Raw genomic sequence first — 125,484 nt, 5'->3', positions numbered from 1 at the left:
TGTTAGGGCCCTTTTCCATTCAAATTAAATGTGGAAGTTTTCGTGGTTTCCCCCCCCCCATGTAACGCAAATACGGGTTAGTTTCATCAAAAAGTCCTCCACGAAGGCAAACTTTCTCCCAATACTTGATCTAGGAGTTTCCTTGTCTGTATGGGATTCAAAATTACAAGGCTACGGAGTTGAACATTAGCAGTGCTAAACTCAAATTTGGATCAGCTGTTTAACAAAGGTTATAAAATAAAATAAAATAAAATCATCAATTGTTTAATGTATTTCCGACGATTTTATTCTAAAATGACGAATTCTCGGATTTTATTAATATTATTATTATTTTGATTCAATTTAGATTTCCCCCGCTTTCATTTCATTTCATAAATAAAAATTTATTAAATGGAGGGGGGATAATGTCCATTCTCCCCCCCCCCCCCAGTTCTGCGATCCCTGGGTTATAAGTTATCGAACACCGGTTTAAAGTAACGTCAAATGATCAACGCATCAAACCAAATCTTCTCAAAATACATATTTCTTTTTTCCCCTTCAATATACTTAAATCTAAGAAGTCACTGACTTTATAATATCTCATAATAGTCGCGTTTACAAAACTCTAAAAAAAATGACTTAAAATCAAATTTAATTGCTCCTACAAAATTTCTGCAGCTTTTTCTATACGAAACGCTTAACATGGTTTTTAGAAGAATTGTCGCCAAGGGAAATCAAAAAGCCACAGTTTAACAGGGCTAAAGAGAATAGAAGGGCTGGTTCACTCCTTTGAAGTAGCTCTCGCCGCGCCAATCCTCCGATTTTCTCTAGTGACGTCACTTTGGCGCAAAGCTCGCACTCTTACTTCAAGAACGGAGCTTTCGGCCTTACTAGCTCTAACTAATATTGGAGCATTTCTTTTTGCGACATATTCTTAAGACATTTGTTATTTTCTATAATGACTTTCCTCAGTTTTTGCAGCGAATTTACAAGAATTTAAAACTATTATCGAAATGCCAGTTTGCGCGATTGCAACTTGAAAAAATTTTGATAGAAAAACAAAAGGAAAAAATATAATTTTCCGCGTGTTCCCTAAAGTAAATGAACAACTATGTAAATAATAGATTCCGAAATGACACAGTTAATATAAAACAGCAATACGTTTATTCTGTCGTTAAGAACTTTTATAAAAATTCATTATCTAAATAGAAACCGCCTCGTTACTTCATAAAGAAAGGCAGGTCAAAAGAATTAAAAAATAGATAAAGTCAAAGAAAATTAAAATGTAAGTAAAAAGTATAAATAAAATATATAGTATATAGTTGAAATTCTCCTAATTTCATAACATATTTTTTAATGTAGTTATTCTAAATATTTATGATTTTTTTTAAAAATTATATTCTCTTCAATTTAATTATCTATAAATTATATCATCGTAAATTTAAATGTCTATTAGCAATTGTAAAATTTCTAATGTCATTATGAACTTAAGTTATTATTTTGTTTCAGTAATTAGCGTTTAAGGTTGATGTTTCCTAATGATTAAGTATGAACAAATTGCTATTAACGGCATATTTTAAAATCGGGAATTCTAAATTTAACTCAACTTATTGTTATAAAAGAATATGTCGATAAAAAAGTGTCGATATATACTTTCATTTTTCTTAATAATTAAAGTTAAAACTGAACTTTTTAAAATAAAGTATTTATAGTGTCATTTTCGCCAACTAGTAAAATATTTTTATAAGTTTAAAATGGTATTTTTTTAATATAATAGCCAATAATGTTTTTTTAAACTATGTTTATGAATGGAAATAATGTGCTAATTACGTAAAGTTTGAAAGCTAATAACCAGAAAAAGTCTAACTTATTTTTACAAAGAGAAAGATGCAAAGTTATCATAATATCTTTGCGTGCGATCTTCCGAGATCTGTGGACACAGTGACGTCATGAGGAGGGAAATCGTAGCTTCAGTTCTAAGAGCGGAGTGAACTAGAGCCCTTCTATTCTCTTTAGCCCTGCCTTACACTCGAAGCAAAGTGATGATTTTAAACTAAATATACTATCTTGTCGTGAAGAATTTTAAGGGCTGTAGAACGGACAGATGATTTAAAAGTTGTTAAACTTTTCAAAAATCGCAAATTTGGCGGCATCCCCCCCCCCCCGAATGAAAGTTTTCAAAACCCCTGCCTTATTTTCAGTGTTGGCAATTTTTTATGAGCCCAGATAATGCAGCATTGGAGTCAGTTTTTAAATATTAAAATATTAGATCACGCTTTTCCATTTTCACAAAACTGTGGCTGGCTTTCTTCACATTAACGTTAGAGGTAGCAGAATAAGAATAGACAACGCTAGCTTTAGATAGGCTAAACTTGGCCTAACAGTCATGCGTCACTGCTGCTAACGCACAGAAATTATTAAAATAGCATATTATTCGCAAAAAAAGCATATAAATAGCATATTAATCGCTGCGGAGTTATCAAAAAACAGCCTTAAATAAAACAAACGCCTTTCATAAAACGCAATAAACAGTTTTAAAAAGAATGTTCCAGTAATCAGTGCAAAAACCTCTGTTTAAAAATTCATACGAGAAAAAAAAAAAAGAAGAATTTTGTAGCAATTCGATTTACGAACTACCTAAAAACAATTAACTTAACTAGAACAGTTGTAAAAACTTAAACAAAGAGATTGTTTATTTTACCTGCCATAATAAAGCCGTGGTTGTAGAATTATGTCTTCAACTATGCAAATTAATTTTTTTTAATGTTCAAAGGGTGTTTTTTTTTATTTTTATTTCAAAGGGTTGATGAACTCGAATTTATAATTTCTGTTTAGTTTAATCGGACTAAAGTATTTGGAGAAAAACATCACTTTTCTTTCTGTTGTTTTTAATGTCCCCGATATTTCTCTCGGTGTGAGTTCGCGAAGTAGAGATATTTGATGTCACGGCATTCGACCACATTCCTTTGAAACCTTGACCTTCAATTGCTTAATGACCGAAGAAAATAAAAAGAAGTCAACCTTTTTTTTTTCTGTGTTTTCGTGTAAAGGATTTATTTATTATATCTTCCGCCTAATAAATTTCTTTTCTTGAAATAACAACTCGAACTACGGATATAACAGCCGTTTGAGTTTCTTACACTGTTTGCATTCATTTTTATTACAAAACAACATTTAGGGGTATGTAATAACAGAACAAAAAAAATAATGAATATTGTAATGCGCAGTAATAAAATATATTTCTGTAGAATTTCGCTTTCCATAAGAATGAAAAGATAAGTAATAGAATTTTAATTCTGTCTCTATTTTCTAGAGCAGTGGTTAGCAACTGGCGGCCCGCGATGCCATTTTTTGTGGCCCGCGAACTAAAATATATTAGTTCCCTTTTATTAACAATTTTCGTAAAAAATCTATATGGGTTTTAAATACTTTTAAATTTTATATCTTAACAATTTGATATCTGTTGCACATTCATTGTTTAATACCGAAGTGCACGTTAAAGTTATTGTAGCCCGAATTTTTTAATATGCAATTAAATATTTTAAAAAAGCTATTTCTTTTTTTTAATTTGTAATTCAATACGAATGAGTCACGTGAGTTTTTTGTCCAATGAGAATATACGAACGACGTTTACAACAATTACATTTTTTATAATAGAGAAATATAGGTTCAAGTTAGGATTCTATCAGTTTAAATACCACGGGCGTACTTTTATTTTTATTTTGGGCCCTCTTTTGCTCCACTTGGAAGGAAAAAATATGCAAATCGCAAACCAACTCTCTCCATTCGATGCTTACGAAATATTGAATGGCCCTAATGTTAAAAACTGATATTCTTGTAAAAATAAATGGTTATTCACTTATTTTTTTCGAGAATTTCTAAAAGAATTTTTCCCGTTTGAAATTTTTTCCTCGATTTTTTTTCTTCAATTTAAGTAATTTATATTTTCTAAAAATCAATAATTTATAGCACCTATCGTTATCTTGGGTACATTACATCCTAAGTTTTAAAGCTTGTTTTTGGCTCAGTGTCGCCGCAACCGGCTCCTGTGCTATTTAACCAAAACCGTAAAATCATTTGACTAAAATTGTTTTTGCACCAGAACTAATCAACTTTATGTTTCAATAGTTTTCCAAAAATACTTAATACAAATTATAATTTTTTTTTTAATCTATTCAGATTTTACACGGATGCCACAGTTTTTAAAGATATAACCAGGAGCACAGATTAGGTGCGGATTGTTTTAAATTTATAATTAAATACTTTATATATTACAGCTGAAAGTTTTCAAAACGTTCGACGAAGGAGCATACCATTTGAATTCATGGTGGAAAACGAGTGTTTGAATGCAAACGATAATATGGATAATCTGAATCGACTGAACAAATTTTTAAAACAGAAATTATATGAAAGGTCAAACGTGCAACAATTCTACCTATCACTCCCATCATCTCACCTTCATCAAGGTCGTTGAGAGTAGGAGAAAAATTAAACAGCAGTTCCTTATATTTCGTGAAACGATGAAATAAACTACATTCTAGGTGAACCTTTGTGACCTAAATATTTTTTATATGTATTTTTTTAAGAAAAGCTTGGGTGTCATAATAATTCCGAATTAAGTCACTAAGACATTTTATAACGGTGACATTCCATGTCACAATCTTACTTTTTAAACTTGAACTTTTATTTTTATTTAGTTTTCAGGAAGCATTAGTAAAAAGATCGATTTATAAAAATAAACTAGAAATTCGTTTGATTGTAGGAACTTCTTATTGATTTATTATAGCTTAACTTATATGATTTATATTTTTGTTTTCTTTTTTGATAAACATGGATGGCTGACTGAATGTAAACAATAACAAGCTTCCTAAAAACCTAAAACCGGAAGAAATTTAGAATACTTTTGGTGTGTCCCTACGCTTATGTCATGCTTACGAGGGAATGTGTGAATAGGCTTAATATTGAAGTTTAATTATTGTGATTTGTGTTTAAATTTACGCGTAGTTTTACCATTCATAAGAATTGGATGTAATTTATAAATTCTAACAGGTAGTGTGCTTAAAACAAATTTAACAAAATTAATAACACTACATAAATAAAGCGTAAAGTTAGCCAAATTTTGAGTGTTATTCCAATTTGGCTACATTTGTGTGAAGTAGCACCGTTAGTTATTTTTTCGTTTAGTATCATAGCAAGCTTATGGAGTCTTCCGAATTAATTTGTTGTTTGCTTCGTTGAAAGTTAGATTAAAAGAATGTGTTGTTTTGAAAATACTACAAGTATAATCAAGGGCGCCGGCAGAATAATATAAAAGGAGGTGCAACCGTCTAACAAACTAACCCCCCCTCCAATTTGTCTTTTTTTTAAATATTCTGTTATTACGTTTTTTTTTTTGTTATTACATATACTTTCATCTATTAATTTTTTTCAAGATTGAGGTATAGAACAAAATAATAAGAACACCTGTGAAAAAATGAAAATATTTTATTAATAAGGAGTTTGGCCACCTTTGGCCTGAATGACAGCTTGCATTCGACGTGCACCATCACTGAACCACCTCCATGTTTCACGGTTGAAACCAGGCAGTCAACATGAAATGCTTCTGCCGGCGTTCGCCACACGAACACACGTCCGGTGGTCTGGAATAGTGCAAAAGAGGATTCATCAGACCAGATGACTTGTTCCAATTGCAGTTGTGTACATTGTAGGTGGTCTTGGCGCCACTGTAGTCTCTTCAAATCATTCCGCGCTGAAACTAACGGTTTTGGAATAGCTACTCTGCCATGAATGTTAGCAGCATGCAACTTCCGTTGAATAGTTTTCATGGATACAGGGTTCTGAAGGTGGGTATTCATCTCGGATGTTATCACCGGCAGTGTTGTCTTCGTTTTCGAGCGACTATCCTCTTCAACACCCGTCTATCACGGTCTGACAACTTCGACTTCTTGCCGCTGTTGTGCCTCGCCGAAGACACCTTAAGGTCTGGTTTCTTAGGACAAGCGCCTTATCTGGGCGTCAGCGGGACGTCAACGTCCCGCTGACGCCAACGAAATACTGGTTTGTTAGCTCAAGGCCTGGTTTCTTAGAACTAGTGCCTTATCTAGGCGTCAGCGGAAAGTTGACGTAGAGCTGAAACCAAAAAAAATACTTTTTTGTTAGCTCAGTGTGAGCATTCGGTCCAACGCAGACATTATCTCTCATTGCGCATGCGTTAATAACGTAAACAAATACTTATTTTGAATTTGTATTGACTTTGTTTTTGTCGACCAGTGTTTTAGAGAACAAATAATATATATTCGTCCAAGAAAAAACACACTATAGCTGAGCTAAATGAAGAGTGCTATGTTTAATGAAGAAGCTATGTTTAATGTCAAAATCAAAATCTTGGCTGATTTCAATGTGCTGTTGGATGTTGTCCGCCATTGCTTCTGTGGTTAACGTCACGTTGTAATCCAACTTCAGTTGAGTTGGATGGCAATTGTTGTTCAAGATGACCGTTCGATGACGTATACTATCAAACTCACAAATGGACCAATCAGAGGTTAGCGCTGATTTCCAGCTGACGGCGTCCTGTCCTAAGAAACCAGGCCTTTACCCAACTTTGTGTATGCCGACAGAGTCCTTTATTCAGTGGTCCTTGAAACACCTACAAGGTTCGCTGTTCTGGACACGGACGCTCCAGCCAGGCGAGCTCCGATTATCATGCCTCTTTTAAGGTCTGAGAGGTCAGACATAATCTCGTTTTGCTAGAAACAGATTTTTCTCTTGCAAATCTCACACTGCCAAATGCTAGACAGATACCTTGCCTTTCATCACCACTAGGTGGCACATTCTTGCGACACGTGCCCGCCGCTTATTGGACGGTCGAGAACGACTCCATTCTTTCACAGATGTTCCTATTATTTTTTCCTATACCTGTACATTTCTTCATTGTTAACAAGATATTTTAAAAAAATTACGAATTTACGTGATCCGAAATGTGGAGGAATAGGGAAAATTCTTATGAATCCCTCGAATACATCGATTTAGATATTGAGGCCACACCGTTTTATCCAGCTGTAGCGGAGGCAATCAAAATTGGCCTAACTCTTCAAGCTACTACTTGCACTATTGAATGCACTTTTAGTACAATGCGACGCATGAAAACATGGAATCGGTACTACAATGTCTCACGAGAGAATAAGTAGTTAGTGCATGCTCAGTGTGCATAAGAAAAGAATCAAAGATGACTCGGAATTCATTGAAAATGTTATAAACAGATTTAGACAGCTAACAAGACTATTACAATTCTTGTTTGATTAAACAATTTTTAATTGTTATGTATCAATAATTTCTCAACTATTTGCCTTTGAATAAAAATATTTTTAATAAAAAAATTTTTATACTCTTTAATTGTTTAAAAAAAGCCAGGGGGGTGCAAGTGCACCCCCTTGCACCCCGCTGCCGGCGCCCTTGAGTATAATAATAATATTGGATGGCACGTTTTTTAAAGCTTAGGCGTAAAAATCAGCCGGAAATAGTAACCCGGAAATCTTACGATTAATTTTAATCCCTAGAGCCATCTACGTTACCAACATCCCCTAGAGCAGGGATGGCGAACCTTTATGCACCAACGTGTCATTTTTTCAAAAAAAATTGTTTAATGAGGTCATAGGCGTGCCGTCAAATAATTTTGACTTCGTGATTATTGGGAAAATAATAATACTAAATACTATCAACTCAAAACTCTTTATTTACTATGGAAAAAAAATACATTTTGCTATGTGTCAGTTATCAGCGTAATTCAACTTAAAGTAACATCAGTGTGACTTCTGTTGTTGCAGATTAGATGACAAATAACTTATATTAGGTTGTAAGATGTTAGTTTAAGCAGGACTGCTAAATTTTTTTTACCGGTTATTTATTGTTAGCTTGGTTTTTATGGTCATAAATTGTTTTGTTGGCATTAATTGTTAATTTCTTTGTTAATAATTGTTTATTTATTTTGTTTGCTTTTTGTAAATTTATTTTAATTATTAACACTCTTCATAGTGAACTTTGTGATCGGTGGCGTGCCCGGAATAGTGTGTCGCGTGCCATTGGTTCGCCCTCCCTGCCCTAGAGCAATGTTTCCCAAAGTGTGGTACGCGTACCCCCAGGGGTACGGGAACAATTTAGCGGGGGTACGCGTTCTTATGCGAAATATCTTGCAAAATATGAAAATTTCAAAATTTTTTATTTGGAAACAAAACTAGCCATGAAAATTTACGATTACGTATTTTTCTATTGGCTATTTTTTGCAGTGTTAACAGTTAATAATTAGTGGTGTCAACAGCCAGTTGTGATTTTTAATATTTGTGCATTTTTATAGCAAAAAATACATTTATTTTTTTAATAGGGGTACACAGCGTTACGAAAAATTTAAAAGGGGTACACAAAATTCATAAGTTTGGGAAACACTACCCTAGAGGCAGGGTCAGATCGAGACAAATTCAGGCTCAAGGCTCACCAAATTCTCCGAGCTCCTTACAAAATACACTGGTTATCATAAATTAAGGAAAAATCACAAAAATAGCGATAACTCTTTCAAAAGTAAGCCAAACCGTGCAAAATTTGCATATGTTGTCCACTAAGAGTAGCTGAGTAAAATTGCAATATGCAAATTAGTGGCGCTGCACTCGGCTTACGTCATCTGCCTGGAGCATAAAAGTCCAAGTTTGAGAGAAAGCACACAAATTTTACTGTGATTGCGACATTGAAAATCTGAGATAGCCAATTCGTAATAATGACCTCTAGGCATCATTTGCCTGAAGAACTACGATGGAGAGCCATCGGGAGACTAGAGGCAGGGCAGAGTCAATCAGAAGTGGCCAGATGGCTAAATGTGAGTCCATCTGTGGTTCATAGACTTTGGAGGCAATTTCAAACCACAGATTCGGCATCTAGGAGGTTCAGTCAAGGACGGCCAACTGTTACGACCAGTGCCGATGACCGATATTTGACATTAAGTGCACGCAGGAATAGAACCGCTACTCCGACACATCTTAGATCCTCTCTTGCTGCAGCCACCGGAAGGTTGGTGTCAACGTCAACTGTGCGCAGAAGGCTCCACGAAGGTGGTCTGTATGCGAGACGACCAGCCATTTGCGTGCCGCTCACATCACGCCATAGGAGAGACCGTTTGCAGTGGGCCCGACAACATGTCCACTGGACGTCAGATCAATGGAGGCCTGTTCTCTTTACGGATGAGTCCAGGTTTAGTCTAGAAAGTGACAGTAGACGTTATTTGATATGGAGAGAACCTGGGACCCGTTATCATCCATCAAACATCCGTGAAAGAGATGCATACGGAAGAGGCAGTGTCTGTGTTTGGGGAGGCATATCCTTAGGAGGGCGCACATACCTCCATGTCTTTCCAAGGGGAACCGTGAATGCTCAGGTTTATCGAGACAACATCCTTGATGCTTATGTGCGCCCATATGCCGGGGCAATTGGTGATTGCTTCCTGTTACAGGACGATAATGCAAGACCACACAGAGCTCGCATTGTTGATGATTATCTTCAACAGGAAACAATTACTCGCATGGAGTGGCCAGCTCGATCCCCGGACTTGAATCCTATCGAGCACGTTTGGGATGCTCTAGGGAGGCGTGTATCTGCCATCAATCCGCCCCCTCAGACCCTTGCCACGCTTGCAACTGCTTTACAAGAGCAATGGCTCTCACTTCCTATTGAACTGATAGACCGCATAATTGAAAGCATCACACATCGCTGTTTGTGCTGTATTGCTTCTAGAGGCAATCATATTCCATATTAAAGGTACTTTTTCTATTGCAAACCGATACTTCCAATTTGTTTATTTTATACATGTGCTAATTTCTATACTACTATTAATGTCTGATAATTTCTTTTTATGTTGTTTAATACCTTACTATGTGTTGTATATTGTGGGTAAGTTTCATAAAATTCCATGTGTAATTTCTTGAGTTATCGCGATTTTTGTGAATTTTCCTTAATTTATGATAACCAGTGTATTTTGAAATTTAATTGCTGAAGTTAAAGTAATATTTTGAGTAATTAGTCCTAACAATAGAAAAGAATCTATTGAAATGCATGATTCAGGATAAACATTCTAAGAAATTTTGAAGGCAGACAATTGAAGATTATTTTTCTAAGATAAAGTTTCCGTATCTATAAATTAAAGCAAAATATAAAACAACAAAACAATGTTATATTAGAATAAAAATAGTTCCGTGACCACAAACAATTCAAATCAATGATTTTTGCTAGAAGTCACTGATTAGCTGTAATTATTTTTTTATTGTAAGCTGTAATTATTTTTTTTTTAATACTTAAACCAACACATAACTATTTCACCTTTCATTAGACTTTTTACTAATTTTTGAGGCCCCTCGGAAATTGTGGGCTCTAGACCCATGCCTATTGTGCCTAGGCAATAATTAGGCCCTGTCTAGAGGAAGGAATAAAGCTTCCGCACAGATCAATTTAGTCCGACGTAACGATCATAAACTGTGCGGTAGATGGAAATAAGAAAGATCGTTCGGGCTACCGAGTTGCGCAGTGGTGGTTAATACGAAAGACATCATTGGACTACTAAAGGATTAAATTTCTTGTTCATGGTAACCCGTGTGCTGAGGACTTCTCTCTTCTAGAAGGCTTTACAAGGTCAAACATCCAGAGTAGCAATTTTCGAAAGAAAAAAAATAGTGCGTGGAGTCCTTCCGCACGGAAGAATTTAAACTTCGCAACCTGCGACGCTAATTGTAGAAGAATCAGCAGTCGTAGAAGGATCACTAGTTCTATTCAACGACTCTTTTTCCTGCTCCGCTCGCTTCCGTGTGCTTTGTAATCACGGTAATATTGTGCATTTTTCCCTCCTGGACCTCTTGAACCAGTGGAAGTGCTTGTGGTTGCCTCATCGTCTCGCCCTTGAAAATGTATTTGTATTAATAATGTATGTGAATGCGTCATAATGCAATTTCAGAAGAGAAACAATCAATTGATATTCGCAAGAGACGTACCTTGACATAACCTTAAATCCGTCGCATTGTTTTCACTCATTTTTTTACAATTGTTATCCACTAAATTTGAAAATAAAAAATACTACCCTATTAAATTATATGTGTATCAAAACAAACTAAAGAAGTATTTATAGAAAAACAATACTTTTATGACTTTTATGCTAGTGAGAACCAAAACAATACGGAAATGAATGAGGGAAAACTGGATCCTACCACGTGATTTCCCGGCCAATAAAAATGTAGCGTTAAACGTTTAACGCAACCTTGATGGAAGTCGCATAAGAAATACAACTTCAAAAAAATTTTTATAACCAAATTATCCTTTTATGTTTTGTCCATGATGATTATATTTAAAATCAAAAATGGATTTGAAATTCTATTTTTGCATAAAAGTTTTACCTTTCCTTTAACATCTGCCATTGGAAACAGCAGAATGCATCAAATGCAGAATGTATGTTTTACCATTTCTGTAGCAATTTTATATAGGATTATAACAGCTCTATGATTCTTAATTATCACTTTGTGGATATTACGTTGCGTCTCACCCATTTATATAGATCTAACTGAGAATGACCGAAATTGGGGGTTTTTGACTTCCACGTGAATGTTGAATGTCGACAATCACATAGTCGTTTTGGTAAATGTCCGAAATATATACTAGGTATAGTTAAGTGCCACTGCCCGGTATATATTTGCTCGGTATTCCTTACATCAATGTTTTTGAAGGTTCAGTGCCACTGCCCGGTATACATTTACCCGGTATGCCCTACATCAATGTTTTTTTAAGGTCAAGTGCCACAGCCCGGTATGCATTTAACCGGTACTCCGAACACTGATGTTTCTCCTTATCTCTCCTCAGCAGACATTAAAACATCGAATAAATATAATAACATCAATGAATAAATTAATATCAAATCTGATATAACAAACATTTCGGACATTCACCAAAACGACAATGTGATAGTTGACATTCACTGGTGAAAGTCGACCTATCTTTTGATTTCGATCCTTCACGGTAACATACATACTAGCCACCTTTGTCACTTGTGTCATTTCAATGGTAACCAAGCCGAATGTACTGCACAACTGTATTTAAATATTCTAATTCTATCTCTCCGCCAATTCCTAACTTAATTAGCTTAAAAAAATATACTAACCAATTTTTTTCGCAGTCTAGCTTGTACCCGCGCGGAAGTACTTTGATTTCAATTTTAACTATTTTCAAGAGATTTCCGTGATATTGTTAAAGTTTTTTATGCATTGAATTTTAGAATAATTTAATATCTGAATAATTTAAATTATTAGAATATTTTAAAATCAACCATTAAATCACGCAAACCATCTTAAGTATAATAAGAAGCAGAAGTATTAAAATTGCTTCCATCTCTGTCATGATATCTTATTATATACAAAAATCTAATGATGCTGTCCATTGTTGTCGGTGCATTTTTATTGACCGGGAAATCACACGGTAGGATCCTGTTCATGTTCATATTAGTTTGGCTGTCATCAGCATAAAATTGATATAAGTCATAAAGGTATTGTTTTCCTATAAATATTTTTGAAGCCCTAATTTAAAGGTATTCAGTACGGTTATTATTACGTTTTTGATTTCGTTTGCTTTCTACAATAAGAGTTTAAGCGGATTGTTTTTATTATTACTATTGTTAGAATAACGTAATTCCACGTTAAATTTTAATATAAAGTTATTTAAATCCATGTTTTTTCTTATTAAACGTTTTGCAATTATTATTCTTTGGTGCAAATGGCATTAATATACTATTGTGAATGACTGTTAAAGAGATTCGTTAGGGGATTTAGAATTTAACTTTCAGTCTCATGCACCAAGTGATGATTGCAAATATTGTATTTAAAATACATTTGATAAGCAAAAATATTAAATGACAGTTGTAAACTCACCAAATTTGTTATAACAATATACTTTTAATTTTAAATGTTATTTTAAAAAAAATGATTTATGTTCACTAATCGATCTTTATAGTATCATCAGGAAAGGAAATATTCGGACATGGCAAGTGGCGACAAGTGTTCTTTTTTTACCACGTTTATATAAACTTGCCTTCGTGTATGTCTGTCCGGGTGAAATTTTGTAATCGATTTTAAACTAACTTCCCGACTAGCTACAAACTTCAAATTTAGCACACAGTTCAGAATTGGATGACAATGCATGAAAATGAAGAGAAAAAAGACATGCAAAGTAAAATAAAATTAAAATTTAAAAAAAAAATATTTTCGAGATTGTCTTTTGTTGTCGACTCTTGACTAAGAAAAATAATCTAAATAAAAATATATATTTTTAAAAACCACTTTTTTTGTAGTGAAGAATAATAATTAAAAAATAATAATTTTTTAAAAATATAAAACAAAAATTAAAAATTAAAAAAAATCATAGTTTAAAATAAAAAAATTCAAAATAAAAAGTAATATTTTTAAAAACCACGTTTTAGAAGTGGAGAATGATAATTAAGAAAAAAATTGAAAAACGAAAAACGTGGGGCGCATGAAATACATATACACATACATATACACATTTTCTTACTCATACACATGCACAGCCACATATACATCCACATACATATGCATATACAAAAGCATATTCCACATCCACATTCAGATACAATTACTGATACACATACACATATTCTCAAGAGCACACATACACACACTAATATAACATTACTGTTATGTATTTCATGCACCCCACGTTTTTCGTTTTTCAATTTTTTTCTTAATTATTATTCTCCACTACTAAAACGTGGTTTTTAAAAATATTACTTTTTATTTTAAATTTTTAGTACATATATTTCTAATTGAATAATTTCAATTAGAAATTAGAATTTCAATTGTTTCATGCCAAGAAACAGCAATTATCGCGAAGCAATCATTGAGGTTGGTGAGGGTCAGCGAACAGGGGGGGGGGCATAGCCTCCTAGTAAAATTTAAAAAAAACAAAAAAAAAAACTCAAGTAAATGATCCATTAAGTACTGCACTCACCTATAATTTAGTATATTTATTGCTCGAAAAAGGCAAGCTCTGACATCAATAATTGTTATGACTATATACGGAACCATTTATTTGTTTAAAACTTCTTCAGCTATTTCCGAAAGTATCAAAAATAAAATAATAATTAATTCGTAACTAATTTTTTTTTCTATAAAAATAAGAAATAAATGGATGACCGGATCTTGGACTCATTCTTGATAGTTCGAGGGGGTGACCTCAAATATGCTAATTAATTAGTTCAGACGATATTTTAAGTTACGAAATAAAACACAAAAGCGTACTTTTTCTGAATAAAAATACCTTATTTTTTCGACAGATTTGAATTTTTGACCCCTAAACTATAGGGTGTAGTCGCAATCTGTTGCAATAGTTTGGTTATATGGAGAGCGGTCGAAAGTTTGGACCCCTTAAAGTTAACCTTACTTTTTGCGTATTTCGTCATATCTTGAAAAGAATTTAAGAGAATTGAAAACTTTTTTCACACAATGGTAAAATTTATTTATCCAAAGATAATGCCATGCAAAAAATAACTTTTAATGAATATTTATTATTTTTTTCAAACAATACTAGTCGAAAAATTTTGAATTGTCAGATATACAATTTTTGCATCATTTTAAAGACTGTGATTCGACACGGCAAAATACAAAATTCGGGCGAAATCGGTCGAATAGCTCCTAAGAAAACGAATTTTAAAAATCTGACTTTTTTGAAATTCGATTTCTCAGAAATTATTCGATCGCTGTCACTCGAATTTTGTATTTCACCGTGTAAAATTATACTCTTTAAAATGATGTAAAAAACTGCATACTTTACAATTCAAAATTTTTCGACTAATATTAAATAAAATAATAAAAAAATAATTAATATTTACTAAAAATTATTTTTTGCATGGAATTGTTTTTGGATAAATGAATTTTATACTTGTGTGCAAAAATTTGTCAATTCGCTTAAAAAAATTCTCGAGATATAGCGAAATACGCAAAAAGTAAAATTAACATTAAGGGGTCTAAAATTTGGATCGCTCTCCTGACCCAAACTATTGGGACCCTATTTCCCAGATTGCGTCCACCCCCCTTTATCCGACTCCATCGAAAAAAAGGAACATTCAGAGAAAGTACTTTTTTGTGTCAGATTTCGTAGCTTAAAATATCTTCTGCGCTAATTAATTAGCATATTTGAGGTCACCCCCTCGAGCCATTAAGTCCTAGAACGCGAAGATCCGATCATTAGATCAAAAGTTAATTGGGGTAGTCTGATTTTTGCTTTGCGCACTGTACAAAAGTATTGGTGCAGCGTATTATATTACTATATTTGATACCTATCAAAACTGCCCACATACTGGGAAGCTTTAATATAGAAAGTGTGAAAAGACGATTTTTTTAAAAAAATCGCCAACACGTAGGAACAATGCCAAATACTGATTTACACAGGTTCCCCAGTAACCAATAATAGATATAGGTAATTCGAATAAAAAGTCATTATCGATCAAGGGCGCCGGCAGAATAATATAAAATGGGGTGCAACCCTCTAACAAACTACCCTCCCCTCCCCCGAAAAAAAATTAAAATATTCTGCTTTTACATTTTGTTTTTACATATACCTTCATCTGTTCATTTTTTCAAGATACATTTCTTCATTGTTAGCAAGATATTTAAAAAAAAGTACGAATTTCTTGTACTTGCAAATTTTGCCCAGAGGCGATCGCGCTGGCATAGCTACTGACTTTGAAACACAAATAACTACAAACAGTAGTTTCGTATACTAACGTGTTTGTGCACGCTTAACATTATTTATTGTGTTGATGAAGTTTTACAGTTGCGAGAAGTCAGCTTGTGTTATACACCTTTGTTAAACTGAATAACTAATAGAAAATATAATATTATTTACATTTTATTAAATGAAATTTAAAAATATAGCTTAGATATCTGCCAAGTTTGTGAATGCTCAGTGTGCATAAGAAAAGAATCAAAGATGACTCAGAATTCATTGAAAAAGTTAAAAACAGATTTGGACAGCAAACAAGACGTTTACAATTCTTGCTTGATTAAACAATTTTTTAATTGTTATGTATCAATAATTACTTAATAATTTGTTTTTCCATAAAAATAGGTTTACTAAAAAAAATTTATAACAAAATTTTTCTGTATCTCTTTAATTGTTTTTTAAAAAAAAGCCAGGGGGGTGCAAGTGCACCCTCTTGCACCCCGCTGCCGGCGCCCTTATTATCGATGTAGCCATCAACTGCGATAACATTGTGATCATTACCAATAACATATCAAAAAGATAATATCAATAATTATACAAAGTGATACCGATTATTATTAGTTACTTAATTTTAGTTGGGTATTGAAAATATCATCCAATATAAAAATAATATACATTAGCTGAATTATCATAAATATTATAGCGCTATATAAAGCCTTTATTTTTGATCGCTATATTAAAATTCATACTTTATCAGTCATGGGAACCTAAGTGACAACTCGAAAAAGCAGTCGCCAACACAACACTTTGTTCCCATAGCCGACAAGTAGTAGCATAAAATTTTTAAAAATGTCTAATTATTGTTTAAAAAGAAAGAATCAAAGCTGATGCTGATTTATGAGACTGAGAGCAAGTTTGTTCAAGCGGTTACCTGAAGTGATTGAGTAGAGAATCGGGTACTTGCAACTCGAGAAGAAGTGAAGTGATCAGGCTCAGCCATGTGATTTAAATCAGATTTAATTGGATACCTATAAGCAACGTCACGCGTGTGTCTCAAGCCCATTTGGCTTCTGAATCAACAAACTCTCCGATTTACCTACGATGATGTCATTTGCAGGTATCTAGTTGTATTCAAGAATATATATATATATTTAAACTTGGAGAATTCTTTATGTGTAATTCCTAAGTGCAGTTTCTTTTTTTACTTTGATTAAGTTCTTTTTTCTCCCTTAAAAAACTGTTTCAGCTTGGAGGTTCTTAAATTATTGGAATTCAACCACTGATAAGAGTATTTATATTTTAAAATCTATTTATTTATTCACGTAAACATTAATCCTTACCAAAATCATGCATAAACTCGGCGCCATTCCCCTTCTATTATTTTCCAAACAGAGCGCGAAAAGGTTTGACCCAAGTGCTTCATTCGTTTACCTCGAGACAAAGAAATGTAACTAAAGAAGCAAATGAGGAATTTTTTTTTTCTTTCTCTTTTAGCCTCAACACTCTTCTAAATAAAGCGCTTAAAATCTCACAATTCCCGTCCGGTATCGGTAAACTGGTGCGTGACGGTAAAACAAAATCGAATCCGAATTGAAAAACCGGATTCTAAACTGTATCCCGCTAAGTAAAAGAAACAGTAATAAAATCGTTTGCAGAGTTGATGAATTAGAAATAAACAGCGCATGGAATAAAAATAGAAAATCCTTCTTCGACGACAGATTTAAAAGCATAGTATTTCACTTAATATTCTAATGTCATAATAATCACTTAAAGAGTTATAAGATTTGATTTAGAGGTTTATGTAATGTACAAAATTGTAGAGTTGTGGTTAATGTTGCGTTTCAGATTTTTGAGTTTTCATTTTAAACAAAAGGAAAAACTTCAAAGCCAAGCATTCCATTTTCCTTTTATTTTATTTTGTCTCATCTCACCAAATGAAGCCATCGTTATTATTTATATTCATCTTAACATTCAATAAGATAGTATCCATTAGCATGAAAAATAATAAGTGCTTTATTATTATTTGAAAAGAGAATAGGATTATAGTTCTTAGACTATCTCCGAAGATTAAGGTTTGTAAGATTTGATGAAACATTGTATAATTAGACCGTGATTCTGAATCGAATTCCATCTAACGCTAGGTACCTTAAACTTGATTTAAGCTACCAGGCATTTAGAATTGGCACATAAGAATTGTGCACGATGTCATCTTTTTTAGGGTTTCTTAAACTTTTTGGTGCGGGGACCCTGTAAGCATTGCGCAAATCCAACACACGGTCCTAACATATTATAGTTATAAGTCATAAACTTTAATTATAAGTCATAGAACAATTTGAAACATTTAAATGAGTAACAAAGTTAAAAATATAATACAATTGTATTGTTTTATCTAATTGGTCATTTTAAAACTATTATAATAAGAGAAATATCAAAATTGCTAAAATTTGTGGCAACCCCTGCTACCCCTTTAAGAAACTCCGTTTTAGACCAAATTGATAACTTCTTCAAACAAGAATTTGCACTCCTTTTTTGTCTACAAATTTTTTTAATTTTTACTGTTAAAGAATATGCTTTCATACAATTTGAGCATTAAACAAAGCAAAGGTACTATAAAAAGTATTATTTGTTTTTATTTTATTTTAAACCCGTAGATAATAAAGATATGAAGCCTGAAATCTCTGAACAGATTACTAAGATTAATAATCTATTTTAATAGCGTTACATTTCAATTTTACAGTGAAGCTTGGTTTAGTTAATTTGGTTGATTTAATACAGTGTTTCCCAAAGTGTGGTACGGGAACAGTTTAGTGGGGGTACGCGTTCTTATGCGAAATATCTTGCAACAAACGAAAATTTCAAAAAATTTTATTCAAAAACAGGGCTAGCCATGAAAATTTACGATAACGTATTTTTCTATTGGCTATTTTTTTTCTTCAGAGTTACCAGTTAATTAGCGGTGTCAACAGCCAGTTGTGGTTTTTAACTTTTCTGCAATTTTTTATAGTAAAAAATACGGTAATTTTTTTATCAGTGGTACACAGCGTAACGAAAAATTTAGAAAGGGTACACAAAAGTCATAAGTTTGGGAAACACTGATTTAATACAATGACAATTGGATAAGTCTGATATGGCACTATTTTTCATCAAAGTATCGATTAGAAAAGAGAATCCCTATTAACGATGAGGCGTGCTCAGATTTATGACAAAATTGTCATTAATCTTTTTTTGTAAGTTCAGTTATGGATGGTTGACAGAGTAAAGCTAAGCGCTGATGGAGCTACGGTTAAAATTCATTGTATGACTTCCGACTGATTTTTACGCCCAGGCTTGAAAAAACGGAACCATCCAATATATACTTACAGTGTGTTTACAATATAAAGCGTTCTTTCAATCTAACTTTCAACGAAACAAACATCAAATGAATTCGAAAGACTCCGATGCTATACAAAAAATAAATGAACGGTGCTATTTTACACAAATATAGCCAAATAAGGGATAAAACTCAAAACACGGCTAACCTTACACTTCATTTATGCTGCGATACTAAATTTGTTTTAGGCTTACGACCTGTTAGAATTTATTAATGACAGAAAACTCTTATGAATGGTAAATCTACGGGTAAATTTAAACACAATACTAAAACTTCTTAGAATATTCAGCCTGTTCACACATCGCCTCGTAGGCATAACAAAAGCGGAGGGATACACCGGAAGTTTTCTAAATTTCTTCCGATTTTAGGAAGCTTATTGTTTACATTCAGTCAACCATCCATAGAGTATAAAAATTGACAGCGATCTGGTACTTCGGTTCTTTTGCTTTGTGAGGCTAGCACTCATTGTCAAATAACTTTCATGTACCTTAAAATTTTGGTTTTAAATTTATCTTTCAGTTATCTAGGAGTCAATTCTTTCAATTTTTTATTTTCCTTGTTTAGACGTCTAAGGCCAAGCGACGAATCCGCTGCCCTTCACCCAGCGTATATCTAGTATCTAGGGGGTGGGGTAGGCTCGGATTAAAATTATCATAATTTTCTGAGATTTCCTTTCCACACAGCAAACATTAGTGTTCCATAAAAGGGCCACTGATCAACACCTCCTAGAAGGGAGAAGGCCTTAGCACGAATCACTTTAGTACTCCGACGTAACGAACATAAACTGCGCAGTGGGGGTTACATAGGAAAGATGTCATTACGTTTGGACTACTGAAGGATTGAATTTCTTGTTAACCCGTGCTGAACCCTTCTCTCTTCTAAGAGGTATTGCACTGATACAGAGTTTTTGCTATTATTAAACTATTGTATATTTCAACCGGTGGTCGAAAGACTACATCATTTTTGTAGTTTACAACTATATTGTTACAAATGTAATTAACTACTTTTTTTTTAAAAATGTAGTGACTATAAACTACTTTGGAATTTAGTAACTACTTCACTACTTTAAGAAGACGAACTTAATTTGCACTTTTATCTTATGATCAAAATGGTTTTGAAAAAGAAAATGGCTTACATTAAATATAAGGAAATAATTAAGAAATATTTGTTTTTTTCAATAGCCAGTTTGTTATTCCAAAACATTTTTCTTTCGAATTTGTTTAATTAACTTTCAACTTTTTATGCCTTCTTCGACAGCGAATACTTAATTTAAGAAATGCGAAATTAACAAACACTTTAATTGCCTCAAAAAAATTAAAGACATGGAATTTCTTCCTTTTGAAATAACATCAATGTTTCAGGAGTGTGCATTCGCATGTGACCAAAGTGGTTAATTATCTATTTTTCGTTATGGCTAGTTTAAATATTAGAGACACGTAATTTTAGTTAACGCTCAGCTGCAGTATTTTCATTGCTTACGTTGACAGACCCGCGAATTTGTACCCTTCAAATTCGAAAAATTTGTAGCTTTAGAACTGTTTCTTTAAGTTAAAAGTAGTTGCCTGAAATCGCTACAAACTACTTTTTTTTTTGTATCGCACTACTCACTACACTACAAGCTACGAAAAAAAGTAGCAACTACAGTAGTTTCGCTACTTGTAGTGTGCGTGCAACCACTGATATTGCGTACAGTTCAGAACCCGTTATCCGGAAACCAGAAAACCGGAAAACCAAAAAACCGGAACGAAATTTGGTAAACTTTCCCGCCATTTTTTAAAAAAAAAAAATTTTTTCCCTCATAAAGATTTTAGGATTTTTCGTTCTTTTTTTAAAGATGTTTACCATACCATCATTTTGGAAGTAATAATTAGTGTATTACTTCATCGTTTTTTCCTTCTGTTTAAGATTATTTCCAAATATTTTTTTTTTTCAGTTGGGTTTAACAATAAAAAAAACGGCTTTTTGTAGCGATTCAGAAAACCGGAAAAATCAGTTATCCGGAATAGAGATGGTCCCGATCGTTCCGGATAATCGGTTCCCTACTGTATTAAAGATAACTCTGAATCGCATTGTAAAACACACAAAAGAAATGAACGAATAATTATATTATAGAAGTGAGGTTTATTACATGGATGCAATATAAATTTCCAGCTTTATGAAATAATTTAAAAATATTTTCAATGACTGTTATATTGAACAAATTTTTGCAACTGTAAAATAAAGCAAAAAGAGATTACACTACTAGAGAGCATTAAAGTTCATGAATTATTTTTCATCAAGCATTAAATATAGTTATGATTGTCTGAACAACAGTTTAAATGAACAAACATTATTTTAAAAAATTGCAAAAAGATCTTTTTTTTTCATGAGTTGGATTTATAGGTGAGCATTAAATAGATTCACTTCATTAAAACAGGGTTTGTTGTTTTAAAAACTAAAAACATTAGTTCAATCACATAATAATTCAATGCAACAGAAAAATGAGCTAAAATAATTTTTTTAGCAATGGACACACTCATAAGAGTTAACACCGTAACACATAATACTCATAAAACTTTACACCGGGGCATGACTTGCTGAGGATGGAGACACTGAATTAAAGCTGCAAGGTACTGAAACGAGCCTATTATTATTCAGAGAGATAATTTTCCATTTTTGTGAATAAGGAAGTGAAGGACTTATGATAAATTTTTAATCTGGATAATATTAAAGATATTTTATATTTTAGAACTAAGCACATGAAGAGTTCTTGAAAAGTTTTTTGCATTAAAATTATACTTTTTTTTAAAAAAAAATTTCAGCTTGTTTCTCATACATATTGCCATTTTTCTATTATTATTTAAAAAAAAGGCTAAATTAATGAAATATTGTTTTTAAAAAAATAATTTTATATCATTAAATTTTTTTCTTTAATTTTAATTTATCTTATTTATAATACATAATCTGGCATTTCTTATTACATGCTATATTATTTTAATTTCCAGGATAATTTATTCATGCGTTCAATTAAATATTTGAAATGATTTGAATTTATTTTACAAAAAATTATTTATAGAATCGTGAAATAAGAACTTATGTTATAATTTACATCACCTAGTATGACCTAGCAGAAAATGTTTTTAACGTCCCTTCCATTCAATATAAAATATTATAAAAGTTAAATAATATAAACTATATTACTATTGCGTGTAAATTTTTTTTAAGTATATGGTAATTTTTAAAAAAAAGCTCATTTTAGTAACTGCAGCTTTAACTAGATATAAATTACACACACACAAGACTATTTAAGACCATTTATAAGGCATATGTACAAATGTTATTGCTAGTAATGTAGAGAAGCATGACGTAGGAAGTAATATAGTTCATAACTTCTTTTAATAGAGGCAAATACTGTATAAAATATCAGGCACTTGAAATACATGAGCTCAATATTATTTAGAAAATACTGCATTTTCATTCCCTATTTATTGCTTTATGTAAACTGACCTTTAGAATCAGTTGAACTATATAAAATAAGGCTTATATATGAAGGCGAAATATAGAATAATACTTAACAACTATGCATTTAATAGCAACTACTCTTAATTTTACTTTAACAGTAAATAATTCATTATATAAAAGTTTTAAGAAAGACTATGAAAAGCTAAGAGTATTTTAATACTTACTTGCAAAATATCAGCTACAGTGTTGACTAAACATCAAAAGTCAGAATTTAACAATATATAAAACTTTATAATTATTATAATAATATGTTATAACTATAATAATGATTTTATGGTAATTCGTTCATGCTTAAAATATTTGCTTTCAAATTTTTTTTTCTATATATACTTTAAACTTTTGTTTTATAATGACAACTTTCAAATTTATAAATTATCAAAAAGTTTAAATTTATTTTAAAACAAGAATATAATTTATAGCACAAAATACACAGAGACTAGAAAGTAAAACACCGGGACTAAAGAAATAAACTACAAAATAAAATAAAAATATTAATGCTCATACATCAAAAGAGAAAAAAATATCTGACATAGAAATAAAATCGAAAATTTTCCATTATTCGATATATATAATGTACTATTATTATTCGATGTAGTATATAAAAATTTCAATTATATACTGTAAATGCTCAATTCTATATACAAATGAAATGACTAAAAATAATAAAACTTATTCAAGCATTATAAATTTACTATTTGATTTCAAGAAAATCGGACCAATAATGTTTAAAAAAATAACATCGCTTGTTTTAGATCACCGCAATTCAATTAAACATTCTTAAATATAAACATGTTTTGTATACATAATTATTTATAAGAATTTTTTTCTCTTTGACTATCCGTGAAAAATAATCTACAGAAAAACTAAAACAATTATAAATAAAAAAAATTTAAAAACAAGCAACAATTGGCACAAAAATGACTAAATTCTATGTGAAGTCAAAATATTAACAATAATAAAACAATTTTATTAATATAAAAAAATAAATATATATATATAGTGTATAATAAATTCTCTCTTAATTACAATTTTTGGTATATGCCTTTAATTTGTAATAAAAATTACTTAACAAATAATTTTAACTGCAGTTAAATTGATCACATTTTTTAAAAATTAAAATAAACAGCTAATTAAAACAAAAATAAGCACTAAATATTTTAAAAGACATAAGTTACATTTCAAATTATAACTAACAATTATAAAATTAGGTTATTACTATACATTAAGATGTAGATTTAAATAATTTTTTTTGAGTTCAATATGTATTGAATAATATCAATATTAGATTCAACCTAAATTTAGTAGTAAAAACAAAGAGGTCATTTCCTATAAAGCTGAAAGTTTTTATGAATAGTTCTTATTTTAATAGTTTAATTTTACTGTTAGTATTACAAGTTAAAATATAGGATTAGTTTTTAGTTACTTTAAATTAAAACAAAAAAATTCTTTGTTTATTAAAAATCAATAACATCATAAAAATTCATTAGCTATATAATAAGTAGTACTTCTAATAAGTAATATATATTATTATTTTATAAAAAATTTAAATTTTAAGTTAGTAAGTGAAAGTCATTCACAAGACTACTTATGACTAAAGAAATAGAAAAATTATGGTCGTATAAATAATCGTATGTATTGATAGCTATTTTTAATTAATGCCTGTTTTTGAATCTAATACTAAGTAAATATGAGAAAAATGCATTTAATTTGTTTTATAACTATTATTATAGTAATTTAAATTTGTCTTCTCAATAACTTCGGTCGTGATTCATTTTAAAGTAAAACATGAAAACTGAAATTAATATTTCAGAAATCAATAATTATTAGTCTCAAATAAATTAAAATGAACATAAAAAACATTTCTAGAGTATCTGGTTTATTCTATTTTGATTTCATATAATAATTTTAATTGTTATTTGATTTAATAACCATCATTTTTTCAGAAAATAAAATATGGTTAATTTCAGATAAACTTTTACATAAAATAACACAAATTCAAAAGCAACTAGAAATAGCAACTAGAGACACATCAAAAAACATCACAGAAAAACGAAGAACCTCAGCAAGTATGCCCAACTACGAAACTCAATCTATCTGTATGTTAAGTTAACTTTCCTAATGCAATATATTAAAACTTCTAACTAAAGCTGTACAATGCACTTTATATACACAAATACATACATGAATTAAAATAATGCATTTGATTAGCGTCATGAGTAAAATGAAAATGCAGTCAGGGTTTTCATTCAAGAAGAGGAAGACCAAAAATTATGTTGTTTCATTCATGAGAAAACAAAAATGTGAGTAGATTTGAGATTTTCAGCACTGGTTGGTTAGAAATCAAAACCAAAAAACACTATAAAGATCTAAAATTGATGAAAAAAGGACTAAAAACAAACACAAAGAAAACAAATCACGACAGGGAGAATAACACCGGGTTCACGTTTCAAAATACAAGAGTTGAGTTGATTTAGTTTTATATCAGCAATTTACAACTACATAAATCTATAATTGTATAATAACTGTATTTACATTTCTAGAAAAATCAACAAAAAATATACAGACTAGTGTAAATCAGTATTTAGAAATAACAGTAAAGGCACTGGGTAGTGCCAAAAAAAAAAAAGAGAAATAATTTATGAAGCAACAATAAAAAATATGTTAATGTAAAGCTAGAAATATCTATGATAACAAATACATAAATTCTCAAACAATTTTCTTCTTTTCACAACAGATTAAAATCACTAGGGATTTTATTTTCGAACATATGGCACTTATCACTGATTAAAAAACAAATTACCAACTGATAAATAAGCTTACATCATTGAAAAACTCTTTATCACTAAAAAAAAAAAAAAAACTTTTCTATGTACAAATCAAACTAGATAAAAGGGAATAAATACAAAAACCCAAAAAAAGAATTAGAAATTTAGAAAAAAGATGCCTTTTTTTAAAGCCTATTAGTAGAATGAGTTATTAATAAAAAAAGTAATAAATTTTTAGATGAGTGAAAAATTCTAAACTTTAAATTTTCTCTACTGCTTATAATTTTAGAGCATATAATATGTTTCATGAATAGTTTGAATTGGAATAGATATTAATAAGGTGTTATATAATCATAAATTAATAGAGGTGCTTCAATAAATAGAAGTTTAATAGAATAAGCCTAGAAGAGATTAACATACTGAATTTTTTAAAATATGAAATACCTGAGATTATTATAGAAAGAATTAATTAGCTTGATTGCACCATAGGGTGCTGTTAGCACCATAGCATAATCCTAATAAAGAAAACCAAACACTAGAATGAAGCCAAGTTCTATATATTTGTAATCTTTGGCATCTTGTATCAATTCTTAAGTTATTTCATTCTCAAAACTTAAAAAGACTATATTTCAAATCGGAAACAATATAATATTTTTTTTTAGAATATTTGTGCAAAAACAGTTAACAATATCTCACAGCATTGTAGCTCTGAAAATAACAATATTATTGCTTTTCTTTAATCACATTTTTATTTCTCCGACACATAAAAAGGCAATATATACTTCTTCTATTTAAGGGATTTGAAAAAATTAAATAGAGGTGCTTACGTCACATACAAAAAATGGGGGAAAGAAAATAAAAAAAATCATCTCTCTCTCTCTCTTTCACAGTGATTAAGTTCAGAAAAATATTTAGATCACTTTATGAATAGAAAAATGGATAAATTTGTTTTCTTTTCTTCCACATGGGATGGGGAGGGATAATGAGAGAAAAGGCTACTCTACAGAGGAAAAGAAAGGGCACGAATGAAAAAATGCCCTGATTTTTTAATTTATCAACAAGTTATTCCTAAAAGATCTAGGAATAGTTCTTTATTCGTTCGCCAAAGAGGCAAAAATTTAAAATGATTAACATTAACTCTACTTTTCATGAATAACTCTACTTGAAAAATGTAATAGATTCAACAATGTCAAAAGAGACTGAATCAAGAGCACTTATAGTAGTACTTTTTATTTCATCTTTAAAATGCACAGAGGCGCCAAAGGCAGGCGGAGAATAATTTTTGCGTGACTTAATCACTCAAGAGAATATAGATTGAGAATATTTTTCTTTTAGTGACTAACTCACTCATGAGAATAAATGTATCAAGATTTTCTTTTTTTGGTGACAAAGTCACTCAAGAGAATATTATAAGAGTTGAATGATCTTTCTTTTTAGGAGTGAGGAATTAAAGCTGAAATGTCTAATTCACTCGTAAGAGTAGAAAAAGGTAAGTTGCGAATAAATTTCAAATTTAGAAGGGAAAAAAAACAATAGTGTTTTACATGAAGAAAAAGGTATTAAAAATCTGAATTTGTGAAGTCAAGTTTTAAAGAGAACCTCCCTTGCCTTTTATTGACGCCTCTGGTAATATATACTACATTCTATGACTTCTACATTTGTTTTAAATGGCGCATATTTGTCAGGAGCAGAAAAGTGTTAAAAATAAAAACTTTTCTTTACATTTCTAGCAGCAACTAATTTCTATAATCGTAGCTATAATTCTATATCTTCTACTTTTCTAGGAATGATTCATAAAGATCTGAAAGGCAAAAGGCGATCCCAGAGCCTTTCTATTATTTGATTTATTAAAAAGTGAGAAAAATTGGTAGTTTACCTACGGAAGTTGTACTACTGCTGATAACACATCCAGCACAACAGAATATCTTAATTACAACACTAATATGTTTATAATACATTAAACTAATATAATTATTTCAAGTTACTTAATTATAACACTAACCTCTATCATAAAATTAGAAGAAAAAAAACGTTTTCATTTCAGTATAGATACATATTTTGATATTAATAGTTAAACTTCTTACACATTAACTATACTTTTTAACATAAGATTCAGAAGATTACAAAGATTAAAACATATTTTTATGCTGGAAAATATGAAGGTATATTTTGCGAAAAAATCGAATCTCGATTTTGCGAAAATTAAAAAATCGAATATAGGAGTTACAATCAACTATTTTTTTCAAATGAAAACATTCTGTTACAAAAATATTAAGATATTTTATGTCTATCTCTGTTTTAAACAAGTAAAATTTTAGCAAAGATAGAAAGAGTAGCCATTCTGTGGGTTCGATGTGTACTCAGCCTACTAAGTTCTTAAAATGCAAAAATTCTTGAAAAGCTACTGAGGCCCCAGGAAGTAATATTATAGTGAAATCTCAATGGGCGGAAGTTAACTGTCTTAGAAATCTCTTAGCTATAAGCAATGAAATGGAAGAGAATTAAGAGCACTGTACCCCCCCAGGGGGGTACATAATAAGGCATCAAATTCAGTCTTGATGCTCCTTCAATGTTTATGTTCTTTACACCTTTGATTGTCTCTGCCTTCCTTCAGAGTCATCTTCATTTTCATCTTCTTTTTTTGTACTTATGTCGTTTCACCTTTCTTCCTAACACTGGCAAAAAAGTTTGCCAAGTACCTTTTCAGGAGCTGCTGATTTATATATAAGTTGCGTAGTTTCACTGTTTTTTTTTTTAAATTCTTCTTTTTCAAAATATTGCAACCATAAAAACGATAATCTCGGCAAAACCAGTTTAAACAATGCGGGCGAGAGAATATTTTTCGTATCTTATCTTACACCACAAGCTGAATTTTAAAATATTTTTTTTTTTTACAAGAAAAGAAACTGTTTGATTTAAGATGGTTGGGACTTGGGGGTGACGGAGGCACTGCTGCCAGGTGTTTGACTGCTTGCATCCACACCATCATTGCTATGAACCACTGTGAAGTAACGTTCTAGAATGTGAGAAATAGAAGAAGACGTTAAAAGACGAAAACCAACATTAAAATTCACATATATATTACATATGAATTTGTGATGCCATAATCAGCATTACATATTTCCTAGCTCTTAACATTTCTTTTATTTCTTAAATTTGTTTATTTTTTAAATCATTCTTAGTGGATTCTCAACTAAATTAAACCAATTATTTAATTTTTATAAAATTTTTATAAAAAGCTAATAATTTTTTTTTTTAATTAATCAATGTAATGGCTTTTATTTCAACGCATTCAACTTTTTATTTCAATGCAAATGTCAGATTCAATGATTTTCTGTCGCGCCTCAAATGAAAACAAAATCTATTTATAGTTCTTTGTTTCTAACCACCAAAAATATTTTAGTTACATGGTTATACTATTTCTCACAGTCTTTTTGGTGATTAGCTTTGTCAAATTATTTTCAAATTTAATATTGATTAAGGGAGGTTGGCTTCATTTTTGGCTATATTATCTTTCAATAAATCGCCAACTTTGGATTTCTTCCCATGCTCCTAACTGTGAGTTGGGAACGATTCACTTTTCCTTTAATGTTTAATTTTTGGCATAAGGACGAGGGGGTTAGGCCCTCAGCCTAAGCGCTAATCAACGTGTTTTCTTGATGAGAGAACAGGAATGATTATCTTGATATCTTTAAGGGACTTACTTTTCTTCATTTTATAATTTTAAAATGTGGTTATGTGCATTATAATAAGATTTACATAATAAATCAGTTTTTCCTAAACGATTTAATTTATTTTTCTGGAATAAATATCCCTCCTTTATAACAAAAATTCAGATGTATCTCACACGGCCAAAAATTATACTAAAATAATATAAAGAAACTACACCCACTATGCAGTAAAGAATTTGGACTAAACTGTCATATAAGTATTAAAATAGCATAAAAGTTTTGATGAACCATGCATCTTCTTCAGTGCACAGTAATGCACAGAAAAAAAAGGCAGAGGAAAATATTATAAAAAAGTTGTAAAAAAAAGGACAAAACTGAATCAGTAAATAAGAAAGGGGAAATTTAAAGATATCAGTGGATTCATCTGTAGCCATAAGAAAAGGAAGCAGAAAAATCACTAACACTCTCTAATGGTGTAACGTCAAAAGTCAAAATTTTTGACGTTTAAATATTTGCAATTTACTGCTTCCCATGCATTTCGAATAAAAAATAATGTACACTAGAAACTAATTACACAGGGTATCCCAGGATTATTGGAACAAACTCTAAGGGGAGGTCACAAAAATTCAGAATTGCATAGCAACCCATGGTCGGAAATGTCGTAGGAAAGTATCGTGACATGTACAACAAGAAACCAAGAGACACAATGACATCATCCGAAACATTTAATGGCCAAAGTTATTTCATGCACTGGGGTAGATGATGTGTGAAAAATTCACAAAAGATGTTAAAAGTTTCCACTATTGGTGGTGATTAGGGCTGCAGGTTTGTCGCAGCGCGAATTTCCGCGAAATTGTCATCTTTTTTCCTAAAATCCGCGAATTTCTCAATATGTCTTGACTTGCGCGAAAATTGCTTAAAATATGATTTTTTTTCATTTATTATTTTTATTAAACAGAATTTTTTATTTTCCTGAACCTTCAATTTAACATGTAAAATTGATTAGATATTTAGGGGAGTGAATCAATAGCAAAATGACATGAAAATAGTTCAGAGATAAGAGATAGTCACAATCTTGTCAACTAAGGTGGTCTTTCTACACTTAGGGAGGGTAATTACCTTCCTGAATTCAGTAAGAGTAGGAAAGAAATTGGAATCACAAAAGAAGGAAAATGTTATAAATCAAATCTTTGACAGAAAAATTGTTATACATGCTATTGCACTGAGCAATGAAATTTCTACTGCCTTTCTACATATCCAGTTAATTTTTCCAGGGCGGCTTCTTGTGATTTCTAAAATATGGATCAGTTTCTTAGATGAAGGTGGGGGGGAGGGGACTAGTAGTTAGTAGGGACTTGTAACTAGTAGTTTGAATGTAGAATGTTTGAGTTTTCACAGCAATTACTTCGTACAAAGCAACGGTCAAGGAATTGCGCGTTGGTGAAGGAAAATTGATCTAGTTTGGAAATCAAAGACCGAACGCTCCAAAATTGGCAATTCGAAGTTTGTCGGTGCCTAAAAACAGCGTTGACGCAGAAAGATCGTTTTCTAAGTATAAAAATGTGTTAAGTGATGAAAGACTAAGGATAGATGAGAATAATCTGACAATGTACAATACTTTGTACCCAAATTCTGTTCATTTAAATAAAAATATTAATATTGCTTGAAATTCAAAGAAATACTTTTGTTGTGCATTTGTAAGCTTTTTTTATTATTTGCGCAATTTCTGTCTTTTGCATCATTTATATAATAAATTTTTTTTATGTTTAGAATTTGTGAATTTTCAAAATTTCCCGCGATTTTTCCGCGAATTTGGGGTCTTTTTTCCCGCAACAAACTTGCAGCCCTAGTGGTGATGCATGCATTACACAGTCGCGCCATGGATTGGCTGACTTGCTCAAATACACCTGGATTTCGTTGGATATCCCCAACAGCACAGACAATTCTCGCAACCAGATCCATTTCTGAATCCACAGTTGTTGTGCATGCAGCACTTTCAGGTGCACCCCTAAGAAAGAAATCCATTCTGCATAAATTAGGAGAGCATGGTGGTCAGGAAAATAGTCCACCACGTCCTCTAGCGAGAGTGATGATGCTAATCAACTGAAAAAGGCCTCCTCCTCAATGACAACATATTTAGAATTAGCAGAACATAATTGTTAAAGAATTAAATTTGTTGTTTAAGAAGGGTGATTATTTGGAGTTATTTAATTTTACATACATTCAAAGCTGCCAACATGAATAGGGAAAAAATATCCCGTAGATTTTACGAAATAAAATAAATTGTTGCATAATGTACTAAATATTTTACACATAGGGAATTTCAGGGATTTTTAGAGTCATCAAAATAGAAAAACTGCAATATTTTCAGTTATTATTGACATTAAACATACTTGAAATGTTACTCTTACTCTATTATTTATATTATGTTATATATATTATATTATATTATGTTATATATGTTATGTTATATTTATATTATATTACTATTATGTTTACTCTTAATTTCGAAAATTAATAGCCACTTGATTCATCAAAGATGGTTAAAAGATTTTTTTAAAATTAATTTAAAAAGAGAGCTCTGAATAAAAATAAACTGAACATTTTATAATAAAAAAAGTTTTGAACTGATTTCTACAAATGAGGTTTGCTTCATTAGTAATACTTATTTAATTATTCAATAGCAAGCAATAATCTGTAAAAAAAAAAATCTATTTCAATAGGGATTTTTTAGGAAACTTACTCTATTTTAAGGAATTCTTTAAAATTTACAAAAAACAGGAGAATTTTAATTAAACCAGTAGACCTGGAGAAACTGCAAAATGCAGTAGAGTTGGCAGCTATGTATATTATAACTGATCCACCCAAAAAAGTAAAAAAACAATTTAGGGAGAACAAGAGACTGCGGAGTATTTACCTTCAATTTCACCTTCTGCTTCGATAATGTGAGGAGCATCGGAGTCAGAATTCGTCCCAGGCATGAGGCCTGCCATCATATTATAATCGAGGTTCTCATCTAAAGTGATGAAGGGAGCATTCCACCTCGGCACGGGGGTCGTTCGAGGTGTCGAACGAGGCGTCGTTGCTGGTGAAGTAAACATGCTTATGTTGGTTGGGCTGATCATACCACTCATGGCATTCACCGGGCTGATATTTGTATATGAAAAGAGCTGACACAACATAAAGGAAAATCAATTTACGGATTTGGAAATTAATCATTAATGAAAGTTCAATTTTATTTTTCACTGAAGGCTACAAATAATAATTTACTTTGCTATTTTTCACTTACAGAATTTATAAAATCAGTACCAAGTACTGAACAGATAAAATCACAAATTAAGCTTCACAGCCGTGGCCAACAAATTCAAATTTAACGTTTGGTGTTATAAATTAAATTAGTTTGACACATCAAAAATAATTAACATATTAAAAGCAAATTTTACATGCTAGAGTTAGAATGAATAAAGTAGAGATAAGTTTTTTTTTTTTTAAATTTAATAATCGCATTGGAATCAAGATACAGAAAAAGTTAAATAGTGCAAAATATGAAAATTTTCAAATAGCAATGTGTTCACTAGTCATGAGCCAGAGAAGAAGTTCATTCTGAGAGGGGGAATAGGTATTTCTAGGCTGGTTCCCTTAAATCAGTTCACTTCTCTCTGGATCGAAAAGTTTTGAACACAATGAGGTAAAATATGTACGATTGCTGGCAGGGTTTGTTGATTTAAATCAGCTTGTTTTAATCACGATTTAAATCGAATGATTTTTTTAAAAAAATCATTGATTTAAATCAAATTTTTTTTTTTATGTATATATTGATTTAAAATGTTAAGAAACAGTGTTTTAAATTATTGATACCTTTATTATTTCTTTTCTTAGTTTCAAAATTTATTATAATTAAAAATTGCTGCATTAATTAATTTTAGCTAACGAAATTACTTTCTTTCTTGGTATGTGTTAAATTCCGACACATTTCAAATTACATTTTTAAAAGTCTTGATTCTTGAGATTGAAAGTACAGATTAAATTAAACATTTAAGTATCTTTTTCTCATAATATGTTTAGAGTATCTTTGATATTATCAGATTTTCTATAAAGAAATTTTGCGAAAAAAAATTTCAATGAGTACATAGATTTTTTTAAAATTTTTTTAGCTTAAATTATCTATTTTGATATAGGATTAAAAATGAATATTTTAATATAAAAATATATAGATCAGATATTTATTTATTTATTGATGAATGACTACATTTATAGACACAATCTGTTACATTTATTTAGACATTTTAAAAATCAAGAGAGTAAAAAAAAAGAAATCACAATTTCAAATTAAATGATGATTTGGAAATTGGAACTTTGTTTTAATAGTTAAAGTATTCCCTAAATTCTCTATTTCATCTAGTCTTTAAATTTCAACCATGTATTTGTTTCAAAATAGTTGCTATGCATTCAAAGCTATGTACTATAATGAAAAATTGTTTTAGGTAGTTAGAGCTTCTAAAATATTCTTATGATATAATTTTAATATTAATTTAATTTTGATTCAACATTTATAAAGTTTTTTTGTCATAAATCAAACTTCTTTCAGTGTATTTGAATTAAAAAAAAAATCCGATTTAAATCAAAAGAATCACGGACCCTGTTGCTGAGGCATGATACAGCTTGTAATATCCTGATTATGGGATAAAGGAATAAGTAGTTAAACAAGGAATTAAAATAAAATTTTCAAAAAAATTTCTTTTTTACCAACAATAACACAATTAGTAACACCAACTTGTTGCATTAAGTCACTGAACTATTTTTCATAACTGTAGAGATAGTTTTTCACAGTGCTATTTAAATAATAAAGAAAGCTTCTACAGTTCTAAATAGATTTACAGTATGCAGTAGAGTTACGGAAAATTGTCAATATTTACTATTCCTAGTACTCTATTAGAAGGTTACAATGTTTTAAGTTTCCCCATATTTCCTTATACCAACCGATTGTATAGGCTATTACCCCTAACAGCTAATCAATTAGTAAGTTTCTGCCTTTAAAGCAAATTTATATACCTGTTCACAAAATTTGTGGGACAGCTTCAGCCTGAATTTCAATTAAATAAAAAAATTTCTAACAATAAAATAGCTTGAATTAGAAACAAATAAAGTCGGGTTTATAAAAATTTCAGAGACGGAAAATCTAAGTGAAAAGCAAGGCAATTAAAAGATTAAGAAAACTCCATTTCATATTTTAGAATAACACTATCTTAGCTTCTTCTTTTTTCTTTTACGTAATTAAAAAACAATGTTGGAGAATGGTTAAAGCCTGTTTAATACTTATCAATTCTTCAACAATAAAGCTATTTAATTTAAAATCCTACATGTTTTTAAAATTTTTGACATCAAAACATAATTTTAAGTAAAATTTAGTGTAATTATAAAGATAAAAAAAATTTGCTCAGGAACAAGCAGCATGCACAAGTAAAAATTTACCTATCTCTTAATACTGGTTTTAGAATTTATATGAAATAAGTTAATTATAGTCACCTGATGGGCTTGAGGATGAATATGTGAAAAATTGTTGTCTGGCCTTGGCAAGGATGTAAAAGGGCTACTCATGGATCCTCGGTTACTCTGAGACCCATCTAGTCCATTATTTCCTGCTGGAGCAACTAGAATAACCGAAAAATCTTACAAATATTTTTATTATTGTTACAATAAAGAAAAAACATAACACTTAAAACAATGACATTTTAATTCAAACCTCGTAGTGATCGTCAAATAAGTGGATGAGGTGTGCATATAACAAGAAGTTAATTTTAAAATGTTTGAAAATCTTAATACTTATGTTACTTAATTCTCACAAAATAAGGCTTCAATAAAAATTCTCCATTCAGAAGAACTGCTTTCGGAAAAATACAAATTTTAAAACCTCCAAGATGATTTATGCTTTCGTAATCTTTTTTCTCTTTAGTATATGTTAGATTTATTTTATCTGATTTATTATCTTAGATTTATTCTATTTGATTTGATTACTTTAAGTACATTATGTCTTTCTAAGTTTTTACACTATAGTACTACTATGAAATTGAAAGAAAAAAACAAAGCAAGTACTTCACAATTGATTTCGAGTTAAGTGGCTCGACGTTATGATAAACATTAAAATAAAAATTTCAGAAAACTGATGAAACGAAGTTCATTTAAGAAATTTTTTTGGCAATATATAGCTTATTATACAAATAGATAAAAATATCAATTTTGAACTTTTCGTTGATTAGGTTGACTTTTCTATAGTAGCGCAGAGTAGCTCCCATCAGTTGCGTTATTAAAATCTACAACAAGGTCAACTAAATTTCACTTAGCTTTTATCAGTGCAATAAAATAAATCAACATATATATCTTTCATTTATAACAATAATATGCTTGTTTTAATGTTATACACCTTCTTCATCCACTTACTTTTTTAAGTATAAAAAGTTTGGTAATACAAATCTAATAGATTTAAATATCCATCTAAAATTTATAATATTTAAGAAAATTCCCCCTTCCATGTTAGGGGCTATTCAAATATTATGTATGCAAATGTTTGGACCCCCCCCCCTTCTGCAATCCCAAACCCCTTCCCATACTTATGTAGGAAAGTTGTTTCATTGTAGTAATTGAATTCTAAAATTAAATTCAAATAAGAAGATTTAACTATACATAAAACAAAGTTTATTTTTTAATTAATTTTATAAAATTTAGACTAGAATATTCTTTAAAAAACTTTTTAAAATTGCTCAAAGAAATATTTTCAAATTTTTTTTCTTTCCCTGAATTCAACTTATTCCATATTTAAATAATTTTCATACATAATTTATCTTAATATTTCTTTTTATAAACTTTTTTAAAAAAATTTTAAAATAAAGGGATTTTAATGTCTACCATAAGCATTGCTCATACCTCTTTTCCCTCCTTGTCAGCAAAAATAAGTAAATTTAATTCCCATATAATATTTGAAATTATTATCTATTTTATGGCTTTTAAAAAATTTACTTAGCTCTTTTAAGTGAAAAAGATATAAGCAAAAATAAAAAATGAACAATAACAAGGAAAAAAATTCTAGTTTTTAAAAATATGTACAGATCACGGTAAATTTATTATTTAGTAAATTTATTATCATAGAGCTGAAGCCTGTCATAGTGAACTGACTGAGGTATAAAATAATAATTAAAATATTCAATATTTTTTTTGTCATTTTATACCAAGCACTGTTGTTATTAAAAGCTTACCAGATAATGTAACTAGAGGAGAAGCTAATTGCTTTAATTCATTTAAAAATAATACGTTAAAGTGAAAAAGTACTCTTCTGTAAGAAACATTTTTGTATAAATGTTTCCTAACACAAATGCATAGCACACAGGAAGGTTTGTAGCACATTTAAAATCACTTACCAGATGAGGTAACTGGAGGAGAGGCTAGTTGCTTTCGGTTGTCTCTCACAACAACAGAGCTAGCAACTGAAGAGGTCTCAGAGACCGGGGAACTATTCCTAGGCCCTGCCTGATTGACATTGTTAGGTGGGCTTGGAGCAGATCCACTTATTTCAGAGAATGAAGCAAGTTTACCTGAAAAAAGTTTCATTTTATTCAATATGTAGTTGCGATTACAATGAAAGCAAAAAATATACATAGGTCTAGCTTTCATTGGCATACTACTGTAAACCAGTCAACCAAGGTTAGGTGTGATTCCTGCTTATAGGGGAAAGAACATCATTTAGGGGTACAGCAAAGGTTCTTGAAACGGGTTTCCCAACCACTTCTGGGGAGTTGGGGTAAAGAAGAAATTTTTTTTAAAAAATATTTGGCTAGTTCTGTATTTTTTACACCAGTGGTAGAGTACTGTACTATTACTTAAAATATTCCTTTGAGAATATATTTATATCATCCCTGTTGATTAAAACTTCTAACATATTTTGACATAGAAAGAAAGAATAAAATGGCGGTAGGTGGGATGCAGCATACGAATTTGTGCACGTTGAGTCGTCCAACGTTCTGTTCACACGTGATGTACCTCCTGACTGTCACTTTGTTTCTTATGCGCATATGCTGGATCTCAGTTCGAGTGACGCTCTACTAAATCTGAGTAAGTTGCTCAGCTTGTAAGTTGTTTTTCTGGTATAGCGTGTCACACAAAGCAGCTTCCCCCAGTTTACATATTCAAAGAGTTGGACTTCTTCTTTTTCCCATATTCTTTAAGTGAAAGCTTTCATTATTTAGGATCAGGCTATTCAGCTTATGATCTATAACAAATCAAATTTTTAAAAAATATACGAGACCACAAAAAAATTTTTTTGACCCATGTGCGAGGACAGGTAATTCTCTATCATGAAAAATAAAATTATAGCACTTCAGCAGATTTATGTTTTTTTTTCTGTATTTATAGTAGAAGAAATCGAAAATAATTTTGCGTATCAAATTGCATAGCTGCTCAGTACTGAGTCAGTTAAAATTAAAAACTTTGATTTTAACTGAAACTCTCTTTTCTTGTTCAGAAATTCTTTTTTTTTTCCGGTTTATCAATAAATGGAGACAAATGAACATAATAATAGATGGATAAAGAGATAGAGATTTTATTCTTTACACACTATCACAGATTACTGTATAGGTTTCAGTGATGGGAATGTCAGACGTCAAATGAAACAATATGGCAATGAAACATCATCTTTAATAGTAAAAGATAACAAACCATCAAGAAACTTCACAAACTCCAATTACAGGTTATTCGTTAAAACATTTAAAAGTTATTAAAAGAACAATTAAAACTTAAACTTTTGATTGTAAACATCTCATACTACAGGTGGACGTCACCGGGTAGAAACGGAATATCGGTACGAAGTTCTCGGACGCTGAACAACAACCCTTTCGAAGGGAAACTGACATCTGCTTGAGTACTGGACATCAGCCTCTTCACTCCCTGCCTTGGCCGCCGGTTGTACTCCGCCGGTATTCATCCGTGCAGGAACTATTCCGGTTCGTCCTCCTACCTTCGGTCTTCGATCTAATACTCGGTTCGTCCTCCTACCTCGGTTTTCATGCTATCTCAGCTTTTGCAACCAACAGCCTCTACAATTACTATGTTTTATTAATTTTTTATTTTATTTTAAAGACTACTTTCCTCTTTTAATTCTTAAAACAATATTTGAAGCGCAAATTGTTTTTTATACCACCTAGAATTATGCATGGGTGCCACTTTACTGAACTTATTTGACAAATTAACACAATCTAGCGTTTACCAGATTTTTTAGAAATTTATAGCTCACTGACTCAAAAATGTACCTTTCTATGTATCAGTACAAGGATCTGATCATTTTTCTAAAAAATTATTTCATTTTATTAATAAATTGTTTTTTTACAGCAATCAAGATAAAAATAATGAGTCTATGTCTTTTTACACCAATCATTGAATAATAAACCAATAATATATTATGAAGCTATTCATATCTCTACTTATTTTTTGCTTCACTGTTATTTTTTGTCTATTTTTTTAAAAAAGAAACTTTATTTTAACAGCATTTTTAAAAAAAGGGGGGTAAAATGAAAACAGAAGAAAATTTAGACACAATAGGATAAATTTCGCATAAGCTAGCAGGCACTGAAGCATTGCTTAAAGAGCATTGTTATTGTTACTTTTGCATAATTTTTATGTTTTTGAATACTTGTGTAATAGAAACAATGATACCATTTTTTTATTTCAGTATGACATATTATTACTTGATCATTTTACAATCATTAGGAAAAATAACAATGTTTTAATCAAAATGTATTATTTTATTTTTAACAGAAAATATTTACAAAATTTGTAAGGAGAAAATGACATTTTAATTTAAAAAACAAATGGAAAAGAGATATTCATTGATGAAATTTAGTCTGCTGATTTTTTCTCGAGACTGATTTTAGTCTACAGAACTGAAGAGTGACACCCTTGATTATGTAATTTTAGAAAATTTAGAATGCTTTAATGATTTTTATTACTTTAAATAGGGTCCCATTTTTAATAAAAAATATGTTTGAAATTTGTAAGTCCAGGGGCTTAAAGATGCATACTTTTTAAATTCTAGCAGAATCACTGTTATTTAATATCTAATATATCATAGAAAATTCATAGTGGTCTCGAATTTTTTCCACAACATAGTGGAAGTATACCACATTGTCTCACTTTGCACTATTAAATGTAACACATTTTTAAAAATTAAATAATAATTTAATAAAGTTATAAATACATAAAAGTTATATTTACCTGTTGACCTAATAATAGCAACAGGCCTTGCCATAGGAGCAGGCGGAGGAGGAGGAAGCATTGGGTTTGAATAAAAGTGTGGTAGTTTAGTGGGACTCTGAGCCTCGGAATCTTGGCTAGTCTGTACAAAAAATGTCAACTTTAATATAACTGAACCACAGAAAGATCAATAACAATTTCATTTCCTCAATTATTCAATTTTAATATTGACTTTATGTAATGTCAGTTTTTTTTCTGCTTTTCTTAAATTTTATTCAATGATGTGGGGAAAAAGTAGTTAAAAGTTCCGAATTATACTATAACACTAAATATACAAAAAAAAAAAAATTAAAAAAAAATTATTGCAATGAATTCTAATTATCTTTATATACACTGGTGACCAAAAAGTGTATTTATATGCTTGAAATATGTGTAAAAGTATGCTTTTGGATACCAGAGTATCTTGATTCTCAAGTATATCTGATAAAGTACTTTGAAACATAATTATGCAAAATAGTAATAATTATAAAAATAATTACAACATGCCTTTTAGATAAGAAAAAGAGATGTTCAAGGTAATATAATTATATTTATATTGTTCCTATTTCTATAAAAATTGTAGAAGAAAACTAATTTTAGAGAAGAAAACTAATCTAGTTAGTTCTGCAAAGGAATGTTAATTTATGAGTGCATTAACAATTAAAAAAATTAAACCAAAGGTTGGTTGAATATTGAATTTAGTGCCAAAAAAGATAGGGGGGGGGCTAGGTCAAACTCATATTACTGAATGTTGAATGTAATAAAATTAAGTAGTGTTATGAAGTTTGATACGAAAAAAGGGAACTTCAATTTCTAATTTGCAATTATCAACAAAGACAATATATATATACTGGGGTCTGTCTAGGTTTTTCAGAGAGGTACCTATTTTGTGAAAATTTAGACATAATTTGTGAAAATGAAAAATTATATTAAAAAAATCAACTCAAAAATATGGATTATCGTTTCTTACGAGATACAAAAATAAAATTTTAAGAAAAAATATTTTGTGGAACTACTGTTTTCTTCAAGTTGAATTTGTGAAGGTACAGCTAAACGGTAGTAAATTTGGCCTGGACATGCCCCTGATATATATATATATATATATATATATATATATATATATATATATATATATATATATATATATATATATATATATATATATATATATATATATATATATATATATATAATATGAGCTAAGATTTAAAAATATTATAAGTTTCTTTTCATAAAATGACTTAATTCCCAAAAATCCTAATAGCACTCTCCAAGCACTCTTTGCCACCACGCTTAACATATATTACTTCAAAAATACTTGTGTTACAAAAAATTACTTTTCCAACTCTCAAATAACTTACTTGTGGGCTTGGACCAGAATTCTGGGCTTCTTGGCACACTAAATTTACAAAGTCAGAAAGAGCATCTCCATTTTCTTGATATTTTCCAGGGCCTAAGTAATAGGAACTGGAATGAGGAAGAGGACCACTTATGTTGGAGGCTTGGGATGTCATGTTCATAGCCGTATGCTGCTGTAGGCCTTTGAAAAGAAGGTACATATATTGCATTTAGTACAAAATAGAAGAATTAACTGTTAAAAACTATTCAGAATTAGTGAATATTTTGAAGTTGTATATGAGTATTATATAGCTAATTACTAATACTTAAAGAATTTCCAGAGTTTATTAGGAATTTCTCATAGAATTTCAAGCTGACCTACGTCCATTTCCTGAAAATGCTAGGTTTATCCTACTGAGCGCTTTAATAATAATAAAAACAGAGCAAGTCATTTAATTGCATAGAAAGAAAACATTGAACCAACTCCTAATTGACCAGACTTTGTACTACAGCATAAACAAACACTGGTTGTATTTTTTTATGGCATGGTTCTATCACATCCGAAATTATTTTATTTTAGGAGAGTACCTTTAACCACTTAGTAGCACATTTTCATATAACCTGGCATTACATGTGTGATATTACTCAAAGAACAAAAACTTGGTTATACACTTCCGATTTTCCGAGCCTGCACTCAGACACAAGATAATGGACTCAAACTTTTCACTAATCCTAACAAGACGTGATATAAGGTGATGACTTTTTTCAGGTGTGATGATAAAAGAGTACTTCCCTAGCCCGACTTTGTAAATTGAGCGTTCATACATAAAAATTCTAATTTTATTCATTGGAAAAAAAGTTAGTAGAGCAGTAAAGTATTAGGTGCATTCAACAATCTATAATCACGCAACTGCAAATTTTTCTTAGAACAAAATTAATACATATTTAAAAATTTAAGTTTCCATTACTATAAGATTAAAATATAAAGCACCATTAAAAAATAATGTATGGAAATTCTACTTTATAAAGACATTTGTTTTTAATCATTAACACAACTGCTGATTTTTCTTAGAATGATTTTAATAAATAATTGATAATTTGATTATTGATTGTCATTATAGTTAGATTAAAACATGAAGCACCATTAAAAAATAATGAATGGAAATTCTAATATATAAAAGCATTTTTTTATTTTATGCATAGTATAACTTTCGATAAGACATTTATTAAACCCTTCCTACAGCCAAAAGAAAAACAAATTTTTAAAAACTCTTAAAAAGAAATTGAAAAAACAGATAAAATATAACCAATATGAAATATCTTGATATATATATAACACAGTAACTATAGCATATAATAAAGAGGAGAAAATACAAACATCGACCTTTTAATTGCTAAATATTTTCTAAAACAGAGAGAGGTAAGTGCATGAAGCGTAGCAAACAATGTGCGTTTTGAGAGTCTGTGAGACTATGTGCATTATTAAGGAAAACAATTGCAAAGAAAGATTTCCACAGAAATACAAAATATATGGAGCTTAAGTGCAAGAGTGCTCAAAACATTTCAATACATAGGACAGAGATCAGCAATATCCAAAGGCAAAGAGAGGTTATTGCACTGAGGAGAAATTGAAACAGAAAGAGTTTCCGATAAAGGATTTTTCTCTACACTGCTTTTTATCAAGACTATGATGGAAAAAAAAATTAAATTTAAAATAAAAAGTTAAGAAAGTAGTTTTTTCACTGCACCCATCCATCAAGAATGAAATGCACACATTTCTTTGGTACTTTGGGATTATCTTGCTGACCTGTACATTGGGATTATCCTGGCAGCATGTCGGCACTTGCAAAAATGTGCAAATTCTTAGGCGCCATCATAGTGAAAATCAATTTCCAAAATAAACATTCTAAACACATTAAATTTATTAAATAATAATAAAATAATAATAACAAAAATTTAAAAATACGTAATAAAAAAGTATAATAAAAAGAATAAAAAAGTAAAAACCTTTTTTTTTATAATTACTAATCAGTTTTGATATACAATGTCATATCATGGCCATTTACGCACATTTTCTTAGAAAAAAAGATTTTATACTCTTTAAAATATGCCACTGCACACTCTTCAGTGGCAGGCTAATCCCAAATTCAAATCATTTTACAGCGGAGTTAAAAAAAAAACATTTAAAAAAAAAACGCAGTATATTTCAGAATGCTAAAGAAAACTAACCCGCGTAGTCAAGGATTACACAGTAAATATGATATAATTCGCAGTTATTGGCGTATAAGCTACCTTTTGGGGATAATATCAGGTTTGATGAAAATGGTCAACAAGATAATTACAAAGTACAAAAATTTGAGATTTTAGCTTTACTTCAAAAAAGTCTGTCAAAAATGGCTATGAGTTTTGAACATATAATTTATTTATATAATTACTAATATCTGAAAAACTATTACTGGAAATTGAGCCAAAAGAAACATTAGTTCAGAATCTATATCCCTCTTAGTTTTAAAGTTCAGCATTTCAGTAAAATATCAATTCCAAAAAAATATCAAAAGATGTGGTTTGTGGTTTTCAGGTTTCATTGTTGGCCAAATTAAGAATCCAGATAAAAAAAAAATTAAAAATCAAGACATTTTTTACAGATAACAGCAAATATATACCAAACTACTTTTAAAAAAAAGCGGCAAACTAAATATAGGTATAATTGACTCTATTTAAGAATAATGAGGAAAACTTTATTGCAAAGAAATAATAAACTGTGTTAATTTAAGACTTAATTTGTTTAGAACAGAAAATTTCAACAGTATAATTTTACTAATGGAGCACAATGTTTAGTTTTATAAACAACATCATTTCCTAGCTGATGCAGAGAAAAATCCTCATTAAAATAAAGCTATAAAAGAATTGAGAGTGAGATCTTCCATGAAAATTAAAAAAAGCATTGTACACGAAGCAACTTCTTATGCAGTATGCAACACAACAATCAGGGTTAGATGAACACTTATTTACTCCTGATACAACACTTACCATCTTGATGTTTAGATGAATGGGCAACCTCATTTGCATCTATTTCCTTGGCATGTGGGGTCAGGGGTCCACCTGTAATAGTTACAAATCTGTTTCGATGCTTAATTCTCTTTGTTTTAGAGGAAGGCAGAAGAAATAAAAGGAAGAAAGAGAAAAGTAAAAATTGGTGTCACGACCAAAATTTTCTGCATGTTTGAAAAGAAGACATATTTTAGTAAATCCTAAATTGGAATTGAATAAAATAATGAATTGATTTTGCATCACAAAGAGAGCACACTCGCCATTTCAAATATCCATTTTTAATAATTAATAGAGAATATTATAGAGAACACTGCAGAGCCAAGAAACCAGATGAGTGAGATTTAAGAAAAAAAATCCAACTCAAAACAAGTAACAGAGTTTCCAAGTTTAAAAGTAATGAAACGTGAGAATAAGAGTCAAAAGTAAGAAAAATAGTCAGAAAGTTAAAAAGTGATAGAAAAGCTGAAACAAAATATAAAAACAGATCACAGATATTAGTAAGCATTTTCACATTTATAGATAATAGATTTGATTAATAATAGAAAAATTAATTTATAAAGAAGTCATATGCCTCTTTTAAGAGTAGTAATTAGGAATACTAATGAAGAATAGTTAGGTTTAAGAACAGTGATTTGCAAAAAATCAACAATTGATATTTATGATGTATGAGAAAAATTTTTAATTTTTTAATATGCACATAATAAAAAAAAATTATGCATGTCACAAAAGCATTACATCACATATAAACAATACTCTATTTAAAATTCTTATCAAAAAAATAATAAATAATACAAAATTTTTGACATTTTTAACTCTCTGTAGTGCAGAAAATTTTTGATCAAAATTTTTACAGAAAAGGACCAGAAGAAGTGTAGTCGTTGAATGCACGCCCACGATGAAACACTATTTTGAAAAATACGTGCATAAAGCTAATGCTTTTTCTTTAATTTTTTCAAGATTTAAAATAGTTAATAAAAAAATTTGCTGTTTTTAAGGTTAAAACTAATACACTATTGGTGGTTATATACATTTATTAAAAACTAAATGACAATATCAAAACTATTAGACAACTGCGAAATAAAGGATAAAATCATTATTTATTAATTTTGATAAAAACTGAAGAATTTTATAAAAACCATTTTTAGGTAAGTAAATTTTTAATGAAATATCAAACTAAAATAAATGTTAGATAAATATAAAAAAAATATAGATATAATTAAAAAATATATAAATAAAGTACTGACCTTGGTCAATATCACTACTCCAAGACGCTTGGCTATGTAACTGAGCTGGGCTCTGGCCATAGAAACTAGTGATGTCATTATGAACTTTGTCTACATCGTCTTCGCTAGAGGACATTTTACGCAGGCGCTTGTTGTGAGGTTCTTCTGGTGGACTAGGAGGATGAGACGTGCTGTGATTGTTATGTGGGTGCAGAGAAAGGCCCGCTGCACCAGAGGGCAACCCTCCTCCTCTGTGATCAGGCGGTGATGAGTAACTATTGCAATAATAGGTAGGAGATTCTATCTTGATCATACTCAGAGCGGGTTGGCAATTACTTGTAGCTTGCAAAATAGATGCTGTCACAACAAAAAAAGAACACATTTAAGCTTGATGTATGTCAGAGAATGAATATCAACATGTAAAGTATGAAATTAAAAGGGTACAACATTTTTGTTCTGATGAAGTATTTCCTTTTCCGACTATTTGACATGTTGCAAAAAAATAAGCTGAAAATTCTTCATGACAATGTGCAGTAGCTTTTCTATTGTTTGATTAAACTGTATACATATTTTTCTGAAATTTTATTTAAAAATTCTGATATGGTTCGTAAAGAAATAAAGTGATGTTTGAAACACTCCAATATTTAGACTTCTTAACTAATTTGCGGCTTATCAAAGGGGCAACATTGGGAGAGTGTTTCACCGCTACATACTACTTCCCTATCTAATAACATAGAAAAACCGGTTAAGATACGACTTTTTACGTGCAGAACCTCAAGTGGGTTAAACATACCATCATTAACTGCTTCTCTGATTATCACAAATTAACTCTGTATCTATATATTGCAAAGATTTATCATTCTAAGAAAACTTGGCCGTAGCAGAATTTTTCAGTATATTTTCTTTAATTACGTTTTTACTCAACAAAAAAAAAAAAAAATTATCTGCTCTGATTGAAAGTTTGCCAAGTTTTGCAGTTGGGTTGTAGGACTGCACATCCGTTTTGTGCGCTTATACGTACAATGCTTGTTGAATTTATATATAGTAAAGAAAAAGAGTAAAAGATGACGTATCACTTCACTGTTTGGAAAGTATCACTTTTTTTGTCCCTTATTTTAAAAACCATCATACAAAGACTATTTAGCTTTTTTCATTTGCCCGAGATAGTAAATTAATTTTTTTACACATTAAAAGAATTAAAATTTCAGCCTAGAACTTGTGTATTATTTTTTATTTTAGTTCCTTGTATTTATTAATGAAACAAAAAAATATGCTGATTTTTTGCAATTTTCTTTTCAAAAGAATTAATTTGTAAGGGAAGCAGTTTAAAAAAAGTTAAACACTATTTAAAACTGTGTAGCTTCTTTTTTTCTTCTTTGGATACCAGATGTGCACCAAGTGTGTCATTACAGAAAATAATTTTACGTCTCATTCCATTTGTTTTAGCAAAGTGTTCAAATGAGGAAGAATTAATGAGCGACAGAGGGGAGTGCCTCAAATTTATTTTAATCAAGGTCTCTGTAGATAAACATTAGAATGGTGTTGCAGATTAATAAAGAGGTTTTTGCTATTGCCTGTTGGATAAGTATATTTCTTTTTCTTTGTAGTGTTACAAAAACTACAAACTAATAGAATAAAATTTTTTGCACAAACGCAAAAATCGGCAATTGACAATGAAAATATTCAGACTCACTTCCCTAAAAAGGATTATATCAATGAAATAGTGACAAATGCCTCTTTTTCGGCAAAAATTGCTATACCCTGACTACATATTTCCAGGTTCAAAAATGTATAAACTTTTAAATGAAATAAAAATAAAACAGGGATGCCAACTATTCCGCTTTCTGCACAAGTTTCAATAAATTGGTTGGGAATTAATATCAAAACGTGTAGAATCAATAATAGTTACGTTTACTACTTAACACAGTAATTACAAGATGCATGCAATTAAGTCACATCTCATACGATACTTAAAATTGTTGATAGGTAGTGGTGAAAAAATTACTTAAAATGAAAAATGCTAAAACAAAAATACCTTCAATATCGTTACCACTCGAAAATAGTTTAATACTCATTACTTGTCAATCAAAGCTTAAAAATAAAAAAAAAAGTGTGTGGGATTTTTAAATTAAAAGCTACTAAGGAAAAACTGGTCTTTAAAAGTAAATGACATCCAATCCAAAACTGGTACATATTAATATTTATTGCTCACCTCTGGATAATCTATATAGTTCTGCAGATGTAAAAACACCAGAAGCAAAGACGAAATCTGGTTCTGCAAAACAAAAAGATCACCCTGATATTTCAGATTGTTCTTTTTGTGCATTTAACAAACACTCAAATGAAATAATAGTGACACCAGTTGTGGACTGGAGTTAATTACTAAACATACTCAACATAACTGTTTGGATAAGAAATATAAGTTTTATTCCAACTTAAAAACACACATATTTTATTATTCAAGAAACCAAAAAAAAAAAAAGAATTTTTTTATCAAACTTTACATTTAAATTCTTGGAACATACATTTATAAGCTGAAATTAAAATAAATATAAGGAATTGGTGATCAAAATGAACTACAAATGGAACTTGGCAGAGCTGTTTACCTATCACATTGCTTCAGAAATAGTGAGTGGATAGTCATAGGAGTAGAAAATCGAACTAAATTAATACAGTTAAGCTATATAACAACTTCTATAGTATGATGAGAGATCAGTTCACAGTACTATAACAAATATTTACTCATAATTTATAAAATACTAGACTGCTCTTCTATCCACTACCTTCAAAATGTCTAATTTCTGTTTTAAGCAAGTTGTTTACAAGCAGATTATTTCGCTAAATATAATATGTCTAAAGAACTGCAAAGTCTAAGCCAAAATAAAATCAAGATGAATGTAAAAACCCTTCCAAAAAAAAACCAAATCTTATAACACTGCTCAAACAGAGTGAATACAGTTTTCAAACAAGATTGATGAATTTATTAAACCCTTTGTAAAGAAAAGTACAAAGGTTATAAATGCATATAGAAGATTACGATATCAACAAGAGGATGCTTTTAGTCTTGATTGTTTACACCTAGGAAAATTGCAAAAAAATAGAAAAATGATTGATGAATTTATTAAACCCTTTGTTAAGAAATGTTCAAAGGTTATAAATGCATATGATAGATTCTGATATCAACAAGACGATGCTTTTAATCGTTGATTGTTAACAAAAAATAAATAAATAGAAAAACGAATATTTTAAAGGGTTTCTCCCCTATTATTGCACTTAAAATCATGCTTGTTCATGTTTTAGAGCTTTAAACCTTTCTAGCCCCTCTATATAAAATTTAACAGTTAAATTACTCATTTTTCTTCTGTGGAGAGTTCCTTAAACTCTTGAGAAGAAGTTCAAAAGATTCACTGCATTAGGGCTTCTTAATCCTCCCCACCTCACCCACTTTGGGTCAAAATTAAGTTTAAATATTTTTATTGTTACGGAATACCCGAGGGAGGAAAAAGGGGTTGGAAACTGGTTCATATAGAAAATAAGTTTAAAATTTGCAAAAGAGAAACACAAAAATGATTAGTAATTATAATTGTTTAATAATTTAAGTACACCCTAAAATCTCCTGCTTTTTAACTTTTGATCACACTAGCCTCTGAGAAGAAATTTAAAGGTTAGTGGATGATCCCGTAATTCATTTAAAAATTCTATAATAAGATTCCATTGCTGATTGAAATCAATAATTTTTAAAATCACGTGAAAGAGACGAATCACTAATTGTGTAAATAAGAAAGTTCATCCTACAAGATTCGTTACTGCATTTTCAAAAATAAATAAATTACTGTATAACCCCTGAATTCAAGACCATAAAAATTGGATAATACAAAATTGCTCATAAGGTTCCTTTTTTATGAAATGACTGAATTTCAGAAAGAAAATTAATCCTGTGGGTAAAACTATATGCCTGAACCAAGTATAAAATTAGTTGCCGGTTCCTAAATTAGAACTATCGAACTTTGGCATTTCTACTAGAATTATTAATTAAACAAAAAGATGTTGGATCAAAAGTTCGAATTTTTTGTTTCTTCAAATTTATTCTTCAAAAATCAACAATTGTATTCTTAGATAATGAGATGTTCTGCATACACAAAAATCAGGAATATCAAGACAAAAAACTGAAAATCAGAACAAATAAGGAAAAATAATTTTTCATGAGGAAAATGAGGACAACTATGAAACCTGCTGAATGTTTTTTAATTAGAAATTAAGAACAAGCAAAAATCAGAAATATCCAGACGAAATATTTTTCATCGGGAAAATCTATATTGCTACGAACCCCGACGAATGTCTGAATTAGATTTCTACTTAAGAACACACAAAATAAAAATACTTAATTTGTATTAAAAGTAAATTTATCAGTATATATTTATTAATAAATGTTGCATATATATATACCTCGTTCATCTTCCTTGTTATTATCACATAAACCATCTCTATAACCGCTTAAAGACTCTAAAAAATAAATTTTATTTCAGAGATCATTAAAACTAAAGACCTTCAGATTGAAAAATAGATATCACATAGGAATTACAAAAATAATACAAAGCTATGTAAGGAAACACACTTTTCAGTCCTAAAAAAGGACTAACATGGTCACAGTATTGTTAGTCCTCTATTGTAAATTAAATCTTGAACCAATGAATTTAATTATTTTTTTTAATCAATGTTTTAACTCTATTGTTTTATTAAAATTTCATCAAGAGAAAACTGACAAGTTATATAAGTAATAAATACTACTGTATTTAAGTTAATATATAATAAAAGGAAAATAAGAAACATTTTTATTCAAAAATATTTTTTAAAAAACTACTTAATGAAGAAAATATTTGAAATGAAAATACCTAATGAAAAAATTCCTACAATGAATTTGAAATGCTAAGTAAACTAAAAATGTAATAACACATGGTAATAAAATTCCACTGATTCAGCACAATTAAATGACATATTATTATCACAATCAGATACAAGTAAAATGCTTAAGTAAATTTTTTTTAACATCTATAATATTTTCTATGACCTCAATTATTTCTTTTCATTGCTAAACAAATGTTCATAAAATACATATTACAATATAAAGAAATACAGTAAACTCTTGATTATCTGCAGGTGGATCATTCATGCTTGACTTTTTTTTCTTTTGCAATGATGAACAACATAGCACTTAGATTTGAAAATAAATAAATTCGTGGAGTTGGAACTACTTCAAGAGATTTGAGAACAAAATACTAACAAACATTTATGCTCCTAGCCCAGGTGTTCACAATTAATCAAATAATGCGTCCACATTTAAACATTGCAGCTCTAAGTGCAATACCTAAGTAAAAATGAGCATTATTGAAAGGGTGAAAAGGTGAGGCATTTATAAAGAGCAAAACAATGCAAATCATGATTTACAGCTGTGGAACCACAAATGCAGGATGAAGTTCAAATTTCAATGAATAGATTTTGCAAGAATTAAAACAGTTTCTTCTCCTGGATCATATTGTTGCTATTCAAAACAATGATATTGATAGCAAGTAAAGAAATTTAGTTCTTGCTTTCATAAATGAATGGAAATGATCATTTTGTGACCGCTAAGAGTTTTTAAAAACAGTGTAGTGCATGTACAGTAAACTCTTTATAAGAACAACTAATTCACACATTTTGAACATTGTTTTGTATATTCTTTTTTCAATGTTGTATGAACTCCGGAGTTAAAAGTCTGCTTGTACCTGTTTTATTTTAGACTACTGCCTTTCCAACACCAAGAAGCAACAAAAAAAATTGACAGATTTTTTCATACAGAAATAATATATATAGATATATAAAAGAAGAAAATGTGAAAAACTTACTAATAATAGATAATAATAGGCAGTAAAATGTATCATTTATATTAAAAAGATCAATGATTTAAGACTTGCAAATTATTTGTGAACTCGCTTATCTACAGTTTGTGGGACACTCAATGCCGCGGATAATCGCTAGTTTACTGTGTAATTCAACCAGATAAATTGCTTCTATGTTAATTTGTGACAAACAAAAGGAAAAACAATTAGAGTCATAGTGAATGCAAGTGTGAACTCACACTTATCAGACTCATATTCTGTTGCAAGTCAAGAAAAAACCCTAATCCCTATGGAGAGAGCCTGTTTTCAACTAAGTGCACTTTAAATGAATGCCAAGCTCCCAGTGTGAACGTACATCAATATCGCCAACTCTTGAATCAATGTTGCACAGCCTCCATTTTTATTGCTTACATATTTCTTTTTAATAATCGCAACAGTTATTAACAATAATAATCAGTTAACAAGTAATAAAAATTAATCAAAATGGTATCTATAAATTGTAACAAATATACGCCTTTCTGTTTGTATCACCTGGATTACTTGAAATTTCAATGCTCCTAAAATTAATTACTTATGGATATTTTTCTAATGTCTTTATCAAAATTATCTCAATAAGTATAATTTATAAAAATGTGGTCATAAAAATTTATTGAAAGGAGTTAAATAGTCGATAATTTATTCAAAACTGAAGATTGGAAAAAAATTTTACTGTAATGAATTTTTTTTTTTTTTTTAAATTGTCAAATATTTTAAATGAATGCATGAAACAATACTAACTTTCATGCTTAAAAAAAATGAAAGCTGGAGAGAAAAGTTGACAATTAAACTTAATATGCTTCTATACAATAGCATAACATAAATATTATTTGCCCACAAATATATGTATACAAGAAAATTTTAGAAATAAGTATGTTGATTTCATTAACAGCTTTTGCAAATAAACACCAAAAACAATTTGGAAAAAATTGTAAATTATATTCAGATTCAAATTGATTTCATTAAGACAAACAATAATACCCAGAAGTAGCCCTAAAATTTTTCATACATATCTTGCCGAAAAGTTAAAAATAAATAATTATTACAAAAGGTTAAAAAAAAAAGTTTAAAATAAGGCTGTAAACTAAGTTCAAAAGTTAGCTTTTGAAGAGAAAAACATGCCCACAAATCATGCTGCTTAACCTCTACTTTAAGTATGTGTAGAGGCTTGGGAAAAAAGTTATTTTTAGATTATTCAACAAATTGGATCCTTTCCATCGCATGCAACATAAAAATAGATCTCAACCACGAGGTAGGGAAACAGTAATAGAGGGAAAAAAACAAATCAGCTATACAAAAAAAATATGGTGCTTGCTGCCAAACACTCTGAAAGATTATAAGATATCTTAATAAAATATTTTTGAAAGCAAGTAAAATATTAAGTTGCTCTGAAAAAGGTGACTACATCATGTGAAAGTCATAAATTATAACATTGAAAATTCAAATCGTATGGAAAAATTAAAGAAAGCAGGAGGATTCTTTATTTTTTTAATTTAAAGATAATTAACTGTAATATTTAATTAAAAAATTTTTAGGCACGTTATTAAATATAAAATTTTACAAATACAGTATATTTACATACCTTATTAGTATATGGATTAAAACTTGGACAGTCTTATTATAAATAAATTCTCAGTAAAAAAATTTTCCTCAGAAACAAATCTATCACAAGAGCTAACATTTTTTAAAATTAAAATTATTGTTGCAGTTTCTATAAGAAAAAATTGTTTATATTCTTATCTCAAACAAATAATTAAAACTTAGAGCACAATTTAAAATGAATTAAAAGAACTGTCAATAATGCATTTTTTATAAATCTTTTTCTTTCAGGGAATGCTAGAGGGGCGAGACATAATTTAAAAGACACAGCAGTATCGTTGCTGTTCAGATTAAAATTTCTCCACATATTCTGGTAGTGGTGTTAACACGTCAAATATTTCCTTTACTGGGACGAAGCATTTCCTGACCATTGCATGACTTAACTGAGAGTCTACTGTAATGACACATAGATTAAATTATATTGTAATACAATGAAGACTGAAACATTTACATGATATGCCAAAAGTTTCATTTTTTCCAGGTGATAAAGCGGCCTTCGAAATATATTATTAATTTTAATTAAGATTAAAATATTTCTAAATAATTTAAAATATTACTTTGATTCAAGTACTGAACAGTAAAATAAGTTTGTGCTACATGGTGAAAGAAGAGATTTGACTACCAATCAGAATAAAGATCAATTAAAAAAAATACCAATTAAACCAATTAAAAAAAATACCAAAAAATAAAAACCATAAAAAAAAATCAGAGGAAATGAAACAAACATTTAATTTTCAAACAACTTTTTGTATTTATCACTATTTCACTATCAGAAGTAAAATGTATAATTGATTGGTTTCCTGGCAAAAACCAATTAGTATTTTAACACAACAGTAAAATGCATAAAATTATTTAATTAATTAGTAATAAAACAAAACAAATAGTAATATAGTAGTAAAGTAATAAATAAAATTTCTCAAAACAAACACATAATTTTGACAATGTAAGTAATAAATACAATTGTAAAAATATAATTAAATAAAAAACGCAAAGTAAGAGAAAGTAATTTAAAATAAATCACTAAAGAGAAAGTAATTTAAAATAAATCACTTTGAAGCAACAGATATAAAAAATAATATATGAAGCAAAACAATGGAAGCATTTGAAAAAAAAAACAGTTTAGAAAAAATATTGATTTATTTTGGCTTTTAATGTCATTTATTTAATTTAAAATTAATATATAAATGAATAAATAAAACATTTTTATGTATGGTAAACATGCTAAATGCATTTTTAATCTTCTATAAAACCAAAAGAGATACAAAGAGATAGATTAATTTGAAAAATGTAAAACAAAGTATCCTCTTGCAACAACTGATTTCAGGCAAAGAGAGTCATGTCGGCTAAGGATTCACAATACGGCCAACATTGCCCACTAGTACAAATCGCTTGTTTCCAAACTGCATAAAATATTACATAGGTTGGTTAAAATTATATTCTCGCAACAACTGATTTTAGGTCAAGAATTGTACCAATATGGTTAACACTGCCCACTAATACCCATTATTTGGTTCCAAGCTGGATAAAATATTCCATAGGTTGGATTCAAGCCACCACTAAGGATCTAACATTAAATTTTATTTATCCAAAAAAAAAAAATATATATTATTCTGGATAAAAATTAAATGTAAATTGTTAGTTTAATAATCAGTCAAAAAAATTCCTTTAAAATATTTGCAACTGCAGTTAAAAAAATATATATAAATGAATTTTTCGACACACAAAATTTTTCATAGAAATCTCTTAAAAAACTGTATAGTAAATAATAAGAAATTGAAAAAATCTAAAATATATATGATCAATATTTGATTATAGTATTTATGCATGAAAATATAACATACTAAAATACAATATATTAATATTAATTGCATTTACAAAACCAAAGTAAGATATATATTAGACAACTTAAAATGGTCAAATACGGTACAAAAAGCAGACAATGTATTAAACATGAACAATATTTTAAACACTAAAACAAAATAGCAAGTAAAGCTTTTGTATCATTGATCAGAATTGATATTTTATTTAGCAAAACCATTTGAAAAAACTATTAGTTTATTCATCAGATATACTATATTTTTGATACTATCGAATTTTGTTTTATTTAATTCTATTAATTCATGATAGTGAAACTCCCGAAGGAAATGTGGGCAAAAAGATTTATGCAGAGCATTACATTTCCATTATAGAAAGAAAAAATTCAAATGTTGTTCATACAGCCAAATTCTACCTTCAAGGTTAACAGATATATATGTGTGTATATATATATATATATCTTTTTCAGGTACATAATATCTCAAAAATTATTATGCATGCATAAAAATAATGGAGAAAAAGAGTAAATTATATAAAAAATTATTACTTATTTCCCAAAACCCTTTTACTGAATAACATTTGAAAAAAATAATAATAAATTAGAAAACTTTTAAAATTATTACTTTGTTTACAAGGTAATTTATTTACAAATCTAGTTTAATGTCAGGTAATGCATGTTTTTGTACAGGTATATCTTTCATTCACTCATATTTTTAAAAAAATTCCATTTTCCAATTAACAGGGATGGACATGAAGATAATTCAAACGAACGGTATCACTGTTCGGACATAATGAAAAAATAAAACTAAAGGAATTTCTATAGCTAATGCTATTAGGGAGAATTTTAATCTTCTTTTTAATGGGGCATCAGGGATCTGATTAAGTTTCAGTTAGTTATTTACACAATCATATTTCAAAAAAAGGTAGCCTTTTCATACATGTACCAACAAAATAATTCATTGAAAAAACAATGAATTAAAAAACAAAAGTGGATAACTTGCACATAAATGTGAATTTTAGAATGTTTATTTATTTATATATGCAATCACATTGGTTGAAAACTATAACTATTTATATTTGCTTAAGAAAAATTTGGGTTATCTGCAACAGAGAATTTTAAAATATCCATAATAATAAAATTTGGCATAAAATATTTTATGAATTAATTTTAAATGCTTAAATTGCAGAAAACATTTTTTAATTACAGCAGAGCCCTGATTAACCGCGGCATGGGGTGACAAGAGCATCACAGATAATAAAAATTGCTGAAACTCAAAAAGGTTGTAACACACAAAATAATTTAAAAATACATTCAGAGATATGTATATGTTTTAAACTTACAACAGTTATCTTTATTCTGTGTCTAAATGACTGAAACAACGAATGGTTAAGGAAAAAATAGCACATAAATACATCATAAAAGTGTTCAGTTACACTTTTTTTTTTAAAAAATCCATCATTCGTTTTTGTTTCAAGATTTCTTCGCGGAACTTGGGAATAATTGAGACTCTACTTTATTATCATTTTATTTTTTAAACAGTGGGCTCAGAACACTCGTTCCTTGCCTCGGGAGATGCTGGAAGCTTTTTAAAGTTGTCCGGTGGGTACCTGTGAACCTAAGTCACAGAGGCAAGCAGCATTACCCACACCACACATATCATTCATAGGGTGAGAGACATTCACACAACAGAAGAAAAAAATCCATGCCCTGAGCAGGATTCAAACCTGCAACCATTAGCTTCGCAGTCAGGCATGCTGAAAGCTCTACTGTATTATTAAAAATGCAAAAATACTTGCCATGGCTTAGTATAAAATTGGCCAGATACAAGTCAAGTTCTCGGACGGAGACATTGATGTGGTATGGATTTACACAAAGATTTGGATGGAGGCACTCTGGTGACTTTTCTAGACGCTCTCCATCAGTACTCTCTAAAGGAATTGCTTTAAATAGGATTACCATGACAAGATCTAACCGCCACACCTTTAAAACACAAAATAGAAACATAAGTAATATAATTTATTTTCTTTTATTAATTTTACACTTAATTCAGTGTTTTCACTACAGCGCGAGAACGCGAGAATCTCGCATATTTTTTTCTTTTCTCGCATTAAAAAATTATTACTACGAGAAATTCGTGCATTCTATAAATCAATTTCAAAATTCGCGAATTTCTCGCATTTTGGAAGAAGTTTCGAATTACGCCCTTTAGAATAAAATCCGTTTCACTTTTCTTCCTGGATCTTTCATTATTTTCAACATTTGCTCCGTTATCTAGCTTCCCTATTTACCAGTATTGTTCAGAACCTTTTCGAACAACAGAACACAACCGAACCACGGAACCCCTTTCAGAACACATTTCTCTGCAACCACGTGTTTACCGTAGGTGAAGTTTTTTCATGTAAGACGTTCAAATTTTTTATGCACTAATGTAAGAGGGACAAATACCTAGTAAAGGCAAAATCTTCTATGATGATGCAGCAAAAGTATTCAATGCTTTAAAAAATAGAAGACGTTAAAAATGTATTATAATAAAAGAAATGATTTTTTTTTCCAAGTCTATTTGTGTTTTTTAAGTTTTTGGAAAATCTCACTTAACTTTCTGAAATCTCACCCTGTTTTTGAGAAAGGGTGAGAAATTCTCACCCATTTTTTTTCTATGATGAAAACACTGCTTAATTACAGCTTTAAAAGTTCATACACAGCTAGCAATGGCAAACAAAAGTGTAAGGACATGCGAGTTGAATTCCTTAAATAAGATGTCCTTGAAAGGAAGAGTGTAATATACTAAAATATGGCAACAACAAAAAATTAAAAATTTACTATTTGTATTTACTAATCTATATTTTTATTATAATATGGTGGTTTATATTTTTTTAATTCAAGTAGAAATTATTCTTTGGTGAAATTCTTTGGTTTATTCTTTGGTGAAATTCTTTGGTATTCTTTGGTTTTTTTTTTTTTTAAATTTAAAGAATATTTCAATTTCAATGGCTCTAAAACTTATTGAGTATGAGGAAATTAGTTTAAAAATCATACTTTCACAGCAGCCAACATGGGTAGGAAAAAATCCAATAAATGTTACCAAATAATATAAATTTCATGATAATTGTTGCATAATGTACTAAATATTTTACACACTGAGAATTTTAGAGATTTTTATAGGCGTCAAAAAAGAAAAACTGCAATACTTTCCAGTCATGATTGGCATTAAATATGTTTGAAATGCTGTGTATTATGTTTACTCATAATTTTGAGTAGCAATAGGCATTTAATTCAGAAAAAAATAATTAAGATGTTCTAATTAACTTTTTTTTTAATGGCGGGTAATTTTTTTTTAATGGGATGTATTGTCCCATTGGCCTCTTAATGCCAGAACTGCTATTCTCTTCTCATTACCCAGTGGGCACACGTGGCGAAGCCACAGCGGTGAAGCAGCGTTATCCATGTCACACAACCACAAACCAGTCAAATTAACTTAAAAATGGAATTCTGAATAAAAACTGAACATTCTAGTACAAAAAGAAAGCTTTAAACTGACTTCTATAAATGAGGTTTGCTTCATTATGTATTAGCAATACTTATTTCAATATTCAAGCAAGCAAGCAAAAATCTGCACAAAAATTCTACTTCAATAGGGATTATTTTAGGAAACTTCATCAATTTTAGGGATTTTTCTAAAATGTACAAAACCAGGAGAACCAGTAGACCAGGAGATACTGGCAAAATCCAATAGTCTACTGGAAAATCAGTAAAGTTGGGAGCTATTTACTTTATTTTTGATAAAACAGTTTTCTTCAATCAAATGTTACATGAAAAAGTGTTAGTTTTAAAAGTTTCAGTATCTTTGTTCATCAATTGGATGCCTGAGACTGTTATCTCTGCCAACCCCACCTGCACACCACTGAGCTGGGTATTTGTTAAATGTGGTGCAAAGGTCAGGTGATAACTACAGCAGGGAACCGATTATCCGGAACGATCGGGACCATCGCTATTCCGGATAACTGATTTTTCCGGTTTTCTGAATCCTTACGAAAAGTAGTTTTTTTATTGTTAATCCCAACTAAAAAAAAATGTATGGAAATAATCTTAAAAAGAAGAAAAAACGATGAAGTAATACACTAATGATTATTTCCAAAATGATGGTAAGGTAAACATCTTTCACAAAAGAAAGAAAAATCTAAAATCTTATGAGGAAAGAAAAAAAAAATTTTTTTTAAAAACGGCGGGAAAATGTATCGAATTTCATTCCGGTTTTTTGGTTTTCCGATTTCCGGATAACGGGTTCTGTACTGTACAACTATCTGCTCTCCAGTTTAAATTATGGTAGGTAGTGTAATACACACATAATGCACAAGTGCTATTGTTGTTTTTTGAATTACAAATTAATCTATATCCCAGCAAATAAGTCGACCCACCATTTTTTATTATGATATAGAAAATGTCTGGTAAGTTGAGTGTATAAGACGATCACAGAAAAAACAAACTATGAAAATTATAAAAATTAATTGACTTGCAATGAATTACTGATTGAAGGAGAAAAAACTCATACAAAAACAGGAAATATCCGTACTGCTTCGGTAGACATCATTTGGCAAACGATACTAGACGTTTGGCGAAATTTAAGTTCAAATGTTATCGTAAAATATCTTAAAAGGTGTAACATTTTGAATTATTTGGAATGAAGACTACTTTATTGTGGGACAGCAGATCAAGATGAAGTTGAATCCATCACGGAGTGATATATTCATGGGACGGCACTATTAATGTTATTGAATCCGACGCACATGATGCTTTCGAATTTTTAGATTTATACCTTTAAATGTTTTCAAGGTGTTATATATTTTTTAAAAATACTTTTGAATACATTATCTTAACTTTTCTTTTTCTTAACTTGTTTTCTAAATGTAATTGAAAACATTCATTAAAAAAAAAATCTTATTTCGTTGTTTATAATGCACTGTTATTTCCTCAAAGTTAGCCCTTGGAATAAAAATTTTCACAGTGCTTCCTCACAGAAAAGGGCACTCATTTACTACTGTTAAAATTTATGAAAATGTGTAACACCATGTAATATCTGAATTTGATCCTCAATTTTTAAATTACCCTCTTTTACAATTTTACTAGTATATCTTACAATGTAATTCAAACTCATTATCAAAATAACAACAACAAAAAAAAAGCCTTTGGAAAAATAATTAAAGGAGAGCTGAAAGATAATCTGTGTATAAATTTTCTTTACAAAAAAAAACTTAACTTTAAAAAAAAAAAAAGCATTAATTGATAGACAAGTTTTTTTTAATGTTTTAAACTGAAAATTATGAGAAAAATACATTTACAGGTGCATTTTTAAATAAAAGGTATTTTTTTAAAAAAATAATGGTAAATTTTAAAATCACTAGAAATCTCATATTTCTTTACGACATCTTAATCTGAAACAAATAACCTAAAACTACTAAGAAGTTCCATTGTAATTCAGAGCTTAGTTATTGATAAGAAATAATAAAACAGCACAAATTATAAATATTATTAAAACCCTTTTTTAATCACAAAATATTAATTGTTTTGAGTATTACCTTATCTGCTTGTCTTAAGCAGTCTATCCTTCTCATTTTACCCTTTTGATCAGGATTACTTAGAACACAACTGACACGCTTCTTCCCCGTTATTCCTAAAACAAAATCTTCCCTACACTCCTGCGTAATGTCTTTCCTTAATTTACCTAGCAACCGAGATGCCCATTTCTGTTTCACTTCCGTTCTTTCATTCTAAAAAGATACAACAAAACATTTTAAAGTAGTCATAATTATCAAAATACAATAATTAATTACTTATAATTAAGTAAAATTATTAAATAATTGTCATTAACTATCACTAATTAAGCATTATTAATTATCATTAATTAATTAATTACATTTAATTATAAATAATAAATCACATTTCTTTTTTAAAAACATTTTACTCTAAAATGTTCCCATGATAGTTATTTGAGAACTTTTTGATTTAAATGGTTGTCCTTCGTACACAGTAGACTGTTATTTGAGCTCCAAGAATATAGTAATTAGAGAACTAAGCTGAAATTATGGCGAGTCAGGGTTCGATCTCAGGTGGCACTAGAAAAATCGACAGCTTCAGATAGTAGTAGCATAACTGTGAAATAAAGGCAGTGTGTGCCTTATTGAGAAAATTATAGTGCACGACCATAGAAGTGTACAGTGTGCAAAAAAACGGACCAACCTAAATAGCTTTTGATCTGATGATTGGATCTTCACGAAAATTCAAATATCTGACTCATTGAAATTCAATGTTTCAGGAACTATTCACTCGATATTGCACAAATAATGTATTTTGCCATGTTAAATTATATTCCTTAAAATGATGCAAAAATTTATATTCCTTACGCTTCAAAATTTGTTCGACCATTATTAAATAAAATAATAAAAAAATTATAAACATTCGCTACAAATTATTTTTAGCTTGAAATTATCTTTGGATAAACAAATTTCATAATTGCTTGCAAAAATTTTTTAATTCGCTTAAAGGGTTCTCGGGATATAGCGCAATATGCAAAAAGTAAAATTAACATTAAGGGATTAAACTTTTGGATCACTCGCCTGACCAAACTAAGGGGACCATATTTTCCAGATTGCGGCTGTATTATGGGGATCAGAAATCCGAATTCGCTGGGGGGGGGGGGGATTTTACCGAGAGAAAGTGCGTTTTTATTTCTGATTTCGTAACTTAAAATATCGTCAACACTAATTAATAAGCATGTCTGAGTCACCCTCTTGAACCATTGAAAATGAGTAGAACGTTAAGAACCAATCATTAGATCAAAAGTTATTCAGAGTGGTTCGTTTTTTTTTCTTTTTTTTGCTAATTGTACATTATGGCCACAAGTTCTGATCAAGCAATGCTGACTGGATTGTCATATTCATGTCGGTCGTCGGTTTAAAAATAGTGGAGCCTTAACCTTCACGACCTTAGGCTGACAACTGGCTTTAGTGGGAGTGCTTTACTTTGCATATTCAATTTTAACATGGGTTTTTATGAAGAGGAAGTACTTTATGTGCTAAGAATTTAATCACAAATTTAAATTAAAAATTTGGAATGACTTCATTACAAATTTCCATTTTACAGTACAGATTAACACTTGAAAAATAATTTACAACAAAATCTATTAAAATATTCACTTCTGTATTTAAACCGAAACCCAACTAAGAAAATTTTCAAAACCAAACTTCATTTTTTTCTTATATTTTTATGCGATTTGATACATAAAACACTGTACTAAAAGTATATGTTGAAACTCCTACAAGTTTTAGTTAGTGTTTTTTATAATGCAGAACAGACACTACTTGTTTGAAGAAGTAACGCACTACGCTACAAACTACAGAAAAAAGTATCGACTACAGTAGTTTTGTTGCTCATAGTGGGCTACTTCCGACCACTGATATTACCTAACTAAAAGCTTCATTCGCTTAAAAAATATACAAACAGCAAATAACAGTCTGCATGTTTTAAGTGCTTAAAAAATAGATGCCTTTTTCAAGAACACGGGAATGCAAAAAAAAAAAAGTCATTCGAAATTTTAAAAAAAAACTTGAAGTTGCCAACAAAAAATGGAAAAACAAAGATTAAAAACAAAACCAGAATAACCACAGTAACTGAGGGAGAAAAAAGGTGGAAAACAGAACGAGAAAAAACACAGTGGCCGAAAGGGTACAAATCAGGGTAAAATGCATTTCCACGCGCCATGAAGAGGTGGAAAGGTGCTAATGTGGTTGACAAGGGAATCAGCATTCATATGAATAAAACAATATTCCAGGGCATCAAGATGCGACTGGGATGGAAATAGTTTCGGCATTGTCGCAATTGAATTTATGCCCAAGATTCTAACAATGTGCAGCAATTAATGTTTTCTTGATAATAGACATATTACATTAGCAGACATTACTGAATTTATATTAAGAGAAATAATGAAGCAATACCTGAAGCTCCTCTTTACATCTCCTTTCCTCCTCTAAACTCATCCTCTTCTCATGTTTCTTAAAGTATTTGCGTTTTGCAGCTTGTAAATTGAACCATGTGTAAGAGAAGGCTTTAACATGAGGCAGGAGTGCCTCAATGAATGGATGGAATTCATCCTGAAAAGATAAATTATTAACCCATTAATTAATCAAATTTTTAAGTATAAATAAACAATCTGCTAAACAGGGTGCATAGCCAAATTGTTTAGCAAAATATAAGCACCTTTCAAGCATTTTTTTATATTAAAAAATATCTAATTAAGGTATGCAGGTTTTTTTTCTTGTTTAAACTTTTTCACACATACATAACCCTACACTAATGGATGAGACATTAAGTTTTTAACACTTTGTTTCTTAAATTTCTCAAAAAACGCTTATTATTTTATAACAATAAAGGTGTTTAGGCCATGCGATTTCTCATACCCATCAATAAAGTTTTCAGAGGTTTGATGGACTGGAAATAAATGACGAGCAAAAAAAAAAGTGTTTTTGAATAGCCGATGTCAGAAAGTATAGCTATAAACTTGTAACTTGATTCGGTTACTTTGGCTGCCATATGCAACGATTGCATAAAATTTAATAAGGCTAGCTTGAATATTATTAATGGAAATTCGGACAATTTTATTAAAATAAAAATAATTTTTTTTTGCTGAAACTTAAAAATATTCAATGAAATTATTTAAAAAAAATGGAGCAATTTTTAACACCAGGTTGCCTAAAGAAAGTCGAAAGGAAAAGAAGAAGAAAAATGTACAAATAATATTGCCTAAATTAATATTTTCTTTCCAAGTGAAGTAAATTTTTTTATTGTTAATATTTACTAATAACTTGTTATACAACTGTAAATAATATTAAAAAAATATTAAAAATTAATTTTAAGCAAATTTCTTTACATAATAGTTATTCTTTCACAATGCAGTCATTTTGACTGCTTTTGGGCAATATAGGTATATACAGTACAGAACCCGTTATCCGGAAATCAGAAAACCGGAAAACCAAAAAACCGGAACGAAATTCGATAAATTTTCCCGCCATTTTTTAAAATTTTTTTTCTTCTCCTCATAAGATTTTAGGATTTTTCTTTCTTTTTTGAAAGATGTTTACCTTACCATCATTTTGGAAATAATCATTAGTGTATTACTTCATCGTTTTTTCTTCTTTTTAAGATTATATCCAAATTTTTTTTTTTTTCAGTTTGGTTTAACAATTAGAAAAACTGCTTTTTGTAGCGATGCAGAAAACCGGAAAAATCAGTTATCCGGAATAGCGATGGTCCCGATCATTCCGGATAATCGGTTCCCTACTGTACTAAGTTTCAGTCTTTCTAGTGTTAATAAATAAAATTATTATTTTAAAATTTAAAAAAAAAAAGTTTGTTAAAAAATTGAACAAGATATGAGCATTTAAATTAGTACTTTCATATTCCGCATTCGAAAAAAGTATTAAAAAAATTTTCCTATAATTTTGCAGAGAATCGTATTTGGTAATCAATGAAAAAGTTCGATTTTAATACCTTCAAAATTTGAAATGATTCAAGCAAAGAAAATTAAGCACTTTTTACAAATACCCAAAGAAACGGAAATAAAACGGAAATTTAAAAAAAAAAGCACCTTTAAAGCAGTTTTTAAAAACGCTATGCACCTTGAGACATAAATGAACAGTTCTTGTTAATCTGCTTAGGAAATTGTTATGAAATAATCTATTTTTTTCAACACAACAAAAATAATTACGAAATAGTTACAAAATTGCATTAATTTAAATGAAGGAAAAATAATCTGAAAACAAAAGTAAGACAAGTTTTGAAACTTTTTAACCCTTTGGCGCAGGTGAGGACACCATTGTCTCTTTTATAAATTTTTTCAGATGCTGCAAATCACAAGTTAAAAAAATTGTCTAATAGTTATTAAAAAAATCGGATAGATGATCGGAATTTTAGTTGAATTACAATATAAAATCCCTCCCTGTAAAGTAGTCGGAAATTTTTTTTCCCTCCCTTCATATTCAAAAATTTATGGCGTCCTCCCGAACCCTTTTTGTTATTTCTGTGTGGATCACGTCATCATGGATGGTCATCACTGCAGAGCGCTCCGTGGGAGTTCCTTGGTCCAGCGTTATTGGGAGGCTCGAGGCCGAATGAGACAATGACTTTTTCTTTGTTTTTGTTCATGTCCTTTTTTTCCCTTTATGTCAAGTTCTCTGCCATTGGAAATAAAATATTCAAAAATTTATTAATAATTGATTTTATTATAAATTAAAGAAATTTTAATGATGAATAACTGTTTGATCAAAATAAGTGCAAATTTGAAAAATTATTTTTATGGTAGTGAGTCGCGTTTAAAAAATTTTACCTTTCACGCAGAAAAAAAACAACGATGTTTCACTCTGTATTTAACCTTAAATATTTACACTGCTAAATATAATATTTTTCATTTATTTTATCCTAAATTAATACGAAATAATGAAAAGAGTATTAAAACTATATTTAATAAAAATTCTGCGTGAAAGGGTAAAAAAAATATAAATATTTTTGACATGATATTCCAGCATGTATAAAATCAGAGGAGATTTTTGTCTGTGGCAGAATGACCGCCAAGTTTTGATAACTTCAGGGGCAGTGGCCCGCGAGAAATTAAAATAAACACAGAAAGGGACCAACTCGAAGGGTATAACTCATAGCCACCATCGACATTTTTTTCTCCTTTATTTTTAAATTTTTTTAATTTGGCGCCTTGGCGATTGTAGTTAGCGTGGCAGATCACGATGCAGAAATATCCTCTAAAATCATATTTAACCTGCAAGTTTTTCCATAGAACAAAATCAATTCTCGGTATGTAATTTATTATACCAATAAATTTAATGCAACAGTATCAAAAGGTATCACATATTTTTAAAAATATTAAATATTTTTCTTCTTTTCTTGTCATTAATCTTTATTATTTTCCATGTTTTCTCGATATTTTTTACTTATGAGTTTTATATGATTACAGCTTATGAGCAGTAAATAAAATTTATTAATTTTCTTCGTTTTTCTTTTTATTCTTTTTACCTTCAATGTGCTAGATTATATATATAAATATATATATATATTCATCTTGAATAGGAAATAAAAATGTTAATAAAAAATGAGTAATTAAAAAATTATAAAATAAAAATTATAATCTCCATTTCTGATTTATTAAAATTAAATCCATAAAACATTAAAAAAGAGCTACAAACATTAAAAAAGCTAAATAAAAATAATAAAAAACGCTTTTTACAACCTTTTTTTTTAAAATAAAAAATAAAGATTAGACACACCACACCATAAACTAACTACATTCATATCATCCAAAAACCAAGCTCAACAATCCGTCACACTTCATTCACTAGCAAGTTGTAGGGGTAGTGAAATTATGCGTGGAGAAAAAATAAAATAAAAAAGCAATCCGTTAAAAAAAAAAAGGAACAATCCGAGAGTGACGCAATCGCATAATAGCAAACACAGGTAAATAAAATAAGAGGTGTGATGCCGCTCTTGGCCTTCAAACAGAGAGAGAGGTGAGAAGATAGAAGAGACCAGACAGGGGCTACTATTACCAGCTGGACTTTCAGGCAGTACGTGGAACGAGATCTCCACAAGGTCGCCCGCACGAACGAAAATCTTTTTCTAACGCGGAAGCTGATCTGCCAGAAGGCCAACTGGGTGAAGAACGTCACGTGACTCTGATCCACAACTGCACTCTCCCCTCCGTGATCGTATAGATTCGATTTCTCCGAGAAACTCCCATAACAAAATAGAATTTAAGCCTGATTGCATTGCATTCGACAACGAAAAACTAAGTTTTTCTTTTCTTTTCTTTTTTTTTTTTACAAAGAAAGTGAAAGAATAGATTTTTAGAGAACACTGATTTCATATTTAAATTATATCGCTAAGCTTAAAAAATTAAAAGGGAAAAAAAAAAAAAAACACTTTTTTTTAAACATTATAAATATGCGTAGCTGCCAACATGGATAGGAAAAAAACCAGTAGATCTGCATAATGTACTAAATATTTTACACATAGGGGATTTTTATAGTCATCAAAAAAGAAAAACTGCAAAATTTTCCAATCATGATTATCGTTAAATAAGCTTGAAATGCTGTGTATCATGTTTACTCATAACTTTGAATAATAATTAAGATTTTTAATTTTAAAAGAGAGTTCTGAATAAAACGAGTACTACGAATAATGTTTTCAAACGTAGCAGCGTATGAAATGAATTTTATAATTTTAATGAGCGTTTAAATTTTACGTAAAGTTTTAAAAACCACTAAGTTTAACGACATAATGTCTCAACTCTACATTATAATCATAAAAGAAAAAATCACTTTTTGATATACTCAGCGTTTACAAACGGTCAAAACGATGCAATTTGGATGGCTCAAACATAAATACTAATTTTTTCGGGAAATATTTGCTTGATATTTATTTATTATTATTTTTTTTTAAGAATTAAAGCTTCGTTTCACTAATTAATTATAAGGTTCTTACTTATGGTAGAAATAATATCATACTATGGTTATATTTTAGTATATTACTATTATTACAGAGGCGCACACAATTCCGATTGTACCACAGATACACTAAAGAACTGACCAAAATTTGAGAGATTTAGTACGCTCATCTACGTAATGCTCCTCGCAAATTCTCTTGAGAACTGGAAGTACTAAATCTCGTTATAATCGTTAACTTGTTTAACTCAAATATATAACAGGGAGATGAAAAATAAATAATTTCGTAAGAGTTTTAATAATTTTAATTGTTAAGTTAAAAATTGCTAATACATTTAAAAAACAAATCGATTATACGAACGCAATGGGGATAGCTACACATTAGATTTATTAAAAACGAGTCAACATTTAAACGCAGAATTCCACAATACTTATTCATGATGTCATATTGTTGCACCATACTCAACGAAAATTATCTACTCCATTAACGGAAACGTTAAGTAAAAATTAACTTGGCGATTGTATAAACATGGATGTTTATTCAGGGACGCGGTTACGATTTTACCAAGGTCATCGCGATGTTTCTAGGGCGGTTATTCTAAGGAAGGACCTAGTTTTCCGAAGAGTCAACAAAAATAAGTCAAAAACATTAACTGTAAACAATTTCAATTGAAAAAAAAAATATTATATTCCCGCTTAACAGGCTAGTTCAAATTTTTCATAGCTCAGAATATATCATTTTAATATAATATACTAATTTAATAATAATAAGGTCAACGCATACGATAAGGTTACACATTTTAACCAGGGTTGGCAGGTTTTTGACATGTGACAGTTTCTGACAGTTTAAACCATGGTTTAAACCGTCACGTCAAAAACCTCACTGTCAAAAATGTCAAAAACCTATATTCATATGTGAAATTTAATTAATACATAAAATTTATATATTTTTTTATAAAGGATAGTGTTTCTAAATATGTTCTAGAAAAAATAAATTTAAAATTTTGAAGAAACACTTATATTTTGAATAGTAACCAAAATCTTGTACTTTTGAAAGCTCACATCTTTTGTAATATTATGTATTCATTTTCATGTGTTATTGAAAATCTGCAGTGATATTATTAAGAAATTCATTTATAACCAAATTTAGTGTATAGTATAGATTATACTAAAAATTAGACATTTTTAAAGATAAACATTAGCAGTTTTGCACATTAGACATCTTTTAAAGAAAAATCTTTTTAATATTTATTTAAATCTTCTTAATAATCTTTTTAACATAAGACAATACAAATTTAAGTGCTTTCTGTTAAATACACAGAGTAGTTAGTGTCGATTTACAGTATATTCAGCCTATTCATTTACTATGCTGAAAATTTAGTTTATCCAAATACTTGTGAATTTCATTTTGCTGAATACTATATACATAGTTTTGTTGAATATCTAAATATTCAGCTGTTGAATAATTACTTCCTGCTTTCAAGATATGCATTATTTGTATTCTTAATACAAGTGGGGGAAACAATTAAGAGGTAAAAATTGTTTTAAAATGATAAGTGTAATAATTATAAATAAATATAATAAACAATATGAATTATATTTATCATTATTCACAAATATAACTACTTTTAAATTCAAATTAACATACTGGATAATAAAGATATTCGGTATAACATTAAAAAATTTTTTCATACACTTGTATCAAGTTTGTATTTATACAACATAACTTGTAAGTTCCTTATAAATATTAGTTATATGTTCCTTATATGTCAAAAATGCATAGTAATAAACTTTTAATTTTCTTAAGTATCAAAAAAAAAAAATTTTTTTTTTCAAAATATAAATATTTAAAAAAATTTTGTGCAAAATTTTTCTGCACATGCATTTGAATATAAATTACTGAGATTTTAAATCTGTTATTTTACCTTAATTTTAATTAAAAAAATATTTTAAAACCTGTTGATTACCTATAGTATAATTAAATTTCAATATAATGCATGGCAAATGTTGGTAGTTTTGAAGTTTATATATTTTTTTGGCAAACTTTAGTTTTTGACATTTTTGACGGTTTAAACCAGTATTATACCCTTGTCATGTCAAAAACCACTTTTTGACGTCAAAAACCCAACCCTGATTTTAAAGTAGATTTTTTTTCTTTTTTTTTAAATTTTCAATGTAAAAGATTCCAATAATACAATTTAAGTAATTCTATTCATAGCCTAGATCAGTGTTTCTCATAACGATTTAGCTGAAGGATCGGTAATTTGGTCATAAGATTGGTAATTTGGACTATTGGCATGATTTTCACATAAAATAATACCTAATGTAATACAAATTGTGGCACTTAAATTTTCTTGCTCTTGATCATTTACATGTCTACAACGAAAAATGTTTTGAGGCGAAATCTATTTAAATATAAATGAAATTTATATTAATTCTAATAAAATATTAATTTTGCTACTCTCATAACAAAATAGTGAAACCGAATTATGTAACCATGTGAAGATAGAAAAAGTATACAATTAAATGAGAAATAAATAAGAAGGAAAGACTAAACATTCGAAAAACAAATAAATGAACTTAATGTGAATGTTGTTGTTTGTTGCTAACTAACATGTCAATTCTAGCTGCCAAACTCGTTACAGCAACACGCAAAGATTAAATCGATTTCGGTGTTTTGTTTTAATAAACCAAAAATGTAGTTTCACACAAATAATTTGAAGAAAAAAGCAATAAAATCTTAATTGTTTTTTGCATAAAGATGGAGGCATTATTTTCTAGCTTTTATCCAGATCTAAAATATGTTCCTTAAATTGAGTTGCGATTTTAATGCTAAATCTGAAGATAGTTCAATAAGTTGTCCATCTTCCGCGGTAGTAAGATTATTATTTTGGGTTTTTAATAAATAGATTTTTTTACATACTTATTCTCTGCACGTCCAACCTTTCTCGAAGGATAATACTAACTAAAAGTGAAAACAAGTTTATTTAAGTTACGCTTGCAACGAGTTTCATATTTATAAAATTGCAGAAAGAAGAAAATATTTCAGTTTCTCTGTTGTACGAATTTGCACCAAAACTTTAATTTTTTCTTGGAGGGCATTATTTTTGTCTTGAAGGCTTAGGCTTAGACTGACTAATATCTGTTGTAGGTGAATGTTCGAATAGTTATTTAGGGTGAGAAAAGCCATTCTACGAAAACCGCAAATTTTAATATTAGTCAAGCTACTATTGCTTAACGTTTTATTTTTCATAATGGGATACCTGTAAGTGACGTAGCATGGGTGTCTTATTTCTGATTGGTTGTTGAAACGTGGCATTTGTACTGTTCTTTCCATTCTATTTCGAATAAGCCCTCTTAAGTAACACAGCCTATATTCTCACACAAAGATTGCACAAAACAAAAACATATGAAGGTTACAATAAAATGCATAAACAAATAATAAATCTAAATTAAGTAAAAGATGTAGACGAGAAAGAATTATATTCCAAGAAATTCGATGCGATACCGCGATAGATAAAATAAATCCGATGAAGCTATGTATTTAATTAACTTCACGTTAAATTAACATTCTAACTTATGTGGGGAAACTTAAGCTACAATTTTAACACGCCATTTTGCTTATAACCGATGGCGCTGACGTCATAGGTCACATGTGTGGGTATTCGTATGTGTGGGTCACATGTGTAGGAAGTGCAAGTACCCAATTTTCAATTTTAATGATATAAATCAAAGAGACTAAAATTAACTTTTCCAAACAAAAGGATAAACAAATACGATACATAAGAAACGAGAGAATAAAAAAAAGGGAGGGTAGAAGAGGTAAGAAAGAAGAAAAAAATATCTACCATCGAAACACCTATGCAGTTAAAAGCGAAATGGGGGGGGGGAGATTAAGTTTTAAAAATAGAATGGCATCATGGGATGAAACGAAGCCTTCCCTGTCTTGAGTTGAACTGTTCGAGAGCTATGCGAAGATAGCCCCCGAAAATGAGGAAAATAAAAAATTCAAACTGCATTCGTTTGACCATTTTTTGACCACAAATGACCACCCTTTAAATTTTTTTGACCACCCTTATTTTGGACATAATCCTGAAAATTAAATTCGGGGGCTAACTTCGCATTTTCACGCCAAATGAATAAAAATCAAATTTTTATATTGTATTCGTTTGACCACTTTTTGACCACAAATGACCACCCTTTAATTTTTTTTGACCACCCTTATTTTGGACACAATCCCAAAAATTAAATTCGGAGGCTAACTTCGCATTTTTTCGAAAAATATATAAAAATCCAATTTTTATATTGTATTCGTTTGACCACTTTTTGACCACAAATGACCACCCTTTAAATTTTTTTGACCACCCTTATTTTGGACATAATCCTGAAAATTAAATTCGGGGGCTAACTTCGCATTTTCACGCCAAATGAATAAAAATCAAATTTTTATATTGTATTCGTTTGACCACTTTTTGACCACAAATGACCACCCTTTAATTTTTTTTGACCACCCTTATTTTGGACACAATCCCAAAAATTAAATTCGGAGGCTAACTTCGCATTTTTTCGAAAAATCTTTAAAAATCCAATTTCTGTATTGTATTCGTTTGACCACTTTTTGACCACAAATGACCACCCCTTAATTTTTTTTGACCACCCTTATTTTGGACATAATCCTGAAAATTAAATTCGGGGGCTAACTTCGCATTTTTTCGAAAAATATATAAAAATCCAATTTTTATATTGTATTCGTTTGACCACTTTTTGACCACAAATGACCACCCTTTAATTTTTTTTTTACCACCCTTATTTTGGACATAATCTTAAAAATTAAATTCGGGGGCTAACTTCGCATTTTTTCAAAAAATTGATAAAAATCCAATTTTTATATTGTTTTTGTTTGACCACTTTTTGACCACAAATGACCACCCTTTAATTTTTTTTGACCTCCCTTATTTTGGACACAATCCCAAAAATTAAATTCGGAGGCTAACTTCGCATTTTTTCAAAAAATAGATAAAAATCCAATTTTTATATTGTTTTTGTTTGACCACCTTTTGACCACAAATGACCACCCTTTAATTTTTTTTGACCACCCTTATTTTGGACATATTCCTAAAAATTAAATTCGGGGGCTAACTTCGCATTTTCATGAAAATAAATAAAAATCAAATTTTTATTTTGTATTCGTTTGACCACTTTTTGACCACAAATGACCACCCTTTAATTTTTTTTGACCACCCTTATTTTGGACACAATCCCAAAAATTAAATTCGGGGGCTAACTTCGCATTTTTTCGAAAAATATATAAAAATCCAATTTTTATATTGTACTCGTTTGACCACAAATGACCACCCTTTAATTTTTTTTGACCACCCTTATTTTGGACATATTCCTAAAGATAAAACTGGCGTGAAGTTAGTCCTCAAAATTCAGGAAAATAACAAATTTCAACTGCACTCGTTCAACTCGTTCAACTGCACAACATTTTTGACTACAAATGACGACCTTGAAGTTTTTCCGACAATTCTTATTTCAGTCTTTCTTTTAGCGATATCAATATAATATATTTTAATTATAGCTGACATCTAAACGTAGTAATGATCAAAAACTTTTTCTTGCAATATAAAAATTTAAAAAATAAATTCCAAAATGACTATGTACTTCAAATGCAATGATTATAATCCATAAAAACGAGGAATGCTAAAAACTATATGTATTAGTTTTGTTCACATTAATCGTATCTTTATTTTCTGCAATGTTATTTTAAAATGTTTTTACAAGTAGAAAAATAAAAGTTTAATAAGATGTAGTAAATCTAAAACATTTCTAAAACAATTATTAAGTAGTTATACTGTTTAAAAACATTTTTCTCAATAATGATATATAAAATTTAACATATTTCCTCTATAAAAGAGTAGAAATAGTTTCATAGCAATAAAGTTATTTTAGAAACCAACCATAACACCTTTTTCTCCAGTAGTGTATTAGCTCTCATCAATATTATATATATATAGATAGTAAATAGTTATTCTTCTCTAGCCATGGTACATAAAATTAGTTATATATTAAATTAGCATACAATAACAAGTATTATTTAGCTTTACTATCTAAGAATTCTTCATTAGCATTTAGGCATTTTATTTTAAAAAACATTGATTTTTGTAAAATATAGAAATAATTATATACAAAATAGAAACACATATCTTATCACTATATTAAATTAAATTCTCAAATCTAAGAGTAGCTACGAATTCTTCATTAGCATTTAGGCATTTTATTTTAAAAAACATTGATTTTTGTAAAATATAGAAATAATTATATACAAAATAGAAACACATATCTTATCACTATATTAAATTAAATTCTCAAATCTAAGAGTAGCTAAGAATTCTTCATTAGCATTTAGGCATTTTATTTTTAAAAACATTGATTTTTGTAAAATATAGAAATAATTATATACAAAATAGAAACACATATCTTATCACTATATTAAATTACATTCTCAAACTGACATAACTTTAATTTATGCAAAAACAATGGAGAAAACAATTTCAAACAAACTGCACAAAACTTACCAATACTATTTACAATCGGGTCTTAATCATTATTAGAATTTTAGCAATTACAAATAGAAAGGTATTTTTTTCACAATGTTGTAACCAAATAAATGTGTTAAATAATTACTCTAATACAAGTAAGAACATATGTAAAGTATGTACAAATGAAATGAGATAAAGACAGATTGTTAAAAGCACTAAAAAAAACATGAAATAGAAGTAAATCCAATCGTGTATTAACACATTTTTCAAAAGGTATTCTTTCATGAATCATTTCGTTACTATTTTAACAATTGAACAATTCGAAGTCTCGTAGACCCATTGAAATTTAAGTTTCAGAAAAGACAAATATTTTAATATTTATAATTTAATATCAAAACTTTCTTTTTCGTATTTTACAATTTAAATAATTTTCAATTGTTAAGAAAGCGAACACCTTGAAATCTTTTGATCTTATGATCAAATTGAAAATCCGATCAAATGATCATTAGCTATTAAGAAAATATGTTTTCTTAATAGCTACATTAAACAACTACTACATTAAACAACTACTTATGAAAAATTCGAACAGTATTTAAAAAGATTAATTCGACTAATCTTCATAATTTGTATAGACCAAAATATGTGGATTAATTTTTTTATTTAATGAATCATTTAAAAGTTTACGTTCACCTAGCATATCATCTCGTATTTCCCAGGAATTCCGTATTCGTCTGCAAAAGGAAATATAATGTCCTATTGAATTGTGTTCGATTGGTCCCATATACTGTACGAATCCAGCTAATATATACTGCTGTTTCTGAATCAATATTTTTTCTGGTATATCTTGAAGTACCGTCTGTTCATTGTGATGTTGGCGAAACTGTTGAACAATTTCTGACATTTCAGTTTTTTATCCAAGAAATATTGTTCCACAAAGGTTTCAATGTACTCTTTCAAACATAGCTCAATAATTTCATCATAAGGAATTTCAATCAGAGTATAATCTTTCTTCAAAATTCCACAGTGAGGACACATGCCAGTTTCGATTGCTGATGGAGTTACTTTAAACAACTGATTTATAATTGATCCAATATTAATTGCGCAGTTTAAAATACTGCAGTTATCGCTATTTATTATATTCATTAAAATTAGAGCTCTATCTTTGTAGAAATTTCTTGTAAAACCAGCTGTTGCATAATTTTTTATGAATGAAAATATTTGTTCATCATTATTGATATCATTTAATTTTAAAAAATAATGCCTGTTATCCATGTAAGCTGTAGACATTATTTCCACTATGGAATCAAATGCACATGTATTTCGAATTTCCATTAATCTTGTCCCAATATATAGAGCAGACTGAATGTTACCATTCCTTATAATAGAATTTTGTTTTTTTCTGATGGGTCGATTATGTATGAAAGATATTTCTGGACAAGGTGTTAGGTATTTCCCTCTTTTTTTATTATTTTGCTTTAGTGAAATTTTTAAGTTTTCTTCATCTGCATTCGTATTATTGGAATGGCCACATTTTTCTAAAACGGTTTTTTCGCAATAAGTATCCAATAATTTTTCTAGTTTATTGATTTCATTTGTCTTATTTTTGTTTCTCCAATTCTCTTCTGCGGACAGATAGCCAAAATTATCATCAAAAGCTTCCCAGGTCGTACTTGTTTTTGCAGTTTTCTCTTTATTCAAATTATATAACTCATAATTTTCTGTATTATGACACGCTTTAGGTAAAACTTCTTGCTTATTCGTGTTATCATTATCCACGTTATCAAAAATAATATTTTTTTTTATTCGAATCCAATTCATTTGATGCTGTTTGTCCTTCTTTTGAGTTAATTATAATTTCTTTATCAAAAATTTTTTCTCGTTTCGGACGTTTATTACTTGAAAAGTCTGTTTCATCCTTTATTGTAGTAATATTTCTTTTTCTTTGGGTATTATTTATTGCTCTGTTGTATACACATGCTGATTGAATAGAACTCATATGCTTTACAAAAAATTTGTCAGCTCGAAGTATACTGCCATATCCATCTAAGACAGTTGTTTTTAAGTTTTTGAAATAAGCATATAGTTTTTAGCATTCCTCGTTTTTATGGATTATAATCATTGCATTTGAAGTACATAGTCATTTTGGAATTTATTTTTAAAATTTTTATATTGCAAGAAAAAGTTTTTGATCATTACTACGTTTAGATGTCAGCTATAATTAAAATATATTATATTGATATCGCTAAAAGAAAGACTGAAATAAGAATTGTCGGAAAAACTTCAAGGTCGTCATTTGTAGTCAAAAATGTTGTGCAATTGAACGAGTTGAACGAGTGCAGTTGAAATTTGTTATTTTCCTGAATTTTGAGGACTAACTTCACGCCAGTTTTATCTTTAGGAATATGTCCAAAATAAGGGTGGTCAAAAAAAATTAAAGGGTGGTCATTTGTGGTCAAACGAGTACAATATAAAAATTGGATTTTTATATATTTTTCGAAAAAATGCGAAGTTAGCCCCCGAATTTAATTTTTAGGAATATGTCCAAAATAAGGGTGGTCAAAAAAAATTAAAGGGTGGTCATTTGTGGTCAAAAGGTGGTCAAACAAAAACAATAAAAAAATTGGATTTTTATCTATTTTTTGAAAAAATGCGAAGTTAGCCTCCGAATTTAATTTTTGGGATTGTGTCCAAAATAAGGGAGGTCAAAAAAAATTAAAGGGTGGTCATTTGTGGTCAAAAAGTGGTCAAACAAAAACAATAAAAAAATTGGATTTTTATCAATTTTTTGAAAAAATGCGAAGTTAGCCCCCGAATTTAATTTTTAAGATTATGTCCAAAATAAGGGTGGTCAAAAAAAATTAAAGGGTGGTCATTTGTGGTCAAAAAGTGGTCAAACGAATACAATATAAAAATTGGATTTTTATATATTTTTCGAAAAAATGCGAAGTTAGCCTCCGAATTTAATTTTTAGGATTATGTCCAAAATAAGGGTGGTCAAAAAAATTTAAAGGGTGGTCATTTGTGGTCAAAAAGTGGTCAAACGAATACAATATAAAAATTGGATTTTTATATATTTTTCGAAAAAATGCGAAGTTAGCCTCCGAATTTAATTTTTAGGATTATGTCCAAAATAAGGGTGGTCAAAAAAATTTAAAGGGTGGTCATTTGTGGTCAAAAAGTGGTCAAACGAATACAATATAAAAATTGGATTTTTATATATTTTTCGAAAAAATGCGAAGTTAGCCTCCGAATTTAATTTTTGGGATTGTGTCCAAAATAAGGGTGGTCAAAAAAAATTAAGGGGTGGTCATTTGTGGTCAAAAAGTGGTCAAACGAATACAATACAGAAATTGGATTTTTAAAGATTTTTCGAAAAAATGCGAAGTTAGCCTCCGAATTTAATTTTTGGGATTGTGTCCAAAATAAGGGTGGTCAAAAAAAATTAAAGGGTGGTCATTTGTGGTCAAAAAGTGGTCAAACGAATACAATATAAAAATTTGATTTTTATTCATTTGGCGTGAAAATGCGAAGTTAGCCCCCGAATTTAATTTTCAGGATTATGTCCAAAATAAGGGTGGTCAAAAAAATTTAAAGGGTGGTCATTTGTGGTCAAAAAGTGGTCAAACAAATACAATATAAAAATTGGATTTTTATATATTTTTCGAAAAAATGCGAAGTTAGCCTCCGAATTTAATTTTTGGGATTGTGTCCAAAATAAGGGTGGTCAAAAAAAATTAAAGGGTGGTCATTTGTGGTCAAAAAGTGGTCAAACGAATACAATATAAAAATTTGATTTTTATTCATTTGGCGTGAAAATGCGAAGTTAGCCCCCGAATTTAATTTTCAGGATTATGTCTAAAATAAGGGTGGTCAAAAAAATTTAAAGGGTGGTCATTTGTGGTCAAAAAATGGTCAAACGAATGCAGTTTGAATTCTTTATTTTCCTCATTTTCGGGGGCTATCTTCGCATAGCTCTGTTCGAGGGAGTGAAATTCGAGAAAACAGTTCTACCTTGTCTTCGACACGTCGTTAATATCGATGTGACATAGCATTTCTTTTTTTAATGCCTGGCATGAAAAAAATACCATTTCAACAAAATTGTTTATTTACAAATAAGTATAGTATTTAAATTTTAGAAAAACTGCACAGATAAAGAAAATTTAACTGATCATAGAAGGCAAAATGAACAGACTTTTATAAAAATGAACACTGGCAAAAAGAACAAACAGGCAAAGCAAATTGAAAAAATAACTCGCTTATGTTACGAATTCCTTTTGTTACAATAAATATTCAAGTAACCTTTCAAATCTTACACAACTTATAAAATACAGCTCCATAAGATTTAAACGGAACAGAATAGTAAAACTCAGAAAAGATTATCATATTTACGATCGAAATACCTATGCACGAAAATACTAGAACACGATCCTATATTAATATAAATTTGCAGAACCGTTTGCTCAAAAAATTAGGATTTTTTTTCCGTTATATTATTTTATTTTAATTTATTTATTTATTTCGTTTTAAGTAATTTATTTATTTTTGAAGATATTATACTTGAGAAGTTTAGGATATTTTTATATCACATAAAGAACATTTTAGCTGCTCTAAGATAAGGAATAATAAAAACGATAATCAATAAATGCTGTTCCGTTAATAAGAAGAAAAAAATAATGAAAACATCGTTCAAGAGAAAAATTCTTTCTGTCTAGAAGAATATTTCACAGGATTGATTATTACTCAGTCGTGCGCGATAGAAAAATCAACTTAAGCAATAAAAAATTCAAAATTCACATTTTTATATATTTGGCATTTGTGTGTGATAAGCTAAAAATTGCATACCCGCAACAAAAATAAGGTTAAGCAGAAAAGAACCCATTTTTACAAAATATTAAGATTCAGAAAATTAATATTAGATTTTTCACAAAAACAGGATTATTTACAAAAAGTCAAGACAAATTACCAAGTTATGTGATTTTTCAGAAAACCACGAAAATACATACCGATTTTCACAAAATAATCGAAATGTTTTTTACGTTATTTATTATGGAGATAAAATAGTACCTTTTTATTTAGTTTATAAGTCTGCTAAAATTTCAATGACGAGCATGACGAGAATAAAATCATTTTGACGAGGTGAGGTGTTTCCTTTATAAATATTGTACTTTTAGTTAATTTTAAAAATTAAATTAAGAATAATATTTAAAATAAAATTCAGAAAAACATGCGCCTATATAAAAAGAAGATATATAGAAATATTAATTTAAAAAAAAAAAGAAAAAAAAGTGCTAGAATAAACACTAGAATCGCGGAACAGGTCATTTTGGCTCAAGATCAATTTCCTTGGCATTTACTTCAGTTTCGTTATCTTCTTGTAATTGTTGTTTTACAGATGTTACGTTCACGGCCTTTTTATAAAGTTATTGACATTGTTATACGTTGCAATTTTCTTTATCGGAATGAACTTTATTGAACTATATATATATATACATGCGTGTGAACGGAAAAAAAAAGAGAAAGATTTTCCTTTCTTTCTAACAATTCTACAAATTTTATAATCGTCGTTGAACAGCCGACTCATTTTTTGGTTCACAACTACTAATGTTCAATTCCGTAGCCTTGTAATTTTGAACCTAATACAGAAGACATCCCACGGTTAGCCTTACGGCAAGGGGATTCCACCCCCTGATCCGTCTATCACTGAGGATATTTGACGTCAACACTGCGGTCGGTGCAAGCCGGATGCGGTATTCGCATCGACCAGCAATCGTTTGGATTCGAGCCCGGATCGCCTTACCCAACTATTGCAGAATTTCGTAGTTTTAGAAAATATTTTTCCTAGTGGTAGCAAAGGTAATTTATTAATATTTTAATAAATTCGAATTGAATTTTTTTTTTTTCCAACCATTTATAAACAATTTTATAAAGTTATATAAAAGGTCACATAGGCCAACGGTCGTGATCTCAGTTACTGATATAAGAAAGTGAAAATAGAGTGATCTGATTTTGAGAAGTAATAATTTTAAATTTATACATTCGAAACAGAATGAAAGATTATTTTTATTTAACATGATTAATTTCAAAGACGAGTCTGAATGAATAGTAACGGTTCAAAACAAAGAGGGGAAAAATAAAAAAGAATATGAAGTAGCTATAAAACATGCTAAGAATTACTTGGTTATAATTGTTTGAAGAAGGGAAAAAAGGTCTAAAAATAAACAGTCCTCCTCCCGTGCAACCTCCAAATTAAGTTTAGCAGCAACGTTAAAAAAATAGACAGAAAAGAAAAATATTTCACCGCTATCTCACTTCTATTTTTTTTTTTTTTTTTAAACGATCTGCGGTGTTCTAAATGAGACGAGAGAATATAATAAATACACATAAAATACAAAATTCGCGAAAGATTGTGTACTTCACCAAGTTTCCGAACACATAGCTGCCAACATGGAGAGGAAAAAATCCAGTAGATTTTACGAAATATAAATTTCATGGCAATTGTTGCATTATGTACCAAATATTGCACATATAGGGGAATTTTAAAGATTTTAACTGTCATTAAAATACAAAAACTTTATTACACTAATAACAATAAATGGTCTGCAATATTTTTCCATTTATGATTGGTATTAAATGAATTTGAAATGTTTTTCATCGTGTTAACTCAAAATTAAACAAGTAAATCATTATTGATAACTAAAAGATTTTATAATTTAAAAAGAGAGTTTTGAATAAAAATAATCTGAAGTTTTCGAACAAAGAAAAGAAAGAAAAAAGTTTTAAACTGATTGCTATAAATGAGGCTCGCTTCATTATGAATTAGTAAAACTCATTTAAGTATTCAGGAAAGGAATAAACTGTGCAAAAATTCTATTCCAATAGGGAATTTCTTTCCGAAGTCTTACTCAATTTTAGGGAATTTTTATTTAACCAGGAGAATTTTTATTATACCAGGAGAAAATGGCAAAAACCAATAGTCTACTGGTAAATCCAGTCGGGATGGCAGTTATGTGAATAAATTTAAATTAAAAAGGTCAGTTTTTCGTATCTAAAATAGTGTACTAATAATTCTGAGGTAGCGTTCTATTGATTAATTGTCTATTAATGCTCCGCGTAATATTGACAAAAATTAAGTTCAACTAGTAAAAGGGGAGCTAACTTACAATCCAAAAGCCTTTAAGGACTCGATCTTTTTTTATGAGACTTTCCTCTTGGCTGTAGTATAGATCGCAATTCTAATCCAAACTCTTTTTTATTTTATTTTTTAAAGTTTAAAAAAATTTTTAACAGGAGAGGAGGTTATTAAAAGCTGATGAATCGGAAAATCGGAAACGGGGAAGACCTCCACTCAGATGGACGATAAAAAAGATAATATATAATAGAAGAAAAGATATAAACCGTTGGGAAGTCCCTGGCCCTGCTCTGGGCTGTAGCGCCAAGAAGAAGTTTGTTTGGAATTATTCTGGATTTGGTCGTGATCTTTTCTAAAAATCCTGGCAAAAAGAAATTGCAAATTTAGAAAATATTTTTTTGCCGAAAACGAACTTTTTACGTATTCTGATAAACAAACAAAAAATTGACCTATCTCTAAATTTCAAACGTAATCTGAAGTGTACGCAAGAGGCTAGTATTTTTTTTTAAATCAAATTTATCAAAAGGTTCTTTTAGAACAACTTTAAATTCGAACTCATCAAAAAATTTTGAAAATGCCATCAGATTTTAAAAATTCCCAAAAACAAAACATTTAGTTAAAAAAAAAAAGATCCAATTTATTGAACTTTTAAATATATCTGAAAATTTAAGTTAGTAGCCAGTGGACTCTTAAAACTTAGTAGCCACTTTTTCATCAAACCTAATGAATCGGTGACCGATATCAATAGGTTCTCGTAATTTAATAGCCACAAAGTTTTTTGTTGTTGCTTACATTAAAATTTATTTTTAAAAAAATCATATTAAAGATAATATTCGGTTATAAAAAGTTAATTCAAGAATAAAAAAAAATCACGCGACATAATTTAGTTAAGAATGTGACAAGAATAAGTTAAAAATTAGAATTTAAGAAATTAAGACTTTAAAGAATTTATTCATAAATATTTGGAAGGCAAAATACATTAGAACTCTGAAATATGTGAATTGTTAAAGAATTCTCCAAAAAACCCCACGTGAATCTTTCAATCACAATTTGTCAATTGATCAATGAATGGTCAAAATTTTGAGTGAAGACAATTGACATTTTTATGAAAATTGTGTATTCTAGAATCTTTCTGCATCGATGCACGTTTACCATTAAACAATTTTCGAAAGAAAAAAAAATGACAGGAAAAAGTGATCGGTTGCTTATTTAATTCAAGTCATCTCGTTTAATTTGTTGACACCCAGATAGTTGTTATTTTCAGTTTTACTTTCAAAAAATTTATTTGGCTCTCAAAGTAAGCACACTTTACAAATCATTTATGTAGAAATTAATCTTAACTTAAAAAACTATTTCTAAACGAAAACTATTTTTACAACGAAACATTTTTACACACATCACACGTCAATCTAATATACTTTAACACGCAATCACTCTATAAATAAACTTTTAATTCAGCAATCTAAGTCTAATTTCAATCTTTTTTAGTAATTATACAAGCACTTTTTATTTAATTCAGCACTCAAAACTAATTTAAATTTTTTAAGTAATTATTCATATACTTATTATTCAATTGAGACTAATATCAATTATTTTAGTAATTATTCATGTGCATAGGAATAATTTTTTTAAATAATTATTTATATACTTTTTATTTAATTCAGCACTTTAAAACCAATTTCATTTTTTTAGCAATTATTCATATATTTTTTATTTAATCGAGCACTTCAAGACTATTTTCAATTTTTTTAGTAATTCTTCCTATACTTTTTCTTTTGAAAAAAATTACACTTATAAGATATAAAACATCTATTCCTTTGTTTTTAACAAATAAATATTCTGAAATTCTTTTGGGGAAAAAATACTTTCACGCAACTAATATTCTTGACAATTTTACCTTCCTTTAGAAAATGTATCAACTTTCTTTTAACATGTTAATTAATTATAGTACAGAGATTAGAATTTAAAAAAAACTTTCATAACACGGATTAGAAGGAATTTTCACTTAAAGCTCTAACTTTTCACCTAAGTAGAAAAATTCCCGAGTTATCACAGGATGATTCAGGAATTCTTAAGTAGGGGAAGTCTAAGGCAGCGTTAGTCATTTTCCCCCCATCAATTGAAAAATAAATTATGTAAGTTCCTGTCATACTTTTTTTCTTAAATAAAATCATATAAGTATACTTTGTGCACCGCACGAAAAAATATTGTTAAAGCAAGTACACTTTATCTTTAGTATTTTCAGTGTGCTAAAATAAACGGTGTTTCAGCTGAGTCCCGATTATCCAAGTTTCCGCTTTAAACGAGCTACAAGTATTTCAAGGATTTTTTTTTTTTGTTCCAGTTTAGTTTTTATTTTTAAAACTATAACCAAAAAAATATCTGAATTTTATCTTCCAAAAAATCAGGAAAACGAAATCCAACAATTGATCCGATGAAATAATCGTTAATATCGCCAATGATTGAATCTAGAGAAGATGATAAAGACAGTGATGATAAAAATCAACAAAAAAGCTTATAAGTAATGTAAAACAAAACAAAAAATGATTACGGCCTTTTTTTAAGTAAAAACTCTTTAATTCTCGTAAACACCTTAAGTGTTTTTAAGTAAGCTTTTTAATTACAATATGAAATGTATGTGGTGCATAAATTTTGTATTTGTTAAATATTGTATTACACTTATATCTACTATTTTTCTTTCCTTTTTTATACTCTTCGCTTTAACCAAATTTTTCGGTTATCCAAGTTAGTTCACATTAACTCGGATAATCGGGACTCTACCGTATCTTTCAATTTTAAAATACTCATATAAATAGTCTCATTTAAACATATTTTCTATCAAAAATACGTTAAAACGAGTATTAAAATTTCGCACAACTTAAAATCTGTTGCTTTACAATAGCAATTAATAATACTTATTGCAAAGGGAATATTCAAATAAGTAAGCACCTAGCGGGAATTATAATACTTTACGAGTGTTTGTGATTTACTGCTGACAAGGGGGAAGAGTGTATGAGAAACACAGATTCTTAAAGAATATTTGACTCAAAATTTTATAAAATGAATTAAAATGGATACTTTATTTCTACCCTCGTTATTTTGGATTTTAAATTAAGTTTTTATATTTATTTTCTCGATATTTTCATGTACATAACAATTTTCTGATGACAGAATCAATCCAAAAAGTACACTATCTTTAAAAAATTCAAGAAATAAGGAGTTCACTTTAGAAATAAAGGGTTCACTTTATTAGATTGGAAAAAATGACGTTTAAGAACTTTTGTGGATTTTTTAATGGAAAAAAATTAATGCGAGGATATAAAATTTTTAGTATTGTTAGATTAGATAGGCGTTCCTTAGATTGACAATTTAATACCGTCCATTCGTTTGTGTTCAGATTTTTTAAAATTCGCATTTTTGTTTAACAAACGAAAACCAAATACAACAAAACTGGAAAAAAATTTTTTAGCGGAAATTATTAACAAAACTTTTACTAAACTACTAAAATTACTCTTTTACTCGAATAATTTTACCAGAAAAAGATACTACGGGCAACATTTCTTCGTTTCAACAATTGAACGATCTTGCATTTTACATATTTCGAAAGGTAGAATGAATAGCAATCAGAAAATTATTTATGTAAATATCTCAGATTTAAGCTCATTTTTATTTCCCCTCTCCGCCCACACACCTTTGAGGATCGAGGAAGCCCTTATATTGGTAAAAATTAGACAACAAAATAATGATAATTAAAAAGTAGCCTCCTCGTGACACGTCTGAAGATAAATGTCATTAATAACAAATCTATATCATTAATGGAAAATTCAGATCGCTTTAATTAATCAAAACTTTAAATCGAACTTTACGTAAAGTTAGCGGGGTGGGAAAAAAATGTCAGTCTGTTTTTAGATCTGTAGTACTTTTTCGAATATAGTGCGAACCTTCTCCCTTTTTAATACCTGACAACTTGATAAATAGGGACGTTTTGTCTTCCGTCAGCCCTGCCAAAATTGCCCTACAATACGAAGATATATTTATGGTTCCGCTTTCTTGCTACTTTGACTATGCGCTTCAAAATTCAAGGACAGCAATTGATCTTTTTTAAAATAAAATTCTGTCCGAGCGCAATTTTTTTTAAAAAATGGGTCTAACAGAACAAATCATTCAATTTATATGGTCATAATTAATTCCTCTACTTAAGTTACTTATTATATCATAACTATATAATCTAAATATAAATGTATATATAGTTAAAATTATACTATTTGATGATATGAAATTGAGAGATCTAAATATATTAAAGACGATACTATATGATGATACGAAATCAAGGGATATAAATATATTTACGATTATGCTATTTTGTTTGAAATCAAGGTATCGAAATATATTTATGATTATACTATTCAAAGATACAAAATCTTTAGATCTAAACAGATGTAAGATTATACCATTTGATAATACGGAATTGAGTTATCTAAAAATATTTAAGATTATACTATTTGAAGATATGAAATCAATGGATCTAAATATATTCAAAATTATACCTATTTGATTATTCGAAATGAAGGAATCTAAATATATTTACAGTTATACTATTCTATGATACGAAATCAAGTTATCTAAATAATTTTATGTTTATACTATTTGTAGATATGAAATCAAGGGATCTAAATATATTCAAAATTATACCTATTTGATTATTCGAAATGAAGGAATCTAAATATATATTTACAATTATACTATCTGTAGATACGAAATCAAAAGATCTAAATAATTTTATGATTATACTATTTGAAGAAATGAAATCAATGGATCTCAATATATTCAAAATTATGCCTATTTGATTATTCGAAATGAAGGAATCTAAATATATTTACAATTATACTATTTGTAGATACGAAATCAAAAGATCTAAATAATTTTATGATTATACTATTTGCAGATATGAAATCAAGAAATCTAAGTAAATTTAGGATTATACTATTTATAGATACGAAATCAATTGATCTAAATATATTTAGATCTCACCACGGAACAGGCATATTCACTACTGCTACTTACTACTTGAAGATATGAAGAAAAAAAGTATATAATAAATTTTTCACGTGTACAGTCATTTCTCAAAAATATATCACGCATTAAAACAAACAGAAAAATTCACCAATTGAAAAGGAAATAAATAAATGAAATGTCAACTATAAATATAGTTGAAAACATGAGACAGTAGCAAATAAACTGCGATTTTTCTTTTTAAATTTCATAAAACTCAAATCGTTCAGAAATTTTAATTAGAAGTTGTGTGGTGCATTCTAATAACCTTGACGTTTGGTCAGGCTGTCTACTGTATAGTGAGGTTATATATTTTTCTTTTAAATACATTTTCAACACTTGTGACCTTCACTCACTTGAATTTAAATACTATTTTAGCGAAATAAAAATTTGAAAAACAAATTAATTCCTGAAAATTGAGGTGTTCACATTAATTTAGTGGCGAATGCTAGACATCGATCTAATTGTGTATTAATTGAACAGACAACATAAACTTCTGTTTAACTTTACAAGAACTTCTGTTACAGACCTCAATCTCCAAAGCAAGAAATTTTATATTCTTGTGTTCGGAGTTTTACGTACCAAATCTAAATGCTCTGAAGTTCAAATCTTGAGTATGCTAATTAATTAATGCAGACGATATTTTAAGTTACAAAATCGTACACAAAAACGTTCTTCCTCAGAATAAACACATTCTATGCAAAAACAAACTTATAGTAAATATTTATTATTTTATTTAAAAACAGTCAAAACTGTTTGAATAGTAAGGTATAATATCTTTTTTACATTATTTTATGGAACCTAATTTTAAATAGTAAAATATAAATTTAAATGACATCGGTCGAATAATTTATGAAAAGTTCTCCGAAACTGTTCGATCCATTTCGTTCAATTTTTGCATTTTACCATTTAAAATTACAATCAATGATATCGGTCAAATAGATCAAAAGTTATTCAGGAAGATCCCTTTTCTTTGTGCAGCGCAAGCAGAAAAATAAAAAAATAAAATTTAGAAACCTACAAGTGGAGAAAAATTGAGAAAATTATAATTATTCTGAAAAAGTTTAAATTATGTTTAATATTTCAAAATTGTTAAAACATTTTGAAAGGCCGTGATTAAAACTTTCAGAAATTGTATCACTAATCAGTTTATCAAAGCTTTAAGGATTGTGTAGGTTTCGTATCAGGAAAATCTAGGTTTTGTATCCATGTGTATCAAGTATGAGACAAGTTTTGTATCTAAAAAAAACATTTTTGAAGCAGGTAGACGCAAATATCATGACAAAAGAGAAATTTTTAAATACATTTACAAATTTTTTTTTACAAGATAAAACATACAAAAGCAATATAATAATCATATTTTTTATTTTCTTGGGCGGGGGGAGCATTTCCCTGAAATTAAAATTGCCTTTATCTGTAAATTTCAAAAGTAAATAAACTATTTGTTTAACAGATGATATGAAAGAACAGAAAATATAACCAAGTTTAACAGCTATTATTGAAACATTATTTATCCAAGCAAAACTGTGATGAAAATTTTATCCAACCAGCTCGTGTTTATTAATTCAATTAAATGCAACTAATCTAAAATCATTAAAAAAAATAATTGTAACATATTAAAGACATGTGATTGCTAGAAGAAATTGTTTTAGAAATTTAGGCAGCATATCTTCTGACAAAAATCAATTTCCTTTTCTTCATGTTCTGTTACTTAAAACTGCCTCTACAAATTATTATCGTCTGTACACATTTTGCAATGAAAATAAACAATACAAATTCTAAAAGCTTTCATCACGATTTTTCAAATTACCTTAACAACTTTAAAATATATATTTAAAAAAAAAAATTCCTGCTTAATTGCAAGAGCTGTTCTCGTGGAAATACAAAGCAGGTGCATTATTTTTGTGAGTCACTCACTGTGCATAGTTTGAGACAAATGAAAAATCTCACGATCGGCTGCGTTGATAAACAAAAACTACAGTTGGTTTGGTTTTGGTATTTGCAAAAGAGTGTCTGTCACCCTAATTCGAATACCTGAACAAGAAATTGCATGAAAAAGAACTAACTCTGCGCCCGTGATGATGGATGATTTGTAAAAATTACAGTGAGTGTTGGAATTAATATTCTCCAATTAGGAATTACCCGTTTTACCCGTGGACGCGCGTGGATAGCGTCCGTTTTGTAGTGGAGAGAATACCTTTTACAGTGAAAAGTATCCGTTTTATAGTGGAAAGTATCAATTTAATAGTGGTGAGAGCCCCTTTCAGAATGGAAAATATTCTATTTATCGTGGAAAAGTGTCTGTTTTATAGTGACAAAAAAACAAGTTACAGTGGGAAGTATCCGTTTAATAGTGGATAAAACCTATTTTATAGTTAAAGGTGTCTAATGCAGGGGTGATTGTGAGTCCAAGTCAAAATTCCGGAAAATTTCTTGACCTATGATGACCTGGAGAAGTAATTAAAATTTATAAATATGTCTTTCTTTCTTGAGTTTATGATTATAATAACCATTTACTGATAAAAAATGTATCTGGACTTCCGTGATCAATGATTTTTTGAAATGTCTGGACCTTCGATCTCCGGTAACTTCTGGATCACTATTAGCGAAAAATCCGGAAATCCGGATTTTTTCCGGAGCGCAATCAGCTCTGCTAATGAATAGTGAAGAGCCCAAATTAACAAAAATTAAGATAGCAAGTAGCCAAAAATATTTAGATTTTCAAATTTAAAGAAAAAAAAAATTAAAAAAAAAAAAAAAAAGAACAAGTTTAGTTTTACTAAATAATTTGGCGCCAGTTTCTTCTCCCCAACCCAATCCCGGAACGACAAAGAGCTGGGAATTTGTAGATTCCTAAAGAAGGGCAGTGGGTTTTAATTTTTTAATAAAAAGTATTTATGTGATATTAAAAAATATCCATTTTATAGTGAAAAATATCTGTTTCTATGTGATTTTTTTTTAAATATTTATTTCTAAGTTGAACGAAATTAAAAATAAGTTTTTTTTTTTCGAGTCAATATAATCAAATTATTTTTTTCATAAATAAACATAATCCAAATTAAAGTATACACAAGTACAACACCAAAGTACATCACCACCCTTTTACAAATCTTATTTTTATAAAAAGAACTTTTTTATCAATTTAAAGAAAAAAATAAATCTATTGATAATTTGATAAATTCGAAATCAAAATAAAAACAATCAAAACTTCAACTTAAATGTCATAAACAATCAATAACTGAATTATTAAATTCCATCTCTATATCCATCTTCCCAACAACCTTTTAAAAAAAAAGAGGGAAAAAAAAGTTTAGTTGCCAAGGTAATTAAAACAGTTCTAATACTTCTCAAGTTCAGCTTCAAAAAACCGCAAATAAATAACACAAGAGTTTTTCCTTTTCTTTTTCCCCTATCAAAACCTGCCAAAAATGTGCAGAATTTAAAAGCAATCAAATCTTCTGCGAGTGCTACTTGTTGAACTTTAGGGCCATCCTCGAAACAGGTGGTTGCGGGGAAAAACGGTAAGTTTTTGGCCGATACATTTGGCAGCCTCTTCTATTGTTGCTTGGACGTAACCCAAGGCTGCTGACTCAACGCTAATCGAAACAACTGTCAACATTGCCAAAGGTTATCCACCTTTTCTCTTTTTCTAAATTTTATAGAAAAATGGGTAAAAAATAAAATATTTCATCAAAAAGTTATTTGTCAATACTTAAAGGAAATGAGTTGTAACTAAGTACAATTTACAGATCAATTTATGAAAAATAAGATTATCAAAAAAAATAAGATTTGACTATTATTAAATTTTATAATGCAAGAAGTGAAGAGTATCCGTTTTATAAAGAAAAACATCCGTTTTATAGTGAAGAGCATCAGTTTTATAATAAAGAGTATCAGTTTTATAATAAAGAGTGTCAATTTTATAATAAAGAGTGTCAATTTTATAGTGAAGAGTAGCCATTTTGTAGCAAAAAGTATCAATTTTAAAGAGAAAAGTATTGGTATTATAGTGAAAAGTATTAATTTAATAATGAAGAGTAACCGTTTTATTGTGAAGAGTAACCGTTTTATTGTAAAGAGCAACCGTTTTATTGTGAAGAGTATCCGTTTCATAATGAAGAGTATCCGTTTTATAATGAAGAGTAACCATTTTATAGTGAAGAGTATCGGTTTTATAATAAATGTCAATCTAGTGAAGAGTAGCATTTTTGTAGCAAAAAGTATTCATTTTATAAAGAAACATATAAATTTTGAAAAGAAAAGTAATGGTTTTATAGTGAAAAAAATAAATTTTATAATGAAGAGTAACCGTTTTGGAGTGAAGAGTATCCGTTTTATAATAAAAAGTATCAATCTTATAGTGAAGAGTAGTCCCTTTTATAACGAAAAGTATTCATTTTATAAAGAAACAGGCCATTTTTGAAGAGAAAAATATTGGTTATATAGAGAAAAGTATAAATTTTATAATGAAGAGTAACCGTTTTAAAGTGAAGAGTAACCGTTTTAAAGTGAAAAGTATCCGTTTTATAATTAAAAAGTGAATTTTATAGTGAAGAGTAGCCGTTTTGTAGAAAAAAGTATGCCTTTTATAAAGAAACATATCACTTTTAAAGAGAAAAGTGTTGATTTAATGTGAAAAGGATAAATTTTTTAATTAAGAGTATCCGTTCTAAAGAGAAAATTTTGAATTTTATAGTGAAGATATCCGTTTTATGGTGAAAAATAACCAAATTACATTAATCACTTAAACATGAAATAATGGTATTTTCAAAGCGTTGTTTACTTCTAAAACAGTTGTTTCCGTCATATTTTTTATAAGAAATATGTAAAGCCAGGTTTGAAAAATTAAAACTTGCGATAAAATAATTTGTAACACAAAAATTATTTTTGTCTTATTTTATTTAATAAAAATTTTTGAGTGAAAATTCGAAAATATCAAATAAAATTCCGTTTCATAAATCGTTTACTGTTTTACCTGAAAAAATATGTGTCAGTTTCTTCATTATAAAATTTAAGTTTAAAGGGAGTAAAAATTCGCACCAAAAATTTTTCTACATTAACATTTTATTCTAAAGCAGGTATGTCAAAGGACTGATCTTTACTGATGCGAGATAAAAGAGAATTTATTCTAATTTATTTCACACTTATTTGATAAATTACTTATTCTTTTTTTTTCTTTCAAAATTACGAAATTAAAAATATACAATTTTTGGTTTAAAAATATTACTTACACAAATATCTATTAAATTATAGTTTACATTAAACGCATGAAATGCTTATGTAAATATGCTTAAATTAAAAAAGAAGCATCGTGAGCACGTTTAGAATTAAAAAATTAGAAAATTATACATAACGAAATATTTTAAATGTCAGACATTTTCTAGATGATTGAAAAAATTAAGAAAAAAAAAACGTTTTTTAATTATAGCGGATTAGAAACAAAGTAAAGTTAAAGTTGACTTAGTTATCCTAAGCTATCATATTGTCTGACTTAAAAGTTAATTCTCAAGATAAATCCAGTCCAATTAACAATATGAAGTAATTTAATTTAAGATGGCGAATAAACGTCTATATGCATTTTTAAATGGAAAATTAAGGTGATAATTTTTTCAAGACTGTACAGGAGAGTAGCTGCATCCATTAAAACTGCTGATAAGTAACAAATAAACGTCAAGTCGCATTCGCGCGACTAACACCACACTTTACGGAAATTTTAATTTTATCAACAGCAATTATAATTTCACCACTTCGGATTTTTAAAAAATCACCAAGTGTTTCTTTAACACTCCATATATTCAGTAGCTTTGTCTATGTTTTAAAAACCAAGAGAGCAATCTGTTTTGTGCATTAGTGTCTCATATGTTTTTAGAGTCTCAACGGTTTTGTTCGATTCTGTTGAGCTTAAATGCAGTCTAGACATTATTTCGAAGCTGTTAACTGCTTAAAATAGATAAAGGACAGGAGTTTTCATTAATCTTAACAATGAATACTTTCTTCTTTCTCATTGTTGCTAGCTAAGGAACAATGCGGTTTTTTTAGGTTGGAAAATTAGCATACACAGAGAATTGAAAATAATATACAAGGAACCAAAAATTGCACGATAACCTTGGATTGAAATTACATTGAAATGAAACCCTGTTATTGCTATGCAAGACTATGCTTATTTGATCAATTGACAGCTTGGATTAATTTGGAGCAAGTCTCTTCCCGAAATTTTGATACAAGCCCAATACGAAGTTTCTGGTCATCAAAATCGGACAATAAGCAACAAAATCAGACACGCAAAACATACCTTTTCCCTAATTTGGACCATGAATATATTTGGAACAACCACAGTTTAAAAAAATATGGTTCTAATAGTTATTCAAGAGAACAGTCAAAAGTTTATATCCTCTAAATTTATTTTAACTTTCTGTACTTTCATTTTAATATTACTTTATTTTTTATATTTTACTACTTTCACTTATTACAACTTTTACCATTTTTACTATAAATACTTTTTATATTTTGACTTTTTGTGTTTACTTTTATTTTAACTTCATTTTTAATATTTTACTAATATTACTTATTGCAACAACTTTTACTATTTTTACTTTTACTACTTTTTATATTTTACTACTTTTACTGATTACAAAAGCTTTCACTATTTTTAAATTTACTACTATTCATATTTTTATTTTTTGTATTATTTTTACTCTTTTACTTTTTCAGCCAATCGAAATTTTTACGTGAATAAAAAAAAAATTGTATACTCATAAATCATATTCTTTTAAGTTTTAATTTATTTAATGATTGAAAAAAATTCGACTTCAAGACAAAATGAGTTTAGACATACTTTTAAACATAATTTTTAATAACAACATCGAAGTACGACTTCTGAATTTTTATTTCTCGAAAACCACTTAAGTAATTTACGTTCAAATTTTGGATTTTGTCATATTAAATTGATTTTTTGCATAAAATTATCAGTGGATAAACAAGTTTCATAATTAGATGCAAAAAAATTCCGATACGTCATATGCAAAATTAACATCAAGGGATCCACAACTTTTAAGGTGTTCCAAAGGTAAACACAGCATTTTCATTTTCTTTCGATGAAGTATTACGGCACGTCTAAAGCTAGAAAAAGATAATTTTGAAAGTCTATTTTCCGTTTCTTTTTTTCCCTTATATGCCTTCATATTAGCGTATGAAAGGCTTTGGACAATATAAATAACCCACATTTCCAAATAGTTCAGCAGAGCGTTTTTGGTGAAAATAGGAGAGCGTTTATTAGATATTTCAATATATTGTAGTGTTTACTATTGCAAATTCTATTAATTAGTAAAGTACTTGTCTAGAAGCAAAGGAACAGTTTGATGTAGAAATGTCACCTTTGAAAAAAATGAGGCTTATCACGATATTGTCCCTAACTCTTCCTGTTTTTATGAATGAAATAAGACGTACCGAACTCAACACATTAAATTGATTAGCGTATTTCACGTCAATAACTTGCAATAGAAAAATAAAAGAGCTAATTTTTATATATTTCTTATCCGCGCAAAATTTGTCCATATACTTAAACATTGGGTGTAAAACAGAGGTTATTTTAGACTTTTTATGAAAGGTGCTGTTTTCGTGTGAGTGTGAGAAATCATCACTTAATTTTGAGAGTTCGGGAAAATATGGTTACGTTTTTGTGAAAATTCACAAAATCCATTAGGCTGTCAGAAACTCTATAGCCAGGCAGCATTCGCTACAGATTTTCCATCTAAGTTTAATTTTTATTTTTCAAAAGCAAACTAACAAATGGGGGGGGGGGATTGCTGAGACTTCTTGTTAAAACATGTCTAAGCTTGTTTCGAATAAAAAATAAAAAAGCTGAATTGAGAAAACACCGCAAAGAACGAAGAATATTTTTTTTCCACTGGTTTACAGGCTTAGGGATTAACCTTTTTTCTTTTCTTTTTTTTTTGTATCATTGTATAAAATTCAACTTAAATTTAAGCATAAAGGACCTTATAATTGCTAATTTTGCTACATTGTATTGTATGTTAGATTAAGCTGAATTTTAGCAATAATCTTTGACTACATTGAGATCTTAAGACAAATTTAGATTTGTGAAGATAATGCTACAGATTCACTCCGTCGTATATTCTGCTAGTCCGGACATTTTGTAAAAGGTCCTGTGTTTGTAAACTTCTATAATTGCTGTAGAATAGGTTTTTCTCCGCCAGAGTTATGTTTTTGTGAATTTATAAAAATAAGGTCCTGTTTTTTGTGAACATACGATAAGAATTTCTTATTTTTTGTGAATATGTGATAAGAGTGTTCTGTTTTTGTGAATATGTGATAAGAATGTTCTGTTTTTGTGAATATGTGATAAGAATGTTCTGTTTTTGTGAATATGTGATAAGAATGTTCTGTTTTTGTGAATATGTGAAAAGAATGTCCTGTTTTACATTATTTTAACTCATAATTTTCTGAATCTGTAATTACTATAAAATGAGTGTTTCTCAACTAGAGTTCTGCTTTTGTGAATGTATGAAAATAAAGTTCTGTTTTTGAGAATATAAGATCAGAATGCCCTTAATTTTTGTAAATATGTGCGCAGAAAAAAAAAACGCAAAAACTGTGTCTTTCAAGGAGTTCATTTTTCAAAAGAAAAAGGAAGTTTTGCGAAAGTTCCTTCTTTGAAATGGAAAACATTATGAAGCCCCAGTTCTCACGACACACCATTTTGTGAAAGGTTAATTTGAACTATAAAAAAAAATTGTACAGAGTCCGTTAACAGACGCGAATTTCTCTTAAAATGAACCCTGGTTAAAGACAGACAAAACAATCAATTGATTTTCTAACCACATTCATTACAAAAACTATCCTGAAAATGAATTCAACGCAAAATATTTTAATCTCAAGAGAACGGATAGGCAGGAGAAATAGACACCAAAATAGAAGGAAAAAAAATATTCTTTTTTTTTTCTTCTTTTTACATCAACCTCCTCCAAGCTCATCTCTCCATCTGAGTTGTGAAGGGGGGGAGGGATTACAAAGTATAAAAAAAAAAAAACTATGGCTTTTCATTATTACTAATGTCTCTTCAGAAATAGAGCTTTCCAAAATTAGTTCGAATGAAGGCAGAGGGATGACGTGGCCCTGACGTGAAAACGGGGAGACCTGGTAAAGAAGAATGCTCTCTAGCTAAATGTCAACCGCAGTTCAACTCGCACCTTCCTCTGCAAACGAAATTTGTTGACGAATAAATTCGCAGAAAAACACTGAGAAATCTTTAAAGTGCTCACTCCCAGTTATTTTTTTTAGAAGTTTCGCAATAAAAGAAGTCGTACATTGGAATGGAAGACGAATATTGAGGAACAAGAGGCTCCTCATAAGTTTTTTAACGTTTTCACTACTGAAGTATAATAGAATATAGCAAAAAAATATTTTACAGTTCCAAATTTCTATTTTACTGCTATAAGTCACAGAAAGATAAACAAAATAAGAACTATACTGCTAGGGGGCTAATATTTTTAAGTACACATACGTGGACCTCGGGTTTTAATAACTAAATAAAATAATATAAATATTTCAAATGTTAAATCGCAAGTAGGAAAAACCTGCATATTGTTTTACTCTGATCTATTTAAATACAAGGATGAATATATTTAATTATTATTTAGAAGAAGAAAAAATTAAAAATACGATTTTTTAATTTTTTTATAATGAGATGCATTATTAAATGTAATACCAATGCATTACTGCAGGAAATCTCCGTCTCAAAACTATTTTACTTACGCAAACGACGCAAATCAATAATTATTGAAAAGAATCTAACATTAAAGATAAAAAAATATTTACATTTTGGGGGTAAAATTTCAAAATTATGGAGGGAAAAAAACACGAAAAGTTAAAGTTATTAAATGTGGGATATATACCTTAATATAAGTCAAATTAATTAAAACATACATAAAATATTACTAAATGGGTATAAAATTGAATACTTATAATACTACGAGATTTCACTCGACTTATACGATGGCATAAATTTCACACATACTGCGTGTTCTTAACTTTAAATATTAAGTAAATATAAATTTAATAGCTTCCTACAGATCACAGAACTACAAGAATAATAGAAAAAAAAAATTTCCGGATAACTAAATTATATAAGATTTAAAATGAGTCCCAGTTTCAAGCACGTGGATTTAGCGTCATTTTTCGAAAATCACTTCTGTTTGTGTGGAATTCTACCCAAATAACCTATGTAATACATATTCTGCATCTATTGCGGAATCTCCAGAAAGCATCCACTAATGTTTCAGTAAGGGCAAAACTATACATTTTCTTATAGCCTGTTTTTAGAGCTATGCAGCGAAGGTTCACATATGTGAAAAGGTTAATATTAAAGTATTTAAAGGAACATCAGACTAACAATAAACTGTTGCCAAGAAAAATTTTAAATAGGCAAAAATTAAATTTCGTATACAGTGAAACTAACAAATTATTGCCCTTAAAAATTTTTTAAAAGGAAGCTAGAAAAATAACGTAGCGTATTTTATAGTATTGTCTTTATTAAACAGTTTTTTATTCTATTTAATTTTAAAGTTTTGTTTGTAAATAAACTTTTAAAAGAATAACTTTTTTGATATACGAATTAAGTCAAGGTGCAAAAATTATAGTTCAACGTCAAACTAATTTTTTTTATACAGATATATCGTTATTTATTTTTTAATTCAAGCGTCGGATGACAGACATTTCATTCCCAGTCATTTTTGTTTCAACCATTAAAAAACCACAAAGAAGTAAAAATTATTTTTTTCTGTTTCTTTACCTTAATCCCTTCTTAAGAATTAAAATGTTTTCTTTGGACCTTCCCTTTTGAAATCGAAGATTAAACATTTTTAATTTTCGCAAAGCTAGTACAAGGAAAATATGAATAGATTTTGAATATTGATCTGATCCGCAGTAATAAATTACCATTTAAAATAACGCATTTAATCCGAAGCAAATATTATTCTAATGTGTCACATTTTCAACTTTATAGATTCTTAAAAAAATTCATTTAGTATATCACTTACAACTATCAGACTGGACACAAAATTAAGTTGTTATCAAACAGGAAATAATTTTGCCGCATAAATCATAAAATTATGTATTAAGTCATAACTTCAACTCAAAAGACAAATTGTAAGTGTGATGTAAGTGGGATGGGTGGATACTGGATTGATCCCAAAAACCACAAGTTAATGGGAGAGTACCAACAGGTAGTTAAGAGTTCGGTTCCAAAATCTATGATATTCTTTTTTTCATTCCGATTTGACTTTCACGGGAGTAGAAATTAAGAAAATTTAGTCACTGGTCTGAACGACTAAAAGTTTTTATTAGTCCGTTCCAAGGAGCGATTTCATCAACTAGCAAATTGCCAGTTAAAAATAATAATTACAGTAGCAGAAATTGTTTTTTAAATCTTACAGACTGGTCTATAAATCGTTTTTTCATCCTTTTTCACGAAATTTTTTAAACTCCGATGCTTTTAATACGATGTTATTACCACACCACACGTGAATTTCGAATCTGAGAAATCAATCACTTTATGACGCAATCGGTTCGAAAAAGTTCCGTGGTAAATCCTCAATGTTTACCGATCATTTTTTTCGACAGTTATTTACCGTTTTTCAGCATTTTCGCATAGTTTTTCAATTCTCGATATTTTTGAAACAATTTTATTGCAACACTCGATGTTCGAATTTGAGTAATCACTTTACCCGCTTGATCGCTGCTATTCTATTGTTCATCCACGCTATTTTTTATTGTTTTCTCGGCAATTATTTTTGTTTTTACGGCTCTTTTCACGTGGTTTTCCAGATTCCAAAATTTTTCAATATGACGTTATTTTGTTAAGCGAATTTCACATTTGAAAAATCACTTTTAGACATTCTAGATTAGCGATGTCTGCTTCTAAGCGTCTTACGTCTTTTTCCGATCCATTTTTCAGCCATTTACACGCGTTTTTCAAATTCCCAATTTTTAGTACGATGCTGCAACACACGGATTTTGAATACGAGTTATCAGTTTTTGACGCTCTTGCTTCTTAACTATTCCATCGTTAATTCAAATCGTTTTCGAATTGTTTTCAAGTTGGCTATTTTTCGTTTTTACGGCCTTTCACTCGTGGTTTTTCAAATAAAAATATTTTTCATTCAACATTATTACAGCACGCGACTTTCAAATTTGTAGTAGGTAATTACTTTTTGCTCAATTTGCGATGATATCGCTTTACAAACGTTTCTCCAGCTGCTTACAATCCTCTTTTTATGGCTATTTCCACATCGTTTTTAAAGTATCGATATTTTAAATATAGTAGTGTTACTACGACGATTTTAGAACCGCACATTGAGTTTTAAATGTTTAATGCGAACCGTTTACGAAGATAACAAGTAAATTCCCATGGTTTTAGTTTTTCAATACCGTTCAGTTATTGCTACTGATTTCAACGTGGTTTTTAATCTATCGATAATTTTGATACAACATTATTACAATAGGAAGATTTCGTCCTTTTACGTTAGCTTCCGTAGGCAAGATTGAATCAACTACTGCACATGCTCGCGTTTATTTTAGATGCTACGTATCTTTACGTTATGTTGGCAAAGACAAAGCTACAAGTAAGATGTTTATAACTGTTAAATGTTGTTTTCTGTTTAAGCCTGTGAACTTAAAAAACATGGATATGGAATGCAAATTTGAAGAAATGATTTGAAGGATGAAATTTAGAAACGAATCGCGTGATCTTACAACAATTAGTTCATTCAATAAAAAATAATTTTATTAGTTTTCGTTAAACATTATGGTTGTCTAATTTCACTAGTTCCATAAGAAACTAGATATATTTTCTCCATTTTAAAATTATAAATTCTATTTATTTTAACTATACAATTTAGTTAAAAGAACTTAAATAATCAACAGAAGTTCAATAATATTTTTCAAATATTAATAATAATAATAAACTGCATTCTTTATAGCTGAATTCATAAAAATCTATGATCTACCAAATTTTTCTGCTCACATATGTAGAGCAAAGCATCCTGAATAGTGTACCACAGCTTTAAAGAAATAGTCTACGTTCATTGTAAATGTTTGTTTTGATGTTCTGGTTTTTGAAAAATCTCTTATTTTCACTTACGTACAGGCAAGCACAATTACTCGAAATCTTACGTAGGGGAGCGTACAGAAGCTAACGTAAGTTTGCGACAACTCCCTAATATGTAAAATTTAAGAAACGCAAAGATTTCGTACGGTTTAAAACTGTTTTGTGGAATGCGCGAATTCACCCATTATAATTTCTTTAACGAAAAAAAAAATAGCATCCTATAATGTATTGTGATATAGCTTTTGAAGAATAATAGTATGAAACCTGAATATCCTATCAGAGTTTTTTAACTCTAGCAGACTTTGCTACTGAATTTAAAAATTTAAAAAAAAAAGATATCATCACCTGATACCGTTTTCCTTTGATTTTTTTTTTAAGGATAATAAAGTGAATTTAAATATAAACTACGATAATGAGTTAATTCAGAATTATAATGAAATATTCGACTTAGTGATAGAAACGACTAAAATGCAAAAACAATAATCAAAAAATTAGAACAGCACATAATCCATTTATATGCTGGTTCTAGGAATAACTGACTCTCTATACGTTACTCATGTAATTAATTATTTATGAAATAAATAGCAATAGATTGGAAGAAAGACTTTAAAAAATGCAAATTTAAAAAAACTTTATTTTTGCAACTTGTTTGAAGGAAAACTCAGTTAGGTGCACTTAAACAAGAACTTGTGCAAGTTGACAGAGATTCTTGCTTATCTATCTGTATTTTTAAAGAGATGTTTTACAGAGTACTAGAAAATGAATGACAACTGCATTTTCCTTAGTTTTTAGAAGCTTTCCGTAATTGTTCGTTCGGAATTAAAAATTAGGGCATTGCCTCTTATAATCAAAACAAATGAGCCAAAGAAGAAGGAAAACTCACCAGAGGCATGCAGTCTGGGCTGGAAAAAGAGGAGTTACAAGAGAGGAGATTGCCACAGGCTACCATCAGCGGTACTGTTTGAGATATTGGCATGTAAGATGATCTGAAAGAACAAATGAATCAATTTTGATCGACTGGACGGAATTAAAATGACAAAATATTCTAAATAATGATAATTCACAACTAATAATCAACGAAATCAGAAAAATAGAATTGCATTACTTCTTTTTTGCAAATTTAAACTCAAGCTCCAAGGTAAGAGATAAAATTCGATAAAAACGTAGTTCAAATTAGAAATAGGTAAAAAAGTTGGATATCCGCAAAGTCAATTTTATGTTATACGTTTTCATATTAATAAAATGCCATGTCTTGTACTGAGTTTGATTCGGATCATTAAAAAAAAATCGTACAATTATATATATATATATATATATATATATCACAATAAAGAAAAAAGTATAAAAAAACGAAGAAAATTAATAAGTTTTATTTACTTCGCATAAGCTGCAAGAACTCATAAAATAAGTTAAAAAATATAGAGGAAACATGAAAAATAATAAAAGATTAATGAAAAGAGAATAAAAATAATAAAAATATTCTATTTTATTAATTACTTGTATCTTAACGAAACATCCCACACATAATTTACAATCTAATAATAAAATTTCTAAAACAAAAATTTTTTTCACTAATACTGTAAAAAAAAAAATTCTCATAAATAATATTGTATCTTAATGAAATCACAAAGGGGGCTTAAAAAGAATTTCGAATTATTTAAGAAGTAGTTAACACAGCACAAAGTGACAAAAAACAACAACTTAAAATGAGCCAGTTTTAAGTTGTTGGGGGAAAAAATTTCGTCACAGTATTTCATCAATTTAAAAAAAATAAAAATCATAATCTCTCTCTCATAAGAGGTTCTCCTCCTTAACTCATAACGAATGCAGCCCAAAATCATGGAAACAACTATTTTAACTATCAAACCATAAATTAAAAACTTTAAATCTTAAAAAAAAAATAATAATAATATTCCAAAGCTAAACATTATGTATTTTGAGCAAAATTTCATAAGGAAAATTTATTTCACTTTGAGCATGAAATATCTATAATTTAAAAAAAAAAAAAAAAAATCCTGCCATAACAAAGATGAAAATTTCAATATTTAAATCTTTAATTTTCAGAAGTATTTATAGTTATCCATAAATTAAAAAAATTTATTTAAGTTGAGCTTTAAAAAAAAATTACGAATTAATATCTATCTCCTAAGAAAATAATAGCAATGACATTATCCACTAGATCGTGACACTATTTTTAGAGAAGACAGTATGAATGTTGGTGCTATTTAAAGAAGACACAGACACACGGAAAACGAATGAAGTTTAAAAATAAAAATTAGCCTTGCAATTTAAACAGCCATTATCATTTTTAGAAAGCAAGAAATATTGATATTTGTTTAAAAATCAGCAATATAATTATTAAATATTTATTACCAAACATTTGAGAATGCTACAGACATTAGTATTCGCTAGGACAACAACAAAAGATCCCGATTTAAGTTTTTTTGTCAAAAAAACAATTTCTTATTTTTTAACTTTTTTAATATAAACTATTAAATTATAACTATTGACAACACATTTTAATAATATGCAAAATAATTTGGCATATTAGAAAAAAAGATCAAAAATTTTAAATTTTTGAGCAATTGTTTTTAAGAAAATTCATTGTTGCACTACCGGGTGCTTAGAACGATAGATAGGCACATTATTTACGTCGCACTAGATCTGCACAATGGGCTATTGGCGACGGTCTGGGAAACATCCCTGAGGATGATCCGAAGACATGCCATCGCAATTCTGATCTTCTGCCGAGTGGATGGTACCCCTGCTTTGGTAGCCAGACGACCTGCGTGCGAAGTCGGCACTTTACGGTAGAACATTTTAACGAGGATCAATACCGGGTCACCCTTGGTCCCAACGCAGACTGATCAAAGTGGTCACCCACACGCTTACTGACCGCAGTCAGGGATGTTTGACTTCGGTGTTCTACTGGGAACCGTGTCTTTACGATCAGTCACTGCAGGACTGGAACTTAGAACAATTTTTTTTTTAAAAATTGTGTATGCTTTGCAGATTGTGTATGAAAATTGCAGATTGTGTTATGCAGAAAAAAAGAACTTGCTTTGCAGATTAGGGCAATGAAATTGGGTTACATTTATATTAGTTTCATTATAGAATATCTTAGGTAGCTTGATTTAGCGATTATATAGTTAGACCCGCATGTGTTACGTTCAAATTAATTAATATTCCAGTCAAAGATACATTTTGCAAAAGATCTATGCATGAAATATCTTGTACCAATTATGAACAGGTAAAAATAGTTTTAACAATGTTTCTGCTTGTCCCGCGCGAGACGCATGCAAATTAATTAAACTTTTAGTGAAAGAAACATTTTGTCAAGATCTATGCGTGTAATATCTTTATAACGTGGGCAAAATAAAAAACGGGTCACCCTGAATAACTTATTATCTAGTCATCGGATCTTCACATTCTAGAACTCAATCTTAATAATTTGAAGGGGTGACTTTAAATATGACAATTAATGCGGGCTATATTTTAAGTTACAAAATCAAACACATAAATGCACTTTCTATGAATTACACACCATTTTTTCGACGGATTCGGATTTCCATTCCCCAAAACATAGGAAATAGCCACAATCTGGGAAATATGGTTCCCATAGTTTGGTCAGGTGGGAGGTTCTAAATTTGGACTCGTTAATGTAAGTTTTTATTTTTTCCGAATTTCGCCATATCTCGAGAGCTTCTTAAGCGAATTGAAATATTTTTGCATACAATACAATCCATTTACCCAAATATAATTCTATGCAAAAAAAATAATAATAATAATAAATAAATATTTATTATTTTTTATAATTTTATTTAACAATAATAGTAAGAAATTTGAATTGTAAGGTATAAAATTTTTTGAATCATATTAAAGTTAGTAATTTTACATGGCAAAATACAAAAATTGAGCGAAATCGGTTGAAATAGTTTCTGAGAAATCGAATTTTAAAGAAACTGTATTTTGATAATTAAATTTCATAGAAACTACTCGACCGACTTTGCTCAAATATAGTATTTTGCCATGCAAAATTACATCATTCAAAAGTATGTGAGTAATTATATACCTTACAATTCAACATGTTTTTCGACCATTATTTCATAAAATAATAAATATTTATAAAAAGTTATATTTTGCATGGAATTATCCTTGGATAAACAAATATTATAATTCTGTACAATTATTATTATTTTTTTTTTCATTTCGCTTATTAACTTCTTGATATATGGGGAATTGAGCATAAAATAAAATAAACATTAAGGGGTTCAAACTTTGAAACACGCTCTTGACCAAGATATGGGGACCCTATTTCCCAGATTGTGGCAACCCTAATGTTTTGGTGTACAGAAATCCGAATCCGTCGTAAAAAAGGCATGTTTATTCAGAGAAAGTAAGTTTTTGTGTCTGATTTCGTACCTTAAAATATCGTCTGCACTAATGAATTAGCATATTTAATGTCATCCCCTCAAGCCATTAAGATTCAGTCCTAGAACGTGATGATGTAATCATATCAAAAGTTATTCTTGGTGATCAGTTTCTTATTTTGCGCACTGTACATACTATGAACCAGATAAAACCAGTTTTATTATTGCTTATGCTTGTTCCGCGTGAGACGCATGAAAATTAATTTTTTAGTCAAAGAAACGTTTTCGAAAAATCCATGTCTAAAATATCTTCCTATCAAATCTGAACAGAAAAAAACGGTTTATCAATGTTTCTGCTTATCCCCCGCACGTGACGTACCTTTTCAGATTTTTATATATATATATATATATATATATATATATATATATATATATATATATATATATATATATATATATATATATATATATATATATATATATATATATATATATATATATATATATATATATATATATATATATATATATATATATATATATATATATAGCTGGAAAATTTACAAATAGAGGTTATTGATTGTGAAAAAAATTATTAAAGTAAGTTTAATAATGTTAAAAATATTATTGTAGGAAGCATAATAATGTTAAAATAATTTTAGGAAATAGTATAATAAAAAAATTTATACATTTAAGCACCATGATGATATTAATTGTCTAATTTATTTTAACCCTTTCTAAGGCCGTGGTAAACATATTTACCACTACTATAACTTTGGTATGCCATTTCCCATGTAAAAATACATTCTTTAAAATTATGCATAAAAAAAATGGATACTTTACAATTCAAAAAATTTCGACTAATATTAAATAAAATATCAAATATTTACTAAAATTTATTTTTGTATGGAATTATCTTTAGAAAAACGTATTTTATAATTTAGTCCAAAATTTTTTCCAATTCGCTTAAAAATTCGCAAAATATTGTGAAATAGACAAAAAGTGGAATTAACATAAAGGGCCTAAATCAAAAGTTATCCAAATCCATTGAAAAAAGGGTATGTTTATTCAGAACATTTTTTCAGAATTCAGGTCAGATTACGTTTTTGTGTCTGATTTTGTAACTTAAAATATCGTCCACCCTAATTAATTAGCATATTTGAGGTCACCTTCTCGAACCATTAAGATCCACTCATAAGATCAAAAGTTATTCAGAGTTGTTCCTTTTTTTAGGGAGGGGGGGGGGAATATTGGATTTTGTAATGTCAAATATTGGATTTTGTGAGCAAAAACATGTATTAGAATGAAAACGGAAACATGGAAAAGTTTTACTAGAAGTGGTCCATAATACAACAGTTAATTTTTAAATCCCCCTAAATAAAAAGTGTGGACTTAAAGAGAAAAATCCAAATGTTTTTATGAAATGATGAATATTTTAAACAAAGTTTTGTGCAAGACAGAAAATTATTTTATTATTTTATATTTTTTATAACTAATAAAAAGAATTAAAATAAAAATAAAAATTTTAAATAGTATAATGCATTAAATTCTAATAAAAAAGTCATGACACAAATTTAAAGAAAATTCATGACAACGAAAATTAAATATTTTCCAAATTATTCCAAAATATAAATATACTTTTAAAAAAATGCATTTTTAAAATAAATTTTCATTCTGGATAACAGCAAAAATTTTTTACAACTGTATTTTTTAAAAAGTATTTCCATATTTCGTAATAAGCTTGAAAATATTGCATTTTTGTTATCATGAATTTTTTTTAAGTCTGCATTTTAATTTTTATCTTTGATTATAACTAATTATATTTGAATTTTACAGCACTTAGAATATTATTAAACAGTAAACAATTTATCAATAAATAGAAAATTTTATAGTTTTTTTTAGGAACTTTTCCCCGTGTTAGGGAATTTTAAAAACTATATCAAAACCACAAACATCAATCTAAACAGGAGAAGGAGAGAAACTGGCTAAATTGGTTGTCTGCAGAATTTTAATAACAGTTATAAGCAATATGCAAAATCAACTGCATGAATCAGGTTTTGATTTTGCCTTGCTTCATTAACCCTAATCTTAAGACTTATGTATTATATATATTATTTAAATTTATTAAATCTTAATAAAAGATATTATGTGCAGTTGAGCTGGGATAGAAATGCTTTAGGATTAATCAAAAGAATTTATGTACAGATTGTGCAACTCTAAAAAATTTTAAGACTGAACTTATTTTTTGACCAATTAACATGGTCTAGCGTTATTTAGCAGAATTTTTCAGACATTTATAGCTCACTTTGGAGGAGAATGAGCCATACATTATCTCAATGAATTGATTACTTTTTTTTTAAAAAAAAATATTTATTTTCTTATTTATTTTTTTACAGCAAACAAAACAAAACTAACAGTTAATCTTCGATCTTTTTACAACAATCTGTGAGTTACGCCACAATTTTTTTCTTAGAGTTATTCATATCTCAAAATATTTTTCACTTCATTATCACTAAATTTATATCATATTTCTATGTATTTAGTTTTTTTTAAAAATGATCTTATATTTTTTTAAATAATTTGGTAGAAAATAAAAGTTAATTTTCAAAACAAATTGAAAATAAATATTAATTGGTGGATGGATTTCAGTCCACTGATATTTTCTCAAGACTGATTTCAGTTCTCAGGACTGAAGAGTGGAACTGATGTAGATAAAGTATATTTTGATCAAAGAGAGGACGTTTTTCAAAAGACACAAACACATCTCCTACATTTTAAGTTAGTGATAATTTTTTTTAAAAACTTAATTATGAATCAGAAAGTTCAAGAACTGAATTGTTTAAAAAAACTAATAAAGTTATAATATAATTTATTAAATAAAAATAGAGTATATTATCTACATCAAAAATAGGAAAAAATCTTTTTTTACGTACTTACTATTGCATTATTCTATTGCATGTCTAATTGGAAGTTAAGGGGTGGAGAAATTAAATGATCCAAGTCACAAGTCTCAAAACCAGGCAATGCAATTAAATTTAAATACCATATATTTTAAGAAAAATATATTTTTGAGCCTAAAAAAATTCTTTTTAGCAAACCAGCTCATGTTTAAATATAATAATATGTATATCGAAATATAATCAGTACTTCAATGACAATTAAATAAAAATGAAGAGGTTAGAACAATAAAATGACAAGCCACTTTTCTTTTTTGGAAGGAGATATTTTTTTTACCATCCTTTGTAGTAGCTGTAATTTCTTTTTTTGTTTTTTTTTTTTCATATTTGGCGTTAAACAACCAACCCAATTTAGGGTTTATGACTACTAATGTTCAACTCCATAGCCTTGCCATTTCTAACTAATCCAGAAGACAAGGAAACTCCAGGAACAGTGCTCCCAGAGGTATTGATTTGTAATGGGAACATGTAGGACATGGACACTCGACAGATTTAACGTCCATCAGTCACCATTTACACGGGGTGTTTTCGGCTGGCGTGTATCGAACCCACAAACTGTTGGAAGTGGGCACAGTGCCCTACCAACAAGGCTATCCCAGCTGGAAGTTGTTTATTTACTACACACTAGAGCTGCACAATGGACTATTGGCGACAGTCTGGGAAACATCCCTGAGGATGATACAAAGACACGCCATCACAATTTTGATTCCTTGCAGAGGGGATGGTTCCCCTGCTTTGGTAGACGACCTGCGTGCTAAGTTGAGCACTTTACGGTAGAACAGTTTAACGAGGACCGATACAGCACACCCACGGTCAATACGCAGGCTGATCAAAGTGGTCATCCACACGCTTACTGACCACAGCCAGTGATGCTTGACTTCGGTGTTCTACTGGGAACTGTGTTTACCACCCTTTAATAATGTTTCTAAACAATTGCTATACAAGCATCCAGAAATTTCAGTTCATACAAAATTACACAAAAACAACTTATTGCATATACAGAAATTGGGAGGGGAAGTTCCAGTCAAACATGTACTAAAAAACATTCGAAAACATTTAAATGTGGCTCATCATTATTTTGATCCAAGCGCTTTAAATATAAGTAGAAACAGAAAGAAAAAAAAACAATTTTAGGAAATAAAACAGCAACATAGTAATTCTTTTTGAAAACTTTAATATGAGTAATATAAAGGGGCTAGCTAGTTAAAAAACTGTCATTTAAAAATGAAATAAATGTCATTAATTAAACACTTTTTTTCCCTTTTTTTAGAACTATTCAAATAAATTAATTTACTATAACAAGTGATCTAGCATTATGGTATTTACAAAATTAGTGATTATTAGTTGAGAGTGCTAAAGCACCTCAAACGATTTTCTCCAGGAAAGCTTACTACAGTCAACAATTATATATTAAGGTAATGAAAATTATTTAACTATCACAAGAAATCCTTGAGAGTATGTGATAGGTTGAAGTATAACTTACTTAATAACTAACTATTTATGCATTCTTTTCAAAAATTTAGGTTAATTTTAAAATATTTATCTATGTATTCTTAATCTGTGTGAGATGCAGTCAGAAAAATCACTCCAATTCCAAAGATATTTAGGTAAATTGTTAAGATTTCCAAATGGATAAAGTATACACATAAAACATTTAATTAACTTAATGACATAGTACTTGTATTAAACTAATCCAATAAGCAAGAAACTGTAGTTAAGACTCACAAAAGATTTTTATATTAAGTATTTTAACCTTTCCTTCTCTCTCCCATCAAGATGGAAGGGCGATGTATCTCTCTCAATTTCTCATGCCTGCGACATTTCCAAGGTGACATGTTTAAAAGTTACACATCAAAAAGATTAAGACACTATTTATTATGCCTGGAATCATGCTTATTTCTCAATTTATATACCAAATGATAGTAGCAGACTATTTCTAATCACTATAGAGATAGTTAAGCTAGATGTCAGCCATCAACAAACATGTATATTCGCTATTAACCCAAAAACTAAAAATGGATACATATATTAGTTTTATATAATTTTCTTCAATAAAAGAAAAAAATGCACATTTTATGAACGTTTTCTTTAAAATTATGCGACCATCAAAGGGTTAAGAGTATTCAACTGAATAAAATTGTAAAAAAGCTGAAATTCAAATATCTTTAATATATGAAAAGGAAAATAACAAAATCAAAACTAGTCTAAATTCTGTATTTTCTAAACATTCATTTATTTATTGATTTATGAATATATATTTTTACCACAGATTTTTACATTAATATTTTTACTCTCCTTTTAAACAGATACATGCCTTCTTTTGAAGTTTGTAATAAATTATTTTTTAAGTTAAAAGGAATTGAAGTCTAACTTTAGTGCAAAAAAAAAGAAGAAGAAATTACTTTTATAGTTTTATCAGTAATTTTAAATTTCTAACAATTATATCTTCGGTTATACGGCAGAGAAGGCAAAAAAAATGCCAATTTTTATACTTTTTGCCTCCATCAAGTAATATGATGAGAAATCAGTCAACTAATCCAAAAAGCACATAAGTTAACAAATTAGATTTCTTTCATATCATTAAAAAGAATGCAATGGTGGTAAATTCAATCATAAAATAAACTCATATGCTGTATTTAAAGAAAATTAAAATCAATTTAATAATGAGAATACAAAAAGTACATCAAAACAATTAAACCATGAATTAAAGTTGCATGAGAACAATATATTAAAAAAGATCAAACACAGTAACTTTAAAAATAAAAAAATTGAAGCATACCGTGTAAGGTTTCCTAAGATACTCCTCAAGACCCATCAATCTTAAAACATTTACGGGTAGACCTGAAGATAAGTTTCCTAAATTAAAGAAAAAGAATAATTGGATCAAGATAAATGATAACTTAAAAATAGCTAATTTACTCAGATTGAAGTTTAAACTTTACGGACTATCGTAATAACAAGACATACTTAGAATTAAAACAGATTAGTAAAATGATAATAGAAATTAAAGATTTATACAATTTTAATATTTTTGACAGTTACGTAACAATCATATGAAATTGTGACAAAGGAGGATGGGGTAACAAGAATTGTGATTTGGTTCTCCTAAGAACATTTAAACTCAGCAAATTAAATAATTGCAAGCATTTATTTTTTCATCTAACATTTATTTTTAAAAAAAAAACACAAATAATCATTTTTTCATGCCCACAAATATCATTACACTTCATAGATTATTCTTAATAAAATTTAAAGAATAATCTATATTGACAATGTTTTATTTCTAAACTGTAAGACGTAAAATAACGAGAGATCAGGATATGGCGAAGTATGACACTAGGTAACAAAAGGGGTGGAGGTCAAAAATATTTTTTTTAAAAAAGGTGACAACATATATAAACATTCCCTTATCAGAAGAAAATACTTTTTTTTTTCCCTTTATTTCAAAAAGAAAAAAAACTTTTGCAATGAAAACTTAAAAATTTGGTTAAAAACTTTTACTTGGTAATCAGGCTAGGAAAAATCATGATACAAAAATTAAATAAAAATCGTATTTTGTTTATCTAAATAAGAATATTTTAATTTTTTAAATATATTTTTCAATCAAAGCTCTAAAAATGTATTGGTAATAATCAATATTATTCAAAAACAATATTATAGCTAAGATATTCAATGTTTCCACCTAAAATGGTTCAAAAATATTATTTACTTGCTACAAGTTAAACACTGAATAAAATCATAATAACATTCCAGTTCAACTCTCTCATGAATTGTGAATAAATTTTATTATTTATTTACACTTAACTACATATGGAGGAAAGTGGGGGTAAAACCAAGCAGCATAGATTTGAAGGTCTGTTGAAGCTTAACTGTTCAAACTAGAAATAATCAGATTTAAACAAGAAATTCATTCCTGAAATCTCATTGATGTACTACTTTTTTTTCATAAATGATTTTTTTCTAGAAAAGGTTAAACCATCCTGTCTTACCCCACTAATGCAGTAAATCCAGTAAACATGTTAATTCCATAAGAAACTTAGAAACATTAGAATTTCTGTGAAAAGGCTGACATTTCTACTTAATATGACAAATTAAGAAAATTATGTACGTAATTTACATGCAATGTAGTCAAAACCGTACTCAAAGGGGGTGAGTCAAATGCCTGAGGCCAGGAATGCTGAGGACCCTACCAAATTTTTTTACAAAAAAAAAAAAATAAATAAATAAAAATAACTAGTTTATTAATTAGTTTTTGAAAAAGAAAATGATAGAGAATATCTTTACATTTATATAAAAACTATGATAATGAATAAAAGATTTTCAACAATTCTACAAAATATGAATATAAGACTGTTTGTTTTTTGGGAAGGAGTGTGCAATTAATACTGCCATGGGGTCAGTAAAACCTTTGATCAGTCCTGGATGTAGTTATCTTCTTCCTCTGCAGATTCTGTAAGCCAAGCATAGACTCACATAAAGGGGTTGAGGGCTAAACCGGTCTAAACCAAGAGCAGAGATTATCAAAACTTCAACAAACAAAAAAAAGTGCATTTAATGGTCTAAATCTTATTGTTTGTTAAGGTATGAATCTGTAGTAAATGTATAATACAGTATTTAACAAAAAATAACTTGTTATAACTAAAAATAATTTAGATAAGCTGGACCAAAAATGATTTCTATAACTGTGATGACCGATAAATAAGGTTTAGAAACAAAAGAGCTTTAGAGAATTGACAGAGTATAACAAACTTATCTACACAGACAGACGCTGTGAATTAATCAGCAGCGACACACAAATAGGTTCTTTTTAATGTGTAGTAAAGTGTTATTCAGAGTTTGTCCACTAGAAAACAGAACTAATTTCAATACAATCGAGGTACCCAGTCTTACTCCCACTACCCGATTTTACCCCCACTCTTTTCTACAATTAGCTTTAAAAGAAATACTCACATTTAAATAAATTTAAAACTAAATGGGCACTATTGAAACAAGTTTATTAAAAGCAAATTTGTTTGATAAACAGAAAATGGAAAATTATAGTTTAAAACTTACATGACACTTTTATCCACATTTGGTTTCTTTAATTATTATTTTATTTAGAACGTCAAATACATTCCCCTTTCATTTTTTGCTTAGATAAAACCGTTATTAAATATAAAATCAGACTTAAAAAAAGAAAATAAACTAAAAAGAATCACAACTTGAAGAATATATTTACAAATCATAGAGTGAAAAAAAAAATTTTTGATTTAAATTAATGCTTTAAAAAAATCAATTAGTTTACAGCAATGTTTGTTTTTTAAATCATGTGATTTAAATCCTGCACGCCCTGCTGTTAATCAACAGAATTTCTATTATTCATGTAGGGTAAGGTGGAGTAAAGTGGGCATATTTTAAAAAAATCTATTTTTCTCCTCTTTAATTGTGATAATTTGTTTAATATTTGTTTAGATATTTACTGGAATTGCTGCAAGCATTTTTATTTCATTTTTAGAAACATATTGTTTACAAACTATCTTTTCATGATCAACTTCTAGAATACATTAGTTTAAGCTGTCTGTGAACTTTCTTTGAATAGCATAAAAAAAATTAGCAAAAACCATTAATTTTAGTTCAAACTGGTGGAGGGATATTCAAAAAACAAACCTACACAGAAATTTAAGAATAAATTTTAAAATTCTATTATTGTTGTCTGAAATGGGGTAAAGTTTGTATATGGTTAAAGTTATGCTTCACATTAAATCTATATGAGTCCAATGTACATGAAATGCATCAAAATTTTCAGTAAAATAAATTTAATGACTTGGTTTTAGGGTTTTCTTTTTTTAAAAAAAGCTTCATTTTATTCCCACTTAACCCCACCTAATTTTATTTATCCCACTCAATTTCAGGAAGAAAAAAAATCTAACTTTTCCAAGTATACCAGGAAAATTTCAATAAAAATCCAAACCATATTTTATCTATACCATGCAATTTTTCATAAGCCAACTTTGATTATATTTATTTGTAATGTCAAATATTAGATTTTGTGAGTAAAGAAATATCATTGAATGAGAATAGAAGCATGGAAGTTTCACTAAAATGTGAAATTTTTACAACAATTAGTGATGTTAGAATTTTTAACTCCAATTTCAACAACTGATTACTGTAAATGATAATTTTGAGACTGGCTATTTTCTAGGTATAATGTTGGGAGTTTTCCTGCTTTTTTTATTATTAAAAAAATTGCAATTTTTGCTTACTATTTCCTGTTTTTAAGACAAAATAAAATTCTCTAACAATTCCAGATTTTCCCCCTTCTCCCTAACCAGTAGGAGCCCTGATAATTTAATGATTGAGCAGTACAAAATTTACTTTCCATTATTCATTTCATTCTTGATTTCTTTCTTCTCATAAATAAATAAATAAATAAATAAAAAATCTGACAAAACCAGATGGCAGAATTAAAAAAGATAACAGCAAAATAGCTTAACTAGTTTACTTAAGTTTTAAAAAAAATAATAATAATTTGAAGTAAACATGATTTTAAACTGATTTTTATTGTGTTTAAGAGGATTAGCATAAATATATGTTTGTTGAAATATCCTACACACTGGTTTTAGCAACCCACAAAGAGAGAGTTGTGAAGGTCATAGGAAGAGAATTATGATTGGGTTGTTTCAATAGTGAAAAATTATTCCTTTGTATAAATCTGCTTAGTTTAACTGGCTAAAACAAGCATTCAATTAATTCAAAAACATCAATTATTCAAGGAAGTATATATTATGAAAATCATACAATTTAAATCATTTTAAAACCTATTTATAAAAATAAATTTAAAAAGTAAAAAAAAAAATTTATTAAATAGTAAACGCAAGTTGAAGAGGACAGGGTGATCTTTAATGCTTACCCTGAGTAGAAAAATGAAGCATAAATGTATACAAATCTTAATTTACATTTTCATCCAACATACAAACTAGTCTTGATGGTTTTAATTTTTTTTTTTTTTTCATAAAATTGTGACCTTATAAATAATATATTTTAAACAAAATTGTAAAAAATTCATACTATGAATAGAAATAACAAAATACAGACAGTTTTCTTGAAAAAAACTTAATTATAGCACGATGAGTTATTGTTATTTTACAAGCACTGCATAGTTAAAATATGTTTCAATTCATTAAATAAATTTAGATATTTGAAAATGATTTTAATATTGTTAGATTCAAAATGGGCCAAAATTTTGTATAAAAGTGAATAAATAAATTTAAAAAATTAATTTATGATTAGTAATAATTTAGTTAAATTAATTCAATTATAATAAAACAAAACTTTAATATTTAAACTGTTTTGATTGTTATGTTAAACAGGAAAATTATTTGATTATTTTGGTCAACATTTAACTGTGTTCTCCTGAAGCATTTTTAGATGGACAGCCTTCCCTTTGATCCCTATAAATAAGCTCTCTTTGCCCTTTGTGTAAAAATAAATCACCAACCCTTAAAAACACTCTTTTTTATTCATATTCCAGTTTTAAGAAAAATTTATTATCTGTTAAAATAATAATTTTTTTTAACGAAAGCTTCTTTTTTTTTTTAATAAAAACCAAACAGCTAGATCTTTTCTATAACAGGCCAGTTTAATAGCAAACCTAGTTTCATGACTTGAGAACTGCCCCCTCCTTTTTTATCAATTTTTACTCACCTCGGTAAAATAAATTAATTTTATTACTCATCCCCCTGGTGTAGGAAAGCCAACACCAGGTCCAAAAGACCCCATCACCTATGAAAATCGAAAATCTTCTCCTGTTCAAATCAAACCACAGCTCCTCCAGGAGTTGCCGAAACAATTAAGAAGGTGAGCAGGACTAACGGGAGGGGAACAAAAGCAAAGAGAAAAATATTTAATGTTATAGTTTTTAAATTGAAATTAATTTGAAAAATCTTATTAGTTAAAATGAGAAGAAAATTATCATTGTTATAAAACTCTCAATATCTTGAACATCCATCGTAAAACCTTATTATGTCAGAAAAAATATTTTCCCCCTTCGCATTACACACCCACCTAATATTAATTTGAATCCCTATGTTGTTTGAATCCCTATTTGTTAATTTGAATCCCTATTCTTTCCCAAAACCTTGTTATGTGGAATGGTTTATGTTTACGAATATGAACGTGTTTACGAAATAGAAAATGAATTTTTTCAGAAAAATCACAATGTAAGTTTATTGTAAACAAATTACTTTATATTTAATACATAATTGTTTTTGTCTTACTTTCAAAAATAAAATTATCATTGTGGTATTTAGACTTAGAATATATTTTTTTACCTTATAGCATATATTCAGTTGTGAAGTTATCTCGGAAACTCACTATCTCTAAATTTTTTAGCGTGCCTTCAACTTTGAGACATCGAGAGTATACCACTGTATTTAAGTTGACTGTAGAATTTAATAACATGCTCAACTAAATATTACTAAAACAAATAAAATTTTAAAAAAATAATAATAATAATTCAAATCAGGGTGGGAAAGATTTTGCCGCAGGTGGAAAAAACCATGGTAAATACCGGTAAAAACCGTCCTGGCAAAAACAGGTTTTTGTCAAGCAAGTTGACAAAAAGTGACAAAAACCTATATTTTCCAAGATGAGAGGACAAAAACACATTTTTGGTACAAAATTATTCCTAAAATTGAAATATATACTATAAATATAAATAATTACAAAAAAATTAACAAAATTATTATTCCATAATTGAATGATAATGTAATAATATATCATTTTAGTAGTTTAAAACATTATTGATTGGAAAATTTGTGATTATTCTCTTCTTTCCAGTGAAATGAACTTATTTTAAATTAATAGTTATATATAATTAAAGCATAAAAATAAAGCATAAAAGCATATATGATTTATAATATAAGCATATATAATTTAAAGCATAAAATATCTATCAAGATATGAAGTTAATTATTGTACAAATAATAATTTTTTCTAATATAGTAATAATAATATTATACAAATAATAATATTTATTTATTTGTAAAAAAAACATTTATTTAAGGATTCTAAAATGAAAAGAGGTCAAAAACTTTCAATATTTTAAAAATTATTGCTTTTATATTAATTATTAATATGTAAAAAAAAAAAATTTAATGTAATGTATCAAAAATTATTATTCCTTATGATTGATTTAAATTTGTTTCAAGTATTTTGTAATAATATTTAATCAGCAATTTAGATAATTTGGTTTTTGCCGGTTTTTGCCACTGTCCTGGCAAAAAACCCTTTTTGTCGGCAAAAACTCCAACCCTGATTCAAGTACTTATCAAGTAACAGAAATAAACAGGCCTTAAAACTAGATCTGTGGAGGAAAAAAAATCCCTGTGGGTGTCATACCATTGATTGCAACACATTTTAAAATTTTTAAGAAACATGAATAAATTGTACACATCTATTTATTGAAGTAAAATAAACCAAGATATCTCCATTTTAAAAAATAAATTTTATTATGTCACTTTTTAATATTGTGGCAAATAAGAAGAAATATATTAATAATAATAATGGAATTTTTTTTTATAACTATATAAAATATAACTGTAAAATACACTTTACAATTAATATGTTTTTAGCATATCTACTATTCAAACCAAGATCTCTCCTTTTTAAAAAACAAAATTTAATAACGTCACATTTTAATATTGCAGTAATTAAGTATAAATATGTTAATAATGATAATGGAAATTTTTTTATAGTTTAACTATATACAAAATATTACATTTTACAATCAATATTTTTCGGCATATCTACTATTTTACACATGCACTACACAGATGTAATAGGAATTGAAATAAACATAGCATATTTACAATTTATTCAACTAACATAATTATAAGGGATATATAAATTATAGTAATTAAATTTTAAATATATGATTTTAAAGTCTTCTGCACAGTTGGATAAACATTATATGCATATAATGTTTTTTTTATTTCCACAACATAACATACAGACATACATTTAATTTGATTACTACTTAAATATATGTACTATAAACATTAGATACAACGTAATATCTTAAAACTTATTATATTAACAAAACTATTTTATTTTTCGTTAACTTAAGAGAAAAAAATTTTTTATTGGTAATAAAATATAAAGAGACAAATATTAAAACAATATTTATGTTTTTGTATAATAAATTATTAGTATGCATAAAAATAAAATTATTTAAAAAGAGTTACATTTTAATATTTTTACATTTCAGTTTAAACCAGATTTAAAAATCAATACAAAAAAAAAATACTCTGCATAATATATTGGCAAATCTAGTATCAAGGTTTTATGGAAAGATTGTAAAGCACAAAAAATAAAAATAAGAAAGAAGAGTAAATTAAAATGCATATTTAAAGGCACTAGAAAAGAAATTAGCCCAGACTATGTTTAAAACAATGCTAGCTGAATAAAGTTCTCAGGGTTATAATAAAGTCTTCAATTATAATTTGTTAAATAATTTCAGTATAAAGTCACTAATAGTAATGTTTTATATTAACTATAAACATTTTAATAACATTAAAAGTCAAGATCCAAAAAGGTATTTCAAATCATCTACCTTACAGAAAACCTACGTACAGGAAGAAAATGGAAAAACCCAGATGAAATTGGACGAAGTGAAAGAAAGTACAACTGACTATTGCAACTTTTACCCGATAAACATTACAGTAATAGCCTAATAAATTAAATATAATACCAGAATAACAATTAGTGTTGTAAAAAATAAAATCTAAAGGCCATATCTAACAGTTAAGTGTAACTATTCATGCTATAACAGTATTTGATTTTAAAAATTAGTATGCAATTTATAAATGGAAATTCAAAATGTGATTTATAGTAAAGAATAATGTGCAAATTACAAATTACAATCAACGAGCAATGAATAATTAGTATGCCATCCGTTAATTTAATTTTACAAATAAAATCTTATAATTATTTATATAATTAAAAAATTATGGACAAACTTACCACTTTACATAAATCATTTAAGGATACAAAAATTTTAATTTCAAAAAAAAATTGGTTTAAAATTTAATATCTAATTATTTCGCTTTTTTATCTAAAAATAGACATAATAAGATACTTTTTGCGCAATAAAAACAATAATCATCTGTCTAAAATTTCAAGTACGATTTTCAGATAATTTGTTTTAAAATGTGAACATACAGCCTCCCTGTATTTAATATTATTAGGATATCACATATTTGTAATAACAACTTTATAAGGAATGATATCAATAAAATTAAGTTAATGTACCACTCTAGATTTTCATTGATAAACAAATTGCATAAGAAATTGCTTAATTAGAATAGGATGTAAAGTTTGAAAGAGATTAAAACAGTATTATTACCTTATTTTTCAGATCATTGGCTGTATTTTTGACAGCTTGATAAAAATAATAAATTCACACTATAAGTTCACACTATAAGAAGCTATAAGTTCAAAACATAGCTAGCATTACACAAAATCAATATAGAAACTGTCAAAGAATAAACTTATTTTTGTATTGTATGTTAATGTAAATAAATTTTCGTAAAATCAACATTTTTCAGAAGATGCTAAAATGCAAGCAAATTCTGACAACAAAAAAATTAATTATTCACAAATTAATTACTGAAAATATATTATAATTGTCTTAAATTATATTTATCTAGAGGACATTCAACCAAAATAATGGGATCCTATTTCAGCTTATGGGTTATCCTCATATTTTGGTGGTTAATCCAGTAAAAAATAAAAGGTACTCAGTTTATTCAGAAAAAGTAAGTTGTGTCTGACTTCGTTACTTTAAATTGTGCCTGCACTTATTAGTTAGCATATTTAAGGTTAGAACCTTGAACCTTTAAGATACACCATAGAATGTTAAAATGTGACCATTAGAACAAAAGTTATTAAAGTGACCCCTTTCATATTTTACGTACTACATACACTTGTATTATGTTCATGTAAAACTGTGGAATAAATATAAAAACTCTTTTTTCATCAAAACTTGTATAATATTCAACATTTAAAATAAGAAATATTAAAAGAAATTATAAATTAAGAACTAATAGAACAATAGGTACTCTAAAAATTATAAAAAAATAAATTATTGAATGAAATAAATAATGCGCAAAAACAATAAATCAAGATAAGAATTACATTTTAAACATATTCAAAAAAATTGTAAGTTAACATAATTGTACCTTTTTTAATATTTTTCTCAATTGGATAGCTTAATGTAGAATAGAAAATGTAGAATAGAAAATTTGAATAACTTAATTATGTCTATTTATTATTATATCACATTGAACAATTCAATTGAATGTGCAGGAGAAAAAAATATCAGCAAATAAACAAACCAGAGATATATTAAAGAATGTTTTTGTCAAAAGAAATGATATTTATAATTTAAATTCTAAAAATTCTATAAAAATCAATTGATAAATATTGCATTGAATAAATATGAAGATTGGATTTATATTTCACAACATATTTAGAAAAAACAATAATAAACAAAGTTCACAGACACGAAATGTTTAATTTTTGTCTTATTTGAATAATTTTAATTTATTGTCAGTCAAATAAAAAAATGTGTTACAAAAAATTTGAATAGTTAATTTAATCATTTTCGTGGTTTAATAGCTTAAATGTATTACCAATTTAATAGAAAAAGTAATTTAGAAAATTCGATTAACTTAATTATTGGCTTATTTAATTAGTTTAATTTATCATCAGTTGGATAAATTGTGTCGAAAAAAAAGACCAACAAATAAACAAACCAAAGAATGTATAAAAATGCACTAAACTTTACTTTCACCTACATATAAATAAAATTATCTTTTGCCGGTGCCTGATTTAAAATTTACAGCTTAATTTTTTTTCTCTCATTAAGAACAACGAGTTAGAAAGTAAATACTAAAGTTCACGATACATAAACATGACGATTTGTTCATCACATCGTTTTCACTACCCCCATTCGCCATTTGAGACGTACCCGCCTCTGACCCAATCTCATATTTATGAGTAGAACCCATCCGCAATTTCAGCACAAGTATTTTCGGGCGTGATCGTCTTATTAGAATGTCTCATGTTAGGCGAGAAAGTGCCTGCACGCCACCCATACATGCATTGAAACAAGTACCCAGATTCACTGTCAAAACACTTACATTAAACGATCCGCAGTACTGCAGACGATATTCAAAAATTGCAATGTTTACATCCTGTTTATGATACGCAGCTGTAAATAAACGGGCTTTTCCGTATCAATCATATCGTTATTTTAGGCTTAGAATACCAAAAGATAAGTTCGTATTCATCTGCAAGCTCGAAATGGAAGGAAAATAAGAAAGCTTCGCAGATTTCGCTTTCATCTGGGACGGACGAATCGTAGTTGAAAATTCGCGATTCTATTTCTAGACTACCTAAGCAAATAAACCAACAATGTAAATGCAAAATCAGTTACTTACCATTTCTTAGTTTCCTTTTCACCTACTCCTCCACATTTCGTTACTCTTCTCTCTCGCACAGCCCGCGACTTTACTGTGTAGATGTGGTTTATTCAATGGCAAAAAATCAATCACGGTATATCGATCGATAGTCAAGGGTTCTCCCAGTAAAGCGCGTGCGATCTCGACGGTGAGGTATATGTTCTCAGCTGTGGCGTAGTAAAATATTTTTCCTCTCTCTCGCGCGATTTTGGCTCAGAGGATCCAGCGCGCATGTCAATCAAACTGACTCGACCAATGAGAAGAGCGAATAATGATCATCTTTTATCCCACTTGAAAAAACCGCCGTTATTTCGGAACGGGAGGTTTTTGTTTTGAAAAGATGTTCTGGATTTCTTAAACATTTAACAGGAGAAAGTGGAATTAAAACTATAATAACGAATCTTTTTTAAAAAATAAACTGTGATATTAAGAATTAGAATTTCGGAAAAGAATATTTTTGTTATAGTTTTCGATTTAATCATGATTCTGCTTCTTCTCCTATTGAAAAAGCATAAATTTCATTTTGTATAAGAAAAAGATAACTATAATTACATATAGATTCATGTTCAAAAGGAAAAAAATAAATGGAATAAATTTAATTAGTTAGTCATGTTGGGATTGTGTATAAAACACATACTTGTGTTTTGCAAATTAATTTTGTACCCAAGTACTGCGTTTTATTAAAAAAAAATGACAAATTTTTGCGTGATCAATTTTAAAATCAGTGTAGAACTTTTCTTTATTTTTAAATAAATAAATAGAAAAAACTTTTAATTGAAAATAATTTTTTTCCGAAGTTCTATTACTGTTAATTATAAATAGATTTATTTTAGCAAACGAGAAATCTTTTAAAATACTTCTGAAACATTTATATTTTTTACTAAATTCTTAATCTTTTTACGAAACTAATTTCATATTTTATCTATATTTTATGAATATATGTATGTGCCTTATATTTTTTTATGCATATACTATTTGTTAAATATAAAACATTTTGCTTGTTAATTGCATATTTCTCGAAGCTTGGTATTTTGAAATAAATGATACCTAATTTTTAAATGAACAATTTGGAAATACGCGTTGTGTTATTATTTTCTCTATATTTATAAAACTTGTACGGCTACATTTTGCTTTGCTGCGTTATGTTATGTTATATAATTATGTTATATTGTATGGTCATGCTTAAGAAGACGCCATACCACGGTAGAAACTTTTCGTTTCAAATTCGCTTCCCCCTTCATAACTAATTTAAAGTAAAGAAAAAGTGAGTTAAGACAAACCTAAAGTAAGCCACGAAGTTTCGATTGCTGAAAAAAATAATTAAAAACATAAAAATGGAAGCAAATTATTGGAAGATAACACACATTATCTTTACTTTGAGTTTTAAATTAGCTATGGAGGGAATGATAATTTGTAAGAAAAAGTTTCTCTCGTGGTATGGCGACCTCTCAAATTGATGTAAAAGAAAGTAGAGGGAGGGAGAAATTAGACGTTGCAGATATATTCCGCAGGGTGCGTAGCGTTTTTGAAAAGTGCTTAAAGGTACTTATTTTTAATTTACGTTTTTTAAAAGCTTTGAAAGATGTTTTTTCAATTGCGAGTTTGCAAAAAGTGCTTAATTTTTTTTTCTTTTTCAAAATTATATTTTTCCTTTGCGTATCGCCTCAAGTTGCGAAAAAATCATGATATTAGCTATTTTCCTTTCATTATTTATCAGAAACTAGTTTATTTTCTTAAATCGCGATTATGCAAAGTTATTGAAAATATTTTTACATTTTGTTGATTTTATGTTAATAAATGAACTTTGAAAAACAGAAAGATTTTTTATTACTGTGCATATTCTAATTTTTCTTTTTAAAAAAACCTATTAAAAATATTTTTAAAGTGCTTAAAAATGCTTGAAAGGTGTTCATTTTTTGTTAAAAAGAGTTTGGCTACGCACCCTGTTCCATTTATATTGAAATTTTTAAGAACATAAAAACCTTAATTCAAGAGAGATAGAAACCATTATCAATTTAGAATAATATATCTTTAAGAGAATAAAAGTCATGAATGATCCCTGGAATTCATGAATAAGTCAGGTTAACGAATAAAATTACTTCTCATTCATTTTTTTCCTTACTGAGCCACAAAATCTGCAATCCTAAGTATAATTATTTTTTTCAATTGCTTAATTATTTTTCTAATCGAGGTAATCGTTCATTTCAACATGGTTTACTTATTAACAAAATGTACTTAAATTAAATTAAAATAACTGTATAAATTAGGATCGAAATGTTCCTGTTTTTGTGAAAAATATGGGAGTTTAAAAGAAAAACAAAAATGAATGTTTAAGTAATCACGGGGGTTGGTGGGCCAAGCTAACAGGAGGGGATGGAGGCGGAAGATCAAAAATAAATCTAAATAATTACTTCATAGCTAAGTTTTTATTAGTGTGAAAATACAAAATTATTCTAAACAAATACTTAACGTGCAAGTAATTATTGAACGCGACTTAAATTAATACTAAAGACTACCTAGCAAAATGAAATATTACAGATGACCATAACGTTGCATATTTAGAGTGGTGCCTCGTAAGAAAAATAATTATGGAAACTAAACACTGCTTAAAAAAATTTTAATTTATTTGAGTATTACATTATTTAGTTAAAAAGTTTGACTTATTCCATTAAAGTAGAATTTATTTGACATGAAATATATGATATTCAATATCTTTTGTGCCCACAGAAAAAAATTTTTTTAATTAATTTATAAGCTCAGATTATGAAGGAACTTCTTCAAAAGTTGATATAAGTGTGATTTGTCCTACTAATTTTATGAAGTTTGAATTCAAGAAGACATTTATTTCAAAATTTTTAGTCAATTTATCAATTAATCAATTATGTTTTAATCAATTTATGCATCAATCACGTATTGTACAGTGCACACAAAAAAAAGTAAACACCCTGAATAACTTTTAATCTAATGATTGTATTTCCATATCCGAGGACTTAATATCAGTTTTTCGAGGATCTGATCTTAAATATGCTAATTAATTCGTGCAGACGACAATTAGTTTAGACAGATTGATAGTTTAAACAGAAGAGAAGTAGACATTTTGGTCCCCTTATTATTAATTTCATTCTTTGCTTATATTTCAAGAACTTTTTAAGCAAAGCAAAAGTTTTGTGCATATAATTATAAAATATTTTGTTACTAAATTTTGAAGTTTTGTACGTTAAAAATTTGATTTATTGAGAATGATTCAACCGATATCCTGTAAACTTCGTAGTTTGTGATTTAAAATTACATACTTTAAAGTAGTGTGAAAATAGGTTTACCTTAGAAATCAAAATATTTCAACCGTTTTTAAGTAAAATAATAATAAAAAAAATATTAAAATTATTTTTTTACAAGGAATTAATTTTGCACTTTCGTAATTGTGTGCAAACCGGGTGTTAAAGGAATTTAATAATTAAGTACAAAAATTTTTAATTTCTTGAAAATGTTCTCGAGATATAGCGAAGCACGTAAAACTTTAAATTGCCATAAGGAAGTTCAAACTTTTGCTCCTTGTCCTGCTTAAACTAGTGGGACCATATTTTTCAGATTACAGAACCACCAATATTTTGAGGGTCAATTTGTCGGGAGAAAAATATGTTCATTCAGAGAAAGTTTTTATGTCTGATTTCGTAACTTAAAACATCTTCTTCACAAATTTATTAGCATATTTAAGGCTATGCCCTTGAATCTTTACGATTCAGTCCTAGTATGAAAAAATTCAGTCATTAGAACAAAAATCATTCAAGGTGTTCACTTCTTTTTAAACTCTATACATCAATTTCAATAAAAAAACATTATAAATATTAGTTAATTGAACATGAAATGTGATTATATTTATACCAAAGAGCGACAATCTTTTTGTTTTATTCAGCTAATGCTAAATAAGTTCGTGTAACTTTTATTAATTTAAAATTTTAACTTCTTCTTCTCACGTGTAAAAAGAAAAAAAAAAGTGAGACAGGAAATATTTTAATATTTTTTATTACTCAACTGATGATTTAAAAAAAGTATTGGATTATTTTATTAAAATTCATGCATTATGTGCAGAAAATATAAATGAAAACTTTTAATTTTCTTTTGAAAACTAGTACTATCTTCAAATAATCTGAAATTTCTAAATCTTCTACTACAAATTAGAAAGATCTATAAAAATTCGAAATGTTCTACTTAATTTTTTAAAATTTCTTTTTAATCAAACCAATAAGTTTTTTTTAAATAGTGCAATTTATTGGTGTACGGAAAATTATATATAAAAAAATTTTTCATTACTACTTCCAGAAATACAAATTTTTCCTTAAGTTTATTTCAAAAGAAAATATAGATTGATACAGAATACGGAAATAATACGGCATTTTATAAATAATTTTTAAATAATTTTTTTAAATTGTGTCATTTATTAAGCTAATTATTTGTATTTGCGTTGCATACGAATCATTTAATAGCCACATATTGAAGTAACTTATAATTTTTACTATCTTCTTCCTCTTATTATTATTATTATTGAAATGCAAATATGTAATATATTCTGTATACATCAAAATACATTTTTTCTAAATAGTAATAAGGCAGTCAATAGTTCTTTTTTCCATAATTAAATAAGTTTTGTGATGTGTGGGCAGTGGGTATCACGAATCAAAACTGTGACAATCCAATTAACATAAGTAATATTATATTAAAAAAATCCTTATATTTAAGCATTAATTTTAATCAGCTAGCTTTAATCATTGTCACTTTACTAATAGTCTTAGCTGAAACTAATATTAAAGATTGACCATTACTCTTTACTGCAGTAAACGCCTGGGTGAAACTTTCACAGCAAGAGGAAGGAGTTCTCAGCAAAGACAGTTTTACAGAGTTGTTAGTCCAGTTTCGACATCTTCACCCCGATCTAGAACTGGGCGAAATAAATTTGAGTCTTTTATCGGGACAATGTGCTTATTAGCAGTAATAACTTACTAAATGCACTTACTAGCTTGTACATATTAGAATATGCTTATTAGCATATATTTATTAGCATATACTTTCAGTATAGATTTATTAATATACACCTATTAATGTAAATTTCCTAAGCAGATGTCCTATTCGCTTTAGAATAACTTCAACAGAAAATTATTAAGTTATCCGACTACATAAAAATCGGCAATTTCTGCAAAAATTTCGATTTTTTTTTTATTATTATTATCCATAATTGAACTTAGATCATTAGCTTTCCCAGACCCTTTAAAATTTCTCCGATTTTTAGAAATAAGATTACAGTTGTTACTTCTGAAAATAAAACTAAAATTATAAATTATTTTTATTTATTTATTATTTTATTTGCTTGTTATTTATTTATAATTTTATTTATTTTTTTATTTATTTATTATTTATTTATTATTTTATTTATTTTTTTATTTACTTATTATTATGTTAGCGATGTTTTGAACTTGAAGCTAAAGTCTAAATGTGAACATTATTGTCACATTATTGATTTAAAAGAAAAAAAATGTCTGAAATTTATACCTTAAAATTTGTTGTAGAGCATGACAAGAAAAATTTGTTAAAAAATTTGTTGTATTAAAATTTGCCCTTATTTTGAAAAACATAAACTTCACTTTAAATTTGTAATTTTAGGACCCCTACTTAAGAATTATAAAGTTAAAATTTTAATTGAGCCTTTTAAAAAAAAAAAATTCTTCGAAACCAGCCGGATACTTTAAGAGTTTTGTTTATTAACTAACTCCATCAAGTTTATTTTATTAATAATTTATTTTTTGATTCACTCTCCAAATTTTGATTTTTATTTTTAATTTCATTTCATTTTATTTTATTTTAATTTTTATTTTTTCAATTTTTCTTTCCAATTTTATTTTTAATTTTATTTTTAGATTTATTTTTTCAATTTATTTTTTCAATTTTATTTTTAATTTTATTCTTAATTTTATTTTTAATTTCTTTTCTTTTATTTTTATTTTATTTTATTTTATTTTATTTTATTTTATTTTATTTTATTTTATTTTATTTTATTTTATTTTATT

The 125,484-nt window shown here is 28.6% G+C and overlaps 1 protein-coding gene across 26 annotated transcripts; it reads right to left on the bottom strand.

The window, feature by feature from the left end:
• Positions 1–26,735: 26,735 nt before the first annotated feature.
• On the bottom strand, positions 26,736–119,640 carry LOC107451236 (nuclear factor 1 X-type). Of its 26 annotated transcripts, none has more exons than XM_043043062.3 (16): positions 119,405–119,640; positions 108,703–108,779; positions 99,480–99,582; positions 62,239–62,394; positions 59,824–60,015; positions 56,047–56,230; positions 49,370–49,426; positions 47,136–47,198; positions 44,945–45,280; positions 43,680–43,751; positions 40,673–40,851; positions 39,294–39,414; positions 36,449–36,622; positions 34,563–34,705; positions 31,954–32,206; positions 26,736–28,381 (listed from the first exon to the last, which is right to left on the bottom strand). In XM_043043062.3, the coding sequence occupies exons 3-16, from the start codon at positions 99,570–99,572 to the stop codon at positions 28,281–28,283; spliced, it is 2,124 nt and encodes a 707-aa protein (XP_042898996.1). In that variant the 5' UTR covers positions 99,573–99,582; positions 108,703–108,779; positions 119,405–119,640; the 3' UTR covers positions 26,736–28,280. The 26 variants fall into 26 exon arrangements, with proteins under 26 accessions (XP_042898996.1, XP_042898998.1, XP_042898997.1 ...); XM_043043064.3 differs by having other exon boundaries at positions 34,563–34,687; XM_043043063.3 differs by lacking the exon at positions 119,405–119,640 and adding an exon at positions 119,105–119,128.
• Positions 119,641–125,484: the final 5,844 nt, after the last annotated feature.

This window comes from Parasteatoda tepidariorum, chromosome 9 (genome assembly GCF_982258835.1).
Source record: "Parasteatoda tepidariorum strain Cologne lab strain chromosome 9, Ptep-v5.0, whole genome shotgun sequence".
NCBI classification, from domain to species: Eukaryota; Metazoa; Arthropoda; class Arachnida; order Araneae; family Theridiidae; genus Parasteatoda; species Parasteatoda tepidariorum.
Note: the sequence above shows the minus strand (reverse complement) of the source record. Positions and strands in the feature narration are given on the sequence as shown.

What these genes read in the sequence shown, in the direction of transcription:
- LOC107451236 (XM_043043062.3), bottom strand. Translation starts at nt 99,572, where the DNA reads ATGCCAATATCTCAAACAGTACCGCTGATGGTAGCCTGTGGCAATCTC. An exon ending in TAACAAGGAAGATGAACGAG is followed by an intron (nt 47,199 to 49,369) that starts GTATATATATAT and finishes TTTGTTTTGCAG; the next exon opens with AACCAGATTTCGTCTTTGCT. An exon ending in TCCTCCAGTTACCTCATCTG is followed by an intron (nt 34,706 to 36,448) that starts GTAAGTGATTTT and finishes AATATTTGTAAG; the next exon opens with ATTTTTCGGTTATTCTAGTT.